General features: G+C 39.2%; 3 protein-coding genes, 3 long non-coding RNA genes and 1 pseudogene across 7 annotated transcripts; 2 read left to right on the plus strand and 5 right to left on the minus strand.

Moving 5' to 3' along the window:
- Positions 1-1,714: 1,714 nt before the first annotated feature.
- LOC132105642 (antigen WC1.1-like) lies at positions 1,715-119,755 on the minus strand. 2 transcript variants are annotated; one of them, XM_059510927.1, is made up of 13 exons: positions 119,676-119,755; positions 119,493-119,555; positions 119,372-119,434; positions 119,152-119,214; positions 104,813-104,974; positions 104,375-104,683; positions 4,527-4,835; positions 4,028-4,342; positions 3,834-3,917; positions 3,425-3,742; positions 2,909-3,211; positions 2,625-2,702; positions 1,715-2,430 (listed from the first exon to the last, which is right to left on the minus strand). In XM_059510927.1, the coding sequence occupies exons 5-13, from the start codon at positions 104,868-104,870 to the stop codon at positions 1,760-1,762; spliced, it is 2,445 nt and encodes an 814-aa protein (XP_059366910.1). In that variant the 5' UTR covers positions 104,871-104,974; positions 119,152-119,214; positions 119,372-119,434; positions 119,493-119,555; positions 119,676-119,755; the 3' UTR covers positions 1,715-1,759. The 2 variants fall into 2 exon arrangements, with proteins under 2 accessions (XP_059366910.1, XP_059366909.1); XM_059510926.1 differs by lacking the exons at positions 104,375-104,683; positions 104,813-104,974; positions 119,152-119,214; ... (1 more) ...; positions 119,493-119,555; positions 119,676-119,755 and adding exons at positions 5,716-6,033; positions 6,165-6,776.
- LOC132105666 (uncharacterized) lies at positions 11,864-12,679 on the minus strand. Its single transcript, XR_009423976.1, has 3 exons — positions 12,614-12,679; positions 12,222-12,284; positions 11,864-12,055 (listed from the first exon to the last, which is right to left on the minus strand). It is a non-coding gene; the product is annotated as an uncharacterized LOC132105666 (long non-coding RNA).
- Positions 62,828-71,651, minus strand: LOC132105662 (uncharacterized). Its single transcript, XR_009423971.1, has 3 exons — positions 71,495-71,651; positions 63,333-63,494; positions 62,828-63,203 (listed from the first exon to the last, which is right to left on the minus strand). It is a non-coding gene; the product is annotated as an uncharacterized LOC132105662 (long non-coding RNA).
- On the minus strand, positions 71,676-73,361 carry LOC132105649 (probable methyltransferase-like protein 25). The gene is made up of 4 exons (XM_059510936.1): positions 73,043-73,361; positions 72,813-72,980; positions 72,563-72,681; positions 71,676-72,489 (listed from the first exon to the last, which is right to left on the minus strand). The coding sequence occupies exons 1-4, from the start codon at positions 73,110-73,112 to the stop codon at positions 71,863-71,865; spliced, it is 984 nt and encodes a 327-aa protein (XP_059366919.1). The 5' UTR covers positions 73,113-73,361; the 3' UTR covers positions 71,676-71,862.
- LOC132105660 (thyroid transcription factor 1-associated protein 26 homolog) lies at positions 74,427-75,974 on the plus strand. Its single transcript, XM_059510945.1, has 4 exons — positions 74,427-74,736; positions 75,088-75,404; positions 75,478-75,583; positions 75,753-75,974. The coding sequence occupies exons 1-4, from the start codon at positions 74,536-74,538 to the stop codon at positions 75,915-75,917; spliced, it is 789 nt and encodes a 262-aa protein (XP_059366928.1). The 5' UTR covers positions 74,427-74,535; the 3' UTR covers positions 75,918-75,974.
- Positions 84,271-93,128, minus strand: LOC132105661 (uncharacterized). The gene is made up of 3 exons (XR_009423970.1): positions 92,923-93,128; positions 85,183-85,344; positions 84,271-85,056 (listed from the first exon to the last, which is right to left on the minus strand). It is a non-coding gene; the product is annotated as an uncharacterized LOC132105661 (long non-coding RNA).
- Positions 93,256-94,679, plus strand: LOC132105655 (thyroid transcription factor 1-associated protein 26 homolog; annotated as a pseudogene).
- Positions 119,756-144,179: the final 24,424 nt, after the last annotated feature.

Below are 144,179 nucleotides of genomic sequence, written 5' to 3' on the forward strand. Positions count from 1 at the left end.
ATAATCTGTTATTAAAAACAAAATCTTTAATCATGTCATATACTGTAATTTAATAAATATCTTAAGTCTAAACAACTGTAAAAATATTACAAATATTAAATCTGAATAAGTTATAGTAACTTACTCAACAGGTTTGTCACATCTTCACTGACACTCATGACATCATCATACTCCTCCTGAACTCTCTCTGATCAAAAATGACATAAAAACATCTCATATCAGTTTATAAAAAACTGTATCACATTTGAAGGAAACCCCCTTTCCCTTCAGTGACTACACAGAGCGAATATCTGATACTCATGTAAACATGAAAAGGGCGATACATTTTTTTTAGCTCTAAGCATCTCACCTGTTATCCCTTGAGAGATCCGTCTATTAATGATGACATCATCATAATTCTCTGGTGCGTCCACTGCACATAAAAATAGGAGTCAATTTAAATGTAAACCAAAAAACCCATTAAGACAGTATATCTTGATTTTAAAGGAATATTATATATATATATATATATATATATATATATATATATATTTTTTTTTTTTTAATAAAGTAAAACACCTTTGTTGATATCAGCGTTCAGTCCGCTTGTCATGACATCATCATAGCTCTCAGGTGTGTCTTCTACAAATTCACACATTCATCACAGAAACATATTCATTACATTAAAAAACAATTTGATATATCTGTCTTAATTTAATTTAAAAGTATATTCTATGCTGTTGTAGAGTAAGAGAGTGACACCTGTCTCACGATCTGGTTTCAGTCCATCAGTGATGACATCATCATAGTATCCCGGTGTGATTTCCTTCACCATCTCTTCTGCATCAACACACAATATGTTTGGATACAAAACCAAAATGTTTTTTTTGCTGGAGGTCATGAGACTGAAAATTAGTATTTGGTAAAGAATCATGCGATCAGTTAAAAAGTTCACTGACCTTTTAGGCCACTGCTGTTGGTGACATCATCATAATATGCAGTCTTGAACTCATTTGCTAAAAAAGGAGAGAAAACTTTTAATATAAAGTAAACAGCATTATTTTAATAGTATTGGGCCATTAATCAAATATGTAAAATTATTATCTCACTTCACTCATTTATTTATTAATTTATTTGAATTCATTAAAAAGGAGTCTGTTTTGAGTGAAATGTGGAGTGAATGTGTGCTTCATCTCTCGAACCTGAGAGAAGCTCATCAGCATCTTCATACCCAGAATGCAGTTCTTCAGAGATGAGACTCCCTGTTAAAAAAGAGCAGAGCGGTCAGAAACATGTTCATCATTACAAACAAACTGAATCCTCATTTCCTGAATTATTATGTAGACAACACAGCACAAATATTAATTATTCACATTTAAATCATTATAGGCAGAAATCCCTTTTAGGCCTATTAACAAACACACAAGTATCCTCACATGAACCCATTCCTCCTTATGGCAATCTAAAAATACTCACAGGAAGAGATACTTACTGACACACACACCCACACACACACACACAAACATGCACCTGCAGTTCTGTGGTTTTCTGACAGGAATTCTATGGTTTGAAGCAGGAGGTTTAACAGGACTAATAATAGATGAACATTAACTGACAGACTCTTATTAATGCTATTAAATGAGATTGATGGCTCATGTCTCACCCCTCTGAGTGAAGTGATTGTGTTTGTGCTGAATCTCCTCATAAACGGCTTCAGTCATCGTCCTGTGTCTCCTCTTAGAGAGAGCTGTGAGTGTAGACAGACAAACCTGCTGTCAGTTCACAACACATGACTGATCACACACTGAATAAGACACAATATGACAGTCTCTGGATCTCTCCTACCTCTCCTCATCACTCTGTTCTGCTGAATCAGTATAAGCAGTGGCACTAAGAGCAGTAAGAGCACAACTCCCAGAACAATCACAAGCACTGGGGGGACGGAGAGAGTTTGTGGAGGAGAGACTGATGTTGAGCGCACTGGAGGAGAAACTGGAGGAGAAGCTGATGTTGTTGTGGCAGGAGAAGTGGACACTGACAAATTTGGCAAAACAGACACAAACACATATACAATAATGCAAATGATTAATTTAACAAATATTATTAGCACTGAAATGATCCAGAATTTTTCCTGACCTACACAGTTGACTGTAACAAGCTTCTTGCGCGCACATTCAGTGTGGTTTTTCAGGGAGAGAGAACAGTCCCACAGGTGAATCTCATTCCCTCTGCATTGACCTTCGTTCATCCACACAACACCTTCACCAGCACCAAAGACTGAATTCCCATCAGCCCTCAGTGCTGCTCCACAACCCAGCTGCCTGCAGACCACCTGAGCATCGCTGATGTCCCACTGATCATCACAGACTGAGCCCCACACAGCGTTATGATACACCTCCAGCCTCCCAGAGCACCGGCCCTTACCTCCACTCAGTCTGAGAGGAACATGATCTAAAACACACACATCAACCAGCACTGAGCAGCTTCAGCAACATTCAGTACAAAACACACAATGAAACTGATCCGAGATGTCTTTAAATGTATCATTTGACCTCTTGTTTTTGTTTATATGCACATATTTTAATAATATATTTGAAAAAGTTAAAGTTATTTACTTAAATTTAAATTTTTAGTCCAAAACTTACTTGAACACTGTTTCTGTTGAGGAGATGGAAAGACAAAACATGTCAGACGACTCCGAGGAGACTCTTGATTCTCCTTATCTGAGATTAAAACATGAAAAGAACATTATGATACAAGTCATCTCTCAATGAAACATCAATGTGAAAAAAAAACTTATAAATTAAGCATCATAAATCATTTTAGGCTCTCCATCAGCTCAGCTCAGCTTTATAAAGATTTAACATTGTGTTTAGAGAAATATGATTAGATAAATATGACATTTTACATTATTTAAATATCATCTCACTTGAGCAGGTGATTTTGGCCACTTCATCCTTATTACAGTCATTCTGTCCCCAGGGTAAAGATGGACATTGCCACAGATTTGAGTCATGTGGTCGACATTTTACTTTATCCAGCCAGTTAGGAGCTGATTCCACTCTTGCTGTAGAATCAGACAAATCACCAGATCTTCCACAGTTCAGCTCTTGACAGATCAGACTCGCTGTGTCTTTTTCCATCTGGTTCCAGCACACATTACCCCAGGATCCATTGTAGAAAACCTCCACATTCCCTTCACAGCCCTCAGTTAACCTGATCTCTTTAAACTCTAGATGGAAATGAAAAGAAATGACATTTTAAAATTACCAAAAGTGAAAAATCTGTGCATTATGTATATGTGAATGTGTTGCAAGGATATTTTTAAACCCTTTACATACATTTTAATTTGAATGAAGAAATATATATATATATATATATATATATATATATATATATATATATATATATATATATATATATATATATATAGCAGCTAGTTTACCTGAGCACACGACTCCTACATCCTCCTTGTGATTACAGTCATGTTTTCCCCAGCCTGAAGAAGAGCAGCTCCACAGGGACGTCTCATTCCCCTCACACTCCACCTCATCCAGCCATATGTGTCCAGAACCAGGACCAAACCAGGCTGGTACCTGCTGGTTACTGAGGGCCACTCCACACTGCAGCTGTCTGCACACCACATGAGCATCTTTAATATCCCAGGAGTCATCACACACTGTCCCCCATGAGCCGCTGTGAAAAACCTCCAGCCTCCCTGCACAGTCTCCCCCAGAACCCACCAGCCTGATGGACCCACGACCTGATATTCAGAGACAGAAAAACAGTGATTGTACATACATATTTCGGATCACTAATAACTGAAGAATCTGTCCAGATGTTGATTTTCTCACCAGTGTTCTTTACTGACAGCTGTTGTGTGGAGCTGCATTTGAGAGTTTGTGAAGAGCTACAGTTCCTCAGATGAGCTTTACTGTCTGGACAGAGTATTTATTTGTGATATTTTTATCTAAAATATGCTACATTTGTTTAAATGTGTAGTTTTATTCTGAAACTCATGAATTCAGTGTGATATGAATGTGCTCACTAGAGCAGATGACTCCAACATCTCGTCTGTGAGAACATTCAGCTCGACTCCATGAAGAGATGGAACATTCTGAGAGTTTTGTTTCTTTCCCGTCACAATCAAACACATCAGCCCAGGTTGCATTAACTCCCTCTCCAAACCAGTCTGATCCCACAACAGTCACAGCAATCCCACAATTCAGCTGTCTACAGAGGACATTGGCAGCTCTCATATCCCAGCATGCATCACACACTGTGCCCCACTCTTTGAGGAACCGAAGCTCCACTCTTCCAGAACAAGAGTCTGAACCATTTACTAGTTTAACCTCAGTGTAACCTGGACAAACAACACAGTTCTTACTGAAATCAAATACAATCAATCAGTCAATCAATCAAAAACTAAGAGAACAGAGATAATTTGAATAATTCTCTAGTTCTATTCTCTGTTTAATATAGTAAAAGATTTCAGATTGTGGTATTGATCAAATAAATTAATTTTAGTATTTAACTGTATTCTTTACCTGAGCATATCAGTCCTATGTCATTGTCATGGGTGCAGTTTTTTTTAGAAGTTGACAAAGGACAGCGTCGGATGTGTGATTCATCTCCTCTGCACTGAATCTCTTGTGTCCACATCTGAGCGTTTCCTTTACCAAAAGCAGCTGCTCCCAGCACCTGTACAGGAGCCCCACAGTCCAGCTCTCTACACACAACCTCTGCATCCTGCTGGTCAAAGTCAGCGTCACACACTGTGTACTGTTTGCTCTCCTGAAGTATCTCTAATCTCCCAGAACACAGGTGAGATCCATTAACAAGTTTGGGGTGACGACCTGTGTTTACATGACATGAAATGATTATTAATTAAAAATCTCTACTCACCTGGAGCACTAGAGAAAACTGTCATTAAATTTTGTATTTTATTATTTCATATAATCTGCACTAATATTATCTGTGATTTTATCTTCCATAAATTTTTAATGGGAGTGCAGTTTAAAGGTTTAATTTAACAAATATTTTATATTATATTGGCTAATTAATAACATATAATTATCCTATACATGTCTGTTGATGAATGGATCAGTTGCGTAGTTTCATTTGTTAAAGAAAAACACAACCCGTCACATACGATCATAAATACAATCATAAAGTCAAAACTTTATTGGTTTAATTGTCAGGCGTTTACATTATTTGCAAAGTATATATGGAATAATTGACGACTTTTTCTAATAATTCAACGGCCCGTCGTTTTATCCATTTCTCATAATCCCATGTTGCTATGGTCACACAGAGTTGTTTACACATTAAACTCGTAAACATAAGAATGTCGTTAATCTCAACAAAATTATCTTGTGAACAAGACAAAACTACGAACATGTCCCTCCCGCTCACCGTAGATATGTAATTTTATATTCCATCTCTAATTTGATAATCTTCATTAAATGCACAATTTAAATAAGATTGTCAGATCAGACTGTCTGAATATACAAAAGACATGACATATTTAATGGTGATTCTCTTCATATTAGTTTAATGAAAGATAATAAGGAATTAAGATTAATATATTATTATGAACAAAACAATTTAAGCAGACTGCCTGTTTTATAAGATTGATAGTGATGTTTGTAAACACCAGCATAATTATGTTATTGATTGAGTGTAAATTATGAAAGATAGTGATGAAATAACAGACTGAGGTTTGGAGCAGCTTACCTGAACAGATGACACCAGCATCGTAACCATGATAACAGTACTGCTGTGTAGCCCTGCTGTCTGAACTACAGTCTTTCAGTGTAGTCTCTGATCCACTACATCCTACATAACCCATTGAAATTGGTCCTGATCCTTGTCCAAAGTGAGCCCTACGTGTTGCTTTTACAGCCGTCTCACAGTCCAGCTCTCTACACACCACTGCAGCATCAGTCATATCCCAGCCATCATGACACACTGTTCCCCACTGACCATCATTATAAACCTCCACTCGACCAGCACAGGGATTATTGCCATTCACCAACCTCACACTCACACTGTCTACACCTGAGAGAGAGACAATCAGTGAACATACCAAACATACTGTAATATGTTGTAAAGTGTAACATTACATGTAAATTATTTCAGCTCATTTTAAATAGATTACCTCTTGACTCTGAGTATGTACCTACCGGAGGTGATGAGTTTTACCATATAACACAGAAACATCAGCATCAGACAGTTCTCCATCTTCTCCTTAAGCTCGACACACACTACTTCATCAACTCAGAGCACAGCACAAGTTTCTCGTCTGCTCCTCAAACACACTGAAGAAACTGGCTCCTGTCAGCCCCCTAAAGAGAGAGAGAGACTCACAGCTGCCAATGACACTCACTGTTCCCTTATTAGACACAACAGAGGAAATCATCAAACACAATCAGTGACAAATCAGAAAGGAGCATTTTGATTTTCTCCATATAAATCAATAAAGTGTGAGCGCTGATGAGCGGGACTCCTCCTCCAGCGTGAAGAGACACTTCACTGAGGACAGACTCGTGTCAGTCAGAAGTCAGTGTGGAGATAAAGTCACACTAAACTTAAAGCAGATTGATACAGAAACACTGCAGCTTATATTCAGCATCAAACCTGAACCTGAACACAGCAGACACAAGCTCTGATCACTGACTTCTGTAAGTCTGAAAACTTCAAACACTTACTCATACTAACTAGAACCAATTTTTCACGACTTATTTTAATGAATTAATGAATTTTATTCAGTTGTTCTTTTATTCTTACCAAGGAAAAAATAAAAATAAAATATTACACCTTAGTATAAGCTATATTGTTGTTAAAGCTATTTTTATGATTTTGTTTTATTAAATTAAATGTTATCTAATTTCATTAGGATTAACTGAGAATAAAATAACAGCAATAATCAAGTGTATAATACTGCGCTGCTGCATTTGTCCAGCAGATGGCAGCAAAACACTTCTTATTGTAAAGAGCAGATAAGAAGAAATAATAAGAAAGAATCAGTTTGAGTATTGAGAATCACTTTATTTGAACCCAGTTATTTGATAACAATAATGTATTCAGTCACTCAGATTTTGTTTTGAAATACTAATTTACAGTTTCCAGAAAATAATTGAATATGTCTTCCAATCTCATTGGAAATCCTGCTCTTTTTGTAAAAAATGTTGCCTAAAACTAGAAGCCATTTGTTTTGGGATTGTCCTTTCAATCCTTTTGGAGTAATATAAATGCTTTAATTATTCAGAATGTATTACGTGATTTTTCTTTGTATGATAATTATTTTTGGATTAGTGTTATTTTTTAACTAACTAGTTTAACTAGTGTTATTTTGTAACTAACAATACAAAAAAGCTCTTCACGTTGTAACTATCTGGGGTGTACATTATTTTTAAATAATTCAATGGTCCGTCATCAATTATTACTTGTAGTCCAATACTGATTACAGATGACATGATGAAAACTGCAGTTATAGCGTAATTCATTTTAGGTAATGTATTCTGACTACTTTTTAGATTAACTAACTTTTTTATCTAACTTCTTTTAAACTTTCCATTAGACATACCATATTGATATAAAAAAAAAGCAAATAGAATGCAAAATGTATCATCATCATACAATGTATTAAAAATGACATTAATTCAGGGTTTCCCAAACTGGGCTTAATGTAAGAATTGTAGTGAGTTTGTGAGTTGATTAAAAAGCTAATAATTATTTAAATCATAAAAATGTACACTTGAACACTAAAAAAAAGATATATTTTATTTTAAGTCTTTCAGGTCAGATTTCTCAATTCAACAGTTAAGGTCCTTCTGGAAATGATGAGGACTGTTATAGTGTTTCACAGCTAGACATCAGCAGTATTTAGTAACTTGCATTATTATTTGTGCCATACATGATCTCATTGATTGAAAGGTGCTTTTTTTTCACCCAAATTCAGAAGCATGGTTTGAAAATGTATCAACACGATCGTTTAATATTGTGAATATAGCCAAAACTAAATGTTACACAAAGTAGGATTTTTGAGAGTAAATTTTAAAAACACAGAGAGAGAAAAAATATGAATTTGGGAGAATCAATAAAGTAAGTTGGGTTTATGTCCCCAACAATGTCAAAAGCAAACACATGCCGATGGTTGCCCCTCACCCAAGATGAGTGTGAAAATAGATTTTAATTATGAAATATAATGGTTTATTAAAAAATATATAGTTGCCAAATGCATAGGCTTTTTAGAATTAATATGATGCTACTATAGCAACAATTTAGGACAGTGTTTCACAAAGTCGCATTTTATTCTGAAACTAATACCTGCGCAAGTGGTGCAACTAAGAAAGCAGCACTACACTAAACCTACTGAGTAAGCTATGATTAAATTTTTTTTCATGTTTAATAGAGGGCTAGATGATCGTAGTTTGTTAATTATTTTGCTGCATTGTTATTGTTGATGCATTGTTATTGTTGTTGCATTGTTATTGTTGCTGCTGTTCAAGTTGTTCTTAAAGTGATGCATCTGTTAAAAGGGTCGCAATAAATGAATTATGTCAGGGACCCAGACAGCAAGCAGTTTTGGCCCAGAACCGGCCCACGTGAAATCCATGCAGGCCAGATTTGGGCCATTTTTAGGCTGAAACTGCTTGCTGTCTGGGGAATCGGTCGCAATGAGCTTGTGTTTCATTGTAAAGCAGACTGTGACGAGTGGGGCGGGGCCGAGGGACGTGGGAGCGAGGCCGGTGGAGTGATTGGAGATGAGCTACACCTGTTCAACCCACCGGTCTCGAGGCCCATGGAGGAGATGGAAGGATATAAAACTGGAGCGACGACAGTGAAGGACCAGAGAGGACCAGGCCTGGGCGTTATTTTAGGTTTTGGTTTTATTTTGTGCGCATCAGTCGTCCGTGAGGGGCTGGTGTGCTGTTTTGTGTTTATTTTGTAATTAAAGTTTCATTTGATTGTCCGCCGGTTCCCGCCTCCTTCTTCCCGACGATTACAATCGCAAAAACATCCCGACGTTTTAATTCATTACACAGACATAACTCAGAACACACTGTTCATTCCACTGCTGTACTTTTCCATTGTATTTCAATGTAACTGCGCTACTCGACATTTTGAATCATCTCGGGTCTCTAGCAGCTTCTCATCACCAGTGCTGCGCTGGTGCCGGCTATGAAGACTATAGAACCCTTTATATGTATACACACTTACCATTAAACTAATACACATAAAATATGAATATTTAATGCAGTTCTGTGTAACATGTTCAGCGCTGTCCATTAATAATGACATCATCATTGTTTAGCGTGAGCTCTGAAATGTAACATTACACTGATAAAGTGAATTTTTTGTTGTTTTTTTATTATCTGTAGCCTACAGCCCTTAAAGGAACAGTGTGAAAAATAAATAAAAAGCTAGATAATATATGAGAAACCAATCATATAATAACAGAGCTGTAGAGTCATCATCACACAGTGTTCCTCACTGACCTTCACTCAGCAGCACAGAGATACTGCCACACACCAACCTCAATAAAGCTTCAGGTCTTTAAAGTCTCTACAAAGTCAGCATTATTTCTCTGAATAAATGATGTGTATATTATTTCCTGATTGAGCAACATTTATTTCAGACTCTCCAAGACTGTACAAATTCTATGGCATTTTACTGAACTACAGTTTCCATAGGAGTAAAATCATTAAGTGCTTCAAATTGCATACTGTTAACAAAATATTTTTTTTAAACATTTGCAGTTGTCCTACTGTACTAATAAAAACAATATTACAACGACATAATCACATAAGCACAGTGAATAACTACACGGTCCATACATTACAGAGCATACATCGTATTCAGATTTCAGAATGAACACTTTACATTTGTAATACATATGCTGAGATTTCTCGTTCAAATATTCGCTACTGTAATGAATATGAATGTCATTTTTTTTTTATAAGCAGGGGGAATGACCAACATTAAAAAATCATTTACAGGCTTAGGACATCTGCATTGTAAGAATATATAGTGAGACTTCAGAGATAAATATTGTGACTTGTTAGGTGAAGTTTTCTCATTTCTTTTCTCACTGCATGATTTTCTAATGTGTGAGAATATAGAGCAAAGCATGATTATGTTGATTATATTTATAAATATGGGATAAATGCTTCAAAACGGGACTATATTCTCACAAATTCCATCTTCTAAGTTGTTATTTTTAATGATGTCTTAAATATATTGAAAATATATTGTAATTTTAGTTTAATTATCACTAGATTATTTATGAAAGGCGTTAATATTATGGATAATACGTTTACAAGCTTATTTTTGAGAAACTTTGTTACTGCTAATAATGGTTCATCTTTTAAAGCTCATGGAAAGTGGTTGGCTCTTTATCCAAATGTTAATTTTCAGAAAGTATAGGCAGTCCCAAACCAATTTTGGTTTAATAATAAAATAAAATGTTATTTTAAAATGATTCATCATTATTACCACTGCTACAAATATTTAAGTAAATTTATACAAAATCTTTCTCCACTCTGTTCTTTTTGCCAAGAAGAGGAAGAATCTCTTACACATTTATTCTATTTCTGTCCTTATACTAAACAATTCTGGCTTCAGATCTCAGCATCTTTACGTCTTATTCTTTTGTCTATGTAACATTTCAGCAGTTAAGTTTCTCTTTCATGTGGTTTCTGATAATAGAGAGCTACAGGATGTCCTGGACTTTATTTGTATGATGGGAAAATTCCACATTCACAAAGCGTGATGCCTTAACATTAAACCATTTATTTAATTACCTTTTAATTGTTATTGTATCCCCTCATGTTTATGTCTTTGTTCTAATGTTTATCCGTTTCTTTCTGATATTGTTAATAAAAAATAAATAAATAAATAAATGCTAAAAAAAAAATCATAAAAAAATGCAATATGGTGGTTTCACTTTTTGTGACGTTGTGAGCAAGTATTCATGTCATGTGTTTCTGACAATCAGAAAGCACTACTGCAGCACATAAAGTGAACAACATGCTTTTCTGTTCAGTAAATTCATTGTTGTGATCTTTGATTTGTGTTTTTTTTGTTTTTGATGTAAACTTGTATATTTCTGTTATTTGTTTGTGCTTTTTCGGCCAGGTCACTCTTGTAAGAGATTTTAATCTCAATGAGTTTTTATCCTGGTTAAATAAAGAATGAATGAATCAGTAAAAAAAAGAAAAAAAAAGAAAAAGTTATTAAATTATTTTTAAAAGAAAGATTATGCTCATGTCTGCTACTATAGTGAAACCATGGTAACCATGCACGAATGAACCATGGATTTACTACATACCATTGTTTAACCATGGTATTTGTACAACTGTGGTAACAAATGGTAAAAAAAAAAAAAAAAAAAAAATTAAAAAAGAAAACGTAAATTTTCGTTTTGTTAAAGTCATTTTCTTGTGGTCTGTTTCTTTATTTGGTTGTGTTGTGAGTATTTGCAGCACATGTGATCTCAGACTGATGAAGATGTTTTCTTTATTTTCTGGTGCTTTTTCCATTTTCATGTGTTTTCTGAAGTTGCAGCACATTAAGCTCTCGGCCACCGTAACATCCTAATGTCCTTTAGCAAAATATTAACAGAACCATCAGTGAATGATATTTTGATATTTCATATTATGATATTATTAAGTTGAAGATATTGTAATCCATTAATGATGGGTGGCAGCTGAATGATGAACGATCTGAACTCAACACAATTATGTTTATACAAAGTTACTGAATGTCAGAAAATGAGTTCTTTGTTCTCTCAAATTTCTAAGGCTACACAATAGAAAAGATTTGTAAAAGTGTCTGGAAAAAAATCAAGCACCTTTTAAAATGTCATGAAAGCAAAGCATTTTTTCTGTCAAAAATTGTCATTGTATATTTCAGTACAGAATGTAACAAAACACTGTTAGACTGCAACTGAAACACATATAGTAAGATTGCTAAAATCTTAAAAGCTTTAAAAGGATTTGAGGCAGTGGATGTGGTTTGTGTTAAACAGCTCCTGCCTGTTTTCCTGGATCCTCCTCCACATCATCATAGTCTGTTATTGGAAAACAAGAGAACGATTCATGTATTGATACATACATTAAAATGCATGATAAAAAACCCTACAACACTAAAACTAGCAGTAAATATAAATGAGCTTTTATAACCACAGAAATTGATCAAGTGATTATAAAGACTTAATAAAGGTGTTAATAACGTACCAAACATGTCACTCAGATATTCTTTGACATTCTTCACATCATCATACTCCTCCTGAACACCCTCTGATATAAATGTGGCTATTATTAATTACATGAACAAATAGACATATATCAGGGGTGACCAATCCTGCTCCTGGAGGGCCTCAGTCCTGCAGAGTTTAGTTCTGAGCCCAATTAAACACACCTGAACCAGCTGATCAAGATCTTCAGAGTCACTAGAAACTTCCAGACAGGGGTGTTGGGACGAGATGGAGCTAAACTCTGCAGGAAACTGACCCTCCAGGAGCAGGTTTGGACACCACTGGACTACATACTTTATTTGGCACAATAATTTGAAGAAAAATAAATAAAAAACAGTTCCAATCTAGAAGTGTGTAAATTGAATCACACACCTGCTTTATTATTGGAGAACTGTCGTATGATGACGACATCATCATAGTTTTCGGGCAAGTCATCTACAACAAAATAATGAAAAATTATCCATCAAAAATGCATCCATCAAACGAAAAACATTTTAGATATCTATCTATCTATCTATCTATATATATATATATATATTAGTACAGACCAAAAGTTTGGACACACCTTTTCAAAGAGTTTTCTTTATTTTCATGACTATGAAAATTGTAGAGTCACACTGAAGGCATTAAGGGCTGTTTGGCCAAGAAGGAGAGTGATGGGGTGCTGCGCCAGATGACCTGGCCTCCACAGTCACCGGACCTGAACCCAATCGAGATGGTTTAGGGGTGAGCTGGACCGCAGACAGAAGGCAAAAGGGCCAACAAGTACTCAGCATCTCTCGGGGAACTCCTTCAAGACTTTTGGAAGACCATTTCAGGTGACTACCTCTTGAAGCTCATCAAGAGAATGCCAAGAGTGTGCAAAGCAGTAATCAAAGCAAAAGGTGGCTACTTTGAAGAACCTAGAATATGACATATTTTCAGTTGTTTCACACTTTTTTGTAATGTATATAATTCCATATATAATTCCACATGTGTTAATTCATAGTTTTGATGCCTTCAGTGTGAATCTACAATTTTCATAGTCATGAAAATAAAGAAAACTCTTTGAATGAGAAGGTGTGTCCAAACTTTTGGTCTGTACTAATATATATATATATATATATATATATACACACAATGTGTGTATAATATATACATTGTGTTAAAACATGTAGAAATAATTTTAAGAACTAAACCTGTAGCATGTCCCAGTTCAGCAGCGATTACATCATCATAGTTCTCTGGTGTGATTTGTTGCTTTTCTAAATGAGTTAAAAACAAAGAGAGAACAGACTAGTCAGATTAGTCAGGACAGAAGGGAAAGATGGGATAGAAGTACAGGGGGTTCAATGGATTGTACTGTTGTTGATCAACATACTAATTCTTCAACTGACAACACATCTTTCCAAAAACTTTCAGTAATCACAAACTTTGTTAAAATGATGTGATCTAGAACCTTTGTTCAGTACATGCCACTGTTAAGACTAAGTCTTTCCCTCACATCCTCATTTTCATCTGCATACAACGTGCTGTCTACCTTGACTAAAGTCTATAAACAGAAACAGGTTTACTGTTCACAGGCACAGAAGGTGAAAGAAGTTGAACCAATCAGCTGAAGTCACTCACCTGTTGGGCCTTCAGGGCTGGAGAAATCATTATGGTATTCAGGTTTGGTTCTTTCTGCTTTAATAAAAAATATAGAAGTGAATGAATGAATAAATAAATAAATAAAAAACCATATCTAAATTACGTGTTGAATGGTAATTTATCAGCTTTATTGAAAGCAGATAAAACAAGGCAGATGAGTATCGTTCCACAGTTTAGCTCGTTCGACAGCCGAATACCAGAGACATGAGAGCTGGAATCTTCTAGGAGTATTGCATTTGTGAGAACAAGAGGCAGAGCAAAACAGCAAAAGATACTGGAGCCTGAAGACAAGACAAGGTGAGTACACAGACCAGCTTGAGCTATTGGTAAGAGTTACAACAGTCTGGCAATGAACAGAGAAACACAGGGAATTATAAAGGAAAAAATTAGAAGAACATTGAGAACAGGTGGCAAACAATTAAGGTTAACAAAGGAGAAACAAGGAGGGCGGGGAAAACTCAAATCAAACAGGTAGACGCAGTGAGCTGTCAAACCATCCAAACACACATTCACAACCCCAAAAGGCAGGTGATTAGCCCCAAACCCTGACAGTACCCCCCCTCCCAGGAGCGTCACCTGACGCTCCAGGAAGGGGCCTACCTCTGTGAGTTTGACAAGACAAACAGAAACAATCTTTAAAGACAGAATAAAACAGACAAGATAGCCCCTTCAGATGGCTGACAACTAGCAGGAGCATCCTCCGAGGGACTCATCAGAAGCAGCAGACAGCTGGTCTGGTATGATCTCGTGGTCGCAACCTCTAGCAGGAACAACCTCCGCAGGCTTGACAAGGCAAACAGGAACACATCTCCATGGCCATGACCCAACTGGCAAAGACGATCTCAGGACATAACCGAACCGACAGGAACATTTTACATGACCATAACTTGACAGGCAGGAACACCGTCTAAGGCCTTGACCCAACTGGCAGGAATGACCTCTGTAGGTCTGACAGGACAGGCAGGAACACTTTACATAGCCCAGATGTGACCGGTAGGAACAACACTTGAGAACTTGAAAAGACAGGAACAATCTCTATGGCCAAACAGACAAAGTAGGTTGGGGCAACCTCTCAAGGTGTGATCTCTGGACACTTGACAACATCTGTGGACATGACAGGAGAGATCTCTGGACACTTGACAACATCTTCTGGACACTTGACAACATCTGTGGACATGACAGGAGTGACCTCTGGACACTTGACAACATCTGTGGACATGACAGGAGTGACCTCTGGACACTTGACAACATCTGTGGACATGACAGGAGTGACCTCTGGACACTTGACAACATCTGTGGACATGACAGGAGTGACCTCTGGACACTTGACAAGATCTGTGGACATGACAGGAGTGACCTCTGGACACTTGACAAGATCTGTGGACATGACAGGAGTGACCTCTGGACACTAGACAACATCTGTGGACATGACAGGAGAGATCTCTGGACACTAGACAACATCTGTGGACATGACAGGAGTGACCTCTGGACACTTGACAACATCTGTGGACATGACAGGAGTGACCTCTGGACACTTGACAACATCTGTGGACATGACAGGAGTGACCTCTGGACACTTGACAACATCTTCTGGACACTTGACAACATCTGTGGACATGACAGGAGTGATCTCTGGACACTTGACAACATCTGTGGACATGACAGGAGTGACCTCTGGACACTTGACAACATCTGTGGACATGACAGGAATGACCTCTGGACACTTGACAACATCTGTGGACATGACAGGAGTGACCTCTGGACACTTGACAACATCTGTGGACATGACAGGAGTGACCTCTGGACACTTGACAACATCTGTGGACATGACAGGAGTGACCTCTGGACACTTGACAACATCTGTGGACATGACAGGAGTGACCTCTGGACACTTGACAACATCTGTGGACATGACAGGAGTGACCTCTGGACACTTGACAACATCTGTGGACATGACAGGAGTGACCTCTGGACACTTGACAACATCTGTGGACATGACAGGAGTGACCTCTGGACCCTAGACAACATCTGTGGACATGACAGGAGTGACCTCTGGACACTTGACAACATCTGTGGACATGACAGGAGTGACCTCTGGACACTTGACAACATCTGTGGACATGACAGGAGTGACCTCTGGACCCTAGACAACATCTGTGGACATGACAGGAGTGACCTCTGGACACTTGACAACATCTGTGGACATGACAGGAGTGACCTCTGGACACTTGACAACATCTGTGGACATGACAGGAGTGACCTCTGGACACTTGACAACATCTGTGAACATGACAGGAGTGATCTCTGGACCCTAGACAACATCTGTGGACATGACAGGAGTGATCTCTGGACCCTAGACAACATCTGTGGACATGACAGGAGTTACCTCTGGACCCTAGACAACATCTGTGGACATGACAGGAGGGACCTCTGGACACTTGACAACATCTGTGGACATGACAGGAGGGACCTCTGGACACTTGACAACATTTGTGGACATGACAGGAGTGACCTCTGGACACTTGACAACATCTGTGGACATGACAGGAGTGACCTCTGGACACTTGACAACATCTGTGGACATGACAGGAGTGACCTCTGGACCCTAGACAACATCTGTGGACATGACAGGAGTGACCTCTGGACACTTGACAACATCTGTGGACATGACAGGAGTGACCTCTGGACACTTGACAACATCTGTGGACATGACAGGAGTGACCTCTGGACACTTGACAACCTCTGTGGACATGACAGGAGTGATCTCTGGACCCTAGACAACATCTGTGGACATGACAGGAGTGATCTCTGGACCCTAGACAACATCTGTGGACATGACAGGAGTTACCTCTGGACCCTAGACAACATCTGTGGACATGACAGGAGGGACCTCTGGACACTTGACAACATCTGTGGACATGACAGGAGGGACCTCTGGACACTTGACAACATCTGTGGACATGACAGGAGTGATCTCTGGACCCTAGACAACATCTGTGGACATGACAGAAGTGACCTCTGGACACTAGACAACATCTGTGGACATGACAGGAGTGATCTCTGGACACTTGACAACATCTGTGGACATGACAGGAGTGACCTCTGGACACTTGACAATATCTGTGGACATGACAGGAGTGATCTCTGGAGACTTGACAATGTCTGTAAACTAAACAGGAGTGACCACGGTGGACTTGACACACGACTGACAGGAACATTTTCTATGGGCTTGACAGGCATTAGGATCGTAGACCGGCGGATTGTTTAGCATGGGGTTCGGAATAGTGGGACACCCGGCTCGTCGCCTCTCGCTGAAGGCTATCCACCCGTGTGAGGAGTTCGGAGACTCTGGCACTAAGAGAGTCCACATCCTGCGCGATGGTGTTGAGCTGGATGGCAAGCTGACCCAACCAGACTCAACTGCTGTACGAGAGCAGAGCGAAGTGGATCAAATCCCGCTGAATCCATAAATGGCCAGACTGTTCTGTCAGGAGAAACGGGATGGATTCAGTTGCGGGTTACACTAAGCTTTATTGAAAGCAGATAAAACAAGGCAGATGAGTATCGTTCCACAGTTTAACTCATTCGACAGCCAAATACCAGAGACATGAGAGCTGGAATCTTCTAGGAGTACTGCATTTGTGAGAACAAGAGGCAGAGCAAAACAGCAAAAGACACTGGAGCCTGAAGACAAGACAAGGTGAGTACACAGACCAGCTTGAGCTATTGGTAAGAGTTACAACAGTCTGGCAATGAACAGAGAAACACAGGGAATTATAAAGGAAAAAATTAGAAGAGCATTGAGAACAGGTGGCAAACAATTAAGGTTAACAACGGAGAAACAAGGAGGGCGGGGAAAACTCAAATCAAACAGGTAGACGCAGTGAGCTGTCAAACCATCCAAACACACATTCACAACCCCAAAAGGCAGGTGATTAGCCCCAAACCCTGACAAAGGTAACTAAGTTTTTAATTATATATGCATCACACAATATGCAGTAAACAGGGTTAAGTACCGGATGACATTAATATATTTAAGTCCTCCAACCTGAAAGAAGCTCACCAGCATCTTCATACCCAGAATGCTGTTCTCCAGAAAAGACACTTCCTGTTATGGAGTAGGACCATCAGACAGATGTTCACAATCACAAATCTGCCAAACCTCCACTTCCTTAAGATCACTCAACACTAGTATTATAATCAAATCACACTCAAGGTCCCATAAATAAATCAGTGTGATTTATTCCACTCATCCCTCTGTATGAAGTGATTATCCTGTTGATGACTACAAATCTAATACTATGACAGTTACTCACCCTTCTGAGTGAAGAGACTGTGTCTGTTAGTGGATCTGTGCTTAATCTCCTCATAAACGGCCTCAGTCTTCATCTTGTGTCTCCTCTTAGAGAGAGCTGTGAGTGTAGACAGACAAACCTGCTGTCAGTTCACAACACATGACTGATCACACACTGAATAAGACACAATATGACAGTCTCTGGATCTCTCCTACCTCTCCTCATCACTCTGTTCTGCTGAATCAGTATAAGCAGTGGCACTAAGAGCAGTAAGAGCACAACTCCCAGAACAATCACAAGCACTGGGGGGACGGAGAGAGTTTGTGGAGGAGAGACTGATGTTGAGCGCACTGCAGGAGAAACTGGAGGAGAAGCTGATGTTGTTGTGGCAGGAGTAGAGGACACTGACAAATCTGGCAAATCTGGCAAAACAGACACAAGCATGTTCAAAGCTATGAATGTTCTGAATATACCAACATTACACACTTTAAAATGGTCTAAAAGGAAATATTATTCCTCAGTGATTGTTGTGACCTGCACAGATGAGTCCAGCATGCTCTTTGTTGGAGCAGTCATTGTGGTTTTTCAGGGAGAGAGGACAGTCCCACAGGTGAATCTCATTCCCTCTGCACTCGACTCTGTTCATCCACACAACACCTTCACCAGCACCAAAGACTGAATTCCCATCAGCCCTCAGTGCTGCTCCACAACCCAGCTGCCTGCAGACCACCTGAGCATCGCTGATGTCCCACTGATCATCACAGACTGAGCCCCACACAGCGTTATGATACACCTCCAGCCTCCCAGAGCACCGGCCCTTACCTCCACTCAGTCTGAGAGGAAGATGATCTAAAACACACAAACATAACAAAAAAGTAGATACATTAATTATCAGCAGAGTACTGTCTGAACAGCAGCATCTGCACAGGAGTATGTGTGTGATGTTTTGTATTTTCCAAGATGAAATCCTGCTGGTTTCTCATATTAAAACACCATTATCTTATTTCTCTGGAAACATGGAAACAACCATGAAAATTATGAACGTTGAATGCAACCCCTGTTGAAAAAAACAGCACATGCTGGTTAGATATGTTTTGAAGCATGGCAGCTGGTCCTGAGCTGGTCATGTGCTGGTCTAGGCTGGTCCTGAGCAACTAGCTCCTGCTCAGGACCAGCTCATAACCAGCTTTTAACCAGCTCATGACACACTAAGGACCAGCTTAAAACAGCTACCATGCTTAAAACATACCTAACCAGCATGTGCTGGTTTTTTCAACAAGGGTTGCATTCAACATTCATAATTTTCATGGTTGTTTCTGTTCAATGAACTTACCTGAACACTGTCTCTGATGGGGAGATGTGGAGCATGTCAGATAGCTTCGAGGAGACTCATGGATCTCCTGTTCTATAACAACAATTAAATTATTATTAAATGAATTCCACACATCTTCTCTAAGCACTAATAATAAAGGATCATGTTTGTATTGTTTACTGATGAAAAAAAATCATATGTTTTACCTGAGCAGATGATTTTGGCCACTTCATCATCACCACAGTTATTCTCTCCCCAGACTGAAGAAGGACACTGCCATAAAGTGGAATCATGTGGTCGACATGTAACTTTATCCAGCCAGTTAGGAGCTGATTTCAGTCTTGGTGTAGAATCAGACAAATCACCAGATCTTCCACAGTTCAGCTCTTGACAGATCAGACTCGCTGTGTCTCTGTCCATCTTGTTGTAACACACATTTCCCCAGGATCCATTGTAGAAAACTTCCACATTCCCTTCACAGCCCTCAGTTAACCTGATCTCTTTAAACTCTACATAAAAATGTCAATTTTAAAATCACAAATTTAAAAAATGTGAGCATTATGGACACTTGAATTTTGAAATGTGTAAAACTTTATACTTAATTTCAGTGTAAACAATTTAGCAGCATGTTTACCTGAGCACACGACTCCTACATCCTCCTTGGGATTACAGTCATGTTTTCCCCAGCCTGAAGAAGAGCAGCTCCACAGGGACGTCTCATTCCCCTCACACTCCACCTCATCCAGCCATATGTGTCCAGAACCAGGACCAAACCAGGCTGGTACCTGCTGGTTACTGAGGGCCACTCCACACTGCAGCTGTCTGCACACCACATGGGCATCTTTAATATCCCAGGAGTCATCACACACTGTCCCCCATGAGCCGCTGTGAAAAACCTCCAGCCTCCCTGCACAGTCTCCCCCAGAACCCACCAGCCTGATCGACCCACGACCTGATATACAGAGAAAGAAAAACAACATTACTGATCACGAACAACTGAAGAATCTGTCCAGATGTTGTTGTTCTCACCAAGGCAGGTGATGTACAGCTGTTGTGTGGAGCTGCAGTTGAGAGTTTGTGGAGAACTGCAGTTCCCCAGATGAGCTTCACTCCCAGAGCACTGGAAGCCCGTCACACACTCATGACTGTGTTCAGGACTGGATGAAGAGAAGCCATAGAAGTTCAGCACAGAGCCACAGTCCAGCTGTCTGCAGACCACAGAGGATTCAGTGAGACTCCAGGAGTCCAGCAGAACTCTCCTCCAGACCTGATGGAGGAAAACTTCCAGCTCCCCCTCACACTGTCTCTCTCCAGACAATCGCACCAGACCATCATGAAGAGCCAGAGAGGAATCTGAAATGTGATGAAATGTAATGAAATAGTGCTTATAAAATACATTAAAAACTTTTCAGGAACATAATGCTCTCAAAGTCAAAAAAGTTTACCAGAGCAGATGACTCCAACATCTCGTCTGTGAGAACATTCAGCTCGACTCCATGAAGAGATGGAACATTCTGAGAGTTTTGTTTCTTTCCCGTCACAATCAAACACATCAGCCCAGATTTCAACACTTCCCTCTCCAAACCAGTCTGATCCCACAACAGACACAGCAATCCCACAATTCAGTTGTCTACAGAGGACATTGGCAGCTCTCATATCCCAGCATGCATCACACACTGTGCCCCATTCTTTGAGGAACTGAAGCTCCACTCGTCCAGAACAAGTGTCTGAGCCATTTACCAGCCTGAGATCAGTGTAACCTGAGCAAAGTAAAAAGTGTTCAGAAACAATGCATAAAACATTCTTAAGTCATTAGATTGATCACATTATAACTCAAACCTAAGACATGAACTGGAATCAAAAACAAATTAAGAGATGCTGAATATTTATACTTAACCAGAGCAGATAAGTCCCACAATGTTGTCAGTGGTGCAGTTGTGTTTGAGTGATGATATTGAACAGAATGAAATATGAGACTCATTTCCTCTGCACTGAATCTCTTGTGTCCACATCTGAGCGTCTCCTTTGTCAAAAGCAGCTGCTCCCAGCACCTGTACAGGAGCCCCACAGTCCAGCTCTCTACACACAACCTCTGCATCCTGCTGGTCAAAGACAGCGTCACACACTGACATCCACGTCTGATCATGAAGTATCTCTAACCTCCCAGAGCAAAGATTAGACCCATCAGCAAGTCTGGATCGTTTATGACCTGTTTACATTGCATAAAAGTGAGGATTAGGATATATATATATATATATATATATATATATATATATATATATATATATATATATATATATATATATATATATATATATATATATATATATATATATATATATATATATATATATATATATATATATATTTATTAATGTTTACTTTAGTACATAATAAACGGGGTTTTGTAAAATTTTAATCTCAGTGTAGTTGTTATTCCCTGAAAATTCTTCTTGAAGCTGGACAGTTGAGGTCACCAATATCTTTAACTATGGATGATGTGTTGTAAATATTTCTTTAAATCGTTGTAAAAATGCAGTAAACTAGTCATGGTAAATTAACATTATTTTCAAGATGCCTAATTCTTCAGTGGTAATTAGGTCTAAGAAAAAAAACAGAGATGTTTAAATCTGATATGCAGCTAACATAATTTTCTTACCTAATCAAGACGAATTTATCAGAAAGTGAGGAATGCGTTGAGGTTTAATTTTATTCACCTGAGCAGATGACACCAGCATCATAATTATGAGTGCACACAGGTTTATTCCATCCTGCTGACCCACAGTTCTTCAGTGTAGACTCTGTTCCTAAACATGTTAAAATACTCATCCAGATTGGTCCTGATCCTTGACCAAAATGAGCACTACCCATAGCATCTACAGGTTCTCCACAGTCCAGCTCTCTACACACCACTGCAGCAGCAGGTGTATCCCAGCTACTATCACACACTGTTCCCCACTGACCTCTGTGAAGAACCTCCACTCTACCAGCACAAGGACTGTTACCATTTACCAGTCTCACATGTATTACATCTAAGAGAGAGAGAAATAGAGAGAAAGACAGAAACTAAAATCAATCAGTCATTCTAAAGAGATTTAATTGTTTCAAATTGGCATAACTACTCAAGATAAAAAAAAATTGAAAAAATAAATATATATTTTTAAAACACAATTACAGTGTCATATTTTTATGAATTATAGTTAATTCTTTGAAGCTGTGGGTGTGGTGAAGGCCACAATGAGTGCAATGGGACACATATGATCCTAGTTATGCTACTAATTTCTCTCATATATCTTCTTACCAGCACACTGAAGCACCTGGTGATCGTCATGAGAGCAGCTGTGTTTCTCTGATGCTGGACACATTCGAATCTGAGACTCATTTCCTCTGCACTGAAACTCTTGTGTCCACATCTGAGCGTCTCCTTTGTCAAAAGCAGCTGCTCCCAGCACCTGTACAGGAGCCCCACAGTCCAGCTCTCTACACACAACCTCTGCATCCTGCTGGTCAAAGACAGCATCACACACTGACATCCACGTCTGATCATGAAGTATTTCTAACCTCCCAGAGCAGCGAGAACCTCCAACCAGCCTGACTTCTGCAGTAGTGAGAGAATTTTTCTTTTAAAGCTCCAAAACCACTGTTATCATAAACTTAAACGGAAGACTTTATAAAAACTTGCCAATAACATTTACTGACATTATTGTACCATCAATAATGCTAACAGATCATTATTTTATGTGCATTCAAATAGTTACAAATTTTACTAAACTATGATACCTACATTTTTTTGTGTGTGTGAATGTACATGAACTATTGATATACTATCATTAGTCTTGGCTCTGGACGACACAGAAAAACACAAGGTGTACAATACTTAATACCTTTTCTGAAAGGAAAAAGGGCAAACACTTGTCATACTGGGTTTGTACAATAAAAAGCTTCTGATGAAGAACCCATCAATGCGTTATTTGGATTTACATTTACATTGTACTTTTATGCATTTTGCACACAATTATGCACATAGAAAAAGCTACTTACAGATGCATTCAAGATTAACATTTTATCAGTTCATGAATTCCCTGAGAATTGAACCTATGACCTTAGTGTTGAAAAAATCAATAGAAATCTTTGGAACTAAAATAGAAGGCATGTGGATCAACAGTGATGTAAAAGGTTACATTTTAGAACAGTTCACCTGAGCAGATGACTCCAGCATCTGTACCATGATTACAGTCATATTCATACAAAAGAACTGATCCACAGTTCTTCAGTGTAGTCTCTGATCCAGTACACATCATACGATTAGTCCAGATTTGTCCTGATCCTGGTCCAAAATAAGCATCACCCAGAGCATCTACAGGTTCTCCACAGTCCAGCTCTCTACACACCACTGCAGCTTCAGTCATATCCCAAGCAGCGTCACACACTGTTCCCCACTGACCTCTGTGAAGAACCTCCACTCTACCAGCACAGCGACTTTGACCACCAACCAACCTCACATTCACACGGTCTGTTTATTGAATACAGAAAACAAGAGAAGTAATACTTATGAACAGCAAACAAAACAATAAGAAGTATCTCATAAAGAGAGGAAAAAAATCTTTCATACAAAGAGTATGAAGATTTGATATAAGATTTCAGTGAAGTAAAATAAATTTGCTCAAACCTGCACACACCAATCCAACATCATGTGAACAGTTGTATTTTTGTGGCAGAGATGTTGGGCAGAGGTGAATCTGAGACTCATTTCCTCTACACTGAATCTCTTGTGTCCACATCTGAGTGTCTCCTTTGTCAAAAGCAGCTGCTCCCAGCACCTGTACAGGAGCCCCACAGTCCAGCTCTCTACACACAACCTCTGCATCCTGCTGGTCAAAGGCAGCGTCACACACTGACATCCACGTCTGATCATGAAGTATCTCTAACCTCCCAGAGCAGCGAGAACCTCCAACCAGCCTGACGGCTGAAAAAAAAAACACAATTATGAATTAACCTTTCAGAAAAAAACATGGACTACTTTCTTTTCTTGTCTTCTTTCTTTCTTTTAACAAAATGAAGTTTTGAGTTTACCTGAGCAGATGACTCCTGCACTCTTGCTCTGACACACACGTTGAGAACCCCATATGACAGATCCACACTGCTTCAGTGTGGACTCAGATCCAGTACACATTGCATTATTCATCCAGACTGGTCCTGATCCGAGTCCAGCCTGAGCATCACTCTGAGCATCTACAGGTTCTCCACAGTCCAGCTCTCGACACACCACTGCAGCAGCAGCCAAATCCCAGCCAACATCACACACTGTTCCCCACTGACCTCTGTGATGAACCTCCACTGTCCCACTGCAGGGACTGTTTCCATTAACCAAGCGCACATTTATTATTTCTGTGCAAAGAAAGGGGAAAAAATTGGAAGAGATCTATCAAATTTAAATAAATCTTTCCTGTTAAAACAGTCAACACATACCTGAACACATCAGTCCAACATAATTTTCATAAGAACAATTGTTTTCATGTGATGGTGTTGGACAGAGGTGAATCTGAGACTCATTTCTTCTGAAAGAAAGTAAATAATTATAGTTCTGTCAGGACCACTATTTACAAAATGACACTTAGCATTCAGTTTGGGTTGACGGTATGGTTCTGTTCTGGGTAAAAACTCCCTCCCCATCCATGCAGCCTGTAATGAATGAGCCGAGAGAGCTGCGATAGCCCGGTTAGAGTAAACGAAATGGAACCAAATATATACAGTAATGCTTTTGATAACATTTAATGTAAAAAAAAAAAAAGTGCTGTCAAAATTAGCTGTCAGGCCATATGCCAGTAAAAACTATGGGGGTATTAGCAATTAGCAATACTTGAGGGTTACTTACTGCAAAAGTAACAATTTTTATTATATAGTATATTATATTATATTGTATAATATTATTTTATATTAATTTAAACAATTCATATCAAACAATTATATTAATTTAGTAACAAATATATCTTCGTGTAGGCTAGATCTTAAGAGTTCTATAATTAATTTTCTTGTCTATCCTCCAGTTCACATTTACAACTGCATGTTTTCCTGCGTAAAAGTAAGGGTAGTTTTTGCCTTTGGTCTAAACAAAGAGCAGAAGGGCTCATTGAAAAAGACAAATTCATTCTCTGCCAGCATCTGACTTTGAAACCTGCAGCACTCATTTAATCAATTAAATAGCCTTTTGAACTGGAAACTATATCTCATTATACTTCTAAATATACATTCACTGGAGCACCACCTGGGTCTTGTCATCTCATTTCTACCAGTGATCATTGTTTCCTTCCTGCGGTGCTCCCAGCGCAGATAACAATAGCATTACTGGCTGTATCTTGCCAAGGTGAGGGGACAACTGGGTTGAAATTTGTATTCATCGATCATGTGAGAAATATGCGTTTCATACAAGATCTGGCAACTGGACAACCTTGGAATTTGTTGTTGTGATTATTCATATAAAGAGGTTACAGGTTACAAGTTACAGGAGTTTTACCAGAAGCAATAGCAAACATATAAAGTACGCCCAGTGGAATCTTTTTTTTTAATAGAAAGATAAAAGATACAGGAAAATATTTAAACAGGATGACAGTGGGATAGAATGGTAATATAAGGGAGAATCCCAGGAGAAGCAGGAGGGTTGAAAGGTATGGATTCAACTCATCAGCTCATTATAGAGACTTTAGGTAAAGAGTTGTGAAAAAATATGATGTTTGTCAGATCCACGTTATATTAAGCAGCAGCAGCAGCTCTTAAAGCAGCCAAAATAGAGTTGCAGAACTATGAAATGACTTTGTAGGCAAAAACCCGGAGGCGAGTTAGCATTTTTGCACTTCTGGTTCCATAGTCCATAGCTCCAAAAGCTTTTGAATGGGAGTTTGATTAAATCCCTTAAAGGTCCATGTTCCACACAAGCTCGAGATACTTCACGTTTTATTCTACTACATAAAATACACTAGTTACACCCCATTTGTGATTTTTTAGACCGTATATTTCTTGTTAGACGGTTGCTAACAAGTTGCTAAATGGGACTACAGGTGCTGTCGGAGATATTAAACGTCATCACGCCGAACAGTTTATCAATGTACAGTATTTTCCATTTGAAGTATAATGTATACTGCAGAATTGCCAACTTTAAAGTTCAGCTTAGAGTGAGATTTTTTTTTCCACATATGAATTCAATATCAATTCATATGTATTTACTGTGCAAAATGGGGGATAAAAATATTTTGTTTCATTTTAAAATCTAGTGTTTAATCATGTCTAAATATTTTTTCAAATGAAACACTTAAATTTATGTACATGGATTTAGTGATTTGGGGGCCCCAAGCAAAATACAGGAATGGGGCCCTCTACAATTTTACACTTTTATAACTTTGAGGTTACTTTCACTGTTGTGATGCTCGCTGCTGCACGACTGTGTCCCAGTTGTATCCAATCTTTTATATTTTTCATGTTCATGTTATGAATAAAGGATTTATTTAAAGTGGTAGATCCCTTGTTCACATTTAAACCGGTTCTAATAGTATTAGAAAAGGTTGGACACTAGGTGGTGCTTTGGGGTAATTTTCAGGATGCAGTTGTCTACACAACAACATGACTATCTAATTCTAAACTTTAAAATATACATTTATTTATTTTAATTACACATTTAAATGAAAGTGAAGAAAATTATATATTTACATGCTTAAGGGTTATTTTAACATATGAAGTGTGCCTGTGTGGAAAGTGGCCCTTCTTGGGGTCCTCCTTGTAGGGCCCTATAAAATCTGTTTTATTATTCCCAAATTAGCAAAATTTTCATTTTACTTTCTCTGGAAAGTTTTCGTTTTTGTTTTCTTTCTTTCTGGATGATTATATTACATTTTAATAAAAAAAAAACATGTCCATGTTTTATTTAACTGCAATTTAGGCCTACTAAAAGTTTAACAAAAATTTAATTCTTAGGGTCCAAATTCTGTGCTTCCATTTAAATTGTTCTGTATTCCATTTGAATGGTTTAATCAAAATCATCTAATTAATTTAATTCATATAAATAACAATTTATTAATTTGTTTACAATAATAGGGCCATATGAAATTTAGATTTGTTATTTTATTTACTTATTATCAAGAAATTCTGTGTTGTGTGAGGCAAAAACATTAATTTATTATTTATTCCAATAAATTAAACAAACCTTTTAAATTTTCTACATTCAAAGTTCTACTCAAAAGAAGTTTACTGTCTAATGAGCAATGTCACTGAATGTGTCAAATATTGAATGAATAAATTAAATGCAATACAGTAGCCTACACTTCAATCAAACTGCGATATGGACTAGTGTATTTGTATATTAAACTGCAAAATTACTATTTAGGTGTTACAGACAACAATCGTGAACGTTGCATGTGCTTTAATAGCAAACTAGCAAACGAAACGTGCGTCTTCGCCGTTCATTCCGTCACATTCCGCGTTACACAGTAAATTTCCGTTTTTTTATGAATGGATTTCTGTGATTCCGTACCCATTTTCTACATTTTAGGAGGCTCTTGATTTTGGGGGCCTAAGGCGGTCGCCTACCTTTGCCTAAGGTTAAGTCCTTCTCTGATCTGCAGTATTCTAGTACAAAGCCACTACCTATAGTGGGTTAACCATGGCATTACAACTGAAAAAAAAAAAAATTCTGAACAACAAATGACTCCAATTAGCCTCTTTGGATTGGAATTTAAAACCCTTTCTCTGTGTTAGCCTTAAATACTATACAAATTGTAGTATAATTAATAGAAATACATATATACATATTTTTACATCATTAATGGACAATAATTATTGCACAAATAGAAATAGTACCAAAAGATCTCCTTAAAATATGAAATAAATATTATTGAACTAAAATATAGAACATTTACTTAACTGAAAACAGAGGTAATCTGTATGGTAACATTATTATTTAGCAATACTTGAGGGTTAAATAAAAGAAAACCATATTAATGGTTTGATGCTAACCCTGAAACAACATACAGAAATATTGCTACAAGTTTGATTGCATCATATAATAATTGCGGTTAATAGTGTTCGTCATCTAGTTAACTATGACTTGTATTCAATTTTCTGAAAATTTATGTCATATGCACATAAACTGACAGTCACCGCTGATAAGCTACTACTAAATATTGTAGAAACTTAATGTCCTGTAAAGTTGCTTTGCAATGATTTGCATCGTAAAAAGCTCTATACAAATAAACTTGAATGGAATTGAATTGATTGTTGCGTTTCCATCACTCTTCAGAATAAAATGATACTGTAAATGTCATCAACATTAAAATCAGTGCATAATATGCTGTAATGTTTACCAAAAATTGCTTAGGGATGCACCGATACCGCTTTTTTCAGCCCGATACAATACTTTTATTTTTGTTACTTGCCGATACCGAGTACCGATACTGATATTTCTATTTCATTTGTAAATATTTTTAATATTGGGTTTATTCAAAACACACCTTTAACATTACACATTATCAGAGTTTAATCTATATAGTTTAGAAGATGGTAATAAAATATCACAAGAACTCAGAGATAAACTGTGTAAGAACAAATTTATCTTGATAATGCTAGATAACTTTGATAGAAAGGTATGTAATGGATACCTAAAAATATTAAGAGAGCTGATGACAATATTAACACATCTATCAATACAGGCAAACCTTAGACTTAATGACTGTGTGTAGTCTCCTGACCATGCTGTCATCCATGTTCATGCAGACTTGGTCTGAAAAATTTTTTGTGCCAAATTTGTTTAACTGGTAATCCACTGTTTTAAGAATTTTTGGGGTATAATTTGTCACAATTTACTTTATTTTGCTAACTTTACTTAATAAATGAACTGAAATGTCCTACACCCACTGCCACGATCGGTGTTACAGAGAACACAGGAGAGAGAACCAAGTGCGGGTATGATATTTATTCAAAGGGTAATCCAGAGGGGTAAACAGTCCAGGCAGGGTCAAAACCAGAATACCAAAACATACAAGACACGAAGACAAGGCAAGGCAAGGCAAGGCAAGGCAAGGCAAGATGACGGACATGAAATAACCTCAACATTAAACAAGGACTCTGTGACTAAGACTCAGACAGACCAGGTATAAATACACAAAAGGATTATGGGGAAACAGGAGACAGGTGGGGAAACAATCAATTAACTAAACAAGGAGGAAGGTGACCAAATAAGGAGACAGGAAGTGATAAATGATAAACACTGTGGGAACTGAGGACACCTAGTGGAAACCCAGGGAACACAACCCAGACACTGTGACAGTACCCCCTTTCTAAGGAGCGGCTCCCAGACGCTCCAAGACAGACACAAAACAGAGACCAGGAGGGAGGCGGACAGGTGGAGGCTCAGGGGGAGGGACGGAGGGCCAGACTAACAGAAAGGAACAGGGACCGACATTAACACAAAAACAAAAGGAAGGGAAAAAAAACAACATGAAGCCCCCCAGGGCGGAGCAGAAGACCACCACACCCTTGTGGTCAAGGCCAGAGTCCTCCAGGGTGGAGCGGAAGACCACCACAACCGTGTAGTCAGGGCAAACGCCCCCCAGGGCGGAACGGAAGACCACCACGTCCGTGTGGTCAGAGCGGAAGCCCCCCAGGGCGGAGGGGAAGACCACCATGTCCGTGTGGTCAGAGCGGAAGCCCCCCAGGGCGGAGCAGAAGACCACCACGTCCGTGTGGTCAGAGCGGAAGCCCCCCAGGGCGGAGCAGAAGACCACCACACCCTTGTGGTCAAGGCCAGAGTCCTCCAGGGTGGAGCAGATGACCACCACGCCCCTGTGGTCGATGCCGGAGTCCAACAGGGCGGAGCAGCAGACCACCCAGTGACTTGACTTGACTCCGAAAGTTCAACGGTGACTGGCCCTGACTCCGGAAGGTCATCGGTGACTGGCCCTGACTCCGGAAGGTCATCGGTGACTGGCCCTGACTCCGGAGGACCAGCGGTGACTGGCCCTGACTCCGGAGGACCAGCGGTGACTGGCCCTGACTCCGGAGGACCAGCGGTGACTGGCCCTGACTCCGGAGGACCAGCGGTGACTGGCCCTGACTCCGGAGGACCAGCGGTGACTGGCCCTGACTCCGGAGGACCAGCGGTGACTGGCCCTGACTCCGGAGGACCAGCGGTGACTGGCCCTGACTCCGGAGGACCAGCGGTGACTGGCCCTGACTCCGGAGGACCAGCGGTGACTGGCCCTGACTCCGGAGGACCAGCGGTGACTAGCCCTGACTCCGGAGGACCAGCGGTGACTAGCCCTGACTCTGGAGAGGTCACTGGCACCTGACTCGACTCTGGAGAGTTCACTGGCCCCTGACTCGCCTCTGGAGGGTCAACTGGAACCTGACTCGACTCTGGACTGCCTGTGGAGACTTGAGACGCCTCGGCTTCGGGCACCGCCTCTGGAACGGACTCGGGCACTGCCTCGGTCACGGCCTCGGGAGCGGTCTCGGGCACCGCATCGGGAGCGGCCTCGGACACCGCATCGGGAATGGCCTCCACCTCGGCATCGGGCACCGCCTCGGCCTCCGGAACGGCATCGGGCACCCCCTCGGCATCGGGCACCGCCTCGGCCTCCGGAACAGCATCGGGCCCCGCCTCGGCTTCCGGAACAGCATCGGGCCCCGCCCTCCGGAACAGCATCGGGCCCCGCCTCGGCCTCCGGAACAGCATCGGGCACCGCCTCGGCCTCCGGAACAGCATCGGGCACCGCCTCGGCCTCCGGAACAGCATCGGGCACCGCCTCGGCCTCCGGAACAGCATCGGGCACCGCCTCGGCCTCCGGAACAGCATCGGGCCCCGCCTCGGCCTCCGGAACAGCATCGGGCCCCGCCTCGGCCTCCGGAACAGCATCGGGCACCGCCTCGGCATTAGGCACCGCCTCGGCCTCGGGAACAGCCTCGGCCTCCGGAACAGCATCGGGCACCGCCTCGGCATCGGGCACCGCCTCGGCCTCCGGAACAGCATCGGGCACCACCTCGGTCTCCGGAACAGCATCGGGCACCGCCTCGGGAACGTCCTCTGGGCTTTGAGGAACGGTAGACGCCTGTTTCCTCCTCCTCCGCCCTCTATTTTGGCGAGTCGGTGACACCTTGTCTGGAGACTCAGGCGTTGAGTCGGCCATCTTGTGCTGTGGTTGCAAGCTGGCGGCCATCTTGTGCTGTGGCGCTGGGCTGGCGGCCATCTTGTGCTGTGGAGCTGGGCTGGCGGCCATCTTGTGCTGTGGCTCTGGGCTGGCGGCCATCTTGTGCTGTGGCTCTGGGCTGGCGGCCATCTTGTGCTGTGGCTCTGGGCTGGCGGCCATCTTGTGCTGTGGCTCTGGGCTGGCGGCCATCTTGTGCTGTGGCGCTGGCTCAGCAGCCATGACGTCAACCATCTTGGGAATCTCTAGGATCTTGGACAGCGTAGCGAAATAGTCCAAGAATGAGTCAGCGGCCCTCTTGGGCGTTGGCGCTGAGCTGGCGGCCATCTTGCACCGTGGCGCTGGACTCGTGATCGCCTTGGGTTGTGGTGCTGTGTTGGCGTCCATCTGCCTCGTGGCGCTGGACTAGCGGCCATCATGGGCAGTGACGCCACTGTGGCGGACGTGCGCTTCCTCTCTCCTCTCCGTCCGCCATGGTGAGACGGTGGCTCTATTCCATCCCACACGAGCCCCGGGTCGAAGGGCGGCCCTGGTTGAGAGCGGTGCTGAGTATCCTCTCGACCCCTCCCTCCTCGGCGACCTCCTCTGGTTCCCCGGAAAACCACCAGGCGAGTTCCTTCAAATCCACTCCTCTCCCGCACTGTGGCCGACATACCGCTGGCTCTTGCAGAGACGGAGTCCTTCTGTCACGATCGGTGTTACAGAGAACACAGGAGAGAGAACCAAGTGCGGGTATGATATTTATTCAAAGGGTAATCCAGAGGGGTAAACAGTCCAGGCAGGGTCAAAACCAGAATACCAAAACATACAAGACACGAAGGCAAGGCAAGGCAAGGCAAGGCAAGGCAAGGCAAGATGACGGACATGAAATAACCTCAACATTAAACAAGGACTCCGTGACTAAGACTCAGACAGACCAGGTATAAATACACAAAAGGATTATGGGGAAACAGGAGACAGGTGGGGAAACAATCAATTAACTAAACAAGGAGGAAGGTGACCAAATAAGGAGACAGGAAGTGATAAATGATAAACACTGTGGGAACTGAGGACACCTAGTGGAAACCCAGGGAACACAACCCAGACACTGTGACACCCACTAGTAAAAAATATAATATATTATATCTGGTCTCTTAATAATTTTTGGTTTGACTGTATATCCTTTGGTTATTTTCACACTTAATTATGCCCATTAAAATGTATTTTACAAGTGTTTGTGACTTTCTTTGTTATATATATATATATATATATATATATATATATATATATATATATATATATATATATATATATATATATATATATATATATTTGTAACGTGGCGGTACAAAAGCAAAGGAGGTCGTAAGGGTGTTTTCCCACACTCTTAACACAAAATATGCATATGTATGACAATGTATGGTCGACTACGCCACCCCAGACCACTGGGGAAATAACAGCCCTAAGGGCACACAGGTTCGTCTTGAATGAGTGGGTGAGGAGACATGAATAATATAGAAAAGTTTATTATGTTTGTCAATATTGACCAATAAATAGCTAAAAACTTCCAAGTGAAAACTCTACATTGGCCATATAATAAACAGGAAGGCACACCATCAATCTGCATCTACACACACACAATAAATCAATTCCCATTAAAGAAAACCAAATGGCCAACAGGAGTGGTAGCTGGGGGTCCGGGTCGGCTGCCAAATTGTAGAACGAACCCCCCCCCCCACAATAGTCCACTACAAATACCCAAATGCACACGTGAAAGTTAGATGGCAGCAGGCACACAGCACTGTAACGTGAACACACCACACAAATGGCAGCCTCGCCTTCACCCCCCAGAGACCCAGCTCCTATAACAGAAAAAAAAGAAGAAAACACAAACTGATAGCTACAATCTGACAGAAACTCAAAGAAATAAATAAAACAAAAATAACAAACGTTTATAAAGTACAATACCCCCAAATAAACAAAAAAACAATGTCACAAAATAAATCAAATAATTCAAGAAATTAAACCACTTAGCACAAACAAAATAGCACAATGTAACAAAAACAGGTTAACAGTTTGAAATAAACCAAGTTCACTCCGGTTTACAGTGCTCAGAGATGAGGCACGGACTGAACGTAAACCAAGGAAAACCAAATAATCAAACAACCACACGGTAGACACGAGATGCTGATTCCAAGTTAGACCAAGGGAATTCCATATGCGGCGGCCCGGGGAGACGTTCAGCCTGCCCTCGAAACCATGCACTACACCCCGATAGCAACGTGAATCAACCGCTGGGTTGCTATCGTGATAAAGGTCGAGGCAAAACAGCGACGCAGTCGCGATCACGGTTCAGTGTTGATGCTCACTTCCCACTAATTAGCCCAAAAAGACTCAGTTATGCAGGAGAGCCCACGGGATGATCCTGCACGCAAACCGCTTCGTAGTTGCACACCATATTCAATATAGCGGCTCAGTCAGACCATATGAGTGACGTGCTATCAATGCCACGGTGAAGAGTGGGCAGCCAGCACAAAGCAGCGGGAAGGAAAAAAAAAAGAGCAGCTTACAATCCAAGCCTGTGGCGACCACGGATGACGTCACGAGGGAAATACAAGGACGCATGCCAAGTGGCCATAACATGTCCTTTATATATCTCAAACCAAATAAGGAGGAGGGGTTACTAAACTAAGCACAGGTGGATGACATTCCCTACAGTGGATTCAACCACCCTGCTACAGTCTACCCCCCAGTTACACATCGTCGCCCCGACGATGAACTCGCTTACTTTCCCCAATTAGTCCCAAGGTCTAAAGAAAGCAAGTATTGTATTAGACATCAGGCCCGGGGGTACAGCCACCATTGCCGTTTCAACCACAGCCCTGGGCAAGCGGTGAATATTAGAATGCTGGCCAGCTGTGGCCCGCTTCGGTCTCCCTGGGACCACCTCAACAGCAAAAAGCTGTTCCATGGCTGAGGAACCTGGAGATAACACCGGGCAAACCTCAACAGGAGCCTGCTCCATAGCTGAGGTACCAGGTGATAACACTGGACCAACCCCCATGCCACAGGGTTGGTGTTGCTCACCTGGGACTCCAAGCTCGGGTACTGAAGGGGCAGAGTCGACCGAATCCAACACGAGTTGGGGGCCTTCGGGTCTTACTAGCCAGAAATCTGCCTCCTCCATCTCCTCCGCCGGCTCCTGTTCGAGCTCCCCTACTGGCCCACCAAGTACAACCGGGGTAGGATTCCTTTGAATCCTAGCCTTTAGTAACGACCGATGAACTCTTTTCACCTTACCCTCCTCATGTATAGGTGCAATGCTATACACTGCACCCCCAGATCTAGGAGCCTCTACCACCTTATACACCACTGGACTCCACAGATCCTGGATTTTATGGCGCCCTCTAATGCCATAATCGCGGAGGTAAACCAACTGGCCCTCTTCCAGGGGCGTATCTCGAACCTGTCGATCAAAATGCGTTTTACGCCGGTCAGCAGTCAGTCTCAGCCGTTCTCGTGCTCCCTCAAACGCCACTTTCAACCTTGTCTGATGTTCCACTACCCATTCGTGCACGTCGCCAGCCACCGGCTCTGGAACTCTACCGAGCAAAAAATCAATGGGAAGTCGTGGCTCCTGGCCAAACATTAAAAAGTAGGGGGACTCACCAGTGGCTTGGTGCGGGGTGGTGTTATAGGAGAAGAGCACCTGAGGGAGACTGGACGCCCAGTCCCTCTTACGTGAAACCGGTAAGGTGCGCAATAGGTTGTGCAATGTTCTATTGAACCGCTCGCACTGCCCATTACCAGAAGGGTGGTAAGGGGTAGTACGAGATTTCTCAACGCCGTACAATTTACAAAGTTGCTGGATCAAGAATGACTCAAAGCTACGGCCCTGGTCAGAATGAATTCTCCCAGGCACCCCCAACCTGTAGAACCACTCAGTAACCAGTACCTGAGCTACTGTCTCAGCCCGTTGATCCCGGGTAGGAACCGCAATAGTATACTTTGTAAAGACATCCGTCATTACTAGAACATTCTCCAATCCCGAACAGGATACTTCAAGCTGGGTGAAATCGATGGCCACAATTTCATTTGGTCGGGAAGCCAGCAAATGACCCATAAAACTACGGGCACCCGGCTGCAGATCTTTGGCAGCCTGGCACCTCTCGCACTCTTGACACCATTTCGCCACCATGGCCGACATGCCTGGCCAATAACAGCGCTGGCGCACCAGTTCTGTAGTGCGTTCGATACCCTGGTGCCCGTGCTGCTGGTGTAACCCTGTTAAGACCTCCACCTGCAAGGCAGAAGGCAGCACTAATTGAAAGAGCTCCTCGCCACCATCAGAGCGGAAAATGCGACGATATAATACTCCCTCTAACTCCATCAAACGATCCCACTGACGAAGTAAAGTCAAAGCATCCCTAGGGAGCTGCCGACGCTCATCAGGCCCAGGGAACTTACCCCTCCTAAAAAAAAATAAGACCTCCCTAATCACTGGGTCTCCCTCTTGTAGTGAGCTCAAGTCGGTGGGGGAATGCCCAGGCAAGGCCACCACAGAGGCTTGGCTGACGAAAGGGACAGACCTTGGTTTCTCAGCATGCCGTATGGAGGCAGGAACCGCCGCTCCTGGCAGCATGCTGTCCAACACCCCTCTACTTGGGGGCTGGCATCTTGATAGGCCGTCAGCATTTTTATTGACCCTGCCTGGTCGATACTTGACCTCGAAATCAAAGCATGCCAGTTGTGCCGCCCACCGTTGCTCGGTGGCACCAAGCTTCGCCGTCATAAGATGGCTGAGAGGGTTATTGTCGGTGAACACTACACATTTATTGCCCAATAAATACTCTCTGAATTTTTCGGTCATGGCCCATTTGAGCGCTAAAAATTCAAGTTTCATTGAACTATAATTCAGCATATTACGCTCGGGGGGCCTAAGACCGCGACTTGCGTACGCAACAGGTCTCACCTTCCCATCTTGTTCCTGTGAAAGGACTGCCCCCAACCCACTCAGACTGGCGTCTACGTCTAAAATAAACGGTCGGGAGAAATCTGCGTAGGCAAGCACCGGGGCCTTAACAAACATTGCCTTGAGCTCATCAAAGCTATTTTGACACTGAGCTGTCCAAGCGTCAGCAAAACTCTGCTCCGCTCGCTTCTTGGGCCTAGCACTTCCACACTCCGCCACCACCCTATGCAGAGGGGCCGCCAACTTGGCAAACCCCTCCACAAAGCGACGGTAATAACTAGCGAATCCCAAGAAGGAGCGGAGCTCGGAAACACTGTTTGGCCTCGGCCACCGAGCCACCGCCTCAACCTTTCTTGGGTCAGTTGAAACGCCGTCCGCTGATATTACGTGACCAAGATAGACTACCTCTGGACGAAAGAATGAACACTTCTCTAACCTTGCTTTAAGGCCCTCACGCTTCAGCCTACTCAGGACGACCTCCAGGCGCTCCAGGTGCTGTGCCACAGAAGATGAAAATATTACGATGTCATCTAGGTACAATAATAGTGACTGGCACTGTTGGTCACCGAACAACCGTTGCATGAGGCGTTGGAATGTACCGGGGGCATTGCACAGCCCAAACGGCATCCGGTTCCACTCAAACAGCCCGAATGGTGTACAAAACGCAGTCTTAGATTTATCCCTTTCACTAACAGGAACCTGATTGTACCCGCTGGCTAAATCCATAGTGGAAAACCAGCGGGCACCTGTTAGAGCATCCAAGGACTCCTCGATTCTCGGAAGGGGGAAAGCATCCTTCCTAGTCTTGGAGTTCAGTTGGCGGTAGTCCACACACATGCGCAGACTACCGTCCTTCTTTTTAACCAAGACTATCGGGGAAGCATATGGACTGCAACTTTCCCTTATAACCCGTGACTCCAACAGTGTATCAATGTGGGCCTTCACTACCTCATACTCTGAGGGTGGTATCCGGCGATAACGCTGCCGAACAGGGATGTCATCCAGCAAAGGGATGTCGTGTGACAGTAAACTGGTACACCCCAAATCTCCCTCATGAGCAGAGAACACACCCTGATACTCCAGTAATAAGGCCCTAACCTGGTCCTGATCTTGCAATGACAAAACAGATAGGTCAATAGACCTAATCTGTTCCTCCATAGTGGAAGCAACCTGAGCACTATGGGAGCCAACAGCAGCAATGACAGAGCTAACCTCAGTAACCCCCTTGGGCAAACTCACCACATAAACCCTTGTGAGAGAGCCCAAGAGGGTTCGAGGATATAACACTACGTCCGTAGTCCCCACGTTTACAACTGGTACGGAGACAGTTCCGCGACTCACCCGCACCAACGATGTTGATGCTAACAATCCAGCTGGTAGGCCCGACTCTGCAGGCTCAAATAACACAGTCTCCTTCGTGAATTTCTCAGAACAAGTTGCCAGTACTAGTTTTAACGTACCACCTGGAATACGCCATGCTCGACGGCCTTGCATTCTGACCTGACCTACCCGATCGACATCCAAACGGGCACCCACCTCATGACAGTGTTGAAATGCCTGTGTTACAAAATTGGGGGCCTGCAGTAAGGATGGTAATTCAAATAGAGCAGGACCATGTTGCCCAAAAAGCTCCTGGTAACAACGACTGAGAATATTCATTCCCACAATACCTGGTACTTTAGAACACAAGCCGCCAGGGGGATCCCTGACCACAAGCACCCCACAATTTGACACTAACCTGCCACAGAGTTCTACATCCAATTCTACGTACCCAATATAAGGGATGTCCAAACCGTTGGCCGCCCGCAACTGCAACCATTGGCATGAACGAAGGCGATCTTGACCCCATGGCTCGAAATGTTGTACGAAGCAACTCTCAGTAATGGTGGACACCATAGAGCCAGTGTCTAACAGACAAGGCACCCTCAACCCCCCCAATAAGAACAACCAAATGCGGGCATGACGACATCAAATGAGGCACCGGACTGTTATTCTGACAAACGTCTAAGCCATTCTTTTCCCCAACCGAGCTGAGGCTCTGCAGCCCAGTGGGAATTAGTTTTCCGACGGCCGCTGAAGATGAGGCTGCCCACTCCCCCCTGCACGAGGAGCCGTAAAGGGAGACTTAGAACGAGAAGGGATACGTTCCCCATCACACTCCCTAGCAAAATGACCCGGCTGCTGACATCTTCTACAGATTACCGGATTAGTATTAGAAAATTTATTCCGTGGATACGAGGAATAACCCACCGGGTGAGGAGATTGACTCCGAGCAGCAGGGGCAGGACCCTGTAATAATGCCAAACCCTTAGTGAGCTGATCCAGCTGTACCTGTTGGGATTTTAACATTTCCCTCAACTCACTTAATTCAGAGTTTGGCATCAAACTGGTAGTAGTCGACGATGATCCCCCCTGTACCCCATATTGAATCAAAGGGACTAGTGGAACGGACTGACTTCGCCCACGTGCACCACCCGGCATCCCCTCCCGCTCCCATCTTATTGCTTCTCTACGAACCTCCAGCAAACTAGAAGTAGGTTGGCGGCGTACTAGCTGTTTAAGTTCACGACGCAGAGAACTATCCACTACATGTTCCACAAATTGGTCGTGTAACAGATTCTCAGAATTTGACATTACGTATGGGGACTGTTGCTTAACGCCCTCAAGGAGGCTCATTAGAGCGAGGGAAAACTCCAACAAAGTCTCCCCTTCCCGCTGCTTTCGTGAGAAAAAGGCCTCCTGTAATGCCACATATGATTGAGAGCAACCAAATACCTCTCGCAATGCGGAGAGAATTTTGTCTGGGTCCCCTTTTTCAACCGCGGAACGGTGCCGGATCTCCTCCCGTGCCTCCCCCTCCAAATGGTCAAACAAAAAAAATGCCCTATCAGTCACAGAGAGGTGACGCAACTGCATGCACGCTTGTACTTCCTCAATCCACTCCTCAATGCTGATGCCCGTATGGCCATTAAACTTTGGGCACCTTCGATCTCGAGGCACAAAAACAAATCTTTCCGGCTGGGTGGCACCCGTACCCAAGGGTACGGGTGCCCCCACAGGCATTACTGGAGCACTAAATGCTGCACTGGGACCCGGAAATTCAACAGTACGTTCTTGATGGAGCTTTTCATTATCAGTTTTTAGCTGCGCCACCAACTCTCTTAACTGTTGCAACTCTTCCTCCATAATAATGCACTCACCAATCGTAGAGGGAAGCCAACTGACAGGGGAGGTCCAGTTCACACCAACTACGCCGCTGTTTTGCCTCAAAAACAAACAAACAAAAAAAAACACAAGATACAAACACACAAGTATGCAAAAGTATATATATTTCTTTTTTTTTTTTTTTTTTTAAATATACATAGTCACGTCCTCACCCAACACACCCAAAAAAAAAAAGTAATCCTGCTGACTACGCCAATTTGTAACGTGGCGGTACAAAAGCAAAGGAGGTCGTAAGGGTGTTTTCCCACACTCTTAACACAAAATATGCATATGTATGACAATGTATGGTCGACTACGCCACCCCAGACCACTGGGGAAATAACAGCCCTAAGGGCACACAGGTTCGTCTTGAATGAGTGGGTGAGGAGACATGAATAATATAGAAAAGTTTATTATGTTTGTCAATATTGACCAATAAATAGCTAAAAACTTCCAAGTGAAAACTCTACATTGGCCATATAATAAACAGGAAGGCACACCATCAATCTGCATCTACACACACACAATAAATCAATTCCCATTAAAGAAAACCAAATGGCCAACAGGAGTGGTAGCTGGGGGTCCGGGTCGGCTGCCAAATTGTAGAACGAACCCCCCCCCCACAATAGTCCACTACAAATACCCAAATGCACACGTGAAAGTTAGATGGCAGCAGGCACACAGCACTGTAACGTGAACACACCACACAAATGGCAGCCTCGCCTTCACCCCCCAGAGACCCAGCTCCTATAACAGAAAAAAAAGAAGAAAACACAAACTGATAGCTACAATCTGACAGAAACTCAAAGAAATAAATAAAACAAAAATAACAAACGTTTATAAAGTACAATACCCCCAAATAAACAAAAAAACAATGTCACAAAATAAATCAAATAATTCAAGAAATTAAACCACTTAGCACAAACAAAATAGCACAATGTAACAAAAACAGGTTAACAGTTTGAAATAAACCAAGTTCACTCCGGTTTACAGTGCTCAGAGATGAGGCACGGACTGAACGTAAACCAAGGAAAACCAAATAATCAAACAACCACACGGTAGACACGAGATGCTGATTCCAAGTTAGACCAAGGGAATTCCATATGCGGCGGCCCGGGGAGACGTTCAGCCTGCCCTCGAAACCATGCACTACACCCCGATAGCAACGTGAATCAACCGCTGGGTTGCTATCGTGATAAAGGTCGAGGCAAAACAGCGACGCAGTCGCGATCACGGTTCAGTGTTGATGCTCACTTCCCACTAATTAGCCCAAAAAGACTCAGTTATGCAGGAGAGCCCACGGGATGATCCTGCACGCAAACCGCTTCGTAGTTGCACACCATATTCAATATAGCGGCTCAGTCAGACCATATGAGTGACGTGCTATCAATGCCACGGTGAAGAGTGGGCAGCCAGCACAAAGCAGCGGGAAGGAAAAAAAAAGAGCAGCTTACAATCCAAGCCTGTGGCGACCACGGATGACGTCACGAGGGAAATACAAGGACGCATGCCAAGTGGCCATAACATGTCCTTTATATATCTCAAACCAAATAAGGAGGAGGGGTTACTAAACTAAGCACAGGTGGATGACATTCCCTACAGTGGATTCAACCACCCTGCTACATATATATATATATATATATATATATATATATTTTTTTTTTTTTTTTTTTTTTTTTTTTTTTAAACGTGCTGCGATTTATATTCCAAAAGCCACTCATATAATGCAGAAACTCTCAAGCAAGCAAAACGCGCAACGCGTGCATGTTTTTGTACTGTTGCAGAATGAGATGGACAGTAGTAACTTACTGCTGAGCGCTTTACACACAGGCTGCTAGATTCACTTTCGCCAGAAAGTCATGTATGCCTAAGGTTGAAAATAAATGATGTTTATAGTAAATGCCCCTATAAATTTTCTTTTCTGTCGATTTAGTTTAAGTGTGTGAATATCAAATACTACAAGTGCCGAGCGTCCTCGCTCTCGCTCTCTTTCACTCACACACACACACAAAATAGAAGTGTGCAAGCGTTCTCTCTTTCCCTCCCTACCATTAAGTAACTTGTTCATTGTTTTACTTGTTTTTGACATATCCGACCAAACTACAAACTTTCCAGTGATGAAATGTGTTCATTCGACAAGCTCGCGCATCTTCGCCGCTGCGCACTCAATCCACTCAGTGTGCTTTATCAGTTCGAGCACGTCGGATACCGGCTTTAATACTGAATGTTTAACATTATATTGATTGCATATATTATCCTACATAGACAACCTTAATCTCTAATAACTCCATTGTGCTGTTTGTTGTTCTGTTGTATGTGTTTCTTTGTCTGAATATGAGCCTTATCACATGATGTGTGGTATCGGAGTTTGGTATCGGGGCATTTTTACGAGTACGACGAGTACAGGAGCTCAGTATCGGGCCCGATACCGGTGCATCCCTACCTGTAAATACCTGTATAGTGTATGGCGGGTAGATAATGACTTTTCTAAGTCTACCCTGAAGAAGGCGAAGGAGCAGTCTACCCTTCCGTCGCCGTCAGCCCGTGTTAATTTTTGAATGGGATTGATAGAGACGTCAGACGACAGACCCGCGGCAACGTCACGGCGACGTCACTGTTGGAACCAATCATAGGCGGCGACGTGACGACGGCGTACGTAAGAAATTTATCAAAAATAGTACGTGTACTAAGTACGTCTGAACTAGCTACGTCGCCTCACAAGACGCCTAATATATACGCCGTATCAATATAAGTCGCCTCACAAGACGCCTGATATATACGTAGTCTCAATATACGTCGCTTTACACGAAATGTAAAGTTTGCATTACAGTAGATGCATTTGTAACAGGTTGTTATTTAGATATTTCCCAAAACGTGGTAATAGTGCATAATAATTACTGCATGAAGTCTATTTTATGTTTGATAAATTCTGTTTATCTGTTAAGTTGGTGTTGAAGTACAGCACATTAATTTTCAGTTTGCTTGGATGCTACAAAAAGTAGGGAAAACCTGAGAGGAAATGCATGATTTCTGCTTGAATTACATTTCTTTCTTGTTTCCTTGTGATCTTGACATAGAAGAGTGTAATTTTAACAGAAATAAAGTTGTATTTATAATAGATATTCATTAGACATTCGATCTTTAACATTAAATTGCGTCGAGAACAAAGTCGTTCTAAGCAAACATGCTTAGGTTTATTAATTTATAATATTTGGGACGCTAAGGCTGTGATATTAATGTTGTCCACTAGATGGCGCCATGGGATTGATTTTAACCCAAATGTGCTTCGAGAAGTTTTAATCCTTATGAATTGAATCAAACGCGATGATCTACTTCATTTGCATAACTATGGTGCGCTGACAGTATAGTTTTATATAATTACAGTACATATAAATCTTTGAATTTTATATTTATCATTACATTAACTTTTATAGACATCAATAAGACATAAAAAATCAAGATATGATTAAATACAACCCCAAATCAGAAAAAAAGATTTTTAAAATGCAATAAAATCAAGATCTTATAATAAAATCGTAATTCTATTACGTTTATTTGATTGGCAAAAGTGCAAAGAAAAGATTTTCAATGTTTTGACTGACCAAATAATTGGTAATCTGTAAATATAAGATAACTGGGACAGAGACATGTTTAACACTGTGTCCCAGCAACTCTCTTTTAAATTACAATGTTTAATTGTTTGTAAATCGAAGATACTAATAGTTTTTTACAAGACTTCAGCTGCTCATCATTCTGTGGTCATCATTGCCTGGATGTCCTTTTCATGATGGGTTAGGGTTCATGATGTTCAATATACTGTAGGAGACAGAGCTGGACTGATCTAGCACATTCACCCTGTCTCTACCAAACCATGCTGTTGTAGCACATGAATGAGAGAATGACAGAATGAGAGCTGGCGTTGTCTTTGTCTAATAACCATGGACTTCTCTTGAAAGATGTCATCTTGATGGCAGTATATGTCTCTGTACAATACCAATGACATGTAATGCCTCCATGTCAGTGTACCCTCACACATACCAGTCACCCATGCCTCTTGCTCTGATAAACCCCCATCCAATAACAAATGTTTGCTTTTGCATCTATCACTGGTAAAAGTCTGGATGGCCCATTGGTCTTTGGGACTGAGAACTCATCTGTTTTTCCCAGTGGACTCATCTGAGCACATCACACATTTCCATTGTCTCTGACTATCTGAGAGAATCCGTGGCATCACTGCATAGAATTGATGTATCGCTTTCTGATGAGTCAAACCTGATAGCCTGACCTATTCCATATTTAACCCTTTTAGCCCCGAGGCTTCACCTCAGTGAAGGTATTGTTTTCGCTTTGACATACACAAAAATAATGACTCATAACTCAAAAACTGTAGCAAGGAGAGTCAAAAGGATGGTATCATTTGATACAAATCTTTCTATATTTTTAGAGGGAAAAATCTTTGCCCTCTGAATATTCTCATAAGGAGAAATAGATGATAAAATGTAAGAGAAATTTGCGTGGTCAAGGGATATTTTTTTATATCTCTCTTATATTTATCTCAAGATAAATCGAGTGCAGCGTTAGTTCAGTCAGGCCATGGAGGCAAGGCTGTGAACAGCTGATGTGGATATCTGTCAAAACGCTCCAATCACCACCTCTCTCCTTTTAGACATGGGACATATATATACAACCCGAATTCCGGAAAAGTTGGGACGTTTTTTAAATTTTAATAAAATGAAAACTAAAGGAATTTCAAATCACATGAGCCAATATTTTATTCACAATAGAACATAGATAACGTAGCAAATGTTTAAACTGAGAAATTTTACACTTTTATCCACTTAATTAGCTCATTTAAAATGTAATGCCTGCTACAGGTCTCAAAAAAGTTGGCACGGGGGCAACAAATGGCTAAAAAAGCAAGCAGTTTTGAAAAGATTCAGCTGGGAGAACATCTAGTGATTAATTAAGTTAATTGATATCAGGTCTGTAACATGATTAGCTATAAAAGCTTTGTCTCAGAGAAGCAGAGTCTCTCAGAAGTAAAGATGGGCAGAGGCTCTCCAATCTGTGAAAGACTGCGTAAAAAATTGTAGAAAACTTTAAAAACAATGTTCCTCAACGTCAAATTGCAAAGGCTTTGCAAATCTCATCATCTACAGTGCATAACATCATCAAAAGATTCAGAGAAACTGGAGAAATCTCTGTGCGTAAGGGACAAGGCCAGAGACCTTTATTGGATGCCCGTGGTCTTCGGGCTCTCAGACGACACTGCATCACTCATCGGCATGATTGTGTCAAAGACATTACTAAATGGGCCCAGGAATACTTTCATAAACCACTGTCGGTAAACACAATCCGCCGTGCCATCAGCAGATGCCAACTAAAGCTCTATCATGCAAAAAGGAAGCCATATGTGAACATGGTCCAGAAGCGCCGTCGTGTCCTGTGGGCCAAGGCTCATTTAAAATGGACTATTTCAAAGTTGAATAGTGTATTATGGTCAGACGAGTCCAAATTTGACATTCTTTTTGGAAATCACGGACGCCGTGTCCTCCGGGCTAAAGAGGAGGGAGACCTTCCAGCATGTTATCAGCGTTCAGTTCAAAAGCCAGCATCTCTGATGGTATCGGGGTGCATAAGTGCATACGGTATGGGCAGCTTGCATGTTTTGGAAGGCTCTGTGAATGCTGAAAGGTATATAAAGGTTTTAGAGCAACATATGCTTCCCTCCAAACAACGTCTATTTCAGGGAAGGCCTTGTTTATTTCAGCAGGACAATGATAAACAATAAACAAGCATGTAATAATGTAATGATAATGTAATGATAATCATGTAATGATAAATAAATAAACAAGCATGGCTTCGTCGTAGAAGAGTCCGGGTGCTAACCTGGCCTGCTTGCAGTCCAGATCTTTCACCTATAGAGAACATTTGGCGCATCATTAAACGAAAAATACGTCAAAGACGACCACGAACTCTTCAGCAGCTGGAAATCTATATAAGGCCAAAATGGGACCAAATTCCAACAGCAAAACTCCAGCAACTCATAGCCTCAATGCCCAGACGTCTTCGAACTGTTTTGAAAAGAAAAGGAGATGCTACACCATGGTAAACATGCCCCGTCCCAACTATTTTGAGACCTGTAGCAGAAATCAAAATTGAAATGAGCTCATTTTGTGCATAAAATTGTAAACTTTCTCAGTTTAAACATTTGCTATGTTATCTATGTTCTATTGTGAATAAAATATTGGCTCATGTGATTTGAAAGTCTTTTAGTTTTCATTTTATTAAAATTTAAAAAACGTCCCAACTTTTCCGGAATTCGGGTTGTATATACGTGGCACTACTGCTCGGTAAGTATCCTCAACGGCTTGCAACCCTCCCTCCCTCCCCATTATAAGCATGACCATATTACTGTGCACCTTCTGGCTGTCGTCTTCTTTGTTTCAGATCACTAAGGCTTCCAAAATCTTAGCTGGTATGGACCTCACAGTGGAGAGACACCCATCTTCATAACCAGGCTACAGGATAGACGTCCCTCTGCCACATCTACATGATTATCACTGTTTGCTTTAAAGACTTATTAAAAGTCTTAATTGTTATATATTTCTAAATTCATGGTTCCAGGGGGTTAATGTTAAAGCTCTTGTATGTTTTTATTCTGTGAGCAAGAACCCCCATAAGGAACCATACCGCCAAAGATAAATTGTGTTCAATATACTCAAGTAAACTTGCCAAAGTGGTTCCTGTCTGAAATAAGGTAGGAGAAAATTTCATTTTTGGTGATGTTCTACATGATTCATTCATGTATTTGAATTACATTTTATGGTGATATCATGAAGTAATCAAAAGTTACAGCATTTGGAACCAAGGTAGCCTTTCTCTTAGTCCTTGACAGTTTAGAAATTTATGTTTTGAATTTCAAGTTTAGTCAAATTCCTAAATAATTACACTTGTTTTATTTTACTATGAGACCTTTCAAATTACATATGACAACGACTAACTGAGCTGTATGATGTTTCTGACATATTAGGGTACATGGCACAAAAAAAAAGATTTAATTTCTTTAATTATATATATTTATATAAGTTATATAAAAGATAAAATACAGAAACATTCTAGGTTTTATATTCTGCTTGCCAAGTGTTCAAAGGATATTTCCAACTGATTTCTTTAATTCATGGGTTTAGGTATTATTCACACGAAAGACGAAATGGGTTGTTTTGATTTTAGACTCATTTCAATTGTGAGAATCTGCTGTAAATAATTATGACATTTTCCACAATCAGAGCATGTGTTATGACCAGCATAAAAATCCATGAGAAAGTTACACAATGTGCACACTTGGGAGTTTATAATTCGATGATGAATATCTTTAGATCTATGACAGATTATGGTGAACTCTTTTTAATCAGGAGAATTTCCTGAAAATAATGACATCCAATTATGTGCATGTTTCTTTATGAGGAATATCTATCTATCGATCTGGTCGACTGATCATGGTAAATTTTGGATTATTAATCAGAAGAATTTTCTGAAAAGAATGTGCCATTTTTCAAGATCTATGCATGTTTGGCAGGAGTGCAACCTCTGATTTTTTTTAATATATATATTATTTAGTTAATTAATTATTATTTTGCTCAGCTCCATGTCATAATTAATTTTTATGTATTATAGCTTTATGAGAGATATCTTAGGATCTCAATGATGGATTTTCTGCAAATAATGACGTGCCTTTTTCTATGATATATGATATTTCATGAGGTTATGAACGAAATCGCCATTACAGATATCTTTGATGTTTTTTTTTTTTTTTTTGCCAAGCTCCTGTGTAGTTTAATGCGTGTTATAACTTCATAGGAATATTTTTAGATAATGACGGATTATAGTGATTTGGGGCTCTTTTTAATCAGGAGAATCTAAATAATGGTATTTATTTTTGTTTTATGTTTTATAAAGTTATGAGCAAAATAAATAAAGCCCAAAAATAATATTACTTTCATTAGAGCTGAGATATTCGAAGCTTTTAAATAATTTTTTGGTTATTTCATTCAGGGGTTACTTACTAATTTGATTATTTTTCATGCAGGAGGTGTTCTTTCACTTTCATTTTTTTTTAATTATTATTATTATTTTTTTTTTTTTGCAGCCATCAAAATTAAAATGTGTTTATATTTACAAAATATATTTAATCTTTTAAATTATTTTATTTGTACTTTTGTTAATTAAATAACAGTTAAAGATTAAAGATTGTATTGTAAAACATTTACAAAAACTCCAACCGATAATATATTTGTTATTAAATGATTAAACTTTCATCTGAAACATCACATGGTTTTCTTGTTGTGACTTTTACTCAAGTTTAAATATTTAATAATTGTCTATTTTGTTTTTAAGTCATCAAAACAGTTGGATCATAATATGAAAGTATACTTAGATTTTTATTCTTAGTATTTTTTTTTTTTTCATTTATAGATTTCTCACAATCCAAAATTATGATTCAGTGAATTGTGATGACTTTAAGACCTCTTCCCACAATATTAAATAAAGCAGTGTCAATTTTTTATACTTTGCTTTATTCCATGAGCAAGCAGAGTACGAACAATGTTTAAGTAATGAAATCTGAAAACAGCAGAAGTCAACAAATTAAAATGGGGGAAAAAATACCAGAAGTGGCACTTCTCCGGGTGTGTGTTCACTGTGCACTTTGGATGGGTTAAATACAGAGCACGAATTCTGAGTATGGGTCATACTTGGCTGTTTTTTATGTTATCTCTTTTTTTTTTTTTTTTTTTTTTTTAATGAATACATATATGATATGTTTTACAAATATTAGTCATGATAGTTTTTTGTAATATTCAGTGAAATGAGCCATTGTATACTTATCGGAAGCCAAAAATAATATTTTTGAGGGACATGGAAAAAGTATTGGTTTATAGGAAAGTCTTAGAATAACTTTTATGTCCCACAGAAGAAATAAAAACCTGCAGGTTTGGAAAGACATGAAAATGAGTAAATGATTTCTCAGTGATTACTTGATTATGAAGTTCTTGATTTTGGTGAACTATCCTTTAAGTAAAATACAAATACATCCCTTAAGTAAAATCAAATACATTACTACATGCATGAAAGTATACTTCAGATATTACTTATTTTAACTTATATCACTGGATTATAGAAAAACATGTTCTCTTTCATTTTATTACTTGGTAAAATTACACCTCCGATGATGATGTATTATTTAGAGGGTTAGTGTAATGCAGAGATGTACTTAGAATATTTTTTTATTTTTTTTGGCAGACGTCAGTTGAAGCGACGTACTTATCACGCGTCATTTGAGGCGACGTCAGTTGAGGCGACTTTTTATTTATTATTTTTTTTTTAAATTGTTTTATTTTTTTTATTGCTGAAAATAGGAACATACAAGACAGTACAAAATGCAAAATATCAACATTAGTGACACTTGAAAGACAATATTCTGCCAGAAATTTCTATACAAATGAGAAACATTATATTTGGGCATTTTGACTTAGACCCAACAAAAGAAAATATTTGTTTTATTATACATGATTTTTTTTTATTAGCAAATTTTACTTTCACAATTGCAAATTCTCAAATTGTAAACCGTTTTGTGTGTGTGTGTGTGTGTGTGTGTGTGTGTGTTTGGTCGTTTTAAGGGTTTCTTTTGACTTTTTTTTATTTTTTATTATTGAATACAAAATTATATACACAACCAAGGCAAATGTAATCATACTACAATATGTAAAACATTCGAAATGAAAGGTTTGACACAAATTAACTAAAAATTACTTAAAAGACAAGGAAAATAGACATGCATGAAATCATATCTTACATCTCAGATAGGGTATAAAAAATAAATAAATAAAATAAAATTAAATTAGATTAAGGGGCAATATTACACCAAATCATATGAAATCAAAAGATCAATCAGTTTCATCGCACTCCTACCTCTCATTCTCTCAAGGGCTTTAGAAAAACACTTTAGATCATTTTTGAACACAATAAGTAGTGGGAGGGATTTAAAAAATCTACATTTGTGAATGAAATATTTTGCCAATATAACAATGTTATTGATCAAATAAAAATGAGCACAGCAGTCTTTGGGATTCCAAATAAGATATGTTGTAAAGTGAAAACAAAACCATCAACAACCACCTCCTTTTCTATCAACCAGTCTTGAACTGATATCCAGAAGACTTTGGAAAAATTGCAAGTAAAGAAGATATGATCAGTGTCTTCAGAAAGACTATTACAAAAAGAACAGGGGACAATATCTATATTAAATTTTTGATTTAAGAATTTGTTAGAAGGATAAATTTCATTTAAGATTTTGAAATGCGTTTCTTTTGCTTTAGGAGGAATAGGAAAACTTAAATAATCTGTTCTAAGATATTTTACAGTATTCTTATTAAACATGTGATCTAGTTTATTTCTTTTAATTTGACAGGGATAATATGTTCTTAAGACGACCTGTCTAATATATTTGTTAGTACAATTAACACTTTTAAAATTAATATCTCCAATGAATAAAGTGGGAAGAACTGGTTTAACTTTAGCATAAGAAAGGGAGCATCTCATTAGCATTTTTATGCCAGAAGGTACTGCATTAATGACAGTGAAAAACTCTTTCAGGTGACAGGTAAATCCATGCTTCAATGTAAAAGCATTATAGTCTAAAAGCTCTCCTTTTTCATCCATTAGATCTTTCACCGACCATATACTTCTGCTTAACCAATTCTTAAAACATAAAGATTTGTTCCTGTGCAATATATATTTGTTGTTCCAAATAGAAACATTATGAGGAGTAAAATTGTGTGTATGTGCCAATTTCCAAAATAAGAGAACTTGTTGATGGAATGTTGATAGTTTCACTGGGAGTTTCGATAAATCAAAATCACAATTGAGCAAATATTGAATTCCACCAAATTCTTCATTACATACAAACATTTTTAGCCATTTGAGTTTTAACACAATATTCATGTTTTCAAATTCAATCACATTTAAACCACCTTGTTCATAAGATTTAACAATGTCAGCTTTTTTAATATAATGAGCTTTTTGCCTCCAAATAAAATTATACATTTTCCGGGAACATGTTTTTGTAAAATTTGCGGGGGGAGCTAAAGAAAGAGCTGGATAAATTAGTCTGGATAAATATTCGACTTTGGTTAATAAAATTCGACCAAAAATTTAAAGGTCTCTTTGTAACCAGCAATTTAAGATTCGGTTTGCTTTTTGTAGATTATTTTCAAAATTATCTCCATCCATCCATCCATCTTCTTCCGCTTATCCGGGGCCGGGTCGCGGGGGCAGCAGTCTAAGCAGAGAACCCCAGACTTCCCTCTCCCTAGACACTTCCTCCAGCTCTTCTGGGGGGACACCGAGGCGTTCCCAGGCCAGCCGGGAGACATAGTCTCTCCAGCGTGTCCTAGGTCTTCCCCGGGGTCTCGTCCCCGTGGGACGCGCCCGGAACACCTTCCCGGGAAGGCGTCCAGGAGGCATCCGGAACAGATGCCCGAGCCACCTCAGCTGACCCCTCTCGATGTGGAGGAGCAGCGGCTCTACTCTGAGCTCCTCCCGGGTGACTGAGCTTCTCACCCTATCTCTAAGGGATCGCCCAGCCACCCTGCGGAGAAAGCTCATTTCGGCCGCCTGTATCCGGGATCTGGTCCTTTCGGTCATGACCCAAAGCTCATGACCATAGGTGAGAGTAGGAACGTAGATTGACCGGTAAATCGAGAGCTTCGCCTTGCGGCTCAGCTCTTTCTTCACCACGACAGACCGGTACATCGACCGCATTACTGCAGAAGCTGCACCGATCCGTCTGTCAATCTCCCGTTCCATCCTTCCCTCACTCGTGAACAAGACCCCAAGATACTTAAACTCCTCCACTTGAGGCAGGAACTCTCCACCAACCTGAAGTGGGCAAGCCACCCTTTTCCGACTGAGGACCATGGCCTCGGATTTGGAGGTGCTGATTCTCATCCCAGCCGCTTCACACTCGGCTGCAAACCGTCCCAGTGCATGCTGAAGGTCCTGGCTTGATGAGGCCAACACGACAACATCATCCGCAAAGAGCAGAGACGAAATCGTGTTGTCACCAAACCTGACCCCCTCTGGCCCCTGGCTGCGCCTAGAAATTCTGTCCATAAAAATCATGAACAGAACCGGCGACAAAGGGCAGCCCTGCCGGAGTCCAACACGCACCGGGAACAAGTCTGACTTACTGCTGGCAATACGAACCAAGCTCCTGCTCCGGTCGTACAGGGACCGGATAGCCCTTAGCAAAGGGCCCCGGACCCCATACTCCCGGAGCACCCTCCACAGGCCGCCGCGAGGGACACAGTCGAATGCCTTCTCCAAATCCACAAAGCACATGTGGACTGGTTGGGCAAACTCCCATGAACCCTCCAGCACCCTGTAGAGGGTATAGAGCTGGTCCAGTGTTCCACGGCCTGGACGAAAACCACACTGTTCCTCCTGAATCCGAGGTTCTACTATCGGCCGGATTCTCCTCTCCAGTACCCTGGCATAGACTTTCCCAGGGAGGCTGAGAAGTGTGATCCCCCTGTAGTTGGAACACACCCTCCGGTCCCCCTTCTTAAAAAGAGGGACCACCACCCCGGTCTGCCATCCCAGAGGCACCGTCCCCGACTGCCACGCGATGCTGCAGAGGCGTGTCAGCCAAGACAGCCCCACAACATCCAGAGACTTGAGGTACTCAGGGCGGATCTCATCCACCCCCGGTGCCTTGCCACCGAGGAGTTTCTTGACTACCTCGGTGACTTCAGCTTGGGTGATGGGTCCCTGGACACGGAAACAAAATTATCTTTCGTACAAATTTTCTGATCTTTGGTAATTGTAATGCCTAAATATTTCACCTTATTTTTAACCGGAATATTATGCAAACAAGTGATATCATTCTGATGTAGGGCAAGAAGTTCACATTTGCTTAAATGTAGATGGAGTCCTGATGCATTAGAAAAGGTATTAACTAAGGAAATAGCCAGAGGAATTTGATCCTTGCTTTTTAAGAATAACGTAGTATCGTCTGCAAATTGACTGATTGCTATACTTTTATCAAATAGATTTAATTTTTGTACAGTTCGATCATGAATAACTAAAGTAGACAACATGTCTGCAGCCAAAATGAACAAAAGAGGGGATAGAGGGCAGCCCTGTCTAATTCCACGACTAATAGGAAATCTTTGCGAAGTACCGTAAGGAAGAGAAATGGAACTGTTCATATCTTTATAGAGAATTTTTATAATATTGATAAAATGTTGACCAAAACCAAAGTGCTCTAAATAAAAACCTATGTTCTAACGTGTCGAAGGCTTTCTTAAAGTCTAAGAAAAGAATATATCCATCATCCTTTATCAAATGATTGTATTCAACCATATCCATTACTAGTCTTACATTGTTGTGAATAGATCTTCCTTTAAGGAATCCCGATTGAACCTCATTAATTACCCCATTAATGCCCTCTTTCAATCTATTGACAAGAACATGTGTAAAGATTTTATAATCATTATTGAGCAAAGTGATTGGGCGGAGATTATCTAAATATCTATGATCTTTATCTGTTTTGGGAATTAAAATAATCAAGCCTTGACTCATTGTAGGGCACAAAGATCCATCTTCAATAGATTCAGTAAGAGCATTAAACAGTAACACTTTCAAATCATTCCAGAAAAATTTATAAAAATTTCCTGTAAGGCCGTCGGGACCAGGGGATTTGTTTGACTTGAGTTTCTGCACAGCTAAATCGAGTTCTTCCATACCTAATTGTGCATCACAAAGATCTCTTAATTCATTGTCAATTCTAGGAATAAAATTCATTATTTTTCCAAAGAAGTCATCACGCTCTTTTGGAAAAAACTTAGATAAATACAAGTCACTGTAGAAATTATGAATTTCTTTGCTTATTATTGTAGGATCAGTATTTTCAATATTATTCACCATTAGGGATGTAATACTGTTTTTAGACTGCCGTCTTTTTTCTAACCTACAAAAATAGGATGTGCTTTTCTCTCCCTCCTCTATCCATTTGGCCTTTGATCGAATGCATGCACCTTTAGCTTTCTTGATATACTAGTTATCCAATTGTATTTGAAGAGAAATAAAATTACTTTTTTCAACGCTATTTAATATATTTTTACTGCAATACTTACTAATCTCAAATATAATCTTGTTTTCATGTTGTCTTCTTAATTTGGCAAGCATTTTATTATAGCTTATAGAAAATTCACAAATTTTAAATTTAAGAAACTCCCATCTGGCTTTATGAGAACTGAAATCATTACTATTCTCAATGACTCCAATTAAATCTTTTATCTTTGCACAAAATCCTTCATTTTCAAGCAAATCAGAATTAAACTTCCAATATCCCTTTTTATATGAAATCTTAGTCTTTGGCTCAACAACCAAGACAATAGCACAGTGATCTGTTAGAGGCGCTGGTGAAATAGAGCAATCCTTAACAAAATTTAACAAATTATCTGAAATTAACCAATAATCGATCCTCGATTTACTAGATGCATTAGGTCTAAACCAAGAAAACTGTTTGATGTTAGGGTTAAGATTTCTCCATACATCCAGTACTTTAAGGTTGTTGCAAAAATTAGTAATCATAGAGTTTGGTTGAGGGGAACTACTTTTAGGTGGATGCCTGTCAAGAGATTCATCTGGTGTAACATTAAAGTCTCCACCTATGACAATATTATCTGTAGGGAATAATCTTTTGAAATTACAAATTAAAGAAGAGACCTCAGCAAAAAGCTGCTGATTTTGTTTTGCATTGTTATGACCATATACATTAACCAAAATAAAAAAGATAGATTCAATATCCAGCACAATTGCAACCCAATGTCCATTAGAATCAGTTTTAACAGAAATCACTTTACCTGGACAGTTGTTAAATAAAATTGCAGTCCCTGCAGAGTGGGAGGATCCGTGGCTTAATGTCAGTTTATCTCCCCATTGACTCGACCAAAAAGCAGTATCCGTTACGGTAGAGTGTGTCTCTTGTAAAAAAAATTACAATGCGAACCGTTTCCTTTACAAAATAAAAACATAGCCTTTCTTTTGACCTTATCTTGAATGCCCCGAACATTTAAAGAGAGTAATGAAAACGGTAACTTAACTGGAAACATACGAAGAACAAATAAAATTAGAAAAGAACAAACACAGATTGCGAACTCGAATCAGATATGTACTAAATGGATGACAATTAACCGAGTACATACCTCGCAACCTAGCATTTCTCCAAATTATCACATCTCACACCATCCTACCCGTATAAGAGAGAGAGAAAAAAGTTCAAGTGCAGGATTTAGTTGGGTCAATGCGCCTTCCTTCAATGTAACCAAACGGACCTCTGTAATACGCTTTTTTCCCTTCTTTACGTGCTTGAGCAATCAGCGGCCACAGAGCGGCACGAGCGTTTCGGTCTTCCTTCGTGAAGTCTTCCACAAATCGGACTCCCTGGGCTAGGCAAACAGATGAGCTTTTCGCCGATTTCCATATTTCGTCCCGATATTTGCGCATTGTGAATTGTACGATCATCTGTCTTGGTCTTCCTAATTCCTTTTTACTGATCCGGTGCACTGTGTCAATAATATCATCCAATTTCTGTATCAAGTGCGGAGCAATTTCGGCAATCAGGTCAATCACTTCCCTGCGGGGATCCTCTTCAGTTTTCTCCTTCATGCCGTTAATCCGGAGATTCCATCTTCTCTTATATCATTCGAGATCAGACGTTCTGTTTTCCAGGTCATTGTGTGCGGTGGTTAAGCCCATGACCGATTTGCTCAACTCTTTGCACTTTTCTTTACAGTCTTTAATTTCAGCCGAGTTGAATTCGACAGCTTTGGACATCTCTGCAATCATGATGCTGTTGTTTCGCATTTGATTCACCAATGCTTCTAACTTTTCGTCTTGTGAATCATAGCGAGCAGTTAGGGAAGTAATTGCTTGCAGCAGAGTAGCATTGGTGATGTCCTCTTTTTGAGATTTTAGCTTTTTCGACATGTTTACTTTAGTTGGTGTGAAGTGAGAGGAATCGCGGCGTTTCTCTGATGAATCATTCTTTATTTCCATCTCTGAATCTGCCGTGGTTTGAGCCACGCGATGATCCGGAGGAATAACAATCTTGGGATGAGTCGTTTGGTGAGATTTACGCATTTTGTAGGTCAGCAACAATAGCACAAAACATTAAAGATACTCTGGGTAGGTGTAATTGAGAAACAAGCTATTTTCATAAAAGAAAACGGGAGAAAAACTAAGCCGCTTAGTGAGAGCGCATGTGTTCAGCCCGCCATCTTGCCGGAACTCCCAGTTGAGGCGACATACTTATCACGCGTCAGTTGAGGCGACGTCAGTTGAGGCGACATAGCCTTCTCACACGTAAAAGTACACGACTGTCGACTTCGGCAGGTAATCCTGTCACATTCCACTCGCCATATATAGTGAAGCTGTTGTCTAATCAACCCATTCAAGTGTATTGTCAATGCTGATTTGTTTGGAGAGCTCCATTAATCACGTGACCGCGTGGCGATCAAAACTTGTGGCAACTCTGTTTTTCAATGGCTCTGGCTTTAACTGAAGCGCTACACTTTAAATTTCGTGTTAAAACTTACAAGATTTGAAATCTGAGACTGTTTCATATGACAAGCAGGGTTGCCAATTTGGCATGAGATTTACATGGGCGCCAAATGCGTGAGAGTTGGAAACCCTGTAAATGTAATGCAGGAGGGAAAGTCTGCAGAGGGAAGAGGCTTGTTTTATCGCTTTCCTACTGATACGGAGACTCTGGGTTCCTTCAATAAGGTAAACACATACAGTTTGATTATTCCATTTAAACACCACATTTACCGGTTTAAGTCACATTGAAAAATAAACTTTAATGAGTACTTAAAGCCCCATTTAAATTAAATGTTCACTACCACATGAAGCTATAAGAAGGATTTTCTAGAAGCGAGGATAAAATAACATTTTGTGTACCCACTATAAGAAAATCATAGCTGAAATGCGGTACTTTATTCACAAAAATAAGTTTAATCTTACCATATCCAAAAACCCAGCCAACATGTCTATGTGGGCCCCACATGGGATTTATCTGGGCTATGTGGGTGTCAACTGGGCATGGGCTCAGAGTGGGCACTTTAATGGGCTGAATGTGGGCCCCAGCTTGTATACAGTTGTGGGCCCCAGTTAGGTTGCCGATTATTGTTTATTTGTGGGTCCCAGATGGACCACATTTGGGCTATATTAGGATATATTTATAGTTAACCTACATACATTTAGTTTTTTTGCAGATTATTTATTTTCTATGCAGTTATTTGTAGCTACATAACCCTAACAATTAAATATATTGATTTAATTGTATGTATTTCATGTTTAAATCATTAAATTTAAATTAAATTAAAAATTAAATGTATGCATTTAGCAGATGCTTTTATCCAAAGGGACTTACAGTGCATTTAGGCTAACAATTTTTACCATCATGTGTTCCCTAAAAAATAACATGCATTTTGTATGATTCCTTTTATTTTGGTAAAATAGTTAACATTTTGCAGATTCTGAAAGGGAGATGTAAAATTTTGAGCTCAGCTGTATTTAACATTACAGAACATATATTTAGACAAACTGATAAAAAAAAGCAAACGCATTGCAGGCTTACTAAATTAACTAACCAAACATGGGTATGCACATTTAACCAGGAATGTTAAAATTTGAAGTTTCCTTTGTAAAAATGTAAGTATTTCTCAAGGCAAGACTGAAGCTACATCTCAACCAGCATATACCCTGAATATGTGCATAACTGTTAATGCTGCACAAATGCGGCATACATTTATTTAAACAGGAATAAAATATTAGTGCTTTAAAGATGCAAAATGCAATGCAAATAAATAAGTAAACAAACATTTTAATTAGTGTTCAATATATACTATCTATCACACAATTCAAATTTGTGACAGAATTTTGCCTTCTGGGTACTGGAAGTTTTTTTTTTACCATATGTTTCTTATCTTTGTGCACATCAGTCTAAAATGTTGTAAACTAAGGCACTGAGTACTTTAGCTTTTCATACTTTAGATACAATTTGAGTAGCAAAACTCAGGTGTAGCCACAAGTGTGCAAATGTTACCTGAGCAGATGACTCCGGCATCTTTAGCATGATTACAGTAACTTTGGTCCCATCCTCCTGATACACAGTCCTTCAGTGTGGATTCTGAACCAACACATCTGACAAAATGCATCCAGATTGGTCCTGATCCTTGTCCAAAGAGTGCATTACCCACAGCATCTACAGGTTCTCCACAGTCCAGCTCTCTACACACCACTGCAGCATCAGCCAAATCCCAAGCAACATCACACACTGTTCCCCACTGACCTCTGTGAAGAACCTCCACTCGACCAGCACAGCGACTGTTACCTCCAACCAACCTCACATTTACACGGTCTAATATTTTAAACAAATTAGAGAGAAAGAGAGGCATATTGTGAATTAATAAATAAATATTGTCATCGGAAATCCTACATTGAAATCAAACAACTTGAAGCAAAAAAAAAAAAATCCCATAATGTTCTGACTTCTAGAAAGTAACATTTCTTCATCCCTCTTTCTGTTGTTGTTGTTGTTTCTAATTTGTGTACTTACCAGCTGTGATGAGTATTACAACTGCAGACAGTAAAATGAACATCAGGCATCTCCTCATCATCCTCATCCTCAGCATGATTAACTCAACACCCAGAACAAGCATCTCCACTCTGATGATACAGAAGTACAGACATCATCTTAATAAGAGAGAAAGAGGTTCAACACCCTCCAATCACACTCGCTATTACCTTATTAGACACAACAGAGGAAATCATCAAACAACTTCAGTGACAAATCAGAGGATACTTTTTTGATTTTCTCCATATACAGTATATCAAAACTGTCAGTGAACTCCTCCTCCACACACATCAAGACCTCAGTGAGGGGAGGCACACAAACACTCACACACTCACAAGTTTTTGATTTACTGGAGACAGGAAACTCTCCAGTTTATTTACAGCATCAAAGCCAAACACCTGCAGAGATGACATAAAAGCACTGATAACAAACTGAAAATGTCCAAAAGTAGTGTATACCATAGACACTAGATGTCGCCTTGGCTACGGCAGTTCATTGGAACGAATGCGTCAACAGGGCCGACATCTTGGAACAGGGGAGCCCCTCCTCTTTAATGCATCAGCGTCAATGTAGGAAAAGGTCTAACCGAATTAAAAACACCATAAAGCTCAGAACCACAACCTACAAACTGTTTACTTTATTAAATGTTTAGATTTCCTTTCATTTAAATAATGCCCCCTTTCTTTATCGTTTTCTTTTTTTGTTAATGTTTTTTTGTTTGTTTTTTTGGTTCGTTCCAACAGTCAGACATGTATTTATCATCGAGTCCAGAGAAAATGTAAGGTTTTGATATATATCAAAATATAATGCATAGTAAGCCTAAGTTTATTAGTAAAATTCTTCTACTTGAGTAAACTTTGAATGAACTATCGCTACTTACCTTAGCCTACTCCATTCAAAATTGCAATGGTGTGACTATACATGTTGTACATGTATTGGTTTATTAAATATGATACACAACGCAATTTGCTTGTGGAAGCAAATCACAAATTTGAGAGGAACATAATGTGAAAGTTAGATAGTTGAGGTGCCAAAGACCATTCAAACTTCTCTTTATTCCTGTCCTGCAATACTTTTGCCACATTAAATAAGTATGTACTAGAGTAACATTCATACAAAACTCCCTTAAATCAGTGTAGCATCACACAGCGCCAGTCGGAGAAACTGCTGAATATAACTTTTTTTCGTGACAGAAGCTCCGCGCAACAGAATGACAAAAAACACATAAAAAAAAAAAGAAGTGAGGAATAACACATAATAAAAGAATAAAAAATACAAATAAGTAGGTAAGGAATGACAATATACAAATTGACAATTGTGTGTGCAGTTATATAGGCAGTCTTGTATGTACAGGTATATTATGTGCAAAAATTGAAGTGTAGCCTACACTATGTACACTGTGTGTGTGTATAAATTTAAATATGTTTTATGATTCAACATCTTTGCTGTCTGGATTTTATATTTCTTTCGTTTGAACATCCATATGCAGCACAAAAGTCGGGCATTGTCCATGAATTCAAAGTACAGGCGGAGATCACAGTGTTACCTAGCTACCTCCAATGACAAGACCCCTGTTCCAAGATGGCGGCAGTTTTGACACATGCTTAGAATCCCAAGGTGTATATATCTATGGTCAAAGACAGCATCACACACTGTGTACTGTTTGTTGTCCTGGGGCCCGTTTCACTAAGGAGGTTTAACCAACTCTGAGTTTAAACTTGAACTCTGAGTTGACTTACCCTGAGATGGGAAACTCTGAGTTTTCGGTTACAGAACAGCTAAAATGAGTTGGTTTAATAAACTCTACATTGACTGACTCGGAGTTAAGTGCGTGCACCACAACTATAAAAAGCCATTATCAATTGAGCGCCGATATTACGATTCACCATGGCAAGAGCTCCCTCCAAAAAGCCGTCTGCATACTTCAGACTCAATACAAATATAATTCTTCTGTGTTATAATATCACAGGTGAAAACTGGCAGAAAATTAGATTAATGAACTAATAGCTAATCATTTAATGATATTTCATTGGCAAAAAATATATACAAAATAATAACAGTAATAATAATATTTTAGGGTGCCTTTATCTTATTTTACAAATGATTTGCCAATAGAGTAAGAAAAATACGGCAGTGGCTATATTTACACTAAGTGGAATTAGCATACTTTCTTAGCGATAGATCCTATTTACAGTAGGCTAAGTGCAAGTAACTCTAGATCAGGGCTCCTCAAATCTTACCCTGGAGGTCCAATGCACTGCAGAATTTAGCTCCAACCCTGATCAAACTCACCTGCCTGTGATTTTCTAATGATCCCAAAGTCATTGATTGGCACTGATTAGCATGCTCAAGTGTGTTTGATTAGGGTTAGAGCTAAACTCTGCAGGAAAGTGGATCTCGAGGTACAGATTTGAGGATCCCTGCTCTAGATGCTATTTACAGAAAAAATGTACAGCGAAAATTGTAATGTATCATATTTACCATGTAAAAGTAGCAGTTCTTTGCAACAGGCTAAGTGTAAATAGTAATTAGATGCTAGTTATACTTTATACTGACAGATACATAGGCCCATGTGCACTTCAGTATTGTTATACATTAACAGGATGCAATAATAACAGATTGTAAATTATTATATTTATTAAACAGTTGCATCATTATTAAACACTAGTTAGGCATTTTACTGCAATCTTTTAGAACATTTTGTTCATTTTTATTGAAAATAAATTCTAATGTGACATGTGACAGGAAAAGTGAGAAGAACGAGTTTGGCAAAAGCCGGACTCTAACCCAATCAATCACGTTACAAGCAAGTTTTCCGTGCCCAAAACATTACTGCCTACAACATTGAAGCCGTCATTCACATGTGTTGTATTTAACCTTGTGTGTCGATGGAGGGCAGAGCTACAGTAGATTTGCACTTAGTAATAGACACTCCGAATAATCTTGTTTTCCATTTGCATTAACATTATTTTTATTACCACACTGGCATATAATTTTACTTAAGTAAAATGCACTTAATTTAGATTCAGGAAACAAGACTAAGTATCTTATATAATTTTCTTATATAGAGAATCAATCTTTATTTAATTTTTTTATATATTTGTACTTGGGGGGGGGGGGGGGGGGGGGGGAGAGAAAAAACACTTAGTAAGAAGAGCATTTTTCCAGCGTGCATCAATGAAGTGTTTAAAAAGGGGGAGGAGACCGAAAGAAACTCTGGGTTTACCGAAGAAAACCTGCTCCTGACCAGGTTAGGCTCATAGAGTAAGTTACCATGGTAACTGGTTCTCTTTCAGAAACGGGCTTGACTTACCCTGCTTTCTCAGGTTTGACAAACCTCCCATTCTGAAACAGAAAACCTAAGAAAACCTGAGTTTCCCTCATTTCAGGGTTAACATACTCAGAGTTTTCACTTAATCTCCTTTGTGAAACAGGCCCCTGAAGTATCTCTAATCTCCTAGAACACAGGTGGGATCCATTAACAAGTTTGGAGTGCCGATCTGTGTTTACATGACATGAGTAAATGATTATTAATTAAACTTCTCTAACCTTACTCACCTGGAACACTAGAGAAAACTGTCATTAAATTTTGTATTTTATTATTTCATATAATCTGCACCAATATCTATTATTTTATCTTCCATTAATGTTTAATGACAGTGCAGTTTAAAGGTTTAATTTAACAAATATTTTAATTTATTTTGGCTAATTAATAAACTATAATTAGCCTATATATGTCCGTTGATGAATGGATCATTTGCGTATAGTTTTATTTATTTATCAAAAACACAACACGTCACATACGATCATAAATACAATCATTAAGTCAAAACTTTATTGGTTTAATTGTCAGGCATTTACAATATGAGGAATAATTGATGACTTTTTCTAATAATTCAACGGCCCGTCGTTTTATCCATTTCTCATAATCCCAGGTTGCTATGGTCACACAGAGTTGTTTACACATTAAACTCGTAAACATAAGAATGTCGTTAATCTCAACAAAAAGATCTCGTGAACACGACAAAACTACGAACATGTCCCTCCCGCTCACCGTAGATATGTAATTTTATCCTCCATCTGTAATTTGATAATCTTCATTAAATGAACAACGTAAATAAGATTGTCAGATCAGACTGTCTGAATATACAAAAGACATGACATATTTAATGGTGATTCTCTTCATCATAGTTTAATGAAAGATAATAAAGGAATTAGGATTAATATATTATGAACAAAATTTAAGCACACTGCCTGTTTCATAAGATTGATAGTGATGTTTGTAAACACCTGCATTATTATTGATTGAGTGTGATTTATGAAAGATAGTGATGAAATAACAGACTGAGGTTTGGAGCAGCTTACCTGAACAGATGACACCAGCATCTTCATCATGATCACAGTACTGTGCAAACTCGCTGTCTGAACTACAGTCTTTCAGTGTAGTCTCTGATCCACTACATCCTACAAGAGCCATTGAAATTGGTCCTGATCACGGTCCAAAGTGAGCACTACGTGTTGTGTTTACAGCCGTCCCACAGTCCAGCTCTCTACACACCACTGCCGCATCAGTCATATCCCAGCCATGATGACACACTGTTCCCCACTGACCATCATTATAAACCTCCACTCGACCAGCACAGGGATTATTGCCATTCACCAACCTCACACTCACACTGTCTACACATGAGAGAGAGACAATTAGTGAACATACCAAACATAGTATGCAGTTAAGTGTAATATTACATGCAAATTATTTCAGCACATTTTAAAGAATAGATTACCTCTTGACTCTGAGTTTGTACCTACCAGAGGTGATGAGTTTTACCATATAACACAGAAACATCAGCATCAGACAGTTCTCCATCTTCTCCTTCAGCTCGACACACACTACTTCATCAACTCAGAGCACAGCACAAGTTTCTCGTCTGCTCCTCAAACACACTGAAGAAACTGGCTCCTGTCAGCCCCCTAAAGACCAGTGTCAGTCAGAAGTCAGTGTGGAGATAAAGTCACACTAAACTTAAAGCAGATTGATACAGAAACACTGCAGCTTATATTCAGCATCAAACCTGAACCTGAACACAGCAGACACAAGCTCTGATCACTGACTTCTGTAAGTCTGAACACTTCAAACACACAAACTTACTAGAACCAATTTTTCATGACTAATTTGAACGAATTAATGGATTTTACTCATTTGTTCTTTTATTCTGACCAAGAAAACTACAAAAATGTTTACACCATAGTATAAACTATATTGTTGCTAAAGCTATTTTGATGATTTTTATTACATTAAATATTATCTACTTTCATTAGGTTTAACTTTGAGAATAAAATAAGAGCAATAATCATGTGTTTAATACTGCGCAGCTGCATTTGTCCAGCAGATGGCAGCAAAACACTTCTTATTGTAAAGAGGAGCAGACAAGAGTCTTGTCTGTGTGTTGCTGCATGAGGAACTTCTCAACAGAGGTGGAAAGAGTACAAAAATATTCTACTCAAGTAAAAGTACCATTACATTAATGAAATTTTACTTAAGTACAAGTAAAAGTACCAGTCTAAAAATCTACTCAAGTAAAAGTAAAAAGTAGCTCATTTAAAATTTACTCAGAGTAAAAATTACTTAGTTACATTTTAACAGTGGGAGGGAGTCAAAAATGGGACAGGCCAAGGTTGTCAAACTCAGTTCCTGGAGGGCCACAGTCCTGCACAGTTTAGATATAACCCTAATTAAACACACCTGATCCAGCTAATCTAATCATTTAGGTTTATTTGAAAACTACATGATATGTGTGCTGGTGCAGGGTTAGAACTAAACTCTGCAGGGCTACGGCCCTCCAGGAACTGAGTTTGACACCCCTGGGATAGGTCTATTAATCTCAAACTACAACCCGAATTCCGGAAAAGTTGGGACGTTTTTTAAATTTTAATAAAATGAAAACTAAAGGAATTTCAAATCACATGAGCCAATATTTTATTCACAATAGAACATAGATAACGTAGCAAATGTTTAAACTGAGAAATTTTACACTTTTATCCACTTAATTAGCTCATTTAAAATTTAATGCCTGCTACAGGTCTCAAAAAAGTTGGCACGGGGGCAACAAATGGCTAAAAAAGCAAGCAGTTTTGAAAAATTCAGCTGGGAGAACATCTAGTGATTAAGTTAATTGATATCAGGTCTGTAACATGATTAGCTATAAAAGCTTTGTCTTAGAGAAGCAGAGTCTCTCAGAAGTAAAGATGGGCAGAGGCTCTCCAATCTGTGAAAGACTGCGTAAAAAAATTGTGGAAAACTTTAAAAACAATACTCCTCAACGTCAAATTGCAAAGGCTTTGCAAATCTCATCATCTACAGTGCATAACATCATCAAAAGATTCAGAGAAACTGGAGAAATCTCTGTGCGTAAGGGACAAGGCCGGAGACCTTTATTGGATGCCCGTGGTCTTCGGGCTCTCAGACGACACTGCATCACTCATCGGCATGATTGTGTCAATGACATTACTAAATGGGCCCAGGAATACTTTCAGAAACCACTGTCGGTAAACACAATCCGCCGTGCCATCAGCAGATGCCAACTAAAGCTCTATCATGCAAAAGGGAAGCCATATGTGAACATGGTCCAGAAGCGCCGTCGTGTCCTGTGGGCCAAGGCTCATTTAAAATGGACTATTTCAAAGTGGAATAGTGTTTTATGGTCAGACGAGTCCAAATTTGACATTCTTGTTGGAAATCACGGACGCCGTGTCCTCCGGGCTAAAGAGGAGGGAGACCTTCCAGCATGTTATCAGCGTTCAGTTCAAAAGCCAGCATCTCTGATGGTATGGGGGTGCATAAGTGCATACGGTATGGGCAGCTTGCATGTTTTGGAAGGCTCTGTGAATGCTGAAAAGTATATAAAGGTTTTAGAGCAACATATGCTTCCCTCCAAACAACGTCTATTTCAGGGAAGGCCTTGTTTATTTCAGCAGGACAATGCAAAACCACATACTGCAGCTATAACAACAGCATGGCTTCGTCGTAGAAGAGTCCGGGTGCTAACCTGGCCTGCCTGCAGTCCAGATCTTTCACCTATAGAGAACATTTGGCGCATCATTAAACGAAAAATACGTCAAAGACGACCACGAACTCTTCAGCAGCTGGAAATCTATATAAGGCAAGAATGGGACCAAATTCCAACAGCAAAACTCCAGCAACTCATAGCCTCAATGCCCAGACGTCTTCAAACTGTTTTGAAAAGAAAAGGAGATGCTACACCATGGTAAACATGCCCCGTCCCAACTATTTTGAGACCTGTAGCAGGAATCAAAATTGAAATGAGCTCATTTTGTGCATAAAATTGTAAACTTTCTCAGTTTAAACATTTGCTATGTTATCTATGTTCTATTGTGAATAAAATATTGGCTCATGTGATTTGAAAGTCTTTTCGTTTTCATTTTATTAAAATTTAAAAAACGTCCCAACTTTTCCGGAATTCGGGTTGTAGTTGTTTTTAATTAAAGGAATCAGTTATTTAGAATAATAAAACATTTGGGCTGTTGCCAGGGAAATCAGTATAAACAAACTCATCTTTTAATGCAGAGGAAATGCAGAAGATTCATTGGAAGTGGCATTTAGATGTATCACACTGTGTAGTGCTGGACAAGAATGCATTTAACCTGCAGTTATAAATGCATGAATAATGTTTTGATATACAAGACATAAAATGTTGAATACTCATTTGAAATGATAATAAATTAATTATTTAAAAAAATCAAAAGATAGCCTACTTTAAATGTGAAATTAAAATGGCCAGTATGTGTCAGCAAGTCACTGTTAATAAGTGAGTCATTGCGATTGAACCGAATCATTTAAACGTTTGATTCATTCAGAAACGAAACACTGTCACGTTGCTCAGAGACGCAAAGCTGTGCTTTGGTGGCTGTGTTTGGAATTATTTTCTGTTGTAGAAATAGAGCTAAAAAAGGCAATATAGTGTCTAAAATGCAAGTCTCTTAATTAATTTGTATACTGAACTGTTATATATATATGTATGTATATATTCATGATGATTTTTGGAGGAAAAGATGGCATTCTTTGTGTGATTTTGATTTAATATATGAAATTATATAAATATGTGAATTTTCTGCCCCTATATCTTCAATTTTGTGATCATTCTAAATGCATTTTAGGAGACTGAATCACACAGTGAAAGAACGCACTATAAATGCGCGCGCACATCATTAAAACAAAAATAGCACACTCCTCACCACTGTCTTTTTGGCTAATTTGAGCAAAACCTCTTGCTAAAATGTCAAAGCTTCATTTTAACCACCAATGCAACGATGCAATTATTTAGCTTACCTCTTCTTGCGAAGGGTTGATGTCTTGTCGAGATTTTATAAGCTGCTAGTTTGGTCTTCCTAGGCAAGTACAGCTTACACTGCATAATAGAGCATATGGCCAGGGGTTCACTTCATTTCCTTCGAGTTCAACTTCAGAATATGACGGGGTTTCGTTTTCAGCGGTGTCTGCACGACTAACGCCTGTTTTGTCCGTCTGCATCTTTCTTGTGATTTTAGCGCCAGTTTGCCCTCCTGCCCATTATTTACTGCCGTAGTTTCCAGGGAGCGATTTATTTTTTACTCAGTAATTAATGTGTTTTAAAATGTAGCGAAGTACAATACTTCAATCAAAATATACTTAAGTAAAAGTAAAATTACAAATTTAAAAAATTACTTTAAAAAGTATTAGTACACAAAAAAGCTACTCAATTACAGTAACGCGAGTAAATGTAATTCGTTACTTTCCACCTCTGCTTCTCAACAGTGAAAGTATTACAGGACAGTCTCTATTATGTGCAGGGGCGCTGCAGAAGATCCCGGGCCCTATGCACAGGCAGTCCTAAAAATCTGTACTTTTACTTCGTTACTGTGGGCGACGCTCCTCTCGTTACTTTATTTTAATGCAATAAAAGTTATAAATGCTTCAGTTTATTCCAAACGCGCCGTCTACTTTTCTCTGGGCAATGAGCGATGCAGACAAAGTGCAGATGTGTGTACGAATCTTTAATTAAGATATTGATTTCACAGTGTTAACAGTTTCAGTGATTTTAATGGGAGTTTCTGAGAGTGATTGAAATCTAGACTGTCAGTGAAAATTATCTTTAATAATGTTAATGTTATTTGCTCTCTTTCTGAACAATTAAAGATTAGTAGCAATATTTAAATCACATTAACTTTCAATGTTAAATTCACATTTAATATAAAGTCAGTCGTATTAAAAATATGTTATGGCATGACACCTATATCTGTTACTTAAGTAAACAGACAGGGTTTTATAATAAATTACATAAATTGGAGTAAAGGCTGATGTAATATATACATTTATACACGCACACATACATTACATACATTTTATCTATATATCTAAATAAAAATAGGCTCAGTATATATGACCCAAAGTAACTAGTAACTAACTACTTGAGTAGATTTTTTATCCAATACTCTTTTACTCTTACTCAAGTAACTATTCAAGACTAGTACTTTTACTTTTACTTGAGTAAATATTTCTAGAAGTACTTTTACTTTTACTTGAGTACAGTTTTTGGGTACTCTACCCACCTCTGCTTACTTATCTAAAAACATTAAAGCATGAGCGGCTGATCAGATATTTGTGTTAACGAGCAGTTTAAGTGGCCATTGACTGTATACTCTATTAACATAGAGATAATAAAATGGGGAAAAGTAACCTGAAGCTCCATAATGTTGTTTTTCATTAATGAAGAGGAACTCATAAACTCAGTTCTGCAGCTAAAGATAATTTGCAAACAAAAGAATATCAGAAGTAGAAGGACATTACCTTGTGTATTGATGAAACTGTGTTATGTCACACAACAGGCAACTGTTCTTGTTTTATATTGATAGATATGACATGAACTGCACTGGGATTTTAATATTCTGCTGCTAAGCATTAAGTCGTAATATACTGTTATATTATATTACCAAACCTGTATTCTCCATGAACATAATCTGAAAAAAGTGTCAGTGCTTTTTGTCCACACGATAAATGTCAGTGGGTTCTAATGGAGTTGTTTTGGAGGCTAGTAAACTTAAAATAACAATAATAATAAACAATGAATTAAGTATTTTATTTAATAAACAACAGTATTATTTATTATAAAACAATGTATTATTTGTTATTAAATAACACAAAATAATAATTTTGATCATTATGTTATAAAACATATTATTAACAATTTTATAATGAATAATATATTTATCATTGTTTCATTCATTATATTTACTATATTACCCAATTATAAAGTCATGCCCAAAAATATGGACACCCTTGGTAAATGTGATCAAAGAAGGCCGTGAAAATTAATCTGCATTGTTAATCCTTTTGACCTTTTATTTTTAAAAAAATCACAAAAATCTAACCTTTCATTGGATAATAAGAATTTAAAATGGGGGGAAATATCATTATGAAATAAATGTTTTTCTGTAATACACATTGGCCACAATTAAGGACACCCCTAGAAATTCTTATGAGTAAAATAATAAAATAATATACTTAGTAAAATAAAGTATATTCCTATTCATATACACAATTTTGAGTACTCCAGGGTGATTATGAACATGAAATTATCCAGCCATTGCTTCCTGTTTCACAGAAATATAAATAGGGGGAAACAAAGCCCAAATGCCCTTAATCATCCTTCACAATGAGAAAAACCAAAGAATATATTTCTGATGTGCAGCAAAAGATAATTGAGCTTCACAAATTAGAAAGAGACTTTAACAAAAGAGCTAGGGCAGTGAAAATTCCCATTTCCACCATCAGGGCAATAATTAAGAATTTCCAATCGACATAAAATGTTACGAATCTGCATGGAAGAGGACGTGTGTCTATATCGTCCTAATGTGCGGTGAGAAGGAGAGTTTGAGTAGCTAAAGACTCTCCAAGGATCACAGCTGGATCACATTGTACCTAATGTGTACAATGAAATATACTGCTTTATTTTTGATGTTGTGGGCCTATATTTCTGCTGGAGGTCCTGGACATCTTGTTTAGACACATGGCATCTTTGATTCTGTCAAATACCAACAGATAAAAAATCTAAAAGTGACTGACTCTGTTAGAAATGTTATAATGGGCCATGTTTGGATCTTCCAAACGTACAATAATCCCGGGTTGAAAACAACACAGAAATGGGTCACTGAGCTAAAAACCAAGCTTCTGCTATGGCCATTCCAGTCCTCTGACCTGAACCCTAGAAAATGAGAGGAGTGAACTGAAGAGGAGAAGCACCAACATGGAGCTGGGAATCTAAAGGGTCTGGAGTGATTCTGGATCAAGGAATGATCTCTGATCTCTTGTGAGGTGTTCTCTAACCTCATCGGGCATTATAGGAGAAAATTTAGACCTGTTAAACTGGTAAATGGAGGTTTCAAAAAGTATTGAATAAAAGGGTGCCGTTAATTGTGGAGAATGTGTGTTAGAGAAAAACATTTATTTATTAATGATATTTCTCCCCATTTTAAATTATTATAATTTTCACAGCCTTCTTTGATCATATTTACCAAAGGTGTACATATTTTGGGGCATTACTGTATTACATTGTATACTGTATATATATATATTGTTCCAATTATTATAATTATGTGTTCCTTTCAATACATTATTGAATAATTTATATTATGTTATATATATTTTAACTAAACAATCAAGAACAAAAATATTAATTATAAAATAATAACACATTTGAATATTATTATTTAACTTTTTTGATACAGGGCTGCACAATGCTGGGAAAAATATACAGAGAAATGCATTTCCTCAGAGCTTGTCTTGATTGAAAACTTGTTCATCTGATCTGATAGAGACTGATCTGCCCACGTGTGTGTGTGTGTGTGTGTGTGTGTGTGTGTGTTCTTACCCTGTCTGTCGTGATCAAACTCTTCAGAGAGCAAATGGTAGCAGCAGCCCACACTGCAAACGGCGCGTAGCTCCTGTTTGGCCCCGAACATCCTCAGAGTGCTGGGGGCCAAATCTCAATATTATATGATGAATTAATATAATAAAAACAACATCAAATTCTTTAATTTATTCATTTATTATAATGATGATAATTAGTTAAATTGTAATTATAAAAATAATTCAATAATGTTTATATTTTTAATATTCGAAGTCATTAAAATTATTACAATTACATTTTATTAATAATAATACAGTAGTTACTATTATAATTAATGTTGTTTTCATTTCTGTTATTTGTTCTCTCCTTGTAATTTATTTCACAATGAATAATAAATTATTATTATTACTACTGCTATTGTTATTTTAACAATATGTACTTAAAACATTTAAAATTATTATTATTATTATTATTATTTAACAATGAATTAAATGACTGATTTTATAAAACCATACTGTTGTATATTTTGTAAACACATTTTCTCCCCTGGTACTTTATATTATAATTAGAATTTTATGATTATTATTTGATAATTATTATTATAATTATTATTATAATTATTAACATTTATTTATTAAACATGACTTATTTTACATATTTACACTATTTTTCTTACAATAATTCTAAAATGTATTATTAATTATTTCATAGTGACTTAATAATAATTATTATTTTTAAACAATTAATTTAATATTTGGTTTTATAAATTAAAAAAATATGAACAATTATTATCATTGTGGTTTTTCCTACTATTATTATTGCTATTATTATTCTCCCATGGACAAAACCATCATCTCTTGAGCTCAGTTTCCGCAGTGACATTACATTTACATTTATTAATTTAGCAGTACACAGTACACATAGCAAGGGCTTTTAAATAATATAATAAATAAAAAGAAAACAGATAGAATAGAAAAAGATTAGAAAGGTGACATGCATAATAATCACAATAAAGATCCAGTGGAATCTAAATGTGGTTTTCAGTGCTTCTGATCTGACTGAAGTTACCTGCTGTAGTGTCTCCAGTCATCAGTCTCAGATTCTGCATCAGATCTTCCAGCTGCATACAGACCCCCAGACCTGGTAAACAGTGGGCTTTCGCTGCCCTCAGCAGGGCTGAAATGTCCACCAACTTTTTTGAAGCATTGCAGAAACCAAAAGTAGTGTTTTCCTTCTCTAAAATAAATAATTCATTTAGCAGACACTTTTATCTAAAGCGACTTACAAATTATGACAATGGAAGCAATTAAAACCAGCAAAAGAGCAATGATATATAAGTGCTATAACAAGTCTCAGTTAGCTTAAATACAGTACACATAGCAAGGGCTTTTAAATAATATAATAAATAAAAAGAAAACAGATAGAATAGAAAAAGATTAGAAAAGTAGTTTCTTTTTTAAGAATTGAATTAGAATAGTGAGTGCTAAAGTTAAAGGGTCATATGAGGTCAGAGGGGAAAACAGGCCGTCGTCTCCGATGTTCCCCCTTCCTTCTCGAGCTTTCCTCTCCAGATTCTCTCTCTTTCTCTTCTCTCTTTCCTCCAGACTCAGCTGGCTGTGGTTGACGCGGGGAGAGACGTCTTCTGTGACGTCTAGAGACAGCATACTGAGGAAGCTGCTTTCTGAATCTGAATCATTCAGGTCTAAAGGACATTCTGCAGCATTACCTGAAGCAGATAAATCATTGGGGACTTGTTTTGATAAAGCACTGCTATCCGCTCGAGCCTCAAAGCTTTTCTTTTCCTCAGTTATAAAGTTTCTGATGCCATCACTGTTTCCAAAGTTTCTGCTGTGTTGTATACTCTCATCCTCGCTGTCCAAAGTTTGTTTCCTAGTGGCTTTGTTCGGTTTCTGATAAGCTTTGGAGAACTTCTTCAGTTTCCTGTTCCTCTCCTGAGCTCCATGTGTGTTGGTGCTGGAGGAGTCGATCCCGAACACTTGCAGGTTGAACCGCATGGACAGATAGGAGCACAGGTAGCCTTTCCCTGAACCCATGTTTATCACCTGAGAAGCAGAAGCATGATCAAAAGACTATATTCAGTTTGTTTTAAACTAATTACATTTCAATCATTTTTACCTGTTTGACTCGGCAGTATTTGGCCAAACTAGCCACAACCTCAGACATTGCCTGCACCTCATGGGCCTTCTTACAGTTCATAAACTCATCCGGTGTGACTGCTTTGTCTGATGGCTCTCCTATGGGAATTACAGACAATGCATGAAATATCACCTTCTAATAACCTGAATCTGACATGCATAATAATCACAATAAAGATCCAGTGGAATCTAAATGTGGTTTTCAGTGCTTCTGATCTGACTGCAGTTACCTGCTGTAGTGTCTCCAGTCATCAGTCTCAGATTCTGCATCAGATCTTCCAGCTGCATACAGACCCCCAGACCTGGTAAACAGTGGGCTTTCGCTGCCCTCAGCAGGGCTGAAATGTCCACCAACTTTTTTGAAGCATTGCAGAAACCAAAAGTAGTGTTTTCCTTCTCTAAAATAAATAAACAATATATATAATTTATTTTTTTGCAAATCGGATAGAGCGTATCTTACCTTCTATCGCCCTCATGCGGTCTTGTGTGGAACTGAAAGCACACAACACTTCCTCTGGACTCACACACATAAACGTGCTCCAAACATCACGCGTGTAAAAGTCCACAGTGTGCGCATTTGAGATACTTAATGATATAGAGAGAAAGCACTTAAGTTCGTCTATTTTTATTTTTAAAGTGTCGACGGGAATGTCATTAAATGCCTTCGTTCACGGGCACAGAAAAGTGAGAATATTTAGCGAGAGCTGCAGCTGTTGACACAGTATTTAAGACGTAAGTAGTCGAATCAGGAAATGCTTCCTCTGAGCGACCGAATGCGCGGCCATGTTGAGTGTACCAGTGTGCGTTTTGTTGAATGGCGAAATCGAATATGTTGCCCTCACACAAATGGTGTTTATTTTTAATTTTTTTTTATTTTTTTTTTTTTTTAGCAAACAAACGTACATACAAAATAGGTACTGAATGAACAATATTAACAATTCTTCGAGGCAGACATAGTTGCAAATACAATATGTAATAGTTATGTAATACATTAAATGCACAATCACGAATAGAAAGAAGGAAAAAAAATAAAAAATAAAATAAAATAAAAAAAATAAAATAAAAATGCAATTATAGATAGCTAATTTCTTACAAGGGGTAGCAAGTAGTTATTGGGCACTTAGTTCACTGAAGAAGCTGGCAACTGCAGTAGCTTTTTCATTTGAGAGAGCATCAAGAGAAGCAGCAAAAAGTTTAAGTTCATTAGAAAAGTGAGGAAAGGATGGAGGGGTTTTCAGAAATCTGCATTTATGAATGAAGTATTTAGCAACATCAAAAAGGTTGTTAACCAAGTAATGTTGTGAGTAGTCAGTCTTAAGCACACCAAACTTAATTTGTTTGTATTCAAGGGGATTTACCCATGTAATTACACATGACATTTTACTGCACAATTGAGCCCAAAACAACTTTGAGTAATTACAATTAAAAAATATATGTTCAGTGGTTTCAATATCACTATCACAGAATTGACAAGAGTTTTCTCCAATATCAAATTTTGATTTGAGAAGTTCCTTAGACGGGTATATATCATTTATTATTTTAAAATGAAGCTCTTTCACTTTAGGGAGAATTGGAAAGGTAAGATAATTCATTCTCATTTCCTTCACCTCTTTAGGGTTAAATTCTTTGAAAACATAATATCGTTTAATTCTATTTGGATGAAGTTTATTAATGAAGACATTTCTAATATATTTGTTATTACATTTATGATCTCTAATAAGCAATTCACCCAGACAAGGAGATGGAAGAGAGAATGTTACAGAGTAATGTGAAAGAATCCCTTTTACTAATAATACCATGTTTTTTGGTATGGCATTTACAACACTGTAAAACAGTGTGTTTATTTTTAATAGTAATGCCTTACGATCATCCTTACGTCATTAATGTGCGTCTTTCTTGAAGCGAGAAACAAACAACAGTTTGTCCACAAATTAGAATATGTTAACGTGAAACATGGCACATTTAAAACAAGAGTCAAAAACTAAAGGTCCGATTAAAGGAAAATACTCCAATAACAAATGTGCACATGGTGGTTTAACACACAACAGCAAGAAGAAAAGAAAATGGGTTGCAGAGAACAAAGTTTTTGATGGTAACGTTAGTTTAAAAGAAGGTGAGATGTCCACTTTAAATATAGCCACTTCTAAATTGTATGTTAGATGTAAAAAGTTAACAATGAATAAACAAATCTGACATAAGGGTCAATGACAAATAAAGAATAATCTGTGTAAAGCGCAGGTGCCTAGTTATTAGATATTTATCGTTGCTTTAACGTTGGTTACATTTTGGAAAAACGTTTATATTATATAATAATATTATATAATGTTATATAAAAAGGTTATCTTACGTATTTTTCTTATATTAATTACATTTTTGATCAACGTAAAAGATCCAGAAAAAATGGCGTCTTTGTCGTCGACCAATATATACAACAGATAGTTAACTAGGACTAAATGTAAAGTGTGTAAGTTATCGTTTGAATCTCATGTCCCTCTCATTCTATAGGATAAGATAAAACATGAATATAACAAACTTCTCAGAAAGGAGAGGAAGAAAATGCAAGCATCACCAATCCAGTCAGAGGAGGAATATCCCGAGCATCTGAGACATCTGTACCTGGGTGAAAAAGAACGACTAGATGAAGAAGAACAAGAAAAAAAAGAGGAACGATGTAAAGGGAGAACATTAGATGAAGAGACAGAGGAAGATGATGAGCTAAAAACAGTGTTGGAGTTACCTTTTACTGAGAAACACATCTCAAACACAGCGACTGACCAAACTACTGTCTCTGATTCAGTTAATGAACAAGCAGAGTCTGACAGGTACAGTAACAAATAGAAAAAATAAATTATATATACACACACACGAAGCCACATTTCTGATTTGTGTCTTCAGCTCCCATAAGACTCCATTCATCCAAAGGAAGCAGAAAATGTCATCGTATCAGAAGACAAAGCAAGAATATGAAAGGATAAAGGAGGAATTTGCAAGAAAACGAGAGGTGAGGAAATAAAAACTGTGTGTTAGAGCCATCATTATGATTGAATTGTACATCTCCTTTGTGATGTCATTAAGGAAGACTCGTTATGTCACGCAAACCAACACATTTTAATCATCCTTTACATTCTTTGGCAAATGATTGATGTATGTTTTATTTTGTTTCTGTGTAGGAATTCTTGAAAGACAAAGCTCAGCGAGAGGAGGCTCTGAAAAAATATAAGGAGAAGAAAGTAGCCACATGTCAGTTGTTGAAGAGAAAAGCTAAGAAAGGTCAGCCCAACCTCAATCTGCATATGGAGCTATTGCTGCAAAAGATTCAAGGTCAGCGCAAATAATTCACCATCAAACATAAAATGAGACCGTTTAAAGTTAAAATAGACTATCACACAATAAACTGTTTTTTTTTTATTCACAAGGATGTGCATACCTTTGTCTTTCCAAGTAATATTTCATTTAAACTAAATTTTAAATTGTTTTACTTAAGTTAATTCAAGTTTGTGAAAAAACATGATGCTTTATAATATATCATTTTATTATTATATTTAGCTATAAAATGCTTTCAAGAGCTGAACTGCCTAAAAGTGCTATATTAAACATTTATAGAATTTTGCATAATTTCTCTTTTTCTTTTAAAAGAGAAATAAAAAAACTCTCGTTCTTTTAAAAATATATGTTTGAGACATGATGAATGGTATATTTTGTTTATTAGTTGAAAAGCATTGATATCAAAATAAAAGGCCAAATACTAAAATACAAATACTAAGATTTGTTTATAAAGCATTTAAACTTTTATAAAAACCGAAGGCATTGATGCATTTGTAGCAAAATAAGAAACTCTCAGTAGAACCAGTAACTAATATGATTCATAAACAGTCTCCTCAGAGTCAAATGGCTCCTCCCTCTTTATTTGACTACTCCCTCACATCATCGTAGTCCGTTTAAAAAAAAACAAAAGCACATTTTTTCATTATTATTATTATAGCATTATTTAGTTTAAATTGGGTTTAAATGATAAATATAATGATGGAAAGTAGATTATGTAAAAAGGTAACAATAACCAACCCAGCATGTTTCTCTCATCTTCCTGCCTGCTCTTCACATCATCATCATCATCATCATCATCATCACACTCCTCCTTATCTCCCTCTGATACACGTGTGATATAAAACCTTGCATTGTAATGTGTGACACAGCTTGTGTCACTGATCTCTTTCTCATCCTGACTGTCTGAGACTATTCGATTAAACCTGATAAACCTATGATGATTCATTAATATTATATATATATAATACAGCAGGTTATGATAAAAAGCAGTTCTGTGTGACTCACCTGTTACACATTTAAAGTTCTGTCCAATAATTATGACATCATCATAATGCTCTGGTTAGTCCACTAAACATACATGAAGATCTAAACAAAACACATTGCTATTAATAGTGTTCATCGTTGGTTGACTACGTCTTGTATTAAATTTTCTAAAAATTTCTGTCATATGCACATAAACTGACAGTCAGCACTGACAAGAAACTACTAAATATTGTAGAAACTCAATTTTCTGTAAAGTTGCTTTGCAATGATTTGTATCGTAAAAAGAACTATACAAATAAACTTGAATTGAATTGAACTCACTAGAGCAGATGACTCCAACATCTTATCTGTGAGAACATTCAGCTCGACTCCATGAAGAGATGGAACATTCTGAGAGTTTTGTTTCATTCCCGTCACAATCAAACACATCACTTTTATAAGCGTGAAGAGATACTTTACTGAGGACAGACTCGTGTCAGTCAGAAGTCAGTGTGGAGATAAAGTCACACTAAACTTAAAGCAGATTGATACAGAAACACTGCAGCTTATATTCAGCATCAAACCTGAACCTGAACACAGCAGACACAAGCTCTGATCACTTCTGTAAGTCTGAACACTTCAAACACTTACACAATCTTACTAAAATTAATTTCTCATGACTAATTTTAATGAATTAATGGATTTTTACTAATCTGTTCTATTATTCTAACCAAGGAAACAATAAAAATCAGATTACACCATAGTATAAACTATATTACTTTGATGAGTTTTTGTTAAATTAAATATCAACTTTCATTAGGTTTAACTTTGAGAATAAAATAAGTTTAATACTGCGCTGCTGCATTTGTCCAGCAGATGGCAGCAAAACACTTCTTATTGTAAAGAGGAGCAGACAAGAGTCTTGTCTCTGTGTTGCTGCATGAGGAACTTCTCACCAGTGATAGTGTTACAGGACAGTCTCTATTATGTGGAATGCCAACGTTAACAAAATAATAAATAAATGAGTATATAAATATACCAAAATAAATAAAACGTGAAAAAAATAATTTTATTTTTCATTCTTTATGTATAATTGTATTTTTCAACATTTATTTTTTATTTATACATTTCTTTCCATATTTATGTATTTTTATATATGTATTTATGCTACATTTGAATAAATGTGAAAATATATAAATGTTTACAAATACACATATAAATAAAATGAAAATGAATAAGTATATAAATAAAAAAAGAAAGTGTAAAAATGCAATTATACATGTTTAATGAAATATATAAATATTTGTTTTTTACATATCTTTGTAGATTTATTTATTTATTAGATTAGTTTCAAGTCAGGGCTGGAGAACAGAGGAGCGAGTAAACGAAGAAGCATCAGTTTGAGTTTTGAGAAGCACTTTATCTGAACCCAGTTATCTGATAACAATCATTTATTCAGTCACTCAGATTTTATTTTGAAATACTAATGCTAATACTTTTGCTATTAACAAGGCCAAAAAATCCAACAAAATCTACAAAGGCATAACAGATTTAATACAAAAATGGGAAAAAAAATATAAAAACCTGAGATTGGACATATCAATAACAATATCGATATTACAATAACTCAGCATTAGTTCAGATGTGTTAAACCGAAGCAGTGGATGACATCATTGAGCCAAATGACCCCCTTCTTTGTCTGACTCCTCCTCCACATCATCATAATCTGTTATTAAATATAAAATCTTAAATAATTTCAAATACTGTAATTGAATAAATATTTGAAGTCTAAACAACTGGAAAAATATTACAAAAAAATATTAAATCTAAATAAAGACATTCATATGAGAACAAAAGTGTTATAGTAACTTACTCAACAGGTTTGTAACATCTTCACTGACACTCATGACATCATCATACTCCTCCTGAACTCTCTCTGATCAAGAATGACATAAAAACATCTCATATCAGTTTATAAAACACTTTATCACTTTTGAAGGATCCCTTTTCCCTTCAGTGACTTGATTAAATGAACCGAGTATCAAATATGATATGAATCATCTAAACATGAAAAATGTTGTTCTGTGCATCTCACCTGTTTCCCCTTGAGAGATTCGTCTATTAATGATGACATCATCATAATTCTCTGGTGTGTCCACTGCACATAAAAATAAGTGTCAAAATGAAAAATGAGTCATTTAAAATATCTGTAACAATCTGGATCTTAAATATTATATATATTTTAACTGTTAAAAAAGTAAAACACCTTTTCTGATATCAGAGTTTAGTCCGCTCGTCATGACATCATCATAGCTCTCAGGTGTGTCTTCTACAAATTCACACATTCATCAGTCTCACTTTCATTTAATTCAGTAAAAAAAATCTAACTTAAATGTACAGTAATATTTTAAATTAAAGTATATTATATGTTGTTGTAGAGTAAGAGAGTGACACCTGTCTCATGATCTGGTTTCAGTCCATCAGTGATGACATCATCATAGTATCCCAGTGTGATTTCCTTCACCATCTCTTCTGCATCAACACACAATATGTTTGGATACAAAACCAAAATATGTTATTTTGGCAGATCGAGAATTTATTAATCATTTGGTGATGAATCATGTGATCAGTTAAAAACATCTCTGACCTTTTAGGCCACTGTCATTAGTGACATCATCATAATATGCCGTCTTGAACTCTTTTGCTAAAAAAGGAGAATGGACTGTTAATATATAAGCAAACTGCAGTATTTAAATAATATTGGGTCAATAATCAAATATGCAATAGAATTGGTTCACTTCACTTAATTATAAAAAAAAGGTTTGATATATATGCGATTATATATATAAATATATACATCTCTCAAACCTGAGAGAAGCTCATCAGCATCTTCATACCCAGAATTCAGTTCTTCAGAGATGAGACTCCCTGTTAAAGAAGATCAGAGCAGAAACATGTTCATCATTACAAACAAACTAAATTCTCATGATCTTTTGATTATAAAGAAGACTACTGAAATAGTATTCACATTTTAAAAGGATTATAGGCAGAAATCCCTTTTTCAACCTGTTAGTAAACACACGAGTATCCTCACATGAATCCATTCCTCACTGCCTTCCAGAAATAGACACACACACCTGCACCTACACTTAAAATATATGAACACCTCCTTATGACAATTTAAAAATACTGACATGAAGAGATACTCTCTCTCTCTCACACACACACACACACACACACTCATAAACATGCACCTGCAGTTCTGTGGTTTTCTGTCAGGAATTCTATGGTTTGAAGCAGGAGGTTTAACAGGACTAATAATAGATGAGCATCAACTGTCTGACAGACTCTTATTAATGCTATTAAATGAGATTGATGGCTCATGTCTCACCCCTCTGAATGAAGTGATTGTGTTTGTGCTGAATCTCCTCATAAACGGCTTCAGTCATCGTCCTGTGTCTCCTCTTAGAGAGAGCTGTGAGTGTAGACAGACAAACCTGCTGTCAGTTCACAACACATGACTGATCACACACTGAATAAGACACAATATGACAGTCTCTGGATCTCTCCTACCTCTCCTCATCACTCTGTTCTGCTGAATCAGTATAAGCAGTGGCACTAAGAGCAGTAAGAGCACAACTCCCAGAACAATCACAAGCACTGGGGGGACGGAGAGAGTTTGTGGAGGAGAGACTGATGTTGAGCGCACTGGAGGAGAAACTGGAGGAGAAGCTGATGTTGTTGTGGCAGGAGTAGAGGACACTGACACATCTGGCAAATCTGTTAAACACATTAACCATCATGCAATTGTTTTATTTTAAATACACAAATTACTAAAATTATCAAAAGAATTCTGTGACCTGCACAGATGAGTCCAGCGCGCTCTTTGTTGGAGCAGTCAGTGTGGTTTTTCAGGGAGAGAGAACAGTCCCACAGGTGAATCTCATTCCCTCTGCACTCGACTCTGTTCATCCACACAACACCTTCACCAGCACCAAAGACTGAATTCCCATCAGCCCTCAGTGCTGCTCCACAACCCAGCTGCCTGCAGACCACCTGAGCATCGCTGATGTCCCACTGATCATCACAGACTGAGCCCACAACAGCGTTATGATACACCTCCAGCCTCCCAGAGCACCGGCCCTTACCTCCACTCAGTCTGAGAGGAACATGATCTAAAACACACATCAACCAGCACTAAGCAGCTAAATTCATAAAGTCTAAAGTCTAAATTATAAGTGATTATAATTAAAATAATCATAATAAACTTACTTGAACACTGTCTCTTGTATGGAGATGGTAAGGTAGAACATGTCAGAAGACTCTGAGGAGACTCGTGTGTCTGATGCTCTGAGAATAAAACATGTTAAAATTTTATTTACTGCTAAATAGAACAAAAAAATACATGACAATTTCAAACCATCTTAAATCAGTTAAATATCATCTCACTTGAGCAGGTGATATTGGCGACTTCATTATCACAGTCGGTCTGTCCCCATGGTGAAGATGGACACTTCCATAAAGTGGAATCATGTCGTCGACAATTAAGTTGATCAAGCCAATTATGGGACTTCAGTCCCTCTGAATAACTGGGTTCACTGCCAGATCTTCCACAGTTTAGCTCTTGACAGATCAGACTCGCTGTGTCTCTGTCCATCTGGTTGTAACACACATTACCCCAGGATCCATTGTAGAAAACCTCCACATTCCCTTCACAGCCCTCAGTTAACCTGACCTCTTTAAACTCTAGATGGAAAAGAATGAGAATCAACCTCAAATCTCACAAAATGACTGTGAACATGAAGTGTTTTAATTAGGGATTTGAATTATACAGGCTGTAATGATTCTGATTAATCCTTACGATTACAGTTCATTAATAGTTCCATTAATTTTTTTATGTAAAAAACAACATGAAGAAACAAACAAAAATACTTCATTTATTAATATATACAAAATAATACTGACCAAATGCAAAATGCATATCTTTAGCTGAACTTTGTCGTATGAACATCCAGTCTGTAACTACACCCATTTCAATATCAAAGTTAGCTGTAAGCTGTCTGTGATTCACGACAAAGATTAGAGTTTAGTTTAGTTTTTAGCATGTTTTGTGTTGTAGATTCAGTAGTGTTATGTTGTGGTGTGTCGACGAGCAAATAGTCTAGAAATCTTAAAAACATTTTTGGGTAAAATCATTGTTTACATTATTGTTTACCTGAGCACACGACTCCTACATCCTCCTTGTGATTACAGTCATGTTTTCCCCAGCCTGAAGAAGAGCAGCTCCACAGGGACGTCTCATTCCCCTCACACTCCACCTCATCCAGCCATATGTGTCCAGAACCAGGACCAAACCAGGCTGGTACCTGCTGGTTACTGAGGGCCACTCCACACTGCAGCTGTCTGCACACCACATGAGCATCTTTAATATCCCAGGAGTCATCACACACTGTCCCCCATGAGCCGCTGTGAAAAACCTCCAGCCTCCCTGCACAGTCTCCCCCAGAACCCACCAGCCTGATGGACCCACGGTCTGATATTCAGAGAAAGAAAAACAACATCATTCGTCACAAACAACGGAAGAATCTGTCCGGGTGTTGATTTTCTCACCAGTGTTCTTCACTGACAGCTGTTGTGTGGAGCTGCACTTGAGAGTTTGTGAAGAGCTACAGTTCCTCAGATGAGCTTTACTGTCTGGAGAGAGTATTTATTTGTCATTCAATATTTATATAAAATATGCTAAATATATTTAAATGTGTAGTTTTATTCTGAAACTCATGAGTTCAGTGTGGTGTGAATATGCTCACTTGAGCAGATTTCTCCAACATCTCGTCTGTGAGAACATTCAGCTCGACTCCATGAAGAGATGGAACATTCTGAGAGTTTTGTTTAATTCCCGTTACAATCAAACACATCTGCCCAGGTTTCTTCACTTCCCTCTCCAAACCAGTCTGATCCCACAACAGACACAGCAATCCCACAATTCAGCTGTCTACAGAGGACACTGGCAGCTCTCAAATCCCAGCATGCATCACACACTGTTCCCCATTTATCGAGATACTGAAGCGCCACTCTTCCAGAACAAGAGTCTGAACCATTCACCAGCCTGAGATCTGTGTAACCTGGACAAACAACTGACAGCTCTTTCAAACTGTATGACACTAAAGTTAAGATAATTGAACAAAACAACAGCAGTATATTACATTTGTATGTAATTTATCTAAAGAGATGACAAATGTTAATACTCAACCAGAACAGATCACTCCCACATCATTGTCATGAGAACAGCTGTGTTTCTGTGAAGATGATCGTGAACAGACATCTATCTGAGATTCATTTCCTCTGCACTGAATCTCTTCTGACCAAACACGGCCTTTTCCTTTACCAAAAGCAGCTGCTCCCAGCACCTGTACTGGAGCCCCACAGTCCAGCTCTCTACACACAACCTCTGCATCCTGCTGGTCAAAGACAGCGTCACACACTGAACCCCATCCTTCTGTATGAAGCATCTCCACACTCCCAGAGCACAGGTGAAGCCCGTCCACAAGTCGAAGTCTTTGCTCTGAGTCTTTGAAATATAAAGACAGATAATGAAACATCTTTACTCTACTCAGCTGGAGGACTAGAGAAAACTCATTAAATTTAGAATTTTTTTGTCAAATATACGAATGCAATGAATTCACTTAATCTCATTGTATATGTTCGGTTCACAGTTGTCGTGGCCACGGTTGTTTGCGTAAACAAACCCGCGTAACTGTAGAAACTCGGGATTATCAGATAGGGATTCATTAATATTTTAATGTGAATTAAGAATATATTACATTATTATATAAATTATTACATTATTTCATTATTAGATTAAAAACAGGCATAGGCTATATCGGACTGTAGCCTGTGCGCGTGATAGCATTCAAAAGAAGTTTATCATGAATAAATGTTACATGAAGTAATGAAGTACATAAAACAAAATACAAGAAAACATCTTTATTCATCCCAGTCTTTTCCCGTAATATTTGTATATTATTATTATTTTATTCATTATGTATTTGATTTATTTTCCCTTCATTTCTTTACGTCTCTTTAAGTTCTGAAGAGTTTTGTAAATAATAGTCTAGTCTACTGTAAATACCTGACATATGCTCTATGATTACAGCAATACAGAAATTTTAATGGAAGTGTAGTTTAAAGGTTTAAACATATAGTTTATTTTGGCTAATTAATAAACTATAATTAGTCTATAACGTTACATGTCAGTTGATGAATGGATCATTTGGGTAGTTTCATTTGTTAAAGAAAAACACAACACGTCACATACGATCATAAATACAATCATAAAGTAAAAACTTTATTGGTATAAATTGGTATATAAGGAATAATTGACGACTTTTTCTAATAATTCAACAGACCATCGTTTTATCCATTTCTCATAATCCCAGGTTGCTATGGTCACACAGAGTTGTTTATACATTAAACTCGTAAACATAAGAATGTCGTTAATCTCGACAAAAAGATCTCGTGAACATGACAAAACTACGAACATGTCCCTCCCACTCACCGTAGATATGTAATTTTATCTTTCATCTGTAATTTGATAATCTTCATTAAATAAACAATTTAAATAAGATTGTCAGATCAGACTGTCTGAATATACAAAATACATGACATATTTAATGGTGATTCTCTTCGTCATAGTTTAATGAAAGATAATAAGGAATTAAGATTAATATATTATTATGAACAAAACAATAAAACAGAGACTGCCTGTTTCATAAGATTGATAGTGATGTTTGTAAACACCTGCATTATTATTGATTGAGTGTGATTTATGAAAGAGAGTGATGAAATAACAGACTGAGGTTTGGAGCAGCTTACCTGAACAGATGACTCCAGCATCTTCATCATGATCACAGTACTGTGCAAACTCGCTGTTTGAACTACAGTCTTTCAGTGTAGTCTCTGATCCATTACATTGTACAAAACCCATTGAAATTGGTCCTGATCCTTGTCCAAAGTGAGCATCGTATGTTGCTTTTACAGCCGTCCCACAGTCCAGCTCTCTACACACCACTGCAGCATCAGTCATATCCCAGCCATGATGACACACTGTTCCCCACTGACCATCATTATAAACCTCCACTCGACCAGCACAGGGATTATTGCCATTCACCAACCTCACACTCACACTGTCTACACCTGAGAGAGAGACAATCAGTGAACATACCAAACATAGTATCTAGTAAAGTGTGACATTACATATAAATTATTTCAGTTCATTTTAAATAGATTACCTCTTGACTCTGAGTATGTACCTACCAGAGGTGATGAGTTTTACCATATAACACAGAAACATCAGCATCAGACAGTTCTCCATCTTCTCCTTCAGCTCGACACACACTACTTCATCAACTCAGAGCACAGCACAAGTTTCTCGTCTGCTCCTCAAACACACTGAAGAAACTGGCTCCTGTCAGCCCCCTAAAGAGAGAGAGAGACTCACAGCTGCCAATGACACTCACTGTTCCCTTATTAGACACAACAGAGGAAATCATCAAACACAATCAGTGACAAATCAGAAAGCAGCATTTTGATTTTCTCCATATATATCAATAAAGTGTGAGCGCTGATGAGCGGGACTCCTCCTCCAGCGTGAAGAGACACTTCACTGAGGACAGACTCGTGTCAGTCAGAAGTCAGTGTGGAGATAAAGTCACACTAAACTTAATAAAGCAGATTTATACAGAAACACTGCAGCTTATATTCAGCATCACACCTGAACCTGAACACAGCAGACACAAGCTCTGATCACTGACTTCTGCAAGTCTGAACACTTCAAACACAAACTAACTAGAACCAATTTCCCATGACTAATTTAATGGATTTTATTAATTTTTTTCTTTTATTCTAACCAAGAAAACAATAAAAATATGTTTACACCATAGTATAAACTATATTATTGCTAAAGCTTTTTTGATTAGTTTTTATTACATTAAATATTATCTATTTTCATTAGGTTTAACCTTGAGAATAAAATAAGAGCAGTAATCATGGTAGTTTAATACTGCGCTGCTGCATTTGTCCAGCAGATGGCAGCAAAACACTTCTTATTGTAAAGAGGAGCAGCCAAGAGTCTTGTCTCTGTGTTGCTGCATGAGGAACTTCTCACCAGTGATAGTGTTACAGGACAGTCTCTATTATGTGGAATGCCAAATTTGCCAAAATAAATTATTATATAAATATATTAAGAAAATAATTTTCATTATTTATGTATAGTTGTATTTTTTTAACATTTATTTATCCTTTATGTTTATATTTATACATTTATTAATTTTCTTATTATTTATATATGTATTTATGTCACATTTTAATAAATTTGAAAACATAAATGTTGACAAATACAGATATAAATAAAAGTATAATAAGTGTATAAATAAGAATAAGTGTATAAATAGAGTGAATGAAAAAGAAAAAGAAGTGTATAAATAAATAAGAAAATAAGTGTATACATAAATAAATTAAAACATGTTTGGAAAAAAATGCAATTATACATATTTAATGAAATATATAAATATTTGTTGTTTTACATGTCTTTGTAGATGTATTTATTTATTATATTAGTTTCAGGTCACAGCTGGAGAACAGAGGAGTGAGGAAACGAGGAAGCATCAGTTTAGAAAGTAGTATTAAAAAGCACTTTATCTGAACCCAGTTATCTGATAACAATAATTTATTCAGTCACTCAGATTTTGTTTTTAAATATTAATTTACAGTATCCAGGAAAGAATTTAATATAGCTTTCAATTTCTTTGGAAATGTGTATGCTCTTTAGAAACAATAATAACGGCTCAATGATTTCCATTATTCACTGGTTGGTATTTGTTTCTCAATGCAAAAGTGTAATTACAAAGTCAGATTCTTATTTCATATTATACTTATCTTATTTCATTAATGTAGAGTTCATTTCACAGCACGTTCTTTTTACTTTCGGTCTACTGCTATAATATATTCTACAACTCAGAGACAGAATAATGTAAATACACTGTAGCAGTGAGAGTGATATTTCTGGTATTTTCATTCAGTTGTATAATAACGGCCTTTAAAGTAGGATCACCAGACCTCCTCGTTCTCCAGGAGCAGTCTGGGTTTTTGGTGTTCTGACCCTAAATGGAGCTGTTCCTGTAGATGTTCCTGATTTTTAGCAGTTCGAAACAACTGCAAAGTCTGACCACCAGAGCCGACTGGTCAGGGGTGGCTTTACCACTTTGTGGGCCACAAGCAGCGTCAAGACCCCAGGACCCCTCAGTACAAATCACGCTACAGGGGAGGGGGGGTCCCACAGGGGTCCCACACACTTGCATGGTTTGGATGATGGTTAAAACCACTGCTGCTGGTTACTAGAGCAATCATGTGATTATTTTCACTGAGAGAGAGAGAGAGAGCTGTAAGCTACATTTATTACTTGGTTACATGCTGCTACTTTAGCCTTGAAGAACAAAGCCTGGGCATCTGTTAATAGCACTTCTACTGCACTTACAGTCTTACCGTACTTATCTAAAATCATTAAGGCATGAGTGGCTGATCAGATATTTGTGTTAACGAGCAGTTTAAGTGGCCATGACTGTATACTCCATTAACATAGAGATAAAAAAAATTGAAAAAAGAAACCTGCAGCTCCATAATAGTGTCATTAATGAAGAGGAACTCATAAACTCAGTTCTGCAGGTAAAGATAATTTACAAACAAAAGAATATCAGAAGTAGAAGGACATCACCTGTGTATTGATGAAACTGTGTTATGTCACACAACAGGCAACTCTGCTTGTTTTATATTGATAGATATGACATGAACTGCACTGGGATTTTAATATTCTGTTGTTAAGCATTGTCATAATATATTGTTATATTATATTACCAAACCTGTATTCTCCATGAACATAATCTGAAAAAAAATTATAATTATATAATTTATATGTAATTTATTTCACAATGAATAATAAATTATTATTATTACTTCTATTGTTATCATTTTAACAATATGTACTTAAAACATTTTAAATTATTATTATAATTTATTATTTAACAATGAATTAAATGACTGATTTTATAGAACCATACTGTTGTACATTTTGTAAACACATTTTCTGCACTGGATCTTATTTTAGTATTAGAATTTTATGATTATTATTTTATAATTATTATTATAATTATTAAACGACTTATTTTACATATTTACACAATTTTTCTTAAAATAATTCTAAAACGTATTACTAATTATTTCACAATGACTAAATAATTATTATTATTTTTAAACAATTAATTAAATATATTTAGTTTTATAAAATTAAAATAAGAAAAATAATTATCATTATTTTGGTTATTCTTACTATTATTATTGCTATTATTATTCGCCCGTGGACAAAACCATCATCTCTTGACCTCCAGCTCTGTGATCAGCGTCTTGAGCTCAGTTTCTGCAGTGACATTACATTTACATTTATTCATTTAGCAGACACTTTTATCTAAAGCAACTTACAAATGAGGACAATGGAAGCAATCAAAACCAGCAAAAGAGCAATGTATATAAGACTTATATAGCAATATATAAGTGCTATAACAAGTCTCAGTTAGCTTAAACGCAGTACACATAGCAAGGGCTTTTAAATACAACCCGAATTCCGGAAAAGTTGGGACGTTTTTTTAATTTTAATAAAATGAAAACTAAAGGAATTTCAAATCACATGAGCCAATATTTTATTCACAATAGAACATAGATAACATAGCAAATGTTTCAACTGAGAAATTTTACACTTTTATCCATTTAATTAGCTCATTTAAAATTTAATGCCTGCTACAGGTCTCAAAAAAGTTGGCACGGGGGCAACAAATGGCTAAAAAAGCAAGCAGTTTTGAAAAGATTCAGCTGGGAGAACATCTAGTGATTAATTAAGTTAATTGATATCAGGTCTGTAACATGATTAACTATAAAAGCTTTGTCTCAGAGAAGCAGAGTCTCTCAGAAGTAAAGATGGGCAGAGGCTCTCCAATCTGTGAAAGACTGCGTAAAAAAATTGTGGAAAACTTTAAAAACAATGTTCCTCAACGTCAAATTGCAAAGGCTTTGCAAATCTCATCATCTACAGTGCATAACATCATCAAAAGATTCAGAGAAACTGGAGAAATCTCTGTGCGTAAGGGACAAGGCCGGAGACCTTTATTGGATGCCCGTGGTCTTCGGGCTCTCAGACGACACTGCATCACTCATCGGCATGATTGTGTCAATGACATTACTAAATGGGCCCAGGAATACTTTCAGAAACCACTGTCGGTAAACACAATCCGCCGTGCCATCAGCAGATGCCAACTAAAGCTCTATCATGCAAAAAGGAAGCCATATGTGAACATGGTCCGGAAGCGCCATCGTGTCCTGTGGGCCAAGGCTCATTTAAAATGGACTATTTCAAAGTGGAATAGTGTTTTATGGTCAGACGAGTCCAAATTTGACATTCTTGTTGGAAATCACGGACGCCGTGTCCTCCGGGCTAAAGAGGAGGGAGACCTTCCAGCATGTTATCAGCGTTCAGTTCAAAAGCCAGAATCTCTGATGGTATAGGGGTGCATAAGTGCATACGGTATGGGCAGCTTGCATGTTTTGGAAGGCTCTGTGAATGCTGAAAGGTATATAAAGGTTTTAGAGCAACATATGCTTCCCTCCAAACAACGTCTATTTCAGGGAAGGCCTTGTTTATTTCAGCAGGACAATGCAAAACCACATACTGCAGCTATAACAACAGCATGGCTTCGTCGTAGAAGAGTCCGGGTGCTAACCTGGCCTGCCTGCAGTCCAGATCTTTCACCTATAGAGAACATTTGGCGCATCATTAAACGAAAAATACGTCAAAGATGACCACGAACTCTTCAGCAGCTGGAAATCTATATAAGGCAAGAATGGGACCAAATTCCAACAGCAAAACTCCAGCAACTCATAGCCTCAATGCCCAGACGTCTTCAAACTGTTTTGAAAAGAAAAGGAGATGCTACACCATGGTAAACATGCCCCGTCCCAACTATTTTGAGACCTGTAGCAGAAATCAAAATTGAAATGAGCTCATTTTGTGCATAAAATTGTAAGCTTTCTCAGTTTAAACATTTGCTATGTTATCTATGTTCTATTGTGAATAAAATATTGGCTCATGTGATTTGAAAGTCTTTTAGTTTTCATTTTATTAAAATTTAAAAAACGTCCCAACTTTTCCGGAATTCGGGTTGTAATATAATAAATAAAAAGAAAACAGATAAAATAGAAAAAGAATAGAAAGGTAGTTTCTTTTTTAAGAACTGAATTAGAATAGTGAGTGCTAAAGTTAGAGGGTCATATGAGGTCAGAGGGGAAAACAGGCCGTCGTCTCTGATGTTCCCCCTTCCTTCTCTAGCTTTCCTCTCCAGATTCTCTCTCTTTCTCTTCTCTCTTTCCTCCAGACTCAGCTGGCTGTGGTTGACGCGGGGAGAGACGTCTTCTGTGACGTCTAGAGACAGCATACTGAGGAAGCTGCTTCCTGAATCTGAATCATTCAGGTCTAAAGGACATTCTGCAGCATTATCTGAAGCAGATAAATCATTGGGGACTTGTTTTGATAAAGCACTGCTATCCGCTCGAGCCTCAAAGCTTTTCTTTTCCTCAGTAATAAAGTTTCTGATGCCATCACTGTTTCCAAAGTTTCTGCTGTGTTGTATACTCTCATCCTCGCTGTCCAAAGTTTGCTTCCTAGTGGCTTTGTTCGGTTTCTGATAAGCTTTGGAGAACTTCTTCAGTTTCCTGTTCCTCTCCTGAGCTCCATGTGTGTTGGTCAGTGTTGGGAAGGTTACTTTGGAAATGTAATAGGTTACAGATTACAAGTTACCCTGTTTAAAATGTAATAGTAGTGTAACTTTTTCAATTACTTTATTAAAGTAATGTAACTAATTACTTTTGAGTACTTTTTGATTACTTTTCTAAATTTGTGAAAATTAAAGAATAATAAATAAAAGCATATAAATCAACTTAAATACAGTTATCTAATAAGCATGTGACGTATTCTGTGTAATAAACTCCTGAAACATTGGTGTTTTTTTGAAACTGCTGTCTCTGTATATGATGATAGTTTTCTCAAAATAAGTAAAATGCACATCAAGTGACACAGAGCAGTTCTAGAAATTATGTTTATGTGCTCGTGTACTCCTATATTGAGGCAGCAGAGGTTGAAAACACTGCGAGCTTCAGTAGGCCTATGTGTAGTAAATGAAACCATGTCTTTGCCATTAATTTACAGGAGGGGCGGACTGGGAAAAAATTCAGACTGGAAAATTCAAACTCATACAAACAAATGCATGGACAAAACTATTTTTTGTATGGACCTGACATAAAAAAGGTATAAATCTTTAATTTGGGGACATGCAAAATAATTAAAAGTTCTCTCCTGAACTGCACCTTCACTTCCATTTTTCTCTTCAGTCTCTTTATTTTGCTCTGTTATCCATCTCTCTCATGACTTTAATACTCAAGATTGAACAAAACTATACTTTACAATACAATACTACAATATCTTTATAGAAAAATCCTAATACTGTATACAAGTCATGTTTTTCCCTTACAAAAAATTACCATGCTTTTATTAGCCTATATAAAAGTAAAATAACCTTGTTTTTTTTTTTTGTTTTTTTTTTTTTGCAAATGGATTTGTATTTATTTTTAAATAAATACATTTGTAAAATAATTTTACATTTTTGGTTATCACAGTTAAACAATAGTAACCATTTTCTCTGGATTTATAGAACATTTATAATTTATAAGATTTATAATTTTTTATTAAACAATGACAAAAAAGCATCTTTACAGATGAAACTGACCTGAAACCATGAACAGTGGTTCTGCTTCTCTGCTCCAGCAGTCCACTCTATTCTCTCTCTCTCTCTCTCTCTCGCATTGATTACTCGGAGTCTGATCCAAACCGTTTGGCGGAGGCGCGGAGAGCGCGCGAGTCATGACTCATGACTAACAATTCATGACTTATTAGAGATTTAATTATCAAATGGCGGATTCGCAAATGATCGCTTTAGTACATTCGGCAGGCAATTATACAATAATGATATTAAATAGTGGGGCAAAATCGGCTGCCAGGCCACCGGGAATTGTCCCGGTTCTCCCGGTGTCCAGTCCGCGCCTGATTGATTTCCACAGACACGCAGAATGTGCAAGTCATATATTGCATTTTTGAGGCTTTATATTCACAGACACTAGTCGATGTCATGTTTTGATTCAAGTGTAGGCTATTGACCTACTTTTGATTTAGTCATCCAAAATGTGGCATATTCCGTCCGCGTTAGGCATTTCGTTTTTATGACTGGATTCTACGAACCAGACTGTATTTCCGCATCCCGGAAATTATTAGGGCGGTATGTCTCAGAATAGTCAGTGCAATTTGGGAAAGAAATCAGTTAAATCTGTATGTGGATGTGTGTAAATATTCAAATGTAATCCCCTTTGTAATCGTAAAAAAATTCATAAGTAACTGTAATTTAATTACTCATTTTTCCTTAGTAACTGTAACTAATTACAGTTACAATAATTTTGTAATTAAATTACGTAACGCCGTTACATGTAATTAGTTACTCCCCAACACTGGTGTTGGTGCTGGAGGAGTCGATCCCGAACACTTGCAGGTTGAACCGCATGGACAGATAGGAGCACAGGTAGCCTTTCCCTGAACCCACGTCTATCACCTGAGAAGCAGAAACATGATCAAAAGACTAAATTCAGTTTGGTTTTAACTGTTTGACTCGGCAGTATTTGGCCAAACTAGCCACAACTTCAGACATTGCCTGCACCTCATGGGCCTTCTTACAGTTCATAAACTCATCCGGTGTTACTGCTTTGTCTGATGACTGTCCTCTGGGAATTACAGACAATGCATGGCATATGACCTTCTAGTAATAATCTGAATCTGACATGCATAATAATCACAGTAAAGATCCAGTGGAATCTAAATGTGGTTTTCAGTGCTTCTGATCTGACTGCAGTTACCTGCTGTAGTGTCTCCAGTCATCAGTCTTCAGATTCTACATTAGAGCTTAAGATCTTTGCCCGAACCCGGGCTTAATGTATATCATTTTATATCACTGTTTACGGGCACAGAAAAGGGAGAATATTTATTGAGAGCAGGCTGAGCACCAGCTGTTGACACAGTATTTAAGACGTAAGTAGTCGAATCAGGAAATGCTTCCTCTGAGCGACCGAATGCGCGGCCATGTTGAGTGTACCAGTGTGCGTAATCGAATATGTTGCCCTCACACAAATTTTGTTTATTTTGCATAGTAATGCCTTACTATCATCATTACGTCATTAATGTGCGTCTTTCTTTTCACGAGAAACAAACAATCGTTTGGTCATCAAATTAGAATATGTTAACGTGAAACATGGAACTTTTAAAACAAAACGCAGAAACTAAAAGTCCGATTAAAGGAAAATACTTCAATAACAAATGTGCACATGGTGGTTTAACACACAACAGCAAGAAGAAAAGAAAATGGGTTCTAGAGGACAAAGTTTTTAATGGTAGTTTAAAAGAAGGTGAGTAACGTTAGGCCACTTTAAACTACTTTTTCAGAAAATGTATTTTAGATGTAGAACGTTAACAATTAATAAACAAATCTGACATAAGGGTCAATGACAAATAAAGACGTTGGTTACATTTTGGAAAACGTTAATATCATGTTATACAAAAAAAAGTTAACTTATGTTTCTTATAAATTACATTTTTGATCAACGTAATAGATCCAGAAAATGTCGTACAAATAGTTATAAAACAAATAGTTAACTAGGACTAAATATAGAATGTGTAAGTTACTGTTAGAATCTCATCTCCCTCTCAATCTTTCTCAGGTCAAGGATTTGCCTTCAAAAGGAGGGAGAAGATAAAACATGAATATAACAAACTTCTCAGAAAGGAGAAGAAGAAAATCAAGCATCACCAAACCAGTCAGAAGAGGAATATCCCGAGCATCTGAGACATCTGTACCTGGCTGAAAAAGAACGACTAGATGAAGAAGAACAAGAAAAAAAGAGGAAATGATGTAAAGGGAGAGCAGTAGATGAAGAGACAGAGGTATATGATGAACTAAAAACAGTGTTGGATTTACCTTTTACTGAGAAACACATCTCAAACACAAAGCCTGACCAAACCACTGCCTCTGATTCAGCCAATGAACCAGCAGAGTCTGACAGGTACAGTAACAGATTTGTAAAAAAAGTAACAACAATATCTCTCTCTATATATATGGTATATATTGTATACACACACACACACGAAGCCACATTTCTGATTTGTGTCTTCAGCTCCCAAAAGACTCAATTTATCCAAAGGAAGCAGAAAATGTCATCATATCAGAAGACAAAGCAATAATATGAAAGGATAAAGGAGGTGAAGGTGAAGAAATAAAAACTGTCAAATGTATTCACAGTGCTATAGCCAACATTATGATTGAATTGTACAGTTTTCCGTTTCCTAATCAATCTCCTTTGTGATGTCATTAAGGAAGACTCGTTATGTCACGTAAACCAACACATTGTAATCATCCTTTACATTCTTTAGCACATGATTGATGTATGTTTTATTTGGTGTGTCTGTAGGTATTTTTGAAAGACAAAGCTCAGCGAGAGGAGGCGCTGAAAAAATATAAGAAGAAAATAGCAACCTATCAATTGTTGAAGAGAAAAGCTAAGAAAGGTCAGCCCAACTTCAATCTGCATATGGAGCTATTGCTGCAAAAGATTCTCAAGCTCAGCGCAAATAATTCACTATCAACCATAAAATGAGACCGTTTAAAGTTAAAATAGACTATCACACAATAAACTGTGCAGTTTGGGTGAGTGTATTTATTTATTTATTTTGACCACAAGGATGTGCATAAGTTTGTCTTTCCCAGTAATATTTCTAGTAAAAAAAATGTTAAAATTATTTTACTTGAGTTAATTCAAGTTTGTGAAAAAAACATGATGCTTTTTAATATCTTATAAGCGGTAGATCTATATTTTATTATTATATTTATTAAACATTTATAGAATTTTGCATTATTTCTCTTTTCTTCTAACCGTTCTTTTAAAAATATATTTTTGTGACATGATGAATGATTGGTATATTTTGTTTATTAGTTGAAAAGCATTGATATCAAAATAAAAGGCCAAATACTAAAATTTGAATACTCAAATTTGTTGATAAAACATGAAGATTTTCATAAAAACAGAAGGCATTGATGCATTTGTAGCAATATAAGAAACACTCAGTAGAACCAGTAACTAATATGATTTCATAAACAGTCTCCTCAGAGTCATATGGCTCCTCCCTCTTTATTTGACTACTCCCCCACATCAGCATAGTCTGTTTAAAAAAAATAATATATTATAATTATAGCATTATTTAGTTAAAATTGGGTTTAAATTTTAAATATATTGATTGAAAAAAGATTATGTAAAAAGGTAACAATAACCAACCCAGCATGTTTCTCTCATCTTATCGCCTGCTCTTCACAACATCATCATCATCATCATCACAATCCTCCTTATCTCCCTCTGATACACATATGAAATAAAACCTCACATTGTAATGTGTAACACAGCTTCAGTCACTGATCTCTTTCTCCTCAAGACTATTTTAAGATAAAAATAGTTTTAAAGACTAGATTAAACCTGATAAACCAATGATGATTCATTAATGGTTTGAATACATGTTCATTATGTAACATGATAAATATATATATAAAATACAGCAGGTTATGATAAAAAGCAGTTCTGTGTGACTCACCTGTTACACATTTAAAGTTCTGTCCAATAATTATGACATCATCATAATGCTCCGTTGAGTCCACTACACATACATGAAGATCTAAACAAAACACATTTTATCATATCAGTACAGACTTACTGAGTAAAAATGTTAAAGGTATTTAGTTAAACACAGATAAAAATGTAAAAACACATTAATATTAGAGTTCTGTCCACCTGTCATGACATAATTATAGCTCTGGTGTGTCTTCTATAAATGTATCATGTGTAAATACATGTGTACTGTATGTATATAAAACAGAGTGACAGCTGTTTTACGATCTGGTTTCAGTCCATCAGTGATGACATCATCATAGTAGCCTGGCATGATTTCGTTCATCTCTTCTGCATCAAAACATGTCATATGTTTTGGTGCTTGTGGAATATTGTAGGAAACAAAATGTAAACTTTGCTGTTGCAGGTCTTGAGATTTGGCATTGTTGACATTATTTTAATATACAGCGTTTTACTTGTTTAATAAGTTAAAAGTTTTAGTATTATGAACCGCATCAACACAGCCTTTGAGTCATTGGTCATATATTTAATTTTGTGATAGAATTACACTTTAAATGTGTGATTTTATAAGTGTGAATTAGATTTTGACCACTATTTAGGTATTATTTAATTATATTTCAGCTCTCTGACCTGAGAAAAGCTCATCAGCATCTTCATACCCAGAATGCAGTTCTTCAGAGATGAGACTCTCTGTTAAAGAAGAGCAGAGCAGTCAGAAACATGTTCATCATTACAAACAGACTGAATCCTCATTTCCTTTGGATCATGTAGCACTGAATTAGTCACAACACACACACAAAAGCATCAGAAACAGAAATGGCATGTTTTTTGTTGGGCCTATTAGCAAACACACGTAACCTCGCATGAGCCTTCCAAAAATATACACCGGTAGGGACAGACACACACACACACACACACACACACACACACACACACACACACACATATAAACATGCACCTGCAGCTCTGTGGTTTTATGTCGGGAATTCTTTAGTTTGAAGCAGGAGGTTTAACAGGACTAATAATAGATTTTTACAGACTCTTATTAATGCTATTAAATGAGATTGATGGCTCATGTCTCACCCCTCTGAGTGAAGTGATTGTGTCTGTGCTGAATCTCCTCATAAACAGTCTCAGTCTTTGTCCTGTGTCTCCTCTTAGAGAGAGCTGTGAGTGTAGACAGACAAACCTGCTGTCAGTTCACAACACATGACTGATCACACACTGAATAAGACACAATATGACAGTCTCTGGATCTCTCCTACCTCTCCTCATCACTCGGTTATGCTGAATCAGTATAAGCAGTGGCACTAAGAGCAGTAAGAGCACAACTCCCAGAACAATCACAAGCACTGGGGGGACGGAGAGAGTTTGTGGAGGAGAGACTGATGTTGAGCGCACTGCAGGAGAAACTGGAGGAGAAGCTGATGTTGTTGTAGCAGGAGTAGAGGACACTGACAAATCTGGCAAATCTGGCAAACACACAAACAAATTAACAATCATGCAATTGATTGATTTATATACACAAATCACTAAAACGATAAAATAAATAAATAAAATAATGTGACCTGCACAGATGAGTCCAGCATGCTCTTTGTTGGAGCAGTCAGTGTGGTTTTTCCGGGAGAGAGGACAGTCCCACAGGTGAATCTCATTCCCTCTGCACTCGACTCTGTTTATCCACACAACACCTTTACCAGCACCAAAGACTGAATTCCCATCAGCCCTCAGTGCTGCTCCACAACCCAGCTGCCTGCAGACCACCTGAGCATCGCTGATGTCCCACTGATCATCACAGACTGAGCCCCACACAGCGTTATGATACACCTCCAGCCTCCCAGAGCACCGGCCCTTACCTCCACTCAGTCTGAGAGGAAGATGGTCTAAAACACACACATCAACCAGCACTGAGCAGCTTCAGAACAACATTTACAACAAACACAAACTGAAACTGAAGACAGAGTTGGTTAAATATATAAAATATTTAAAACTGATTTAAAAAGAAAATTATCCAATGCACAGATAATAATATAATAAGGCAAATACAGGCTTGCACAAAGAAACATCAACTAATGTATTATCAGGAAACTTACTTGAACAATGTCTCTGGTGAGGAGATGCTGAACATGTCAGACGACTCCGAGGAGACTCATCACTCTCCTCCACTGAAATAAAACATTATACAATCACACATAATCTTCCCATCTGCTCTGTTTAGTCTTGCAGAAATATGACTACTGAGACCATATTAAATCATTTAAATATCATCTCACCTGAGCAAGTAATTTTGGCCACTTCATCTCCAACACAGTAGTTCTGTCCCCAGAGTGAAGATGGACACTGCCATAAAGAGGAATCATGTGGTCGACATGTAACTTTATCCAGCCAGTTAGGAGCTGATTTCACTCTTGGTGCAGAAGCAGATAAATCACCAGATCTTCCACAGTTCAGCTCTTGACAGATCAGACTCACTGTGTCTCTGTCCATCTGGTTCCAGCACACATTACCCCAGGATCCATTGTAGAAGACCTCCACATTCCCTTCACAGCCCTCAGTTAACCTGATCTCTTTAAACTCTAGATAGAAATGCAAAAATACCACTAAAAGAAAAGCTAAATTGAAAACAATGGGCACTATGGACAAATGAATATACTATGAATATGTTATATTAATTTTAATGGGAAAAATTAATCAGCATGTTTGCCTGAGCACACGACTCCTACATCCTCCTTGTGTATGCAGTCATGTTTTCCCCAGCCTGAAGAAGAGCAGCTCCACAGGGACGTCTCATTCCCCTCACACTCCACCTCATCCAGCCATATGTGTCCAGAACCAGGACCAAACCAGGCTGGTACCTGCTGGTTACTGAGGGCCACTCCACACTGCAGCTGTCTGCACACCACATGGGCATCTTTAATATCCCAGGAGTCATCACACACTGTCCCCCATGAGCCGCTGTGAAAAACCTCCAGCCTCCCTGCACAGTCTCCCCCAGAACCCACCAGCCTGATGGACCCACAACCTGATATTCAGAGACAGAAAAACAGTGATTGTACATACATATTTCTGATCACTAATAACTGAAGAATCTTCCCAGATGTTGATTTTCTCACCAGTGTTCTTTACTGACAGATGTTGTGTGGAGCTGCATTTGAGAGTTTGTGAAGAGCTGCAGTTCCTCAGATGAGCTTTACTGTCTGGAGAGAGTGTTTATTTGTCATGTAATATTTATCTAAAATATGCTACATTTGTTAAAATGTGTAGTTTTATTCTGAAACCAGACTTCAGTGTGGTGTGAATGTGCTCACTTGAGCAGATGACTCCAACATCTCGTCTGTGAGAACATTCAGCTCGACTCCATGAAGAGATGGAACATTCTGAGAGTTTTGTTTCATTCCCATCACAATCAAACACATCAGCCCAGATTTCACCACTTCCCTCTCCAAACCAGTCTGATCCCACAACAGACACAGCAATCCCACAATTCAGCTGTCTACAGAGGACACTGGCAGCTCTCATATCCCAGCATGCATCACACACTGTTCCCCATTTATCGAGATACTGAAGCGCCACTCTTCCAGAACAAGAGTCTGAACCATTCACCAGCCTGAGATCTGTGTAACCTGGACAAACAACTGACTCTTTCAAACAGTATGAAACTAAAGTTAAAATAATTGAACAAAACAACAGCAGTATATTACATGTGTATGTAATTTATCTAAAGAGATGACAAATGTTAATACTCAACCAGAACAGATCACTCCCACATCATTGTCATGAGAACAGCTGTGTTTCTGTGAAGATGATCGTGAACAGACATCTATCTGAGACTCATTTCCTCTGCACTGAATCTCCTCTGACCAAACACGGCCTTTTCCTTTACCAAAAGCAGCTGCTCCCAGCACCTGTACAGGAGCCCCACAGTCCAGCTGTTTACACACAACCTCTGCATCCTGCTGGTCAAAGACAGCGTCACACACTGAACCCCATCCTTCTGTATGAAGCATCTCCACTCTCCCAGAGCACAGGTGAAGCCCGTCCACAAGTCGAAGTCCTTGTCCTGAGATGTTGAAATATAAGAAGAGATTATTAATGAAACATCTCTACTCAGCTGGAGGACTAGAGAAACTATCATTACATTTTGACATTTTTTTTTTCAAATGTATGAATATAATTAATTCACTATGTTCGTTTCACTTAGTTTTGTCGTGGCCACGGTTGTTTGTGTAAACCAACCTGCATAACTGTAGACACTTTCGATTATCAGAGAAGGATTTCTTAATATTTTAATTTGAATTAAGAAAATATTACATGAGTTGTTGTATTATTGTGAAGAACAGAAGGAAAATATTGGAATTTAAGTGTGATTAATGTACATGCCCCCTTAATCTGAATGAATGGGTGTTGCTTAATTAAATTAAGGTGTACAGTGGATGGGGATATGACCAATGCAACCAGTAACTGTTTAAGCACAAAAAAAAAAAAAACTCCTTTGAATCTCATTCAGTTACTGTTACCTACCCTTTTAAAATACATTTTGTAGTTGTCTATCGACCCCCAGGACCACTGGGTAACTTTTTGGATGAATTAGATGTGTTGCTCTCAACCTTTTCTGAGGATGGTACTCCCCTAGTTAAGCTTGGCGATTTCAACATCCATCTAGATAAACCTCTGTTTGCTGATTTCCACACTCTGCTTGCCTCTTTTGATCTCAACGGAGTGTCAACTACTGCTACTCACAAATCAGGCAACCAACTGGACCTTATTTATACACGACACTGCTCTACTGATCATGTTCTGGTTACTCCACTGCACACGTCGGATCACTTCCTCCTAACTCTTAACCTCAACATGGTCTCTGCCACATTACTTACCCCTCCACATGTCATCTTTCGACGTAACCTACGCACACTTTCACCCACCCGGCTATCTGCAATGGTTTCATCTTCACTTCCTTCCCCTAAACTGTTTGCATCTTTGGATGCTAACAGTGCTACTGATACTTTCTGCTCCACTCTTGCATCTTGTTTAGACACTGTTTGTCCCTTATCTTCCAGACCAGCCCGTAACACCCCTTCTGTCCCTTGGTTATCTGATGTTCTTCGCGAACACCGTTCTAAGCTTAGAGCTGCTGAAAGGGTGTGACGCAAATCCAAAAATACTATTGACCTTAATGTGTATCAGTCACTCCTATCTTCCTTCTCTGCTAATGTCTTCACTGCTAAAATGACATACTACCATAACAAAATTAACAATTCGTCTAACTCTCGCATGCTTTTTAAAACATTTTCCTCACTTCTTTGTCCTCCTCCTCCACCTCCTGCTTCATCTCTAATAGCTGATGACTTTGCAACATTTTTCATTAATAAAATTAAACACATTAGTGCACAATTTTCCACACCACAATCAGTCAAGCTTATATCACCAGCAAACATACACTCATTTACATCCTTCTCTTCACTCTCTGAGGCAGAAGTCTCAAAACTCATCCTTTCTAATCACCCTACTACTTGCCCACTTGATCCTATTCCATCTCATCTCCTTCAAGCCATTTCTCCTGCAGTTGTACCTGCACTCACTCACATCATCAACACATCCCTCCACACTGGTGTTTTTCCCTCATCATTTAGACAGGCACAAATAACTCCACTACTTAAGAAACCCAACCTCAACCCATCTCTTTTACAGAACTACAGACCAGTTTCCCTTCTTCCTTTCATTGCAAAAACACTTGAACGAGCTGTGTTCAACTAAGTCTCTACGTTTCTCACAAACAACAACCTCCTTGACAGCAACCAATCTGGCTTCAGAAGTGGGCATTCAACTGAGACAGCCTTGCTCTCAGTTGTTGAAGCTCTAAGACTGGCAAGAGCAGAATCCAAATCTTCAGTACTTATCCTGCTTGATCTGTCCGCTGCTTTTGACACGGTTAACCACCAGATCCTCCTATCAACCCTACTGGCAAAAGGCATCTCAGGAACCACACTTCAATGGTTTGAGTCCTACCTATCAGATAGGTCCTTCAAAGTATCTTGGAGAGGTGAGGTGTCCAAGTCACAACATCTAACTACTGGGGTGCCTCAGGGATCAGTTCTGGGACCACTTCTCTTCTCTGTCTACATGGCATCATTAGGTTCTGTCATTCAGAAACATGGCTTTTCATACCACTGCTATGCTGATGACACTCAACTCTACCTCTCATTCCATCCTGATGATCCGACGGTTGCTATTCGCATCTCAGCTTGTCTAACAGACATTTCTTCCTGGATGATGGACCATCACCTTCAACTCAACCTTGCCAAGACAGAACTGCTTGTGATTCCAGTAAACCCATCGTTTCATCACAATTTCAACATCAAGTTAGGCACATCAACCATAACTCCTTCAAAAACAGCTAGAAGCCTTGGAGTTATGATTGATGATCAGCTGACTTTTTCAGACCACATTGCTAAAACTGTCCGATCCTGCAGATTTGCTTTATTCAACATCAATAAGATCAAGCCCTTTCTTTCGAAACATGCAGCACAACTCCTTGTTCAAGCTCTTGTTCTGTCCAGGCTGGACTATTGCAATGCCCTCTTGGCAGGTCTTTCAGCCAATTCTATCAAACCTTTACAATTAATTCAGAACGCGGCAGCAAGATTAATTTTTAATGAGCCAAAAAGAATACACGTCACACCTCTGTTTATCAATTTGCACTGGCTTCCAATAGCTGCCCGCATAAAATTCAAGGCATTAATGTTTGCCTACAAAACTACCACTGGCTCGGCACCCATTTACCTAAATTTGTTACTTCAGACTTATGTGCCCTCTAGAAGCTCGCGTTCTGCAAGTGAACGTCGCTTGATTGTGCCATCCCAAAGAAGCACAAAGTCACTTTTACGGACTTTTAAATTAAATGTTCCCTCCTGGTGGAATGACCTCCCCAACTCAATCCGAGCAGCTGAGTCCTTAGCCATCTTCAAGAATCGGCTGAAAACACATCTCTTCCATCTTTATTTGACCCTCTAACTTTAACACTCACTATTCTAATTCTATTCTTTAAAAAAATCTACCTACCTTTCTAATCTTTTTGTATTCTATTTTCTTTTAATTTATTATGCAATTGTTTGTGTGTGTGTGTGTGTGTGTGTGTATGTGAAAAGATCTCTAACACTAGCTTGCTCTATTCTTTTTTTATTCTATCGGTTATTTTTTAATTTTTATTATTTAAAATCCCATGCTACGTGTACTGTGTTAACCTAACTGAGACTTGTTATAGCACTTATATATCATTGCTCTCTTTGTTGTTTTTGATTGCTTCCACTGTCCTCATCTGTAAGTCGCTTTGGATAAAAGCGTCTGCTAAATGAATAAATGTAAATGTAAATGTAAAGAGACTATGGGGCTGATTATGTCTGTTGAGAGACACAAGTGATAAAGATTTCCTGTGTATCCTCCTCACCTGATGTGAACTTGTCTGCTTTGCATGTGGACCAATTTCGAATGAAAAAGGGGGGTAACGTGTTTTATGAGATGGTGTTATGTTTTTAACAATTAATAAAAAATTGCGTGTTAACTGCCATCTGAGTGTGATGGTCTCTGCCTCCCCTGAACTCCGTGGGGTTGTTACATTATTGAATTATTTAATTATTATATCTACCACAGGCCTAGGCTATTGGACTGCAGCCTATGCGCGTGATGTAGACAGCATTCGAAAGAAGTTTATTATGAATAATTGTGAAGTAATGAAGTACATATAATGAAAACATTTTTATCTTTCTCAGTCTTGTAAATTCATTAACTGATCATCTTTTTCCCTTAATATTTGTATATTATTAATATTATTATATTAATTATGTATTTGATCTATTTTCCCTTCACATTCATTTTGTAAATAATAGCCTAGTGTAAATGCCTGACATATGCTTTATGATTTACAGAAAATTGTAATGGAAGAGCAGTTTAATGGTTTAATTTAACATATATTTCATTTTGGCTAATTAATAAACTATAATAAGCCTATACATGTCTGTTAATGAATGGATCATTTGCGTAGTTTATTAGTAGATTATAAATACAATCATAAAGTCAAAACATTAATGGTTTAATTGTCAGGCATTTACAAATTTAGCAAAATATATAAGGAATAATTTATGACTTTTTCTAATAATTCAACGGCCCGTCGTTTTATCCATTTCTCATAATCCCAGGTTGCTATGGTCACGCAGAGTTGTTTACACATTAAACTCGTAAACATAAGAATGTTGTTAATCTCAACAAAAAGATCTCGTGAACATGACAAAACTACGAACATGTCCCTCCCGCTCACCGTAGATATGTAATTTTATCTTCCATCTGTAATTTGATAATCTTCATTAAATAAACAATTTAAATAAGATTGTCAGATCAGACTGTCTGAATATACAAAAGACATGACATATTTAATGGTGATTCTCTTCATCATAGTTTATTTTAAGATAATAAGGAATTAAGATATATATAAGAATATATTATTATGAACAAAACAATAAAACAGAGACTGCCTGTTTCATAAGATTGATATTGATGTTTGTAAACACCAGCATAAATATGTTATTGTTTGTGTGTGAATTATGAAAGAGAGTGATGAAATAACAGACTGAGGTTTGGAGCAGCTTACCTGAACAGATGACACCAGCATCTTCATCATGATCACAGCCCTGTGTGCCGTATGATGTACAGTCTTTCAGTGCAGTCTCTGATCCACTACATCCTATAAGAGCCATTGAAATTGGTCCTGATCCTTGTCCAAAGTGAGCTTCATTTGTTGCTTTTACAGCCGTCCCACAGTCCAGCTCTCTACACACCACTGCAGCATCAGTCATATCCCAGCCATCATGACACACTGTTCCCCACTGACCATCATTATAAACCTCCACTCGACCAGCACAGGGATTACTGCCATTCACCAACCTCACACTCACACTGTCTACACCTGAGAGAGAGAGAATCAGTGAACATACCAAACATAGTATGCAGTTAAGTGTAACATTACATGTAAATTATTTCAGCTCATTTTAAAGAATAGATTACCCCTTGACTCTGAGTATGTACCTACCAGAGGTGATAAGTTTTACCATATAACACAGAAACATCAGCATCAGACAGTTCTCCATCTTCTCCTTCAGCTCGACACACACTACTTCATCAACTCAGAGCACAGCACAAGTTTCTCGTCTGCTCCTCAAACACACTGAAGAAACTGGCTCCTGTCAGCCCCCTAAAGAGAGAGAGAGACTCACAGCTGCCAATGACACTCACTGTTCCCTTATTAGACACAACAGAGGAAATCATCAAACACAATCAGTGACAAATCAGAAAGCAGCATTTTGATTTTCTCCATATATATCAATAAAGTGTGAGCGCTGATGAGCGGGACTCCTCCTCCAGCGTGAAGAGACACTTCACTGAGGACAGACTCGTGTCAGTCAGAAGTCAGTGTGGAGATAAAGTCACACTAAACTTAAAGTAGACTGATTCGTTTACAGTTTTATTTGACATATTTGGCCTTTGCAGTTGGACTGCAGTATTTTTGCAGTATCCAAGTGCTGAATATACACAAACATACAGTACTATTCAGTATTCAGCTCAATACTGTTCTTTCAGTACATGGGCCTATTCAGTATATTCACCTTACTCTGTTGCAATTACTATACTTTTTCATATAAAATTGCAAAATTGTTTACTCAATACAATATACTTTTTTCCTGTAATGTTCTGGGTGCTGTGTTCTCCATTTTTTCCTGTAGTGTCTAATAAATGCTCTGTAGTGTTTTATGATTCACTCGTGTGTGATCTGAGAGCACCAGTTGATTTTAAGTGCATGTGAAATTGTTTTGCAATGATTGTTTGATTTTAATGGAAGAGTCAGAGGTTTTGTGAATTTAGTTTGAGCATTTGGATTTCTGTTTTTGAGAAAATGAGTGATGGTTTCAAGAAATGTGTTTTCGAAATTCTGAAAAACTGTAAATGCCAGCTAAATGAATTATATATTTTTTTATTTCATTTTTGCATTCAGAAAAGGTCCAGATAGATTTCAACCTATAGGGATACCTCCACTGGATGGACAATTTCACATGTATATATTTTCAAAATACAAAATATTTTATTTAAATACATTTTTCCACACTGCATTTTGTATTTTATAATAAATAAATGTTCATGTACAGTATTTATGCCCATCTCTGATGCTGACATCACCTGCTGCACTTTTAACCAATCACTAAGAATCAGGATTCAGACTTAATGATTTATGAGTGATGGGTATTTAGCATGATAAGGGATAAAATTGTGATTTTTTTTGTAAATGTATAGCCAATCACTTGGAAGGCAGGCTTGTAACCTTTAGTCAAAAAAGCTTAATGGCTAATGCTAACACTGCGGCTATAGATATTGTCACGGGGTGAAGAATCACATGACAGAAAGGAGTGCAAGGTAAGGCCCCGGAGGGTGGATTTATTTGAGAGAGTTCAGTGTTCAGGAGTGGGAAGTGCTGGTGCGCTGATCGTGGTGGTGTCCCAGGTGCGGCGTGTCCGTGTGTAGGGGGTGCTGATCGGTCATGAGCTTTCTGCATGGAACACGGAGAACAGCGTTAGCATCCAGTCTTCTGGAGTGATCACTCACTTGTGCATCAGTGGCTTGATTGTCGGCAGCCGTGACCGATCGGCCGGTGATGAGGTTTCCAGGTGCTCCTCTTGCGTTTCCAGGGCGACGCTGATGAGGCCTCGGGACACGCGTCACCCATCCCCCCCCCCCCCCCCCCCCAAGCGTTGTCCTGGTCCTCTTGTACAACGGGGAGATTGGGGGTGGGTGGGGAGTGTGCCCTGACAGACTTGCGAAATCTGACCAAATCCTGGAGAGTCCATCGGCATTGGCGTTTGCCGTCCCGGCTCGGTGTTGTACGCTGAAGTGGAAGTCCTGGAGCGACAGGAACCACCGCGTTACCCGGGCATTGGTGTCTTTCGCCCGGGCCATCCACTGCAAAGGGGCATGGTCAGTAATTAAGGTAAATTTCCTTCCCAATAGATAATACCTCAGCTCCAGGACTGCCCACTTGACGGCCAACGCCTCCCTCTCTACCGTGGCATAGCGCTGTTCCGTGGGGGTCAGCTTCCGGCTGATGTAGATTACGGGATGTTCCTGGCCGTCCTGGACCTGGGAGAGGACGGCTCCCAATCCTGTGTCTGAGGCATCTGTCTGCAACAGAAAGGGACAGTTAAAGTCCGGGGCCCGCAGGACTGGCTCCGACGTGAGGGCTGTCTTGATCTGACGGAACGCCTCTTCCTCCGCAGGGCCCCAGGATGGCTTCTCTGGCTGCCCCTTTCTGGTCAAGTCTGTCAGGGGGGCTGCTAAGGAGGAGAAGCTAGGTATGAAGCAATGGTAATACCCTGCCAACCCCAGGAAGGCCCATACCTGAGTCTTGGAGCTGGGACGTGGTGCTGAGAGGATGGCTGTTACCTTCTTCTGCTGGGGTTTAATCAGGACGCAGTCCACCTGGAACCCCAGATACTTGGCCTCGGTACGGGCGAGGTGGCACTTCCGGGGATTGGCCGTAAGTCCAGCCCTCCGCAGTTCTCCTAACACCCTCCGGAGCTGCTCTAGGTGGTCCTCCCACCGCTCGGAGTGGACAACAACATCGTCCAGGTAGGCGGCAGCGTAGGCTTGATGGGGCCGCAGGAGGATGTCCATCATGCGCTGGAAGGTTGCCGGCGCCCCGTGCAGGCCGAACGGGAGGGTCCGGTATTGCCAGTGGCCACTTGGGGTGGAGAAGGCGGTCTTGGCGTCCTCTGTGAGTCCGACTTGCCAGTACCCTTTGGTCAGGTCGAGGGTGGAGATATACCGGGCCCTCACGAGTCGGTCGAGGAGTTCGTCCACCCTGGGCATTGGATAGCCGTCGAACTCCGAGATCTCGTTTAGGCGGCGGTAGTCATTACAGAACCGGAGGGTGCCATCGGGCTTCGGGACCAGGACGATGGGGCTGGACGAGGGGCTCCGGGATGGTTCGATCACCCCTAACTTCAACATCTCCTTAACTTCCTCCTCGATGGCGTGTCGCCGAGCCTCCAGGACACGATGGGGCCGCTGCCTCACGATGAGTCCTGGTGGTGTCCGGATGTCGTGCTGTACCACGTTGGTCCGCCCAGGGAGGGGGGAGAACACATCGGGGAACTGACCGACCAGGTGCTGCAGCTCCGTCTTCTGGGCGGCGGACAGTTGGGGCTCCATGTCCACAACCACGGGAGAGGAGGTGGCAAGGCCGGAGAGCTGGGTCCGGGTTCAAATCCACTTTTTTAACAGGTTGATAAGGTACAACTGGCTTTCCCGTCTTCGCCTTCGGCCTGCCTGGAGGGCGGCGAGCTCGCGTTCCGTCTCCCCTTGAAGCCTGGCAAGGTGTTCAGCAATTTGTTGCTGGCGGATGCTGACCTCGGTGAGGTGTTTAATAAGTTCTTCCATGATGAGGTGGAGGAGAGCCCGCCTGCATGGGGAAAGGGAGAAAAGAAGCAGCGGTGAAGTAACAAAATAATAATTTTTTTTTTTTTTTTTTAAGGGAGGTGGCTGTCGGTGACTCTTCACGCTTCTGCCCGCATTCTCCACCAGTGTCACGGGGTGAAGAATCACACGACAGCAAGGAGTGCAAGGTAAGGCCCCGGAGGGTGGATTTATTTGAGAGAGTTCAGTGTTCAGGAGTGGGAAGTGCTGGTGCGCTGATCGTGGTGGTGTCCCAGGTGCGGCGTGTCCGTGCGTAGGGGGTGCTGATCGGTCACGCGCTTTCTGCAAGGGAACACGGAGAACAGCGTTAGCATCCAGTCTTCTGGAGTGATCACTCACTTGTGCATCAGTGGCGGCGGCTTATGTAGCCGTGACCGATCGGCCGGTGATGAGGTTTCCAGGTGCTCCTCGTGCGTTTCCAGGACGATGCTGATGAGGCCTCGGGACACGCGTCACAATATGTATTGGTGGTACACAAGAAAGGAGAGAGGCCACTGTATGATTGGCTGAGGTGCCTTACATGAATGGATATTAATACAGACATTTAAGTTGAATAAACAAATTCAGAAACAGCAACTTGTGTCAACTAAACTACAAAATCTTTTATATGGTTTAGGACTGAACTTCCCTACCCCCGCCTAAGAACAACAGAATGGCGATTTATACCTTCATTTATCTGTTCACTGTGTACTGGTCACTCAGTATCTGATGGTAATGTAAGTTCATTAGTCTGAACGTTTTTGAGTGTAACAATTCACTTAGGATAAGAATCGATTTAGAATTTTCTTTATTTTATTTTATTCTTATTTTTGCATTCAGAATAGGTCCAGACAGATTTCAGCCTACAGGGAGGAGTTTTAAGCTGTGAATTGTTTTGTTGGCCAATAATCAATTTAAATTGCTTAAAATCATCTGATTGTGTTACTTTCATGTTGTGGTAATTTAATAATTAATGCTTGTTTTATTATGCCTGCATGTGTAGCAGTTCTTAAGAGCTGAAAAGTTGATGAAAAGTAAAACCAAGAAGGACCTGTCCAAGGACCTGCAGAGAGAGATAATGCTAAATATTCAAACTCAGTGTAAATTATTCAGTTTCAACTGAATATATTGTATCGTATATAAATATACAAAAATGAATAAAACTTGAAAAAAAAAGATTTTTATATTTCATTCTTTAAGTATAATTGTATTTTTTCAACATTTATTTTTTATTTATAAATTTATTTCCATATTTATATATTTTATATATGTATTTATGCCACATTTGAATAAATGTGAAAATATATAAATGTTGACAAATACACATATGAATAAAATGAAAATGAATAAGTGTATAAATAAAAATAAATAAAAATGTGTAAAAATTATACATATTTAACAAAATATAGAAATAAATATATATATATATATATATATATCAGTTTGAGTTTTAATAAGCACTTTATCTGAACCCAGTTATTTGATAACAATAATTTAATCAGTCTATCAGATTTTGTTTCGAAATACTATTTTACAGTATCCAGGAAATAATTTAATATAGCTTTCAATCTCTTAGAAAATCTGTAGGCTCTTTAGCAACAATAATAACGGCTCAATGATTTCTGTTGAATTCAATGATTGGATTGGAATTATCTGCTCATGAACTCAGTACTTTCTGTGGTGAAGCTGAGGGCTGTTACATCACTGATGGTCATTGTGTTTATATTTAGGATGTTTTGATTGTCACATATATTTGACTTCAGGGATCATGTAATCTCTTATTGACATACAAAAACCTTTTGTTTTTTTTTGCTATTAACAAGGCCAAAATAATCCAACAAAATCTACAAAGGCATAACAGATTTAATACAAAAATGGGAAAAAATATAAAAACCTGAGATTTGACATATCAATAACAATATTGATATATCAATAACTCAGCATTTTTTCAGATGTGTTGAAACGAAGCAGTGGATGACATCATTGAGCCAAATGACCCCCTTCTTTGTCTGACTCCTCCTCCACATCATCATAATCTGTTATTAAAAACTAAATCTTAAATAATTTAAAGTACTGTAAATGAATAAACATTAGAAGTCTAAACAACTGGAAAAATATAAAAAATATATTACATCTAAATAAAGACGTTAATTTATAATTATAAAACACTTAATCACATTTGAAGGATCCCTTTTCCCTTCAATGGCTTGATTACACAGAGTGAATGTCTGATACTCATGTAAACATGAAAATGGCCATAATAAAATGTTGTTCTGTGCATCTCACCTGTTTCCCCTTGAGAGATCCGTCTATTAATGATGACATCATCATAATTCTCTGGTGTGTCCACTGCACATAAAAATAAGTGTCAAAATGATGTGGGAGTAAAATATCTGTAACAATCTGGATTTAAAATATTATATATATTTTAACTGATAAAAAAGTAAAACACCTTTTCTGATATCAGACTTCAGTCCACTCGTCATGACATCATCATAGCTCTCAGGTGTGTCTTCCACAAATTCACACATTCATCAGTCTCACTTTCATTTAATTCACTAAAAAAAAAAATTCTAACTTAATTGTACAGTAATATTTTAAAGTAAAGTGTATTCTTTGCTGTTGTAGAGTAAGAGAGTGACACCTGTCTCATGATCTGGTTTCAGTCCATCAGTGATGACATCATCATAGTATCCCAGTGTGATTTCCTTCACCATCTCTTCTGCATCAACACACAATATGTTTGGATACAAAACCAAAATATGTTCTTTTGGCAGATAGAGAATTTATTAATCATTTGGTGATGAATCATGTGAGCAGTTAAAAACATCTCTGACCTTTTAGGCCACTGTCATTAGTGACATCATCATAATATGCAGTCTTGAACTCTTTTGCTAAAAAGGTAGAACAGACTGTTAATATAAGCAAACTGCAGTATTTAAATAATATTGGGTCAACAATAAAATATGTAATAGAATTGGTTCACTTCACTTAAATATGTAAAAAAAAATTGAAAAAGGTTTGAATAAATATGTGCATCATCTCTCGAACCTGACAGAAGCTCATCAGCATCTTCATACCCAGAATGTAGTTCTTCAGAGATGAGACTCCCTCTTAAAGAAGATCAGAGCAGAAACATGTTCATCATTACAAACAAACTGAATTGTTATTATCTTTTGATCATAAAAAAGACAACTCAAATATTAATTATTCACATTTTAAAATCATTATAGGCAGAAATCCCTTTTTCAACCTGTTAGTAAACACACGAGTATCCTCACATGAACCCATTCCTCACTGCCTTCCAGAAAGACACACACACCTGCACCTACAGTTAGTGTAACATATGAACACCTCCTTATGACAATCTAAAAATACTCACAGTAAGAGACACACACACACTCATAAACATGCACCTGCAGTTCTGTGGTTTTCTGTCAGGAATTCTATGGTTTGAAGCAGGAGGTTTAACAAGACTAATAATAGATGAGCATCAACTGTCTGACAGACTCTTATTAATGCTATTAAATGAGATTGATGGCTCATGTCTCACCCCTCTGAGTGAAGTGATTGTGTTTGTGCTGAATCTCCTCATAAACGGCTTCAGTCATCGTCCTGTGTCTCCTCTTAGAGAGAGCTGTGAGTGTAGACAGACAAACCTGCTGTCAGTTCACAACACATGACTGATCACACACTGAATAAGACACAATATGACAGTCTCTGGATCTCTCCTACCTCTCTTCATCACTCTGTTCTGCTGAATCAGTATAAGCAGTGGCACTAAGAGCAGTAAGAGCACAACTCCCAGAACAATCACAAGCACTGGGGGGACGGAGAGAGTTTGTGGAGGAGAGACTGATGTTGAGCACACTGGAGGAGAAACTGGAGGAGAAGCTGATGTTGTTGTGGCAGGAGTAGAGGACACTGACAAATCTGGCAAAGTAGACAAAAACAGATTACCAATAATGCAAATGATTGATTTAAACACAAATATTATTAGAACTGAGAAAAATGTTGCCTGACCTTCTTGTGTGCACAGTGAGTGTGTTTTTCAGGGAGAGAGGACAGTCCCACAGGTGAATCTCATTCCCTCTGCACTCAACTCTGTTCATCCACACAACACCTTCACCAGCACCAAAGACTGAATTCCCATCAGCCCTCAGTGCTGCTCCACAACCCAGCTGCCTGCAGACCACCTGAGCATCGCTGATGTCCCACTGATCATCACAGACTGAGCCCCACACAGCGTTATGATACACCTCCAGCCTCCCAGAGCACCGGCCCTTACCTCCACTCAGTCTGAGAGCAACATGATCTAAAACACACATCAACCAGCACTGACTGACCAGCTTCAGCAACGTTCACAACAAAGTTTAAAGTTGTGATAATAATACCAAAATCTAAAATAATACAAGTCTCTTGTATGGAGATGGTGAGTTAGAACAGTAGGCTCTGAGGAGACTCGTGTGTCTGATCCTCTGAGATTAAAACATGATAACATTGAATTTACTGCTAAATAGAACAAAATAATTCAAAGAAAAAAAAGATATTTAAACAAACAAAACATGAAAATTTCAAACTGTCTTTAATCAGTTAATATCATCTCACTTGAGCAGGTGATTTTGGCCACTTCATACTTATTACAGTCATTCTGTCCCCAGTGTAAAGATGGAAACAGCTATAAAGTGGAATCATGTTGTGTCCACATCTGAGTGTCTCCTTTACCAAAAGCAGCTGCTCCCAGCACCTGTACAGGAGCCCCACAGTCCAGCTCTCTACACACAACCTCTGCATCCTGCTGGTCAAAGACAGCGTCACACACTGAACCCCATCCTTCTGTATGAAGCATCTCCACACTCCCAGAGCACAGATGAAACCATAAATAATGAAAAGATATAATTAAAGATATAATTAATCTCTAGTCCTCCAGCTGGTCCTAAAACTGGTATTAAATTTTGTCATTTTTTTATTTAATTCACTTAATCTGCACTAATTTTATGTTCGGTTCACTCAGTTTAGTCGAGGCCATGGTTGTTTGCGTAAACAAACCTCCGTGAGCATAGAAACCTGGGATTATCAGAGAAGGATTTATTGATATTTTATTTTGAATTAAGAAATATTTTATTAATTATTATATAAATTATTAAATAATTTATTTATTATATTAACCACAGGCCTAGGCTATCAGACAGTAGCCTATGTGTGTGATGTACAACCCCGATTCCAAAAAAGTTGGGACACTGTACAAATTGTGAGCAAAAAAAGGAATGGAATAATTTACAAACCTCATAAACTTATATTTTATTCACAATAGAATATACAGATCCTTCTCAAAAAAATTGGCATATTGTGATAAAGTTCATTATGCTCCATAATGTAATGATAAAAATTTAACTTTCATATATTTTAGATTCATTGCACACCAACTGAAATATTTCATGTCTTTTATTTTTTTAATACTGATGATTTTGGCATACAGCTCAAGAAAACCCAAAATTCCTATCTCAAGAAATTAGCATATTTCATCCGACCAATAAAAGAAAAGTGTTTTTAATACAAAAAAGGCAACCTTCAAATAATTATGTTTAGTTATGCACTCAATACTTGGTCGGTAATCCTTTTGCAGAAATGACTGCTTCAATGCGGCGTGGCATGGAAGCAATCAGCCTGTGGCACTGCTGAGGTGTTATGGAGGCCCAGGATGCTTCGATAGCGGCCTTAAGCTCATCCAGAGTGTTGGGTCTTGCGTCTCTCAACTTTCTCTTCACAATATCCCACAGATTCTCTATGGGGTTCAGGTCAGGAGAGTTGGCAGGCCAATTGAGCACAGTAATACCATGGTCAGTAAACCATTTACCAGTGGTTTTGGCACTGTGAGCAGGTGCCAGGTCGTGCTGAAAAACGAAATCTTCATCTCCATAAAGTTTTTCAGCAGATGGAAGCATGAAGTGCTCCAAAATCTCCTGATAGCTAGCTGCATTGACCCTGCCCTTGATAAAACACAGTGGACCAACACCAGCAGCTGACATGGCACCCCAGAACATCACTGACTGTGGGTACTGACACTGGACTTCAGGCATTTTGGCATTTCCTTCTCCCCAGTCTTCCTCCAGACTCTGGCACTCTGACATGCAAAATTTGCTTTCATCCGAAAAAAGTACTTTGGACCACTGAGCAACAGTCCAGTGCTGCTTCTCTGTAGCCCATTTCCTGCACACGCCTGTGCACGGTGGCTCTGGATGTTTCTACTCCAGACTCAGTCCACTGCTTCCGCAGGTCCCCCAAGGTCTGGAATCGGTCCTTCTCCACAATCTTCCTCAGGGTCCGGTCACCTCTTCTCGTTGTGCAGCGTTTTTTGCCACACTTTTTCCTTCCCACAGACTTCCCACTGAGGTGCCTTGATACAGCACTCTGGGAACAGCCTATTCGTTCAGAAATTTCTTTCTGTGTCTTACTCTCTCGCTTGAGGGTGTCAATGATGGCCTGCTGGACAGCAGTCAGGTCGGCAGTCTTACCCATGATTGCGGTTTTGAGTAAATGAACCAGGCTGGGAGTTTTTAAACAGGTGTTTAGAGTTAATTAGTTGATTCAGATGATTAGGTTAATAGCTCGTTTAGAGAACCTTTTCATGATATGCTAATTTTTTGAGATAGGAATTTTGGGTTTTCATGAGCTGTATGCCAAAATCATCAGTATTAAAACAATAAAAGACCTATATAAATATTTCAATATTTCAGTTGGTGTGCAATAAATCTAAAATATATGAAAGTTTAATTTTTATCATTACATTTTGGAAAATAATGAACTTTATCACAATATGCTAATTGTTTGAGAAGGACCTGTAGATAACATATCAAATGTTGAAAATGATACATTTTGAAATGTCATGCCAAATATTGGCTCATTTTGGATTTCATGAGAGCTTCACATTCCAAAAAAGATGGGACAGGTAGCAATAAGAGGCCGGAAAAGTTAAATGTACATATAAAGAACAGCTGGAGGACCAATTTGCAACTTATTAGGTCAATTGACAATATGATTATAAAAAGAGCCTCTCAGAGTGGCAGTGTCTCTCAGAAGTCAAGATGGGCAGAGGATCACCAATTCCCCCAATGCTGCGGCGAAAAAATAGTGGAGCAATATCAGAAAGGAGTTGAAAAATTGAAAATAATTTGAAGTTATCATCTTCTACAGTGCATAATATCATCCAAAGATTCAGAGAATCTGGAACAATCTCTGTGTATAAGGGTCAAGGCCAGAAAACCATACTGGATGCCCGTGATCTTCAGGCCCTTAGACGGCACTGCATCACATACAGGAACGCTACTGTAATGGAAATCACAACATGGGCTCAGGAATACTTCCAGAAAACATTGTCATTGAACACAATCCACTGTGCCATTCGCCGTTGCCGGCTAAAACTCTATAGGTCAAAAAAGGAGCCATATCTAAACATGATCAAGAAGCACAGGCGTTTTCTCTCGGCCAAGGCTCATTTAAAATGGACTGGAAAAGTGGAAAACTGTTCTGTGGTCAGATGGATCAAAATTTGAAGTTCTTTTTGGAAAACTGGGACGCCATGTCATCCGGACTAAAGAGGACAAGGACAACCCAAGTTATTATGAGCGCTCAGTTCAGAAGCCTGCATCTCTGATGGGATGGGGTTGCATGACTGCGTGTGGCATGGGCAGCTTACACATCTGGAAAGGCACCATCAATGCTGAAAGGTATATCCAAGTTCTAAAACAACATATGCTCCCATCCAGACGTCGTCTCTTTCAGGGAAGACCTTGCATTTCCCAACATGACAATGGCAGACCACATACTGCATCAATTACAACATCATGGCTACGTAGAAGAAGGATCCGGGTACTGAAATGGCCAGCCTGCAGTCCAGATCTTTCACCCATAGAAAACATTTGGTGCATCATAAAGAGGAAGCTGTGACAAAGAAGACCAAAGAAGACAGTTGAGCAACTAGAAGCTTTTATTAGACAAGAATGGGACAACATTCCTATTCCTAAACTTGAGCAACTTGTCTCCTCAGTCCCCAGACATTTGCAGACTGTTATAAAAAGAAGAGGGGATGCCACACAGTGGTAAACATGGCCCTGTCCCAACTTTTTTGAGATGTGTTGATGCCATGAAATTTAAAATCAACTTATTTTCCCCTAAAAATCATACATTTTCTCAGTTTAAACATTTGATATGTCATCTATGTTGTATTCTGCATAAAATATTGCAATTTGAAACTTCCACATCATTGTATTTTGTTGGTGTTCTGACCCTAAATAGAGCTGTTCTTGTAAAATGTTCCTGATTTTTCAGCACGTTCAAAACAACTGCTAAGTCTGACCACCAGAGCAGACTGGTCAGGGGTGGCTTTACCACTTTGTGGGCCCTAAGCAAGATCTAAAAAACATTAAGGCATGAGCAGCTGATCTGATATTTGTGTTAACGAGCAGTTTAAGTGGTCAGTGAGTTTATACTGTATTAACATAGAGATAATAAAATGGAAAAAAGAAACCTGCAGTTCCATAATGTTGTTTGTCATCAATGAAGAGGATCTCATAAACTCAGTACTACAGGCAAACAAAAGAATATCAAAAGTAGAAGGACATTATCTTGTGTATTGATGAAACTGCAGTACATCACAGCAGGCAACTGTACTTGTTTTATATTGATAGATATGACATGAGCTGCACTGGGATTTTAATATTCTGTTGTTAAGCATTGTTAACTCATAATCTATTATTATATTATTGCATATGGTGTATAGAGAAGAAATATTTTAAACGTGTTACAGGTTGTTGAATTACAGATATATAACACATAGGGCTGTGAATCTTTGGCAAGGCAGCGATTCGATTCGATTAAATGCTTAGTCAGGGGGCAAATTACAGTAGCATTTATGGTTAGAGAACCATAGGTAAAAAAAAAAAAAAAAAAACCTTTTGTCCATTGTTAAATGCTAGTTTAATGATGCGACCTGGCATACGTAAAAATGTATGTAAGCCAAGTTTTTAAGAGTATTATGTATAAGCTAACATTTTGTCACACCAGGGGCGTAGCCATAATTTCAGAAGTGACAGAAATGTCAAATACAATCATTTTATGTATGTAGCCTATATAATAATAATAATTATTATTATTATTTATTTATTTATTTTTACAAGGAATTATCTTCTTTTTTAATTACTTTTAATTAGCTGTAATAAATCAAATACACTGCTGGACAATAATCAATCATTTGTAATCAATATTTTTTTCCTAATGGCAGTTTTATGATTGTTTTATATACTAGGCTACATTTAATTAGCAATTATTTAAAATTTCTGCACAGAATAAGGTAGAAAATATACTTTATAGTTTCTGTACTGTAATAAATGTCAATTAGCACTGCATCATTCATAAATTGTGGGTTTCATCAGTTCATTCTGCTTTTATTCAGTTTAGCTGCAGATATAGCCTGGCACGTCTATGAGAGCGACATCGCTTCTCTTTCAGTGTGAAAACGCCTTCATCTCTATTTAACTTTTCCTCTCCATCAGCGAATGATTCTGAGAGAAAACGTGCCAGATGTCTGTTTGCTAATGAAACAAACGCTACTTTCATGCATCTGATTATCAGATAAATCTCGCGCTCTTATTTCAAGGTCGTTGTTGCTGTGGTTAATTTTAAAAGTTTCCTTCGTATATTCGGTTCATCCGCATTGTTTAAAAACATTTATCATTAAATGGATCTGTGCGTATGATTTAGACACTTACATTTCTGCTCCGTCCATGCAATAAATACAGCTGTCGACGGCTCCGGTAACTCCGTGGGTAAGATGCAGAGAGCCATTGACAAACTACAGAAAAGTTAGCATTACTTGCCACGAGTCCTATAGATCACACGTCAGCAGCGTCAGAGACGAACGGAGCGCGAGCGCGAGCGCGAGCGCAATCCTGTGACAGTCTCAGGCGGTAAACAGTGGAGCGCGTGAAGGACAGATAAGAGGCACGATTCAGAACACTCTTCAAGGTCTCCGTTAATTCGTGCGTGTAGTAATTTAATGTGTATACATTTTGAAAGCATTGAATCGCTATAGATTCGCGATTCATTCGATTCTTAGCATTTTGAATCGATTACTGTCCAAGATCGGTGATTCACGATTCAAAAATCATGTTTCAAGATCGATGCACATGAATCGTCAGGGTTTGTAATCGATGCATCGAGAAAACGAGTGAATCGTTACACCCCTAACAGTACTACAGTAAAAAAGTGTTTTATAAGTAAAATATACTGTAAAAGCCCAGCAGACAAGAAATATGCATAATGTATTTATTTATAACGCCTGATCACATAATATAATAATAGTTGATAGTTGATTTCAGTTGATTGTTACTTATTTTCTTTCTATTGTGAAAGTTACTTATCGCATCCAAAATAAATGTAAGCATTTTTTCAGCATTATCCGCTCATGAACTCAGTACTTTCTGTGGTGAAGCTGAAGGCTGTTACATCACTGATGGTCATTGTGTATATATTTAGGATGTTTTGATTGTCACTGTGTTTTGCTTTATAATGTAAGATCATACATTTGACTTCAAGGATCATGTAATCTCTTATTGACGAACAAAATCAATAATGGAGGCATAACAGATTTAATACAAAAAATGGGGGGAACCCTGAGATTTGACATCAATAACAATATCGATATATCAATAACCCAGACTTTGTTCAGATGTGTCAAACCGAAGCAGTGGATGACATCATTGAGCCAAATGACCCCCTTCTTTGTTTGACTCCTCCTCCAGATCATCATAATCTGTTATTTGAAACAAAATCTTTAATCATGTCAAATACTGTAATTGAATAAATATCTTAAATCTAAACTACTCTAAAAATATTACAAATATTAAATCTGAATAAGTTATAGTAACTTACTCAACAGGTTTGTCACATCTTCACTGACACTCATGACATCATCATAGTCCTCCTGAACTCTCTCTGATCAAAAATGACATAAAAACATCTCATATCAGTTTATAAAAAACTGTATCACATTTGAAAGATCCCCTTTCCCTTCAGTGACTACACAGAGCGAATATCTGATACTCATGTAAACATGAAAAGGGCGATAAAAATGTTGCTCTAAGCATCTCACCTGTTTCCCCTTGAGAGATCCGTCTATTAATGATGACATCATCATAATTCTCTGGTGCGTCCACTACACATAAAAATAGGAGTCAATTATTTTTTTTTTTTTAATTGTTAAAGTAAAACACCTTTGTTGATATCAGCGTTCAGTCCGGTCGTCATGACATCATCATAGCTCTCAGGTGTGTCTTCTACAAATTCACACATTCATCACAGAAACATATTCATTACATTAAAAAACAATTTGAAATAACGGTCTTAATTTAATTTAAAAGTATATTCTATGCTGTTGTAGAGTAAGAGAGTGACACCTGTCTCACGATCTGGTTTCAGTCCATCAGTGATGACATCATCATAGTATCCCAGTGTGACTTCCTTCACCATCTCTTCTGCATCAACACACAATATAAACTTTTAATATAAAGTAAACAGCATTATTTTAATAGTATTGGGCCATTAATCAAATGTCAAATTATTATCTCACTTCACTTATTTATTTATTAATTTATGTGAATTCATTAAAAAGGAGTCTGTTTTGAGTGAAATGTGGAGTGAATGTGTGCTTCATCTCTCGAACCTGAGAGAAGCTCATCAGCATCTTCATACCCAGAATGCAGTTCTTCAGAGATGAGACTTTCTGTTAAAGAAGAGCAGAGCAGTCAGAAACATGCTCATCATTACAAACAAACTGAATCCTCATTTCCTTAATTATTATGTAGACAACACAGCACAAATATTAATTATTCACATTTAAATAATTATAGGCAGAAATCCATTTTGGGCCTATTAACAAACACACAAGTATCCTCACATGAACCCATTCCTCATTATGGAAATCTAAAAATACTCACAGGAAGAGATACTTACTGACACACACACACACACACACACAAACACACACACATATACATATATATATATATATATATATATATATATATATACACACATAAACATGCACCTGCAGCTCTGTGGTTTTCTGTCAGGAATTCTGTGGTTTGAAGCAGGAGGTTTAACAGGACTAATAATAGATGAACATCAACTGTCTGACAGACTCTTATTAATGCTATTAAATGAGATTGATGGCTCATGTCTCACCCCTCTGAGTGAAGTGATTGTGTCTGTGCTGAATCTCCTCATAAACGGCTTCAGTCATCGTCCTGTGTCTCCTCTTAGAGAGAGCTGTGAATGTAGACAGACAAACCTGCTGTCAGTTCACAACACATGATTGATCACACACTGAATAAGACACAATATGACAGTCTCTGGATCTCTCCTACCTCTCCTCATCACTCTGTTCTGCTGAATCAGTATAAGCAGTGGCACTAAGAGCAGTAAGAGCACAACTCCCAGAACAATCACAAGCACTGGGGGGACGGAGAGAGTTTGTGGAGGAGAGACTGATGTTGAGCGCACTGCAGGAGAAACTGGAGGAGAAGCTGATGTTGTTGTGGCAGGAGTAGAGGACACTGACAAATCTGGCAAAACAGACACAAACACATATACAATAATGCAAATGATTAATTTAAACAAATATTATTAGCACTGAAATGATCCAGAATTTTTTCCTGACCTACACAATTGACTGTAACAAGATTCTTGCGCGCACATTCAGTGTGGTTTTTCAGGGAGAGAGAACAGTCCCACAGGTGAATCTCATTCGTCTGCATTGACCTTCGGTTCATCCACACAACACCTTAACCAGAACCAAAGACTGAATTCCCATCAGCCCTCAGTGCTGCTCCACAACCCAGCTGCCTGCAGACCACCTGAGCATCGCTGATGTCCCACTGATCATCACAGACTGAGCCCCACACAGCGTTATGATACACCTCCAGCCTCCCAGAGCACCGGCCCTTACCTCCACTCAGTCTGAGAGGAACATGATCTAAAACACACACATCAACCAGCAATGAGCAGCTTCAGCAACATTCAGTACAAAACACACAATGAAACTGATCCGAGATGTCTTTAAATGTATCATTTGACCTCTTGTTTTTGTTTATATGCACATATTTCAATAATTTATTTGAAAAAGTTAAAAAAGTTATTCACTTAAATTTTAATTTTTTGTCCAAAACTTACTTGAACACTGTTTCTGTTGAGGAGATGGAAAGACAAAACATGTCAGACGACTCCGAGGAGACTCTTGATTCTCCTCATCTGAGATTAAAACATGAAGAGAACATTATGATACGTCATCTCTCAATGAAACATCAATGTGAAAAAAAAAACGTATAAATTAAGCATCATAAATCATTTTAGGCTCTCCATCAGCTCAGCTCAGCTTTATAAAGATATAAACATTGTGTTTAAAGAAATATGATTAGTGAGACCATTTTACATGATTTAAATATTATCTCACTTGAGCAGGTGATTTTGGCCACTTCATCCTTATTACAGTCATTCTGTCCCCAGTGTAAAGATGGACACTGTCATAGATTTGAGTCATGTGGTCGACATTTTACTTTATCCAGCCAGTTAGGAGCTGATTCCACTGATTCCTCTTGCTGTAGAATCAGACAAATCACCAGATCTTCCACAGTTCAGCTCTTGACAGATCAGACTCACAGTGTCTCTGTCCATCTGGTTCCAGCACACATTACCCCAGGATCCATTGTAGAAAACCTCCACATTCCCTTCACAGCCCTCAGTTAACCTGATCTCTTTAAACTCTAGATGGAAATGAAAAGAAAATGTCATTTTAAAATTACCAAAAGTGAAAAATCTATGCATTATGTATATGTGAATGTGTTGCAAGGATATTTTTTAAACCCTTTATATACATTTTAATTTGAATGAAGAAAAAAAAAACTATATATAAAGCAGCTAGTTTACCTGAGCCCACGACTCCTACATCCTCCTTGTGATTACAGTCATGTTTTTCCCAGCCTGAAGAAGAGCAGCTCCACAGGGACGTCTCATTCCCCTCACACTCCACCTCATCCAGCCATATGTGTCCAGAACCAGGACCAAACCAGGCTGGTACCTGCTGGTTACTGAGGGCCACTCCACACTGCAGCTGTCTGCACACCACATGAGCATCTTTAATATCCCAGGAGTCATCACATTCTGTCCCCCATGAGCCGCTGTGAAAAACCTCCAGCCTCCCTGCACAGTCTCCCCCAGAACCCATCAGCCTGATGGACCCACGACCTGATATACAGAGACAGAAAAACAGTGATTGTACATACATATTTCTGATCACTAATAACTGAAGAATCTGTCCAGATGTTGATTTTCTCACCAGTGTTTTTCACTGACAGCTGTTGTGTGGAGCTGCATTTGAGAGTTTGTGAAGAGCTGCAGTTCTCCAGATGAGCTTTACTGTCTGGAGAGAGTATTTATTTTCTATTAAATATTTATCTAAAATATGCTACATTTGTTTAAATGTGTAGTTTTATTCTGAAACTCATGAATTCAGTGTGATATGAATGTGCTCACCAGAGCAGATGACTCCAACATCTCGTCTGTGAGAACATTCAGCTCAACTCCATGAAGAGATGGAACATTCTGAGAGTTTTGTTTCATTCCCGTCACAATCAAACACATCAGCCCAGATTTCACCACTTCCCTCTTCAAACCAGTCTGATCCCACAACAGTCACAGCAATCCCACAATTCAGCTGTCTACAGAGGACACTGGCAGCTCTCATATCCCAGCATGCATCACACACTGTGCCCCACTCATTGAGGAACCGAAGCTCCACTCGTCCAGAACAAGTCTGAACCATTTACAAGTTTAACCTCAGTGTAACCTGGACAAACAACACAGTTCTTACTGAAATCAAATCAAATTAATCAACCAATCAATCAAAAACTAAGAGAACAGAGATAATCTGAATAATTCACTAGTTCTATTCTCTGTTTAATATAGTAAAAGATTTCAGATTGTGGTATTTATCAAATAAATTAATTTTAGTATTTAACTGTATTCTTTACCTGAGCATATCAGTCCTATGTCATTGTCATGGGTGCAATTTATTTTAGGTGAAGATGACAATAGACAGCGTCGAATGTGTGATTCATTTCCTCTGCACTGAATCTCTTGTGTCCACATCTGAGCGTCTCCTTTACCAAAAGCAGCTGCTCCCAGCACCTGTACAGGAGCCCCACAGTCCAGGGGTCTCATTTATAAAACTATGCGTAGGATCTTTACTAAAAGTTTACGTGCGCCCAAAAGCCAAAAATGGCGTACGCCAAAAAATATTCCGATTTATAAAACCGTGCGTACGCACACCTGTAAGCAATGTTCCCTTTATAAATCACAGATCACCCGCAGATGTGCGTACGTGAAGCAGCCTCATATCCCGCCCTGTACACGCCCATTTTTAACCATAAATAGTCAATGCAAATCACCTCATGATTGCTGATCAGCATGTAAATGAGAGTGGAATCCCATATATACCTGGAAAACTTGCATGCGACCCGCCAATTAATTAATCCAAGAAAGTGAAAACGTGCATTTCTGTTAGCCTAATTTTAATAATGGCGACAGGTGAGAAAAGAGGAAAAAAACGTAATTTCTCAGATACTGAGATTGAAACACTTGTAGGGGAGGTGGAGGCTCGGAAAACTGTGTTATTTGGTGGCCACAGCAGTGGGGTCACTAATAAAAAGAAGCAGTGCGAGTGGCAAAGTATTGCTTCTGCCGTCAATTGTGTCAGTGGGACAGAACGGACAGTTGCAGAATTAAAGAAAAAATGGTCCGACCTGAAGGTATACAAATTTTTTTTTTACCAACATATTACATTTGTGTTTTATTAGGCTATATACCTATATAAATAGCAATATTGATTTTCAAAAAGTTTTATTTACATGTGCTTACAGTATGCAAAATATGTGAAATAAAGATTCTCATTCATTCAAGGTGGAGGCAAAGAGAAAACTGTCCTCCATGACAGTCATGACATGACATCCTCCCACCGCCAGAGCGTGGCTGCAACTGGTGGGGGCCCATGTACAGCTGATCTCACATCAGTGGACAGCAAAATCGCGGCTATAATTGGGGAGGTCAGCGTGTGTGGTATTGTGTCGGAAAAGGAGGGAGACACTGACGTGACTGAAACCACAGAGGAGCAAGGTTAAACCGATTTTTAATCATTAACGCTGTACATTTGAGTGTGTGAAAGTGAAAGTGAAGTGACATTCAGCCAAGTATGGTGACCCATACTCAGAATTTGTGCTCTGCATTTAACCCATCCGAAATGCACACACACAGAGCAGTGAACACACACACACACTGTGAGCACACACCCGGAGCAGTGGGCAGCCATTTATGCTGCGGCGCCCGGGGAGCAGTTGGGGGTTCGATGCCTTGCTCAAGGGCACCTAAGTCGTGGTATTGAGGGTGGAGAGAGAACTGTACATGCACTCCCCCCACCCACAATTCCTGCCGGCCCGGGACTCGAACTCACAACCTTTCGATTGGGAGTCTGACTCTCTAACCATTAGGCCACGACTTCCATTAGGCCACGACCACCCACGTGGGGTGATAAATGGATAAATGTTGCCAATTGTTTGTCCTCCAGTCCTTCCGGAGTCTGAAGCTGTAAATGAACAGGAGGCTCAGGGTGAGGGGTTCTCAGATGCAGATGCACAGCGTCCGGCTCAAAGCAGTGCCCCTTCTGCGTCTGGCACGTCCAAAAGTGGTCGGGTACTCACTGACGCAGTCCTGCAGTTACAGCGAGAGACAATAAACGCTGTCAACAGGGTTGCAGATGAGCTACGGCAGATGAGAGAAGTGATGCAAGAAATTGCACAATCATTAAAAGATGCAGTTAAAACATGAACCTTGAGTTTTGTCTCTTTACAAACGCCGCATGACATCCTCACGGATTCTTGCACCTCGTTGATATCCCTCTTGTCGGCCAGGGGGCTGTGGCTCGGGGTCGTAATGCTGGGGTAGAGGGAGATCAGGAGGGAGAGGAATACCGTTTCTCAGTGCTATATTGTGCAAAACACCACACGCCCTGACAATCTTGCACACTTTTGCTGGATGGTATAAAAGTCTGCCACCCGAGGCATCCAGAGCACGCCATCTGCATTTCAGGATGCCGATGGCACGCTCCACAACTGCGCGGGCACGAGAGTGGACCTCGTTATAATGTGTTTCCTCTGCGGGTTTAAAAATGGGGTGAGGAGCCAGCGTCTCAGGGGGTAGCCACTGTCGCCTGCAGGTTATAATTATATTAAAAACAAAATTGTTACAGTTTCTACTTTTTAATATTGTTAAACTCACCAAGAAGCCAGCCATCACGTACTGCGCCTGCATTTAGTCTGTTCCCTACACTGCTATGTGTCAAGATAAAGGAATCATGTGTTGAACCAGGCCAGCGTGCCACAATGTTTGTGAGGGTCATGTTGGAGTCACATATGATTTGCACATTAATAGAATGCACATGCTTTCTATTAACATAATCAAATTCATTTTCAGATGGTGCCCTTATAGCAACAGGAGTGCAGTCAATTGCGCCGATTACATTTGGGAAACCAGACATTGCTGCAAATTGCGTTTTAATTTCGGCCTGTTCTCGCACAGTGTAGGGGAACCTGATGTATCGACTAACCATATTAAGTATACCATTTAAAACGACAGATATTATGGCACTCAGGGACGGCTGTGATATACCAGACCTATAGGGTGAGATGATAGATTCCAATAGAATTATTTCATATACAAAAAGGTCTTAGAGACAAATTTGAGGATTACTTATAGTTTTTTTATATTATTAATTTACCTGTCTGCCAATTCCCGCTGGAAACAGCCGGTTGCCAAGAACCCCAGAGTGGTGAGGACTTGTATTTGGACTGGGATGGCATGGTTCCGGCGTGTTGCCCTCTCTAATACTGGACCCAATTCAGCACATAGATCCAAGAGCACAGCTCTAGGGAATCTAAATCGGCTTATTAGCCAGTCATCATCATGGGCCAGGAAATCATCATGGTCCCTGAAAACTCGTTCTCTCCTTATTCTGCCATTAGCGTAATCCTCCAACAGTGCCAGAAGTGCCATCATGAAGCATTACATACCCGGGTCACCGGAGAATTTATATGTTTCTAGCAAATAGACTGATCGTTAACACCTTGACAAAATCACTTAATTAATTTGTGGGCGAAAATTTAAGACGAAAATGTTATAGTGAACACATGCTTCTTGACGGTTTTGTAATGAACACCGTAATAGTTAGGACCGATGATGAGTAGCGATTGTGCTTCATGACTGTATTTGCAGACTTTGACATTTTATGATATAGGCTATGTACATTAAGGAAAATATTTCCTTTTTACACTGTGTTCTGCAGTTCTCTAATAAAAGGGTATTTCATGCTATTCTGTAGGCTATCACATGTATCGCGCCATGTCCTCCTGTGCTCCCGTTGTGGACAATGTGACTGTAAGGCAGCGCTGATTATTATTTTATTTTACTTTTAATACATTTTGAATTACGTTTGGATTTTACTAGATGTATATAGCCTAAAACAATCGGCACAAATAACACTGTTGGATTTAATCTTCATGATAATGTGGATATAACGTATGAAATGGAGTGAAAATTAAATGTCATTAATTCTTATAATCGTTCTTCTCACATTTATTTTCTACAATCTAACTTCAGTTCACGACCTCACCATCGGTGTCGCCAATTCCCTTTGTCTCCAGAATGTGCGTACGCACGGCTCAAAGTTTGCTTAAAGGTGCGCACATTCTCCCGTCAAGTTTGTTTTTTATAGATCACAACCTTTGCGTGGGAACTGGCGTACGTACGTTTCCAGCCCCGTTTTGTGCGTACGCACGCTTTATAAATGAGGCCCCAGCTCTCTACACACAACCTCTGCATCCTGCTGGTCAAAGACAGCGTCACACACTGTGTACTGTTTGCTCTCCTGAAGTATCTCTAATCTCCCAGAACACAGGTGAGATCCATTAACAAGTTTGGAGTGACGACCTGTGTTTACATTACAAGAGAAAATGATTATTAATTAAACATATCTAATCACCTGGAGCACTGGAGAAAACTGTTATTAAATTTTGTATTTTATTATTTCATATAATCTGCACTAATATTATCTGTGATTTTATTTTCCATACATTTTCCAGAAACTGGCTCCTGTCAGCCCCCTAAAGAGAGAGAGAGACTCACAGCTGCCAATGACACTCACTGTTCCCTTATTAGACACAACAGAGGAAATCATCAAACACAATCAGTGACAAATCAGAAAGCAGCATTTTGATTTTCTCCATATATATCAATAAAGTGTGAGCGCTGATGAGCGGGACTCCTCCTCCAGCGTGAAGAGACACTTCACTGAGGACAGACTCGTGTCAGTCAGAAGTCAGTGTGGAGATAAAGTCACACTAAACTTAAAGCAGATTGATACAGAAACACTGCAGCTTATATTCAGCATCAAACCTGAACACAGCAGACAAGCTCTGATCACTGACTTCTGTAAGTCTGAACACTTCAAACACTTACACAAACTAACTAGAACCAATTTCACGAGTAATTTTAATGCATTTTCTTCAGTTGTTCTTTTATGCTTACCAAGGAAAAAATAAGAAAAATTCCACCATAGTATAAACTATATTGTTGTTAAAGCTATTTTGATGATTTTTTTATTAATTTAAATATTATCTAATTTCATTAGGATTAACGGAGAATAAAATAACAGCAATAATCAAGTGTTTAATACTGCGCTGCTGCATTTGTCCAGCAGATGGCAGCAAAACACTTATTGTAAAGAGGAGCAGATAAGAGTCTCGTCTCTGTGTTGCTGTATGAGGAACTTCTCAACAGTGAAAGTATTTTATATATATTAGTTATTATATATAATATATATATATATATATATATATATATATATATATATATATATATATATATATATATATATACTGCTTGCTGTCTGGGGAATCGGTCGCAATGAGCTTGTGTTTCATTGTAAAGCAGACATAACTCAAAAACATTGTTCATTCCACTGCTGTACTTTTCCATTGTATTTCAATGTAACTGCGCTACTCGACATTTTGAATCATCTCAGGTCTCTAGCAGCTTCTCATCACCAGTGCTGCGCTGGCTATGAAGACGATAGAACCCTTGATATATATACACAGTTACCATTAAACTAATACGCATAAAATATGAATATTTAATGCAGTTCTGTGTAACATGTTCAGCGCTGTCCATTAATAATGACATCATTGTTTAGCGTGAGCTCGGAAATGTAACATTACACTGATAAAGTGATTTTTTTTTTCTGTAGCCTACAGCCCTTAAAGGAACCGTGTGAAAAATAATTTGGAATGTAGCAGCATGGCCATAGGCAAACAGAAACTTTAACACTAGACAAAAGGACTAAGTCACCCCAAGACTTGCACCCAGGGAAAGCTTTATTAATCCAAATAATAAATTACTAATAAAGCGGAAATCACATGAGCACTGACACACTTAATGTTTGGTTACTTGTTGCTGATCAAGGATGGCGCCGCACATGGCTGCTTCAGTGCTTGGCTCTCCAGTGTTTGTACTGTTTTTGTTCGTTTTTCCTGTTTTTTGTTTAACAAACACGATCAGTTTCACCAGGGATGAACTGCTGAACATTCGGCAGAACACACCACATGATATTTTTCCGGATTTCTATTATACAGACGTTTTACTGAACATTGTTATCGGAGGAGCAGCGGCGCTGATCAAGCGCTTCAGGACGCGCAGACAGGGAAAGCGAGCGGGAGCGCTCGTCAGACTCAGGAAGCGCGGATTTCGAACGCCGTTGCCTAGCATCCATCTCGCAAATCTCCGCTCTCTACCCAACAAAACGGACGAACTCCTTCTGCTCTCTCGGACAAATAAGGATTTCTCTCACTCTGCTGCTCTGTGTTTCACGGAAACCTGGCTGAATGACGCCATACCGGACAGCGCACTCCATCTGCCGGGCTTTCAGCTGTTTAGAGCGGATCGCGACGCAGAATCAACGGGGAAATCGCGCGGCGGCGGGACATGCTTTTACATCAATGAACGGTGGTGTACAGATGTAACTGTGTTAAAGAAGATGTGCTGTCCTGATCTAAAAACGCAGTTTATCAATTGCAAGCCTTTCTATTCGCCGCGGGAGTTTACATTCCACCTCAAGCGCATGTGAGCTCAGCTTTACAGAAACTCGCTGATCAGATCACAGACACAGAACAACAACACCCGGACTCTGTTTTAATCATTCTTGGGGACTTTAACAAAGCCAATCTCTCCCGTGAACTGCCAAAATACAGACAGCATGTTACCTGTCCCACCAGAGACAGTAATATACTGGATCACTGTTACACCACAATAAAGGATGCATATCACTCTGTTCCACGAGCAGCTTTGGGACGTTCTGATCACTGTCTGGTTCATCTTATACCGACCTACAAGCAGAAACTTAAATCTGCTAAACCTGTAGTAAAGACTGTGAAGAGGTGGACCAGCGAAACAGAGCAGGATTTACAATCTTGTTTTGACATCACAGACTGGAGCGTTTTTGAAGCTGCTACCACCGATCTGGACGAACTCACAGAGACTGTAACATCCTATATTAGTTTCTGTGAGGATATATGCATTCCTACCAGGACTTATTTAACATTCAACAATGATAAGCCATGGTTTACAGTAAAACTCAGACACCTTCGTCAGGCCAAAGAGGATGCCTACAGAAATGGGGACAGGGTCTTGTACAATCAGGCCAGGAACACACTGAACAAAGAGATTAGAGCGGCTAAAAAGACCTACGCTAAAACGTTGGAAGACCAGTTTACTTCCAACGACTCTACTTCAGTTTGGAGAGGACTGAGAGCCATCACAAACTACAAGACACCATCCCCTTGCACTGAGGCTAATCAACGACTTGCTAACGACCTGAATGAGTTTTATTGTAGATTTGAAACCCCCAACACCCACTCTGACCATCTCCCTACACAACCATTAACACCTCCTGCAATCCCCCTCTCCATACCTCCTGCTCTTCAAATCTGTGAAGATGATGTGCGCCAGGTCTTCAAGAAAAACAAAAGAAGAAAAGCACCAGGCCCAGATGGCGTTACACCAGCCTGTCTGAAAATCTGTGCTGACCAGCTGGCCCCCATCTTTTCACAGATCTTCAACAGATCTCTGGAGTTGTGTGAAGTGCCTTCCTGCTTCAAACGCTCCACCATAATCCCCATTCCAAAGAAACCCAAGATAACAGGACTTAACGACTACAGACCTGTGGCTCTAACGTCTGTCGTCATGAAGTCGTTTGAAAAACTGGTTCTGGCTTATCTGAAGGACATCACTGGACCCTTACTGGACCCCCTGCAGTTTGCGTACCGAGCAAACAGGTCCGTGGATGATGCAATCAACATGGCATTGCACTTCATCCTGCAACATCTGGACAAAACAGGGACTTATGTGAGGATCCTGTTTGTGGACTTTAGTTCGGCTTTCAACACCATCATCCCAACAACCCTCCAGACCAAACTGACCCAGCTCTCTGTTCCTAGCTCTATCTGTCAGTGGATCACCAGCTTTCTGACAGATAGGCAACAGTTAGTGAGACTGGGGAAATTCATGTCAAACAGCTGCTCCACCAACACTGGTGCCCCTCAGGGATGTGTTCTCTCCCCTCTGCTCTTCTCCCTGTACACCAACGACTGCACCTCTAAAGACCCCTCTGTCAAGCTCCTGAAGTTTGCAGACGACACTACAGTCATCGGCCTCATCCAGGATGGTGACGAGTCTGCTTACAGACAGGAGGTTGAGCAGCTGGCTGTCTGGTGCAGTCTTAACAACCTGGAGCTGAACACGCTCAAAACAGTGGAGATGACTGTGGACTTTAGGAGAAACCCCCCTGCACTTTCCCCACTCACCATCATGAACAGCACTGTGGCTGCAGTGGAGTCATTCAGATTCCTGGGAACCACCATCTCTCAGGACCTGAAGTGGGACAATCACATTGGCTCCATTGTGAAAAAAGCCCAACAAAGGTTGTACTTCCTTCACCAGCTGAGGAAGTTTAACCTGCCACAGGAGCTGCTGAAACAGTTCTACTCAGCCGTCATTGAGTCAGTCCTGTGTACTTCAATTACTGTCTGGTTTGGTTCAGCTACAAAATCAGATATCAGAAGACTACAGAGAACTGTTCGGACTGCTGAAAGGATTATTGGTGCTCCCCTGCCCACCCTCCAAGAACTGTACACATCCAGAGTGAGGAAAAGGACTCAGAAAATCACTCTGGATCCCTCACATCCAAGTCACCCCATCTTTGAACTTTTGCCATCTGGCCGGCGCCTCAGAGCCGCAAATACAAGAACAGCAAGGCACAAGAATAGTTTCTTCCCCCAGGCAATCTACCTCATGAACAGTTAAATGTTTCCCACTTAAACTTATGCTTATGCAAAAATGTGCAATATCCTTATATTTATTTGTTACCCCTCCATTCTAGAACATTCCTGCATCTCACTCAATCCTATTCCATTATCATTTATAGCACAATTGTTTATACACTTATTTATTTGCCAATTTGTAATTCTCCTGTAAATTTTTTTTTTTTGTCTGTGTGTGTTGTTGTCTCTGTTTACTGGAAGCTTATGTCACTAAAACAAATTCCTTGTATGCGCAAGCATACTTGGCAATAAAGCTCTTTCTGATTCTGATTCTTTCTGATTCTGATCACACAAAAAGAGCAAAGATTTACAGGGCTGTGGTCAGCTGGAATCAACTCCTAAAGAATCACAAAATGCAATTATCACACACTATCGGTGCACCCATTCACATACACACTCAATACCCAGTGAGATTTTGGTTGGTGATCTACACGCCACAACATTGCACACGGTGACAAAATAGCACCACCAACGCACACGTGGAAATCTGCCTCCCTGACCTTTTGGGGTTTGACCAACAGCACCTGTAAATGAACAAACCAGATCAAAAAACAAAAAGGAAGACAATTTACAATTCCAAACAAAACATTCACAAGAGAATAAAGAAGTTAACAAACTAAAAAAACAAAAATGAAATACACACTGGGTTCAAAAGAAATGAACGATCAAATAATTATGGAGCCAAAAGAGTCTCAATAAAGATAAATGCACACACTACATTCACATATGCACACACAGGATTCATACATGCACACACATGATTCATAAATACAAACACAGGATACACAAATGCGCACAAAATTTACAAATGCACACACAAATTTTAAAAAGCACAGAGGATTCACAAATGCATACAAAATTCAGAAATGCACACAAAATTCAGAAATGCAAACAACATTTACAAATGCACTCAAGATTCACAAACATGCAGGACAAGATTCAGAAATGTATTTCTGATGCACACACATATATCTTGATTTACAAACTGCTTGCGGTCTGTGAACTTCACTGCATTTGTGTGTGAATTTTGAGACTCCCCTGACTTGGCTCGACACACAAATGCCTTTTTTTAAACAGGGAATGTTCTGCAACCAATCAGATATCTCCCTTGTTTTAGCCAATCACAAGAATGCACCCCACGTGGGGGATTGTTTACTTATAAGCCAATCACATGAACTCATTCACACAGCGCGATATGCCTGTGGTGCGGCATATTATAGCCTACTTCTTTATGAAATTGTATGAAAATACAGATGTTTACAATTCAGGTTTATTTTTTATTATTTTTTACAAAATATACATTTAAAAATGTCTCAATACATATAGCCCAGTGACCATGTTAACCATGGAAAGTTAACCATGGATTCATAAATTTGCAATAGGCAATTATTTCATTTTATTGAAATATTTTAATGAAAGTAAAAAAAAAAAAAAAAAGTACACCTTTTTGAATATTTAAATATATCTAAATATTCTTTTGGATGCAATATAGTAGTCACTTTAATTATAATATTCGGTCCCTACATGAAGAGAGAGTCAGTGGTCCGCTGCGAGAGGAAAGTGACTCTCCGACTGCAAAAAGTGGGTCTCCGGCTGCGTGAGGAAAGTGAGTTGCTCTCTGCGTGAGGAAAGTGAGTCGTTCACTGCGTGACTTGTGAGGAAAGTGAATTTTTCGCTGCGTGAGGAAAGTGAATCGTTCGCTGCGAGAGGAAAGTGAGTCGTTCGCTGCGAGAGGAAAGTGACTCTCCAGCTGCGGAAAGTGAGTCTCCTGCTGCGCAAAGTGGGTCTCCTGCTGCGCAAAGTGGGTGTCCGGCTGCGCAAAGTGGGTCGCTGGCTGCGTGAGATAAGTGAGCCGTTCGCTGAGGAAAGTGAGTCATACGCTGCGTGAGGAAAATGAATCGTTCGCTGAGGAAAGGGAGTCGTTCACTGCGTGAGTTGTTCGCTGAGGAAAGGGAGTCGTTCGCTGATTGGCCTATAGGTAAACATTCCCCCACGTGGGGTGCATTCTTGTGATTGGCTAAAACAAGGGAGATATCTGATTGGTTGCAGATCATTCCCCGTTTAAAAAAAGGCATTTGTGTGTTGTGCCAAGTCAGGGGAGTCTCAAAATTCACACACAAATGCAGTGAAGTTCACAGACCGCAAGCAGTTTGTAAATCAAGATATATGTGTGTGTGCATCAGAAATACATTTCTGAATCTTGTCCTGTGCATTTGTGAATCTTGAGTGCATTTGTAAATGTTGTTTGCATTTCTGAATTTTGTGTGCATTTCTGAATTTTATATGCATTTGTGAATCTTAAGTGCTTTTTAAATTTTGTGTGTGCATTTGTGAATTTTGTGCGCATTTGTGTATCCTGTGTGTGTATTTATGAATTATGTGTGTGCATGTATGAATCCTATGTGTGCATATGTTAATGTAGTGTGTGCATTTATCTTTACTGAGACTCTTTTGGCTCCATAAATAATAAATTTAAATAATTCAAATCATCCGGCCTTCCAGATTGAGTACATAGAGGGCAATATAAGCAATCCAACAAAAAAAAATACAAAGAAAAACAAATGCACAAACAAACTAGGGACAAGACAGCAACACTTCTTAATACTGATGTTCGGAGTCCTGCACTACAGCAGGAACTCTCCAACGCACGAGCACCTCAGTCACGTTAAATGGACAGGGCCAGCACGAGCACTGAACTGAATCTGAACCAAAAGTTGTTAATAGAAACTGGAAAAATGCAGCCAAACGTCACACCGAAGCAAAGCCATAAACGATGTACACGATGGTGTGGGAGCCAGGAGCGGGCAGCAACGAACTGCTGCAATGAAAAACAACCAACTAGTTCCCACAGTATGGCTAAACTTTGTACTATAGTATAAACTTTATTATACACGTACCCGAGTAAGCAGTCTGACCAAACACCGGTCGCAACATTAACCAGTTGACTTCATGCGGCTATAAGTGATACAAAAATACAAAACACGAACATTAGCACAACAAGAGTACAAAGATGCCATAAGTCACATTACTCTAATGTTTACCTTTTGGATAGATGCACAAAAAGAACAACCCTAAGTGAGCCGTGACCAAGTTAGCCACACTGCTAACCACAATGTAAACACTGTTACCAGAAAGGGGCGGGGCACCTAAGAGCGACACATCCTTCTTCTTCTTTATTTTTAACGGCGGTTGGCAACCAGCTTTTGGTGCATTACCGCCACCTTCTGCTCCGTAGTGTGAATCAGACAATAGGCTTACAATCTAGTTTCCACATATAAAAATTTTTTTTTTATAACACCTAGACACAATCATTCATTACCCAACACACTTTCCCATATCCCTGTTTAACTTCATAATCTATTAAACAAACATGTTTCCCTTAAGAAAGTTAACAATATTCTAACCTGTGCTCTGTCACCTATGCTCATCAATCCTATTAAAGTTAATTCCTGAACCCCTAATTCCCTCAAATTATTCTCCATTACCACTCTCTGTTCCTCATACCTCCTACATCTTATAATTATGTGCTCAACTGACTCCTCTTCTTGACACCACTCACACAAGCCTGTCTCGTGTCTTCCTATCATTTTCAGTGATTTGTTTAGCGCACTGTGCCCCAACCTTAATGATGTCATTACAGTTTCCTGCAACACATCTTTGTGACACAACTCCACCTTTTATATGCTCACCCCTAACCACTGATAGGCCAACAATCCTAACAATCAATATAGGAGGATCTAGCCATCCTGCCACAAAAAGCTAGATAATATAAAAGAAACCGATCATATAATAACAGAGCTGCAGAGTCATCATCACACAGTGTTCCTCACTGACCGTCATGATGAACCTTCACTCAGCAGCACAGAGATACTTCCACACACCAACCTCAATAAAGCTTCAGGTCTTTACAAAGTCAGCATTATTTCTCTAAATAAATTATGTGTATATTATTTCCTGATTGAGCAACATTTATTTCAGACTCTCCAAGACTGTACAAATTCTATGGCATTTTACTGAACTACAGTTTCCATAGGAGTAAAATGTTTTTATGTTATTATTAATTTAAGCAATGTGTAAATCATTTCATGAGTTCACATTTACTTATAATTAAATAAAGGTTATGCGTATTTGGCGTGCTGTCCGGGGGGAGAGCTCCGAGCCCGGCAAGACTCCAGAGAAAATATGGAGAGGCTCCTGCGGGAGCTGACACTGCTGCGGCAGTGAGAAAATATGGAGAGGCTCATGCGGGAGCTGACACTGCTGCGGCAGTGAGAAAATATGGAGAGGCTCCTGCGGGAGCATATACTGCTGCGGCAGTGAGGATAATATGAAAAAGGGCTCTTGCGGGAGCTGACACTGCTGCGGCAGTGAGGAAATACGTAAAGGCTGCGGCAGTGAGAAAAATATGGAGAGGCTCCTGCGGGAGCATACACTGCTGCGGCAGTGAGAAAATATGGAAAAGGCTCTTGCGGGAGCTGACACTGCTGCGGCAGTGAGAAAAATATGGAGAGGCTCCTGCGGGAGCTGACACTGCTGCGGCAGTGAGAAAATATGGAGAGGCTCCTGCGGGAGCTGACACTGCTGCGGCAGTGAGAAAATATGGAGAGGCTCCTGCGGGAGCTGACACTGCTGCGGCAGTGAGAAAATATGGAGAGGCTCCTGCGGGAGCTGACACTGCTGCGGCAGTGAGAAAATATGGAGAGGCTCCTGCGGGAGCATATACTGCTGCGGCAGTGAGGATAATATGAAAAAGGGCTCTTGCGGGAGCTGACACTGCTGCGGCAGTGAGGAAATACGTAAAGGCTCCTGCGGGAGCTGACGCTGCTGCGGTAGTGAGGAAATACGTAAGGGCTCCTGCGGGAGCTGACACTGCTGCGGCAGTGAGGAAATACGTAAAGGCTCCTGCGGGAGCTGACACTGCTGCGGAAGTGAGGAAATTCGTAAAGGCTCCTGCGGGAGCCGACTCTGCTGCGGCCGTGAGGAAATTCGTAAAGGCCCCTGCGAGAGCCGACGCTGCTGTGGTAGTGAGGAAATACGTAAAGGATCCTGCGGGAGCTGACACTGCTGTAGCAGTGAGGAAAAAACACGTGAAGGCTCCTGCGGGAGCTGACACTGCTGTAGCAGCAGGGGAAATATATGATGGCTCCTGAAGGAGCGGGGTGCTGTTGGAATTGGGAAATGGAGATGGCTAGGAAAAAAACGGGTGGCTGATGAGGGTTTGATGGGCTTTCTTGAGATTTACGCGGTCTGATCGGATGTAGCTCTTAAAAGCTTCTGATGACCAGCGACCGAGTGTTTGGATCTGATGTTGGGAAAGGCCATTTTAAGCCGCTGTGGTGGCTGCACCGATTCTGAAGGAATGGCTGGAGAAATCGTCAGCTGAGATGCCGGACAGACGCAAGACAGATTTCAAGTGTTTCTGGAACCAAAGACGGGAGACGGGGCGGCTACAGTCGTCTGTGAAAAGAGGGTCGGAAAGGGATTTAGCTTGGGCTTTCCTGGGCTGGAGGAAGGCTAGAAGAGTTTGGTATTGGAGAATAGGTGATTGGAGGTTAAAAATAAAAATAAAGTGGCCCTTCATGGTCTGATCTGTTTTACTTCGCTTTATATGAAATGACATGGCTTCATTGTCCAGGACTGCTAGATCAGAAATGGTGGGGTGGATATTTGGATTAAAGCTGGAAGTGGTAGTGAGCTCTGAGCATCTGAGAAAGCCGAAGAAGGCTAGAATAAACATGGCATCTAGCGTTCGAGCAGTGTGGATGGAATGGTAACCTTTGCGAAGCGTAAAAATGCATTTAATCAGGATTTCGAAGGTTATGGGCTGCCTGGAGTCTGGGCGCGTGGGGCGGGCTCTTTGAATGCCTTTGATGAGAAGGGAGGTCTGTGAATTGGCTATTTGGGGTGAGGGTGAACCCAAATATGAGTTTATGGAAAAATTGGATTCCACTTAGATAGCTTTTGATGGAGCTGACTTGGAGGGTTTTGTTAAGGTTGAGGTGTGATATAAATGAGGTGATGGAGAGCAGGGAAAAATCAGGGAACGGTAGATTAAAGGCGGAGTGGAATGCTTTAAAGCATTTCCATGCTGTGAAGTATGACTGCAGGGTACTTGGGGAAATGGCTTGGAGAAAAGAATCTCTTGAAGTTTCGAGAAGGGGTCTCAGAGGATGATTCAGAGGAATATTAGTTCTGAATAAGGAGGTACTGGGGTTGGGAGTGGTTCCGCCTGTGGTGCCAACAGCCTGAATTTCTGAAAGGCAAAACTTGCCTCAGGAATGTGTTTTGAGGTTATGATGAACTGATCTTTAGCGGAGATCCAGATTAAACGTCTTTGAAAGGGCATTAAGGTGGGTGAATGAGAACGGCCATTATTAATTCAATGTACAGTAGCCTCGTTATCGCAGTGAATAACGATGCTGGATCATTCTTTTCCCCACAGAAAGGCTGCCAGGACAAGATGATATAGCTCGAAAAGGGGTGAGGATATTAATGGCTGGGGAAAATCTAACGGCTGGGAGGGCCATGTAGAAGCAGACCAGTGATTTTGGTGAAATCCTCCGAAACCGATGGAGGGGGCGGTGGCTTTTGATTATTGGTGATTCCATAGGCTCTCTCTCGCGCACCTGCGCGGTTTAAAACATCCAATAGTTATGATTTGTCAAGAACAAAGGGTTTAGCTCCACCCATGCATGATAATATCGTGCATTGTCGATCTTACAGGCTGACGATATGACGATTTGAAAAAATGACCATATCGCCCAACTCTAGCGGGAGCGAGAACTGCTGCGGCACTGAGGAAATATGGAAAAAAGGATCCTGCGGGAGCGGGCACTGCTGCGGCAGCGGGGAAATACAGATGGACGCTCCTGCTGGAGCAGACACTGCTGTGGCAGTGGAGAAAAACAGATAGAGGCTCCTGCAGGAGCAGGCACTGCTGGGATGCTGGAGTGAGGATGGGCTATTATGGATGGATAAGGGGATGTTTAAAGAGGGTTAGTTATGGTGGGTCACGAGTTTGAGTGAACAGGGATGGACTGGCATTAAGGGGGTTGGCTGATGAGGGTTCGGTGATCTTCTTTTATATGGAGACATTAGGGTATGGCGGAACAGAGAAGTAATGAGGAGCATGAGAGGAGGAGGAAAGGTAGCTGCTGGAGCCGCCTGCGGAGATGTGCTTACGCTTGGGACGGTTCTAGTAGTGGAATAAAGAGAGGGTAAATGGCGGGCATTGGGGCCTGCGCCATTAGCGGAGGAATGCTCACACTTGGGACAGCTCTGGGAGTGGAAGAGAGAGGGGAAAGGAGGGGAATGGCGGACAATGGGCCTGAGCCAAGGGTGTTCGGAGGGATGGGTAGGGCGGAACATAGAGAAGGAAGGGGGAGCAAGAGAGGAGGAGGAAAGATAGCTGCTGGAGCCGCCTGCGGAGATGTGCTTACGCTTGGGACGGTTCTGGTAGTGGAATAGAGAGAGGGTAAATGGCGGGCATTGGGGCCTGCCCCATTAGCGGAGGAATGCTCACGCTTGGGACGGCTTCGGAAGTGGATGTAAAGAGGGGGAAAGAGGAGGTGAACGGCATGTATAGGGGCCTGCGCCAATATGAGAGGCAATGTCACACTAGGGTTAGACTGTGGGGCTGCAGGCCATGAGTAGGGGAGAGGGTTGTCAGAAAAGGGGGTTGTGGATGGGTCTGCACCGCTATCGGAGGCATGCTCGCGTTAGCGTCTGATACGGGAGCTGGAGGCCACTGAAAAGGAAAAAGGAGGTAAGTAGCAGCAGGAAGAAAGTAAGGGTCTGGGTTGCAAGTGGAAGCAGCTTCGCACTTGCTTCACGTGTTGTTGGTCACAGGAAGGGAATCCTGAAGAACCTATGTGCAACCTGCACTACTACCAGTGTTGGGAAGGTTACTTTGGAAATGTAATAGGTTACAGATTACAAGTTACCCTGTTTAAAATGTAATAGTAGTGTAACTTTTTCAATTACTTTATTAAAGTAATGTAACTAATTACTTTTGAGTACTTTTTGATTACTTTTCTAAATTTGTGAAAATTAAAGAATAATAAATAAAAGCATATACATCAACTTAAATACAGTTATCTAATAAGCATGTGATGTATTCTGTGTAATAAACTCCTAAACATTGGTGGTTTTTTGAAACTGCTGTCTCCGTATATGATGATAGTTTTCTCAAAATAAGTAAAATGCACATGAAGTGACACAAAGCATTTCTAGAAATTATGTTTATGTGCTCGTGTACTCCTATATTGAGGCAGCAGAGGTTGAAAACACTGCGAGCTTCAGTAGGCATGTGTAGTAAATAAAACAATGTCTTTGCCATTAATTTACAGGAGGGGCGGACTGGGAAAAAAATTCAGAGTGGAAAATTCAAACTCATACAAACAAATTCATGAACAAAACTATTTTTTGTATGGACCTGACATAAAAAAGGTTTAAATCTTTAATTTGGGGACATGCAAAATAATTAAAAGTTCTCTCCTGAACTGCACCTTCACTTCCATTTTTCTCTTCTGTTTCTTTATTTTGCCCTGTTATGCATCTCTCTCGTGACTTTAATACTCAAGATTGAACAAAACTATACTTTACAATACAATACTCTACAATACTACAATATCTTTATAGAAAAATCCTAATACTGTACACGAGTCATGTTTTTCCCTTACAAAAAATTACCATGCTTTTATTAGCCTATATAAAAGTAAAATAACCTTTTTTTTTTTTTGCAAATGGATTTGTATTTATTTTTAAATAAATACATTTGTAAAATAATTTTACATTTTTGGTTATCACAGTTAAACAATAGTAACCATTTTCTCTGGATTTATAGTTAAATATTAAAATGTTAATTTTCGTAAGGGTTGTGTTGTTGTCTATCGTAGCTCCCCCTAAACCTATAAAAAAAAATCTGATTATTTTTCAGCTAAATTACTACTGTAACATTACAACAGATAATAATGATGTCCTTTATATAGTATTTTGAGTGATGACTGATGAGCAACGTGCTGCTGCTTGATTAATTAAATAAAAAATAAAGACAAAAAAGCATCTTTACAGATTAAACTGACCTGAAACCCTGAACAGTAGTTCTGCTTCTTTGCTCCAGCACTCCACTCCACTCTATTCTCTCTCTCTCTCTTGCATTGATTACTCTGAGCCTGATCCAAACCGTTTGGCGGAGGCGCGGAGAGCGCGCGAGTCATGGCTTACAATTCATGACTTATTAGAGATTTAATTATCAAATTGCGGATTCGCAAATGATCGCTTTAGTACATTCGGCAGGCAATTATACAATAATTATATTAAATAGTGGGGCAAAATCGGCTGCCAGGCCATCGGGAATTGTCCCGGTTCTCCCGGTGTCCAGTCCGCGCCTGATTTCCACAGACACGCAGAATGTGCAAGTCATATATCGCATTTTTGGGGCTTAATATTCACAGACACTAGTCGATGTCATGTTTTGATTCAAGTGTACGGACCTACTTTTGATTTAGTCATCCAAAATGTGGGATGTTCCGTCCGCGTTAGCCATTCCGTTTTTATGACTGGATTCTATGAACCAGACTGTATTTCCGCATCCCGGAAATTATTAGGGCGGTATGTCTCATAATAGTCAGTGCAATTTGGGAAAGAAATCAGTTAAATCTGTATGTGGATGTGTGTAAATATTCAAATGTAATCCCCTTTGTAATCGTAAAAAATTTCATAAGTAACTGTAATTTAATTACTCATTTTTTCTTAGTAACTGTAACTAATTACAGTTACAATAATTTTGTAATTAAATTACGTAACGCCGTTACATGTAACTAGTTACTCCCCAACACTGACTACTACCGGAGGAAGTCTTATGCTAGTGTTTACTACGGGAGCTGGAGGCCGCTGAACAGAAAATGGTTTATTAATAGCATGAGGGAGCAGAAGAGTTGTGGACCTTTTTACAAATGGAGGCAGCCTCACGTTTGCTTCAGCTGCTGTAGCTGTAGGCCATGCGAATGGGTTGGGATGTGTGATATCTTGAACCTGAGTAGCCTGCACTGCTAGCAGAGGCAGCCTTATGCTAATGTCTGCTACTTGAGCTGGAGGACACTAAAAAAAGAAAAGGGGGGGGTGGGGGGGGTTAGAAGTAACAGGATGCAAATACTGGGATGTGCAGGCCAGTGTTGCAAGTAAAAGCAGCTTATGCTTGCTTCGGCTGCTGTAGATGTTGGCTGTGGGAAAGTAGAGGGGTTAGTAACATTAGACAATTCCTTGAGCCTTGTCCACATTAATATGTTCCTGTTGAAGAACATCTTTTCCTCTCGTTTTGGCCTTCCAGCCTTTGAACGCTCTCCAGAGTGGATAAATTTGAAGATGCTGTTTTCACGTTGTAGTATGGACTGTAGAAACAGAGGCTTTGAAAACGAAGCATGTTTAGTCTTGTAACACATTCTACCAATAGACATGTTTATAGCAGTTAACTTGCAGTTATGTGCTATTCACTTTCACATGGTTTCTAAAAAAAAAAAAAATATTTTGCATGCTTTTCATATTACAGTCCTAAAAGACAACAGAAAATTTACTCACGATTACTGTCCTGCGGAAAACACGAGGGCAGTTGCATTTTAGATCAATTCTGAGTGATCGCGCCAGTAAATGGTGAAATATTTCCATAAATAAATTGATCCTGCCAGAAAATTTAATGAAACTTATGTCTATCATCTGAGTGAGGTTTGGACATGCACGGTAAGGCAGGTGTAACGTTAATGGGTTCAGACATTTCGGTGTGGATAACAACTCTGAAAAAATACCTTGTTGGCTTCATGGATAAAAATGGCATCGACATCGGACAGAATTACGTCATAACATCGTTTAACAAACTTTAGCAGCGAAACCTGCATTTTAGCAGCTTCACCTGAAAATATTAATTTGCAACACACGGTCTGCGCTACTAGTGGAGGCGGCCTCGAACTGCGTTGCGGCCGGAAGCCGCGGCAGCAAGTGAGTGAGGCTTTGCTTCGGTGAGATCTGGGGCGCGGCCCCATTACTTCTCTGGTGGTGTCGAGCGAGGCGAGCTCGGGGCTTTGCATGGTCTGTTGGCCACAGCGTGTGGCTGTTTGAGAAGAGCAGGTGTCGCGATAACGCTTGATGCTCGACGGCTGTGTTAGGCAGGATAGGAGTGATGGGCCGGCGAATTGCAGCAGATCTGAAAAAATCCCCGATCTAACGTTAGATCTCTTCGTTGGATGGAAAATTGGGTCTGTGGTGAGATGGCAAACTGCGCGAACCGAATTCTGAAAGCCGAGAGATAACGAAGGTAGGATGTACTTGATTTATTTACAGTGTTGGGGAGTAACTAGTTACATGTAACGGCGTTACGTAAATTAATTACAAAATAAATGTAACAGTAATCAGTTACAGTTACTACGAAAAAATGAGTAATTAAATTACAGTTACTTATGAAAATTGTAACGATTACAAAGAGGATTACATTTGAATATTTACACACATCCACATACAGCTTATTTCTTTCCCAAATTGCACTAAGACATATGGCCCATAATCTCCGAGACGCGGAAAACACATTCGTAGAATCCAGTCATAAAAATGGAATTCAGCCTATAACGCGGACGCAATATGCCACATTTTGGACGAATAAATCAAAAGTAGGTCAGTACACTTGAATCAAAACCCGATATGGACTGATGTCTGTGAATATTAAGCCGCAAAAAGACTGAATATGAATCCTGCACGTTCTGCGTGTCTGTGGAAATCAGGCGCTGACTGGACATCGGGAGAACCGGGACTATTCCCGGTGGCCTGGAAGACGATTTGGCCCTCTACTTTAATATTGTTATTGTATAATTGCATGCCGAATATACTAAAGCGATTATTTCCGAATCCGCCATTCGATAATTAAATCTCTTATAAATCATGAATCGGTTAGTCGTGACTGGCAATGGTTGGGCTCGCGCGCTCTCCGCGCCTCCGCCGAACGGTTTGGATCAGACTCCGAGTAATCAATGCGAGAGAGAGAGACCGGAGTGAACTGTGTAAGCGCACAGCTGGAGCAGAGAAGCGACACTTCTGTTCAGGGTTTCAGGTGCAGGTCAGTTTCATCTGTAAATATGCTAATGTAGTTTTGTCTTTGTTTACTTAGTCAAGCAGCAGCAGCACATTGCTCACAATCACTCAAAATACTGTATAAACGACGTCATTATTATCTATTGTAATGTTACAGTAGTAAGTTAGCAGACAAATCATCATATTTTATCATAGGTTTAGGGGGAGCCAGTGGATACAAAAACACAACCCTGAGGAAAATTAATGTAGCACTATGTATGGCACTAACCGTGGTTTAACTATGGAATTTGTAGTAAAAATAAATACAAGTGGTAATTCATTTGCCAAAAAAACAAAATTGCACTTACAAAA

This window comes from Carassius carassius, chromosome 26 (genome assembly GCF_963082965.1).
Source record: "Carassius carassius chromosome 26, fCarCar2.1, whole genome shotgun sequence".
In the NCBI taxonomy this organism is placed as follows: domain Eukaryota; kingdom Metazoa; phylum Chordata; class Actinopteri; order Cypriniformes; family Cyprinidae; genus Carassius; species Carassius carassius.

Coding starts and splice junctions, on each gene's coding strand:
- LOC132105642 (XM_059510926.1), bottom strand. CDS start 6,222: ATGGAGAACTGTCTGATGCTGATGTTTCTGTGTTATATGGTAAAACTC. Junction 3,743..3,833: donor GCTGTCAGTAAAGAACACTG/GTGAGAAAATCA, acceptor TCTGAATATCAG/GTCGTGGGTCCATCAGGCTG. Junction 2,703..2,908: donor GGCCAAAATCACCTGCTCAA/GTGAGATGATAT, acceptor TTTTAATCTCAG/ATAAGGAGAATCAAGAGTCT.
- LOC132105649 (XM_059510936.1), bottom strand. CDS start 73,112: ATGTGTGTGAGTCCAGAGGAAGTGTTGTGTGCTTTCAGTTCCACACAA. Junction 72,981..73,042: donor CCGCATGAGGGCGATAGAAG/GTAAGATACGCT, acceptor TATTTATTTTAG/AGAAGGAAAACACTACTTTT. Junction 72,682..72,812: donor GACTGGAGACACTACAGCAG/GTAACTGCAGTC, acceptor TAATTCCCATAG/GAGAGCCATCAGACAAAGCA.
- LOC132105660 (XM_059510945.1), top strand. CDS start 74,536: ATGGCACATTTAAAACAAGAGTCAAAAACTAAAGGTCCGATTAAAGGA. Junction 74,737..75,087: donor TAGCCACTTCTAAATTGTAT/GTTAGATGTAAA, acceptor CTCATTCTATAG/GATAAGATAAAACATGAATA. Junction 75,405..75,477: donor GAACAAGCAGAGTCTGACAG/GTACAGTAACAA, acceptor TTGTGTCTTCAG/CTCCCATAAGACTCCATTCA.